Source organism: Dasypus novemcinctus, chromosome 1 (assembly GCF_030445035.2).
Source record: "Dasypus novemcinctus isolate mDasNov1 chromosome 1, mDasNov1.1.hap2, whole genome shotgun sequence".
NCBI lineage: Eukaryota > Metazoa > Chordata > Mammalia > Cingulata > Dasypodidae > Dasypus > Dasypus novemcinctus.
This window is the reverse complement of record NC_080673.1, coordinates 90,095,367-90,215,747: the sequence shown is the minus strand read 5'-3', so window position 1 is coordinate 90,215,747 and position 120,381 is coordinate 90,095,367. Positions and strand designations below refer to the sequence as shown.

Below are 120,381 nucleotides of genomic sequence, written 5' to 3'. Positions count from 1 at the left end.
TGTATTCTAGGAATTTATCCATTTCATCTAGGTTGCCTAATTTGTTGACATATAGTATTCATAGCATCCTCTTTTGATCCTTTTTATTTCTGTCGTGTCAGTAATAATGTCCTTCCTCTCATTTCTGATTTCATTTATTTGCATCCTGTCTTTTTTCCTTTGTTGATCTAGCTAAGGGTTTGTCAATTTTATTGATCTTTTCAAAGAACCAACTTTTGCTTTTGTTAATGCTGTCTATTTTTTAAATATTTTTTTTCATTTATTTCTACTCTAATTCTTGTCATTTCTTTCATTCTGTTTGCTTTCAGTTTAGTTTGCTGTTGTTTTTATAGTTGCTCCAGGTATGCAGTTAGGTCTTTGACTTGAACTCGCTCTTCTTTTTTTATGTAAGTATTTAAGGATACAATTATCCTCTCAGCACTCCTTCACTTGAATCTCAAGATATTTACTGATTCCCCTCATAATTTCTCTTTGACTCAATGATTAAGAGTGTGTTATTTAACTTCCATGTATTTGTGGATTTTCCAGATCTCTGCCTGTTTATAATTTCCAGCTTCATTCCATTATGATCAGAGAATAAACTTTGTTTAATTTCAATCTTCTAAAATTTGTTGAGACTTTTGTTGTGACCCAACATGTGGTCTGTCCTGGAGAATTATCCATATGCCCTTGAAAAGAATGCATATCCTGCTGTCTTGGGGTGAAATGTTTTGTATATGTCTCTTAGGTCTAGTTCATTTGTCATATTATTCAAATTCTCTCTTTCCTTATTGATCTTCCTTATTGATGAGATTAGAGTACTGAAGTCTTCAGCTATCATTACAGAGATGTCTATTTCTGCCTTCAGTTTTGCCAGTGTTAGCCTTATGTATTTTTAGGGCACCATGTTATGGTCATAAATATTTATGATTTTTATTTCTTCTTGGTGGACTGACCCTTTTATTAATATATATTGTCCTTCTTTGTGTCTCATAACAACTTTTGATTTAGAGTCTATTTTGTCTGATATTAGTATAGCTACCCCAGTTCTTTTTTGGTTACTATTTGCATAGTCTGTTTTGTTTTTTTCCCCCTTCCTTTTGCTTTCAACCTATATGTGTCTTTGGATCTAAGATACTCTTGTAAAAAACCTACAGTTGGATCATGGTTTTTATTCATTCTGGCAATTTGTATCTTTGGATTGGGGAGTTTCATTCATTAACATTCTGTGTTATTACTGGAAAGGCAGTATTTACTTAAGCAATTTTGTCCTTTGGTTTTTATTTGTCATATCCCCCCTCCTTTTTTTTTTTTTTTTTTGTCTTTCTTTTCCTTTATGGCAACCTCCTTTTCTATTTGGTAATCTTTTGTGATGTATATGACTCATCCTTTTCTTATTTCTGTTTGTGTAAATTTCAAAAAAACTTTCTTTGTGTTTAGCCTGGGCTTTGTATTACACAACCTACATCTTTACTAAATTGAAAAGATGGCATACCTATTCTCTTCTCCTGTGTTCCTTTGTTTCCCATCTTTTTTTTTTTTTTTTAATCACACATTTTCTCTTTATATTTTGCAAGTTCTTTATCAGGAGATATGCCTTTTTCTTGTTCAACTGTATTCTGACTTTTACAGGAATTAAAGTAAAGTTATATATTGAGGATACAGTACTATTGGGTTTTGCATTTACCCTTTTAGTTACCTTTACTGAAGATCTTCAGTTCTTCATAGTGCTCCAAGCCACTTGAGAGTCTTTCCCTTTTAATCTGCAGAACTCCATTTAGTGATTCTGGGAGGGCAGGTCTTTTGTTGACAAACTCAGTTTCTACATATGCATGAATATTTTAAACTCCCCCTAAAATTTGAAGAACAGTTTTGCTGGATAAAGAATTTTTTAACATTCAATACCTTAAATATGTCCTACCACTGCCTTCTTGCTGCCATGGTTTCTGATGAGAAATTTTTTTTGTTTCAAGCATGTTTGTAATTGTTCTGGAGGCATTTAAAAATTATATCTGCTTTAAAACTTCTCCGATAATTATAACATCCCTGTAATCTTGTTGTTGGCATACGTTGATTGTCTTTTATCATTGACTTTGAGATCTTTCTGGTTCTTGGTGTGGTTAATGACTTTTCTGTTGATACCTGGATATTTGGGGTATTATGTTATGAGACTGGATCTTATTTAACCATTTTGTTTTAGCTGGCTTCCTCTAACACCATTTCTGTCACATGGGGTACAAATCTAGTTTCCCCACTCAGCCTCTTAGCCCCAAAAATGGGAGCTCCTTATTACTGCTGGGTGGGGTGGGAGTTCTGAATCCCCACTAGGTCTCTACTGATACCTCCCTGGCTGGGAGAGATAGGATTGCCTAATTACTGATCTCCACATTGTCTCCACTGGCACTATTGGGGGGCGGTGATAGTGAGAATAATGATTCTAAATAGGCCTTCTCTGACACCGCTCCAGTGGTGAGGGAGTGGAGCACCTTATTACTGCACAGGGGGATGAGAGTCCTGGCTTTCTCTTCAGTCTTCTTTGACACCACACTGGTAGTGGGGTTGGAGTGCCTTCTTACAGACTGGTAAGAGTGAAAGTCTGAGCTAGCTTCACAAATTTTGCTGGTGCAAGTGGGGATAGGGCCACTGTTTTGTTTTTGTTTTTTTCCTGTATCATTTGTTTGGAGTAGAGAGTTTTTGTCCAAAAGATTTTTCTTTTGCTGTGGACAACATCTTGTTGTGCCAGAATGTAAGGATGTGCTCATAAAATGAAAGAGGAATGTCAAAAGCCCTGTTGAAACCAGCTTGAAGTGGTTTCCACTGGCCAAATCTGGGATAATTTGAGCATTAAAATAAGGAAAGACGGTAATGGAATACAGCCCACTGAATAAAATAGGAACCAACTAGTCACTGCTGGTAATAGATAATACACAGATTCCTTCCTTCCCTCCCTCCCTCTCTGCCTCCCTCCCTCCCTTCCTCCCTTCCTCCCTCCCTTCCTCCCTCCCTTCCTTCCTTCCTCTACTGTGATTGAGGATTGAGCATGGGACCTCATATGTGGGAAGCTGGAGCTCAACCACTGAGCCACTTTGGCTCCCCTGAGTTTTTTTTTTTTAATATTTGTTTGCTTGTTGTTTATTTATTTATTTTATTTTTTTGTTTTCAAGAGGCACTGGGAATCAAACCCAGGACCTCCCATGTGGGACGCATGCACTCAACTACTTGAGCCACATCTGTTCCCAAGAGCTCTTTTCTTAGAGTCCTGACAGATGAATGAAAGGGGAGATGAGTAGTTGGGAACTCACCATTTGGTAACCATCATAATAAAGACTGGTTTGGGCAAAATCATCAATGGATGCCAAATCTAGGGGTAAAATTTGAGGAGGATCAAGATAAATGCATAGTCCTCCAAGTGTCTCCCCACAGATTGCTTATTAGTTGCAAGGGGGTACAATAGTAGCTAAACAATGGATAAATGGGACAACTCTCTGGGAAAGAAAAATTAACATCAGTGATGTGGAGACAACAGACATCATGTGTCTCTGTATGTGATACATTGAAAGGACATAATATCAATTATGTGGTATATTCTAACTGAATCTAATCATGGGGAAACAGCAAGCAAACCCAAATTGAGGCACATTCTCCGAAATAACTGGCCCATACTCTTTAGAAATAACTATATAATTAAAGACAAAGAAAGACTGTGGAATTGCTCCAGATTAATGGAGACTAAAGAAACATAACAACTCCTTCAGTTTCCTAGGCTTCTCAAGCAAATAGCATACAAAGGGATGGGAATTTGATGACTCATACTTTTGAGGCCAGGAAAAACTCTAAATCAAGACATTGTCTAGGTGATGCTTTCTCCCCCAAGACTGTGACATCCTGGGGCTGGCTGCTATGATCCTTGGTTCTGGGCTCCTCTGTCACAGGGAAATGCACAAGGGAACCTCTCCTTCTCTTCTGGATTCCATTGAATTTCAGCTTCTTGTCTTCCATGGTTCTCTCTCTCTGAGTTTCATTCTGCTTATAAATGACTCCAGTAATAAGATTAAGACCTATCCTGGGCCATACCTTAACTGAAGTAACCTCATCAAAAGTTTTTACTTACAATTTGTATCCACAGGAATTAATTAAGCTTAAGAACATGTGTTTTCCAGGGTACATACAGCTCCACAGCACTGCAACAACTAAATACAATAAGTGTTCTTGGACTGGATACTGGAATGGAGGGTAAAAAAGTGTAAAGGACATTATTGGGATAGTTAATAAAATTGAAATGTGGATGGCTAATTAGGTAAAAGCGTTCTATCAGTATTAAATTTCTTAAATTTAATAACTGTACTGAGGTTATAGAGGAGAAGAAAGTCAGTATCTGTGTCCTTGGGTGATGCACAGGGAGTATTGTATTAGTCAGGGTTCTCTAGGAACACAGAACAAATAGGCCATATATATATCAGGATATATATATTTATATAGTAAATATTATATGATTTTTTAAAATAGAATTTGGCTTACATGACTGTGAGGATGGGCAAGTCCAAATTCCATAAAGCAGACCACAACCTGGAAGCTGTGATGATAGTTTTCAATGATTTCCCCAGGAGAAGCTGGCTAACTGAAGAAGAGATGGAAAATCTCTCTTCTGACTGCTGAAATCACTTTTTAAAAGATTTTCTACTAATTGGATGAGACTTCTCTCATTGTTGAAGGCAATCTCCTTAGTTGATTGTAGATGTAAGTAGTCATAAATGCAATCAACTTACTGATGATTTAAGTCCATGAAATATCCTCACAGTAATAATTAGCTCATTGCTTGCTTAACCAAACACCTGGACACCATAGCCTGGCCAAGTTGACACATGAACTTAACCATCACAAGTATTAAGAAGTAAAGATGGATGATGTATCATGATATATGTAATCTATTCTCCAATATATATTTGGAAAGAGTGAGAGAGTGATAATGCAAATGTGGCAAAATGATTAAAACTGGTGAATCTAGATAAAGAATATTTTGGAGTTCATATGCATATTTTCCATGAGTGTGAAATTGTCTCAGAATAAAAAAAGGTTTAAAAAAATGCAGCACAGTAGATCAAAGAACAGAATGAAGGTTGTAGTAGAAATCTGGCTAAACCCCAAGTCTGAATTATAGACAGACATCTGTTATGAAACTATTTTTGTTCAGGTTAGCAGAGTTTATGATTATAATCATTTTTTACATGCTCAGGATGTGCTGGAGTATACATCTGCACTTCAGTAAACATAAGTGATTAGATCAAGTTCCTTAGCTCATTGAAGACTAAGATTTAAGAAGAAATAGTGAAAATTGAGAAAGAGGAAGAGCGATATCTCTTTCTTGACTTTAATATTAATGCAGTTAAGGTACATCACTAGAGATAATTCAATCGTGTACTTGTGTTGTTAGAACATGAATATTTTAGGCAGACATTTTAGGTATTTGTTTAAACACAATCTGTGCCATTTAATAGCCTGTGTCCAAATACAGCAGCTGATTCCCTTTCTTCTGGACAAATGGAGTAGTTTCCTTAGCTCTGTGAAGTTGTTGCAAACTCAGCATACATAGAATTCTCTTTCCTTATGACTCCTTTCACTCTCCATTGCCCCTACCAAGCCTGATATCATTTTACCTTTAGAAGAGTCTTATTTCACTTTAGCAGTTAGCACATTTGTAAAATTGGACACCTATGGTTTTAATTTTCAAAGCATTGCTAAGGGGTGTGTCCCAGCTTCTTGGCTTCTTTAAATATGTATTAGTGTGTCTATCTGTCTGTGCATGCTAGAATGTGTGCATGACAATCTGATGCTTCATATATTGGCCTTCTGGTATTCTCTTTGAATCACGATTGATGTTTGGCTAAAAGTTTGTTGACTGTCATCATGTTTTAGAAGCTAAACCCTCAGAAGAAAGTGACCATGTATGTCAATTTGCCAAGTATCACATCTGTGTGTTTAATAAGTATTATCACGATGACCAAGGAAGATCCTTTGGAGAATATAGTTTTATGGCTTTGACACCTATAAACAAATATATTTAACTAGTCTGTCCCAAATTCTTTCTTTTCACTTGATAAGAGAAAAACAAATCCTTACAAAATATCATAAAGGATTAAAATTGATTAGCTACTTCCTGACCAAGAGAAAAAAGGCTTTATTATAGACAATGTTGGTTGTATTCCTTGGTGTGTTCATTCATTTATTCATTCATTTCATTCATCCACATATTCACTGGGAATATATATTAGTATACTTGTAATTACTGGAGTATAAAAAAGAAAAAAGTAATGCTGGGCTCCATTTTTTTTATCCTCCCCCTTGAAGCTTTTTTTTGCTTGCTCTCTGCTCTCTGTGTCCATTCGCTGTGCATTCTTCTGTGTCTGTATTTATTTTTATTTTATTCCCCCACACACACTTGTGGCTTGCCTGCTCTCTGCTCTCTGTGTCCATTCGCTGTGCACTCTTCTGTGTTTTTGCTTGTCTCCCTTTTTTTGTTGCATCACCTTGCTGAGTTGGTTCTCCGCAGCATTTACGGGCTGGCAGCTCTCAGCAGCGTGTGGGCAAACCTGTCTTCAGAAGGAGGCCCCAGAATGTGAACCCAGGACCCTCCATATGGTAGATGGGAGCCCAACTGATTGAGCCACAGCTGCTTCCGTAAGCTCCTTTTTAAGCCTTAGATCACATACTCCTGTTTGCTTTAGAATGCTCAAAAAAATAATCATATAAATTTTATATGACTAATTCATGAATTTATGAATTCATGAGAATTCATGTGCATGGTTGAGCACAGCAAAGGAGTATAGATAAAAAAAGAGCTGAAAAGTTTTTTGTTCAATTTAATCCCATACAAATTGTCAGCCTTCGTCAGGTCTACCCATTGAAATTGTAGGCCCCACATGAGGCTTGGTTGCAGCGTCTGTTTCTTTTTAAGAGATCCCGTGTATTCTTGGGAAAGTGCAATGACAGGGATGTGAACTAGGGCATCACAGAGTAGAGATGCTTTTTTTCTTTCCAAAATGGAAGATTTTATTATTTTTGATGCTTGTAAAAATAATGTGCATTTATTGTAAATTTTTTCAAGCATTTTAGAAGTGTATGAAATAAAAAAGTCATTACTTAGTTTGTGGAAATAAATGGCAATTGAAAGGAAACTAGAGGAGAATAGTCTAGGGAATATATAACATAGTGATTTAAGTGGTGGGTGAAGATTGTGGTTAATAGTATAAATATAAAAATGCTCTCATTTTACAAAGTGCTAACAATATGGTGATACACAAGAAATTACAACTAATAAAATTTATAAATGATAATAAACAGTAATATTGTAATATTGCAAGAAGATAGTTGTTTTTTTTTTTAAGATTTATTTACTTATTTATTTATTCCCCCCACCCTCCATTGTCTGCTCTGTGTCCACTCGCTGTGTGTTCTTCTGTGACTGCTTCTATCCTTATCAGTGGCACCGGGAATCTGTGTTTCTTTTTGTTGTGTCATCTTGTTGTGTCAGCTCTCCGTGTGTGCGGCACCATTCTTGGGCAGGCTGCACTTTCTTTTGCGCTGGGCAGCTCTCCTTACGGGGCGCACTCCTTGCGTGTGGGGCTCCTCTACGTGGGGGACATAGCACGGCACTCCTTGCATGCATCAGCACTGCACATGCACTCCACATGGGTCAAGGAGGCCTGGGATTTGTCTGTGGACCTCCCATTTGGCAGGTGGATGCTCTATCCATTGGGCCAAGTCTACTTCCTGATAGTTTTTCAATACTAAGGGACAAAAATAGGGGAGTATAATGGGGAAAATTCTTTTTTTTTTTTTTTGTCTTTATTTTTTTAATGTTACATTAAAAAAATATGAGGTCCCCATATACCCCCAACACCCTCACCCCACTCTTCCCCCCATAACAACAACCTCCTCCATCATCATGAGACATTCATTGCACTTGGTGAATACATCTCTGAGCACCGCTATACCTCATGGTCAATGGTCCACACCATAGTCCACACTCTCCCACAATCCACCCAGTGGGCCATGGGAGGACACACAATGTCCAGTAACTGTCCCTGCAGCACCACTCAGGACAACTCCAAGTCCCAAAAACACCCCCACATCGCATCTCTTCCTCCCACTCCCTACACCCAACAGCCACCATGGCCACTTTCTTCACACCAATGCCACATTTTCTTTGATTACTAATCATAATAGTTCATGAATAGAATATCAATAAGTCTACTCTAATCCATACTCTATTCCTCCATCTATATCAAGAGGGAGCTTAGATTCCACTTGGATGATGGAGGCAATTTTCCTGCTTTCAGTTGTAGGCAGTCTTGGCTCCCTGGTGTGGTGGTTGACCTTCTTCACCTCCTTGTTAGCTGAATGGGGTAAGTCCAATAAACCAGAGTGTAGGAGTTGCAAGTCTGTTGAGGCTCAGGGCCTGGCTATCACATGGTCAGTCCAGAGATTCAGGTCCCCTGGGTAGGCACTACAACCCCACCACCAACTACAGATCTGGTAAAAGTAACAGGAGAGACTTGTGGACAAAGATCACATCTGAGTCCAGCTCCATCACACAGAAACACAAACCCCAAAGTAGGGCCAACTGAGGTGGCAGTGAACTCCATCTGCCATGACCATAGAACCTGTGGGTCTCTGTAGCCCTCAGAAGAACCAATACCTGGGGTTGAATCTACTTGATCTGTCTCTGGGACTCTGCTAAGGTGTGTATAAGGGCAACCCCTCTGATAACCTCCCAGCTCTTTTTGGAGATTCATAGCCATATAAACTCATTTGTCCTTTCTATTTCCCCCTTTTATGCAGGTCAAAAAGCATTTTTAACTCCTGGTATTATATGTAGCCTGAGATATTCTGCTGGTCTGAGTTGACCCTTTTATTCAAGGTCATTTTCTAGTTACATCATCAGCTGGTACTTGGTAGTAATCCCTCGGCACCGGGGAGGCTCATCCCCGGGAGTCATGTCCCACGCTAGGAGGGAAGGCAACACATTTACATGCTAGTTTGATTTCGAGACTGGCCACATTTGAGCAACATGGAGGCTCTCAGAAGGTAACTTTTAGGCACCCTGCAGCTCTAGGCCTTGTTCTTATTTCAGGTGCACAGGCTTACAACATAGTCATTAGTATCAAGGGCTCATTGTTGGACTTTCCTTCTCTTTTCGTCTTTGCCGTTGCACTTGGGGAATTGTTGCTGTTCCTTTAGGGACTGTGATAGAGCTCCTCTGGCTAGGAATTCAGCACTCCCTCAGTTGTTGTTTTTAATTGTAACCACTATGAAAATATCCAAACATTTTTATGTACCCTGGATATATGCCCTGGAGAACTCCCTGCCAGCCATGTGTTCCCTGTCAGTAACATCCCACACCAGTATTCCTCCCCTGCCATTGTTGAACCTTTCTGTGATCCAAAACTTCTTCAAAAATGAAGCCCAATCTATTGCCAGTTTCCATTAATAGTAAAATGGAATATAGTGATGAGTTTAAAGGTTAGATATAGAATACATATTAATTTAGAAAAATTAAGGTAAAAATAAATTGGGGTATCAAAAAATTTAAAAATTCAGAAGCTTTGTTTTTGATGTTTTGCCTTCTGTCACTGCAATAAGTGTTGCCTTGTATGCAAATTGGCAAGGCAACTTCTTCCATCTTTTCCTCCGTGTCTATGTCCTTTCTTTTTCTTTTTTTTCCTAATTATTAAGCTTATCTTCACAAACGTTTTAGATCACAGTAATTCATATATACAATATACATATATATATATACAATATTCCACATATCCAACATAAAACCCATTTCCCTTCCATAGCAATTATCTTTTTACATGATCGTACTATATTTACTGAAACTGATCTACAGTTATTGAGACTATAGCTTTCAAACAAGGTAACATCTGGATTTACATTGTGGTTTATATTTTAGACTATACAATTTTCTAAATTTTTAGTTATCTTATGTTTTACATTATGATTTACATTTTAGCCTATCAGCCCCTATATATTTTTGGTGTAATTTAACATGTCTTATATCCATCCTTGCGTGATCTTGTGGAACACTTCTATTGCCCACACAGTTACATTAATTCCATCTATTCAATACCTCTTTCCCCCTCCCCTCAGGGCCCAGAGTGACAGTCAGTCTTCATTGCTTGAAGGGCCATGTTCAGAGATACTTGCAACAGTGTTGAGGGCTTGACATGCTCAACTGCCCTAATGCATTGGGAGCCATCATTTCTCTTGAAAGATACAATTCCCTCTATTTGAGAACATCAGTCCTCCCCAGGATGTGGGTATACCTTCACTCTCATTATATGGGTCTCTATCCAATGATATAACCCACGATGGCAAAATGAGCACTCACACACTCCCTAGAAGCCTGTCCTGTGTCAGATTATCCCCTTTAAGCATCTTAAACAGGTAACCTTCCTTATTATATTTTTGAAAAAGTTTTCTCAGCATTACATTCTCAACCAAATACCTGACAATCTCCTATGTTCGTATGTTCCCCCATCCTCCCTCCTATTTCTTGGGAAATAGTACCCATGCTCCCATCCTTAGCTCCCCTCAAGCCCGCAAAGCCCCACCCAAAGGTAACCCTATGCCCCCATTTCATCCCTTCCTTGCACAAATACTTACGTCCAGCTTATCATAGATTTCAACCATGTAGGTGTCAGTTTACATCCTTCCTCTACCCCCCAATTTCCTTTAAACCTATCATCCAGTTTCTAGCTCTCTGAGGCAGCTTGGTTTACTTATTTCATATCATTGAGGTCACATAGTATTTGTCCTTCAATGCCTGGGTTGCTTCACTCAACATAAGGTTCTCAAGATTCATCCATGTTATCACGTGTGTTTGTAGTGTATCTGTTCTTAAAGCCGAGTAGTATTCCATTGTATGTATATACCACATTTTATTGATCCATTCATCTGTTGATGGGCATTTGGGTTGATTCCAACTTTTGGCAACAGTGGACAAGAAAATTCTTAATTATTTTACCTGCCCCCAAAGATAATAACTATTGAGAGTTTTATATAGCTTTCCAGACTTTTAAATTTAAACTTTTTTCCTACATTAAATGGGATCAAATTATACATGTTGTTCTGAAACCCATTTTTAAAAAACTAGCAACATACTGAGGACATTGTTCCATGGCAATAGACTAACCTCATCTATTGCACAATTTTCTTTAATATGGATGAATCATAATTTATTTAATCAAGTTCCTATTGACAGATAATAAGGTCGCTTCTGTATTTTTTTGATATTATGAAGAATGCTCCAGTGACTCTCTTAATTGCACACATGTTCAATTATTTTCTCAGGATAAACTCCTAGAAACAGACTTTTGTTGACTCGAAGTATATTCAATATTTGTGATACACATTGCCAAACTGATCACTTGAAAGTTAGTAACACCAGTAGTTTCCCTGCATCATTGACATCACTCAGCATTACCAATCTTCTCCAGACTGGTAAGTGACTAAACATTCCCTTGTTATTTTAATTTGAATTATTATTTTTTCTTGCTGAAATTGAACATCTATCCATATATTTGGGTTGTCTATGCTTCTTCTGTGAATCGCTTTACACATTTTTCCATTGGGTTGGTGATCTTTGTCTTTTTAATGTGTAATAACATTTAAATATTAAGAAGAGTAACTATATACTTGTCATATATATGCAAATAATCTCCCTTAGTTTTTCATGTCTTTTAGTTTTATTTATGATGTTTTGCATAGAGAAGTTTTACAGTGTGTAGTCAAAGCAGTTCATCTTTACTTTAATGGTTTCTGGCTTTATTACTGTTCTTGAAAAGGCCTCACTATACCTAAAGTGCTTACATTTTCTACACATTCTCCTGGACTTTTTATCAGTATATTTTACTTTTAAAATTTTAATCTGTATGGACTCTTAATTGTTATGATGTGAAGTAGAGGGCAAACATTCAAAATTTTGGTGAATTAAAACTAGCAATTTAGTAAACTTCAATATATTCTTTGGAACTTTACAATGGAAGGACCAGACAATGTATGTTGGAAATATAATAAATTCATGATAAAATTAGGAATAATAATATAATTGGGAAACAAAAATTAAACCTTGTTTCTGTTACCTCTGAGGTCAATTGATGACAAGGGTTACTATTCATAGTTGTGAAACACTAAAATCACAAGAAGGATATACAGTTTACCAAGGCTAGTCTCCACAGTGGGAAAAAAGGATGATAGACATTTGGCTACTAGGTGAAAGACATTTTATACTTTTTAAGAAGTATTGGGGTGGGAAGAGTGCAAGGTTTTTTCCCTTAGAGCAGGATTCTCAGTCTTGAATGTACATTGGAGTCATCTTCTTTTAAACCTGCTGCCTGGGTCCTACCCCACAGATGCTCATTTAATTGGCCTGGTTCTAGGTATCGGCAATTTTACAAGCCCCTCTGGTGATTATATAATGAACAGCAGGGTTAAAAACCACTGCTTTAGTGCTTCCTAATGGTACCCAACTGCTATTATTTGCTAAAAGCTCAGCCAAGATTCAAGGAATGTTGTGTCTCTAAATTTCACTCCTAAAGCCCTTCCCAACCTTGGGCCATAATCAGTTGTTCTAGAGAAACCACTAGGACCTTGTCATTGGGTTGACTATAATCTTCACATCCTCCGAGGTGCACAATGAATCTACACAATAGATTTAAGAGAATTGAAGAAGTGATGAGTCTAATGAAAGTTTTCAGAATTATTTCCCAGGAGAGTGAATATTTTAGTTTACCTTAGAAGTAAAACTTTCTTCTATGGTTTCTCTGCAGATTAAAATGAAGAACTTCTGTAAAAGTTTTGTAAAGTAAAACTTTAGCACAGATGTGGTCACTTTTCATTTTTACAAAGCAACAAATCGGTATATCAATTGTGGATTTTAGGGTGATTTTTATGTTCCATATTTGCCAAGGATATTTTACAGTGTATACAGATTACTTTTATGATTAGAAAACATATATGTTAATATTTTAAAAAATTAATATGTACATTTTTATCATATGACCACAACTCTGTAAAAAAATGTGCAGAAGGAAATGTATTTGACTGCTATTAGTTGTTTTTTTTTTATTTTATTTTTTATTTAATTTCCCCCCCTCCCCCGGTTGTCTGTTCTTGGTGTCGATTTGCTGCATCTTGTTTCTTTGTCGGCTTCTGTTGTCCGCTTCTGTTGTCGTCAGCGGCACGGGAAGTGTGGGCGGCGCCATTCCTGGGCAGGCTGCCCTCTCTTTTCACGCTGGGCGGCTCTCCTCACGGGCGCACTCCTTGCGCGTGGGGCTCCCCAACGCGGGGGACACCCTTGCGTGGCACGGCACTCCTTGCGCGCATCAGCACTGCGCATGGCCAGCTCCACACGGGTCAAGGAGGCCCGGGGTCTGAACCGCGGACCTCCCATATGGTAGACGGACGCCCTAACCACTGGGCCAAAGTCCGTTTCCCTGCTATTAGTTGTTGACTCCAGGTGGTTTGGAACTATTGGCAATGTACAGTTTCACTCTTTTAAAATTTTCTGACATAATAATGCATTATGGTAAACATCTTATACCAATTAAACATTCATAATGGGCATATATACATCACCCTTTCATTTTGTAGGACCGATACAACCATGTAAGTGGTATTCTGTTAAAAAAGAATTTTTTTCCTATGTATTTTATTTGATTTAAATTATTTACATGTAAAATAATTGTTTCACTCTAGAGGAGGGAAAGCCTATTTTTCTATCTTGATATTTACATGGATCACGGTATTATGGTGCGCTCTTTTGGATTTTTTTTCTTTTCTATTTTTTCTCTCTCTGACTTCAAACCTATGCAAAGGAAGAGGAGATGCTAATGTGACTATTGAGAGTCAGGTATCAATTAGGTTCTTGGAAGCAGCAGCCTCACAATCCAGCAGACCCGCCGCCTCCCTCTCCTGTTCTGCCCCTGTCTTCGATGTCAGGGCCAGGTGTCTTTCATGGTGTCTGGTCTTGAATTATGTACACAGCTGAGCTGACACAGAGGAGGTCTGCCATTTTTATGTTCTGTGGGTGACTGGATGGCAGCTGATGGTTACTCAACCTCTTTGTACACCCAAATCTTCTGCCATATGGGTCCCAAGACTAAAGGCGAGGAAATATGAAACCTCATTTGGCCTGAGTCCAAACTGTACCTTTACCAGGGAGTCTTGTATGCTGTGATTTACTATGTCTCCCATAATAAGGCTGACACTTTGGTCTCCATATAGTTAGCAGTGGTATATGTTTATATCCTATTAAAGTAAAATCTGTAAGGGGAGTAGAACATAATGCAGAGGAGGAGCAAATTGTTGGTTCACCCCCAGCCTCTACTATATTCACATTCAGTGAATATTTATGGACTGTCTACTGTGTGTAAAACACTTTGGAGTGCACAAAGTCCTCAAAGATTTCACAGTCTAAACTGTGTGTAATAGGCCTGTGTGTGTGTGCGTGCACACAGACCCACACATGATACTGTTTAAACCTATACCTAACTGATTGTAATACTATGCGGTAAGTGCTAGGAGAGATTTTAAGAAAGAGCAATTACAGTGTCCACATAGAAGAGGTGGCATTGGATTGGGAAAAGTGGACATAATGGACAAAGGGTATGGGGAAAGGCAGGAAGAGATGAGAGGTGGAGGCATCTTCGGGACATGGAGCTGCCCTGGATGGTGCTTCAGAGGTAATCACCGGACATTGTAAATCCTCACAGGGCCTACATGATGGAATAGAGGAGAGTATGGGCCATGATGTGAACCAATGTATATGAGGGGCAGAGGTGCCCAAAGATGTACTTACCAAATCCAATGGATGTGTCATGATGATGGGAACGAGTGTTGTTGGGGGGGGGGGAGAGGGGGGATGGGGGGGTGGGGTTGAATGGGACCTCACATATATATTTTTAATGTAATATTATTACAAAGTCAATAAAAAATAAAAAAATTAAAAAAAAAAAAAAAGTAAACAATCAAAACCAAAAAAAAAAAAAAAGAAAGAGCAATTAAATGAGAGAAGGTAACATTTGACGACTCTATTCCTTAGAAGATATCAAACTTCCATTTTCAGTAGGAGATTTGGTAGTGCTTTTGGCAGCATGTTGTAGTAGAAAAAATACCTTACAACAGGTCAAGAGATTCAGTACTCTTCAGCCACTAAGTAGCTGTGACCCCTTTCTTCTACAGGCCTCCGTATCCTTTTTTGTTGTAACAGAGAGTGTTGGAATTGGCTCTCCATGATTCCTTTTAACTATACAATGCTGTGATTTTTCCTTTCAATAGATTGACAACTAACAACCAACTAAATTAATAGTCCCTCATGCTGCCAATTATAGCACATAATGTCTTAGAGACAAAAGACAATAAAGAAGTTCATCTAGTCCAAGCCTCCTAATTTAAAGATAAAGACACCGGCATTCAGGAAGGTAAGTCAAGTGATCTATCCAAGATCAGAGGCTCTATTGGAATCCAGGGTTCCTCACTTTTGTACAGATTAGACTAGAAGAGCAGAATTTGGTTAAGAGTTGGTCAGCTAAATGTCCAATAGAATTTGACTCAATATAATCGGCATACAAGTGCATACAATCCAAGGGGATTTCAGGTGACACACATTCCCTTGAGCAATTAACTGGATATTCTTGGCATCAGGGAGCAAATGGCGATTGGAGAAAGAGCCGTGAATACCATTCTTTCCTTGCCCCAGAAAGGTCACCTTTTTCAGGAATGCTATTAACTTGGTGTTGAGGAACATAAAAAAGCACGTGGAATACACTGATAGGTGCTGAAAATTTTCCTTCTTTCATTTCAGAATAAATAGCATGTTTACAGCAAACTAAATAAAAAGCCCTATTATTGGGTTTTGGCAAGCTCTGTGTTCTCTAACTCTTAATTCATTTCTTGATTATATCAGTAACTTCCAGGTGACTGTTAAGTCCAGGCAGTATGGCATGATGGGAAAAATAGGAACAAGGAAACATCAAATGAAGTTACCGTCTGAAGTGCTTTAATTCTTGCAAAGAGCAATCTGCTCAAATATCAAATGAGTCCAGTCACCAAAGTCACTTCTATGACATGAGCTAAAGTCCTCTGACATTGCTCTCCTCGGCCTTTTCCTTGTTCCCATCCAAGAACAGCATAGACAGCTGGGATCGAAAACAGGGTGTGTCTCTGGCATTGGGACCCAGATGCCACATGCTAGATTCTTTCATCGTGGCATTTGAGATCCACACGTTGGCTTTGCTCCCTGGGCAGCTGGGAGGTTGTGTGGGGCCACAGCTTCTTGCATGGGTACATTTATTTCCCAAGTACTGAGGTTTGTTTCCCTTCTGAGGGGCCTCAGTTCCTTCTAGGGTACATCTCTCTTCCCTTGGGGACTCCTCAGAGGTTTCCAAATGATCAGGTAGGATGACCTCCACAAGGGAAAGGCAGTTTGCACAACCATTAGCTTCGAGGAGGATTTTGCTATTATTGGGTTTTTGGAAACTCTTTGCTTGTGGGTAGATTTTTTGAGGGGAGGAGTCTCAATATAGACACTTGAATATAGATGCACATATATGTACTGCAAGACAATTTCCTCTACTTCTTTTTACTTTTAACCTGCTAGTCATTCATTTATTCACTTGACAAAGATATACTGAGTGCCTGCTCTGTGCCAGGCACTATCTCAGCATTGATAAGATGTATGGTTGGTCATGTGACCTAGGAATCTGGTAGGAGCACTTTGGAGTAGCTTCCTTGAGATAATTAACTTTAAATAAAAATAAACCAGTCATCAAGCAGTAGTATATTTTAGGAACTCAAAAAAGGAAACAGGAAATGAGAAATTTATAATATCCAGGTTCTATTCCAACCCATGCTTTCTTATGTGATCTTGAGTTAATTAATATTGTTTAATATTTCTTTGGAGTAAGGGAATTCTAAGGTTCAGGAATTAGAACCTGATTTCTGTAATGCTGCAAGAACAATTCAAACGTTAACAATTTCTTCATAAATGCCAAGGTATTTTAAATATACTCAAATCCAGACAATCCTATAACTTTCACATATAAATTATCATTGACACTTAAAAATTGGTTTTTTAGTCTTTAATTTGATTCTGTGCTTTTGGTTCTCTCAGGAAACATAGGAGACAAGAAACTTATGATTTTTTTCATGTATGTAGGTCTTTATAGTTTTTAAAAGCAGTTTTATTGAGGTAAATTTACATATACAACCCATCCTAAATGTTTTTCCCCACTAACAATTTCCAAGTGACAGCCTAAAACCCTGTTTTTATGTGTTTTAATCCCTAGTCTCATATAACACTGATCAGACTACCTCTGCTGGAAGGTTATGTTTTCTACTGCTTTTATGATTCTAGGCATTTACACTGTACTCAGAGAATGATGAATCATGAGACCAATGCTACTAGTTGAAGATTCAGGGAGACAGGAATGGATTCTAGATATCCTGCAATGTATTAGAAACTCCTACACCACGAGGAATTTTCAAATCTCACACAGCTAATGGGTGTTCTATTGGATATTTAGGTTGATAGAACAAATTTTTTTTGGTAATTATTTGAGCTTAGACGAGTGTTTCTCGAACTTGAAAAAAATTTATGAATCACCTGGGAATCTTGATATAATGCATATTGATTCCACAGGTCGGGGGCGGGGCTGGAGACCCCGTTTCTAACGAACTGCAGGTGAAAGCAAAACCTTTCGTGCTGGGGTTCTACTCCAGAGGTTCTGATTTTACTGGTCTAAAACTTGTGTATCCAGCTGGCTCTAATGTTCAGTCACGATTGACAGTCATTAGCCTAGAGCCTAAGTTTTTTTACATGTGAGTATTTTTATATGGTTTAAAATACACTGTATTTTTCAAGAATGCAACCACCATTAAAACTGTCCTTTTTTGTTAGGACTCTTCCAAGAGTTCATCATTTTGAAAATCTAACCACAAAAGACTAATTCAGTCCATCCGTACTGGTAGCTCTTGATTCACACATACTAAATCTTTTATACCATTGATAGTGTGATCATTGTAATCCTAGTGTAATCATACCCAAGTATTTATATATTGATATACATATCTTTTATTATGGTTTATTTTTCTTCTATTTCTTTTTATAATACAATTGATCTTTATGTGGATTTTTAAAAAATTGCACAAGCAGGGGGCATATTTGCAATGTCATTTTAGAATATAGGGGACATTGGGTGTCATAGAATTGAGAACTACTGAATCAGATAATGGAGGGAAAGAGAGAGAAGGCAGAATTGAGGGCACAGGTTTTAGGATATAAGAAAATATAAAAAACATAATGCATTTCACCTGGATGTGAATGGATGCCAGTCAATTTCCCTTAAAGTTACAAAGGGTCACACTTACACATACCTCAACTGGACCCCAGAAAAAGCCAATGTAGATACAACCCTAGGTACTGGTTCTTCTGAAGGCTACAGTGATCCACAGGGTATATGGTCATGGCAGATGGATTTGGAGTTCTGTGCCATGTCAGAGGGCCCTACTTTTGAATTTGTCCTCCTGAGTGTGATGGAGCTGGACTCAGATGTGACTTTTCTACACATGCCTCTTCTGTCACCTACTGAACCTGTGGTTGGCGCTAGGGATGCTCCATACTCAGGAGACTTGAATCTCTGGACTGCCCATGTGCCAACTGGGCCCTGAGCCTCAGCAGAGTGATGACTCCTATTCTCTGGTTCATTGGTCTTACTCAGGTCAGCTAACAGGGAGGTGGAGATGGTCAGCCTCCACACCAGGGAACTGAGAGTGCCTACAATTGCAAGCAGAAGAATTGCATCCATCATCCATGTGGAATCTAAGCCCCCTCTTGATCTAGAGGTGGAGAGGACATAACCATCCCAGAGTCCACAGAATGGAGGAATAAAATATGGATTAGAGTGGACTTACTGATATTCTACTATAAAACTATTGTGACTATTAATGGAAGAAATTGTAGCATTGAGGTGGAAAAGTGGCCACAGTAATAGCTGTGGGCAGGGAGTGAAAAGAAGAGATGTGATATGGAGGCATTTTTGGGATTTTGAGTTGTTCTAAATGATATTGCATGGTCAGATGCTGGACTTTATATCTCCTGCCATAACCCACTGAATGTACTGGGGGAGAGTGCAAACTATAGGGTAAACTATTATCTGTGTAGTGCAGCAGTGCCCCAAAATGTGTACACAGATTGCGATGAGTGTGCCACAATGATGGGGAAAGTTGTTGGTGTGGGAGGAGTGGGCTGGGGAGGTGGGGGGTATACAGGAACCTCTTTTATTTTTTAATGTAACATTTTTTATGTGATGTATATATCTTCAAAAAAACAATTTACAAAAACGATGTGATGGGGCGGTGGGGAGTGGGTTATATGGGAAAAATGCTAAACACACACACACACACACACACACAAAACAAATCTGAGATTTAAAAAAGGGAGGTCGGGTTAGCTCATACTCTCAACTGCCTAATCAAAGTCTCTTAAATTTCTGTATTTCTTATCCCTGTATACAAAATAGTAAATATTATAATCATAGAAGTGATAACATTTTGTATTTTTTTCAATTAATATCATGGTAAACACTTTTCTCTTTTAATGACTATACCATGTTCTTATAACACTTTCTCAACCATTTCTGTTATTGTAAATGAAGATCATTTCTAATTTTTGCTACCATGAATAATATTAAAACACATATTTGGGGGAGAGGATGCAGCTCAAGTAGTTGAGTACCTGCTTCCCATGCATGAGGTCCTGAGCTCAATCTCCGGTACCTCCTAAAAACAACAACAGCAACAAAAAAACCAACACATATTTGTATGATTATAACTTCTTTTTATAGTTGAGAGATTATCCCTTTAGAGAGGAATTGCCAGGAGTGAGATTACTTGGTCAACGCCTATGAATATTTTTATAACTCTGAAACATGCGGCCAAATTGCTTGCTAAAAGGTTTGTACCATATGCAAGTTGACTTTAAAAGTCAGTTTAATTTTGATACAAGATCAACATATGTGCTATATTAAGCTAAACATGTATTAATGGTGAAGAAACAAAATATATCATTTTTTCACATATAGAATGAGAGTACAAGCCAGGAATTGTGATAACATTCATCATTTTGTGAATGGGTCAGGCAATCACAAACCTCAGTCCTGTTCATATTTGGTTGTAATTGTAAAATAGATCCCCTCTTCTGGGGATTTTGGACAAGCCTACGGCCCAAGCTCCAAGTGTAATAATCCCATTACTCTTTTTGCTCCACCATCCGTAGGAGGGCTGAGATAATAATTTTACTTGTGTGTATACATATTGAACTCCGTTTTATTTCATAATGTCCTGTGTTTAACGTGATTAAGAATGAAGATTACAACTGGTTCCCAAACTCCCTGGAAACAAGTAATTTTCTTATCACAGATTCTTATGTAGAATTTAAAAAATACTATATGCAACAGGTTTTATCTGCATAATGCCAGAGTTGCATAATTGTTTTTTGGGGATTATAAGATAATAGTTCATGAAAGGGCTAAATTGAATCTGTGAATAAATTCAGGGAAATTGGAGTCACTGCTGTCCTGTGAGAAAATGGATCCTTCCCATGACATAGTTTTAAACCAGGTGAACTATCACAGGATCTAATACCTGGTATTTAAAAAATGCCCCAGGATGTCTATTAGTCTCAGCAAATGTGGCTAAATCCCTTCCTCCCTTCTTTCTTAAAGTCTTTGTGAAGAATTTGGAGTAATGTTAGTTGTTGGTTATTCTACAATCAAGGCTCTCAATCTCATTCATGTTGGTTTATTTTCTCACATTCATATTTGATTTCCCTGTCTTGAGTATTGATTCAAACTTCCTGGACTACCAGGGCATCTATTTGTTTAATTTAATGGATGCCTCTCTTTCTTATTAACTCTAAGCATATTTTCATGGATCACTGAAGAAGGCTACTTCATTTCTCAAATGACTAAAATTATGGCATTCACCAGCAGCCAGAGGAATATTATCAGATGGAATTTTAAACATAGAGGAGACCAAGAAGTTGGCACAAGAGAACAGTGGGATGAATGGAATAATCCTTATTGTCCTGTTGGTGCCTTGGTGTCAGGAGTAGGCATGGAGGATGTGTGTTCATCTTAGAATTATTTATTAAATACAAGAAGTCCTAGAGCATAGTGGTTTGGACACATGCTCTAGAGTCAGACATACTTGTTTTCTGTCTTCATCACTTAATAACTGTGAGCCTAGGGGCAAGATCCTTTACTTCATCCTCAGATTTACCTTCCATAAAGTGGGGTACTGCCTACTTTTCACTGGAGTTAAATAGAAGTTGTCTTAGGTTCCCAGCTGCTCTGATACATACTGCACAGTGAATTTGGTTTAACAGCAGGAATTGACTGGCTCACCGTTTCAGGGATAGAAGGCTTGCCTCCTCCTGAGTCTGGCATTCTGGCTGGCTGGCAGTCCTTGGCTTCTTTGACTTTCTAGTCACATGGCATGGACTTCAGCTTCTGACTCCTCCCCGTGGCTTTCACTTTAAAGGTCTCCAACAACAGGGTTCAGATCCATCCTTTCCAGATTACCACACCTTAACTAAAAATCACATCTTCCAGAGGTCCTATTTACAGTGGGTCCATGTGACAGGAGTAGAATTAAGATTAAGACCTGTCTTTGGGGAACATATAATCCAACCTACCACAGAAGCTTTCCTTCCCCAGTCTTCTTCCTGATGGTGGGTCCTGACTAATAGTGAGCAAATGTGGCTGATGCTTGAAAGAAAAAACAACAGACATGACTTTTCATCATATCATTTTTTATTTTCCCTCCAGTATTGTGGGGGGAAATAGTAGGCATCAGACTCACTGAAAAAACTCCAGATGTAATGAAACACGGGATGGTACTCTAGATTGCAATAACAGAATAATGCCATGAGGGGGGAAAGAAAACTTCCTTATTAGGGTAAAACTGCAAAAGCGTAATAGTTTCTGTTTTATGAAAATGGTCTTTTCTGCAAGTTGTCATGTGATTCTGGACTATTAGAGATAAGTGCTATTTCTAATTTTGGAGTTTATGTATAAACTTCCTTTGCCTTTAATTTTGTAAATTATAGTGTTGAATCCTGATTATTTAAGTACTAACAAACTACTAGAAACATAAATGAATTTAGCAAGGTTGCAGGGTGCCAGGCAATATACAAAATTAAATTGTATTTCTATATATGAGCAGCAAACAATTGGAAAATAAAGAACTATTCCATTTACAAGTACACTCAAAAACATGAAAATACTAATCAATTTAACCAAAGCTCTAGAGATCTCTGCAGTAAAAGAAGTAAAATTGATGTGAGAAATTAAAAAAAAACTAAATAATTAGAGAAATCGTGGATTAGAAGACTCAACATTAAGATGTCAGTTCTTTCCAAATTCAACTACATATTCAGTGAAATACCAATCAAAATCCCAACAGGATTTTTAAAAGAAATTTCCAAGCTGATTCTAAAATCTATATGGAAATACAAAGAACAAAGAAGAACTAAAAACAATCTTGCAAAAGTAAATCCAAGTTGGAGGACTTATACCAACAAATATTAAGACTTACTATAAAGCTACAATAATAAAGACAATGTGGTATTGGCATAAGGCCAGACAAAACAGTCAAAGAATAAAGTCCAGAAATAGACCCTCAACATGTATGGTAAATAATTTTTCAACCAAAATGCCAAAGCAATTCAAGAGGAAAGTAAACTCAAATGATGCTGAACAATTGGATATCTAGATGGAGAAAAATAAACTTAAACTACAACCTCACATAATAAGCGAATATTAATTATGAAGAATCACAAACCTAAACATATATCTAAAACTCTATAAAGTGCTTAAAAGAAAAAAAAAAAATAGGAGTAGGCAGCAGTTTCTTAGAGAGAACCTAAAAATGCTAACCATACAAGAAAAAACTGTAAATTGAACTTGATCAAAATTTAAATCTTCTGCTTATCAAAAGATACTATTCAGATCATGAATACAGAAGCCAAACTCTAGGAGAGAATATTTTCAATATGTAGTTTTGAAAAAGGATTTGTATCCAGAATATATATAAAGAATTTCTACAAATTAATAATAATAAAAGGAAAAATATTTGACTAGAAATCTCACAAAAGAAGATACATTAATGATCAATTAACATTTGAAAAAATGGTCAACAGCACTGTCGTGGACTGTGCTTCTTATTAAGATTCAGCAGAACCAAGAGTCAGGGGAATGAGTGTACTGTGGATGATAGAAAATCCATCTTTCTATCCCTAACCCTTGACATTTTTAGTAGTAAAAAAACATGGGAGAAGCATGCTGAGATTGTGTAAATAAATGCAATGCTGTCTAACATGAGCTGATTATGTGTTTATTTTTATTTTTAGGACTTACATTTTGGTATCACTTCATGGAATTGTAAATTATATATTATGTATTGTTATGCCCCTTCTTTTTTATATACCCACTTTCTGAAGGCATTTCTGGCAGGATATGTTTGTGCCTCTTTTTTCTGAAAAACATTACTAGGTGATTGTGCTGGGCTTAGGTAAAAAAAAGGAACATGAAGAGCTTTGATTCCTCTTTTACTTCTTGAGAAAAAATCTGATTTTTAAGATATTTATTGATAGGAGTATGGCATTTGCTAATTTCTGGAATTTTAATTGGCTAGTGGGTCCTCTTCTTTTCAATAAAAAATTTACATCTGGTACTTATATCTTGGTCAATTTTAATTTGTTCTTTATAATTAACTCCTGGACCCATGCTCCTCCCATTCTCATTCCCTTTGTAACTTCAGCTTCTGTCACAGATGAGTCACACAGAATGCCAGGCATATCCACTTTCTCTCTGGAAAACAAGAAACTGCTTTCAGTTCTTGTCAGGGCTTCCCTGACACACTTGATAAGGTAGCCTATCAAGTCTCACCATAACCTCCCTTATTGCGTCTCACAATAACCTCCCTTCCAGCCATTGCTCTCGTCTACTCACACTTAGAAACAATCACAGCATGTCTCCTTGCCATTGATATCGTGCTCTCCTCTTACTGATCCATCAGCAGGTTTATTCCCTAGGATCTGGTAAATAAGCAATTATTTTCTTTGTCCATTTCTACTATCAGCATGACCTTCCTCCTGTATGCCTGGCTGAGGCTCCCTAATGATTCTGTGAAGTTTTGTTTCATGCTGCAGTCCACAGAGCTCACCCAGAATACTTGGTCACTAACCATGCATTAGAACAAACTCAAGTACTCTTGGTTGTTGTTAATCAACCTTATCGACCTTTGGAAGTTAAGGACTGAGATTTCTGTTTCTTTGTACCCTGTACATGTAGCTGTTTAATTGATGACTAGTTAATTTCAACTCAATCCCAGAACCTAAACGATGTTTGGCAGCTCAAGTCCATAAACCCATTAGTGTTTCTCGTCAAATTTAAAATAAGGAGGACTTCATTTGTTCAGAAAGACTCAGTTTTATCTAGAAGAAAGACTATGGACTTATTAAATACCTCTAGAAGCCCTTCCTAGTTGGGTAGCTTCTGTCCTTTGATTTTTTCTTTTTTTTTTTTTTAAGATTTATTTTATTTATTTATTCCCTGCCCCTTCCCCATCATTTGTGCACGCTGTCTGCTCTCTGTGCCCATTTACTGTGTGCTCTCAGTGTTTGCTTGTCTTTTCCTTAGGAGGCACTGGGAACCAAAACTTGGACCTCCCATGTGGAAGAGAGGCGCTCAATTGCTTGTGCCACCTCCACTCCAAGCTTTGTTGTGTCTTTCATTGTGTTTCCTCTTTTTATTTATTCATTTATTCATTCATTCATTCATTCATTCATTCATTCATTCATTTATTTATTTATTTATTTATTTATTTATTTCTCTCCTCTTCCACCCCCCCTGCCCCACTCCGGTTGTCTGTTCTCTGTGTCTATTTGCTGCGTCTTCTTCTTTGTCTGCCTCTGTTGTTGTCGGTGGCACGGGAATCTGTGTTTCTTTTGGTTGCGTCATCTTGTTGTGTCAGCTCTCTGTGTGGGTGGCACCATTCCTGGGCAGGCTGCACTTTCTTTCGCGCTGGGTGGCTCTCCTTACGAGGCGCACTACTTGCGCGTGGGGCTCCCCTATGCAGGGGACACCCCTGCGTGGCACGGCACTCCTTGCACGCATCAGCACTGTGCATGGGCCAGCTCCACACGGGTCAAGGAGGTCCAGGATTTGAACCGCGGACCTCCCATGTGGTAGATGGACACCCCAACCACTGGGCCAAGTCTGCTTCCCTGTGTTTGCTCTTTGTGTCTCCTTGTTGTGTCGTCTTGTTGAATCAGCCTGTCGTACCAGTTCACTGTCTTGCTTGTCTTCTCCAGTAGGCACCAGGAACTGAACCTGGGACCTCCTATGTGGTAGGTGGGAGCTCAGTCACTTGAGCCACATTTGCTTCCCCACCCTTTGATTTTGCCATCTGGGCAACTCTACATTGTCTGTGAATTACCTGGAATTGACCATTACTGTCTGCCAGTCATCAGATACTGCACCCACCAAGGCCCTGTTGACTCCATCAACTCCCAAGTGGTTTATTCTCAACACTGATGACAACATTAGCTCAAGTGAAATGAGTTTAGGAAAGCTAACTTTTTCAAAACCAAACATAACATGGGGGATTCAAAATCCAAATAGAATATAGTTGTGGATTATTTCATATTTGTATCGTATCATTTTCTCCACTCCTCTCCACCTATACAACTTGAGTGTTTGGGTGCCCTCTAAGTCCCTTCTACTGGGGTCATCTGTGACTCTAGCAATGTGTTTTGCTGAAGGGGAAGCTTATTAACAAGGTTAGCAAATTGACTAGTCAGTGCAGGATACTTGTAGGACTCCTTCTGAGTCTTGAGTCTGAGTGAGTCCAGAAAGCAATGGAATATTCCATTCATCAACTCACATGACTTTTGTGGCTCCCAAGGGTCTGTTTCTCTTATAAGGGGTCAGAGCTGCCTGGCAGGCTGAACTTGAAGTCCTGATTGCAGCTGTTTCAGAAAAGTGACACAGTCTTTTCAAATAATCAGGGTATAATTAAATATGAGTAAAGGGGTTAGAGTAGTTCTCGTTCTCCTCTATAATGGGCTTACACTAGAGTGACTATTATTTTTGAGAAGATTGCATTATCTCTGTTTTGACCAGCACTTGAAACACTACCTCTGAGCAATTGAAATGAAAGCCTGTTTTCCAGGATGGAGTAAACTGGCAAAATTTTCCAATGATAACCAAATCTAGTGTAAATGGTTTGTCTGAGCTGGATATTTCTGGGTGCTGGGTGTACTTCTGAAAAAATAACTGCTGTTGCTACAAGAAGTGGTTGAACAGACAACTAATCGATACTTCCAGCTTTTCTTTTCTCTCACTGATATGTGCAAATATAGCTAAGTTATCTGAGAATAGCATTCAGCTGGGTTGTATTTCAATGTTTCCCACCTTTTGCACAATTGCCTTATTTTTTCCAACACTGCTTTATAATAACAATCCACTCCTTTCCCAGCACTCCTGACCCCTTGCGATGTTTTATTATGTTCATGCTGAAAGAAAAAGTGTCTGTGCATACTATATCTCTTCATTTGGCCACAGGGATTTCCCTTTGATTTGGAAAGAATAATCTTTCAAATTCCGCTATAAAATATACAGGAGAGAGAAGAGAGAAAAAAAGATTAAGCTCCAGGAATGTGCACTGGTGTTGACATTTTGTTCAAATAATGAGCTGAAGGTGAATTATCTTCACTATTGCTCATGTGAATGATAGATTATTATGAAGTTGAATTATCATAGGTGTTGTTCACCACTGATTTATGCTGCTTTATTCCATTCTTCAAGATATTAAAACACAGCCAGTATTCAGCAGGTACCTCCAAGACACCATTAGCTCCTCCACGTCCGCGTAATTGCTCTTTCCCTGGTTCTGCCTGGAATATTTATGGTGACTAGCAACTTATCTCCTCTTTGGCAGCCTTCCCTGCTTTCCTGCCGCGTGGAATTGCCCACATTCGCATTTGCAAACAGAGGCTCGCTGGAGTGTCACAAAAGGCGAGGAGGTGGAGCCAAAAGAGCTTTAAAAAGAAAAGGGGAGTCGGTCCGCTTTTCAAAGAGAGCAAGTGTGTTTGGGGAGGAATCGCGTCTACGTATTTCTTCTTTCAGCCTCATCCAAAGGTCGTGTTTGGAACTTTCCATCAGTTCTTTCTTTTTTTCTCAAGCCTTTGCCTCCCTACTCTGCCTGTCACCGGTGAAGTCTGCCACAGTCCTCCAGAGTGTGGCTCTTAAACCCTGCTAAATTTGTCATAAGGGTGTCAGGTATTTCTTACTGGCTTCCAGAAAACTTAAAGGCATCTTTCCCGGAGCGTCCCTTTCAGTCTGCCCTTGGAAGCTGTCTTGCGTTGAACGCGAAGGACCGGGAGGGCAAGAGCCAAGCAGCAGAGCGAAAGATGCCCCGGGGCCGCAGGCCAGCCCCGGGGGACGCGCTTGGGGTCAGACACGCTTGCGGGGACAGGGCCGTGCGCGAGCAAAACCGAGTCACTTCCTACTGAAAGTTCAAATCCATTAAGATGCTGCTGCCCTTACTCACTCTTCTGTTGTCAGTAGTTCTGAAATGTAGTTCGGTTGGTGTCTCAGCACGGCAGCCCTGGAGCTGCCCTGGAGGTCCTTCCTCGGGGAGTGAGAATGCCACTTGTGCGGGTAAGTACTTAAATTCAGCTAACAGGAATGCCCATCCTCCTGGAAACTGCCGTCACACCTGCTCGTTCCGTTTTGTATACGTGGGCATTTCTCTCCGATTTCTTTTGGGGTGGGCGTATTTGCTTACTTTTTGTTTTCTGTGCATGTTTACTTCCTTACTAGCTGTTGGAGCCAATCTGCTACCAACTATAAAAAGTCTTGACTCTCAATCGGTTCTTTCATGTGTGGGTGAATATGCCTCTTTTTTTTCACGAGCTGAACATTTCTTTTCATGTAAGCCTTTGTCTACAGTCCGACAGGAGGAGTATCTAAGCAATTAGTTGATCCACTTAGTTGATTAGCTTTATATTGGAAACTGGGGAAACAGATGGCTTTTTTCTTTCTTTCTTTCTTTCTTTGCAACTGTCTCTATTTAAGCCATAAAGAAAAAAAGACTTTCCTTCTGATAACTTTGTGTTAGAGCACAGAAAGTGTTAAACATCAGTGAAAAATAGGAAGAGAATTTTGAACAAATAAGATCTATCGTTTTGAAGATTAACCACGGGTTCAAGGTAACCCCTTACCCCTCCTCCCCCCCCTGGCATTTCTTGAGTTCTGACGTGGCTGCAGTGTTTTGGTAACAGGTGCGTTGTAACTTTGGGAACTGCTAAGAAATGACGATGAGTGAATAAGGAACACTGCTCCCAACCCTTCCCCCCCTACAATATTGCATTTTTTAATCAAGGAGATACAGGAATTCCACTGAATGCAAATAGCAATCCTGCCTAGGGACCTTGCCTGAAAAGCATTCCCTTTCTTAGTTTATCTCTCTCTCTCCCTCTGTCCTCCCCTCTCCCTCCCTCCCCCCCTTACTTAATCCCTATGTGGGTCTCCAACTTGCTGCTCAGACGAGGCATCCATTTCTGTTAGACTTTCCTTTCTTGTCTTCCCTGAAGACTTGCCCTTTTGAGGAGAGGTCTGGCCTCCAAAAAGAGGAAGAATGAGGGAAACACGGTAAAGTTTCCAGAAGAGAAAACTGGAAGACAGCACTAAATACTGGGGATAAAGAGAATAGAACAGAGCCAAACCACCCACATTTGGCACCTGTTCTGGTTCTGACACTAAGAAAGTTATAAATGCAGAATTCTCTTAGTATCTCAGGACTCTGTCATCAGGCAATACTCTGCTGAGTAGAGCCCTAGCTTATTTGAAGGAAGTACTGCTTTCTAATCATCTCTCTATCCTCAGCACTGGAACATTTCCCCTTCCATAGTATGCACTCATCACTTCTTGCTGAAAGAATGAGAAGACTTTCCCCAACCTGCTGTATGATCTCATAGTCCTAAAGAAAAGGTAAAAAGGACCCAGCGAACCTCTCACTCAGCTATCTGAGGCAGGGGGACACGTTTGGACACAGTGACATTGTGTAGACTGGAGTGTCTCTGGGGTGGGAGAACTTTCCCTAGAGCTGCTGACCAAGGAAGGAGTCGTGCCACCATCTGTGTGGGAGGTGAGGTGTGGGGCTGGGAGCCAGCCAGGAAGCCAGGGGTTGGGAAAGAAGGGTCCTCATGGTCGAAGCAGAACCCAGGGGAGCAAGGAAATGACAGAAATGAACTTTTACAGTGCTTTAGGGTCTAAGGGCACAGCCCGATTTCCACTGGCAAGCGAGCCTGTGCCTTGGACACCTTGCCATCCCTGCCATGGGCTCAGAAGTGCCTGCCCTTCGTTGAGGCAGATTGCATCAAACAAACTTGAAGCCCATAATAGAGACAAGGAGTTAGGGAGAACGTATCACAGAGTAGAAGGAACACTATTTTAGAAGCAAACAGACTTCATTTCATATCCATGTGGCCCATGTAATAGTTAAGATGCATTGGAATATGGCTGGGAAAATAATAATACCCGCCTTTCAGGATTGTTGTAGGGTTCCCATAAGAAGCCCTACAATAAGGTTTCTAGCCTAGTGGAGGGTGCTAGGAGGTGCTTAATAAATGCCTTCTGGGGCTCCATGTCTTGGCTAAATCTCTTTGATCAAAGCATACCATGTGATGCCTTATTTGAACAGTAAGATGACAGGGCACAGACCCCAGGAAGTGTGGACTGTCTGGATGCCACTTTGTGACTCTGCCTCTTTCCTCCTCGTGCCTTGCAGGTCATGATTTTAAACTCCCTACTTTATACTCCACATCTCAAGTAAGCCGATAAATGCCTGGGTCACGCCCTGTTACCCCTGTATTTCAGAGTCTAGTATTTTCTCCTCTTTAAATAGATAGGGTGCAATAGCCTATTTTGCCTTAATTTTAATTCTGCTTGCCTTATTAGTTGCCCTTGGCATTGAAACAGACTACCTCTGTGGGCAACTTGACCCAGCAGGAAGAATGCTTTATGGTCTGACAAGATTCTGGTAAAGTGATGCAAGGTTCTTTTTCATGTGACTGTTAGCCAGATAAGCCAAGGGACAGCAGAACAGAGTCAGGTTTTCTTTTCCTTCCTTTTTTTTTCTTTCTTTTTTTAAATTGCCAGAGTATGGTGATAACGTCTATTTGAGCTACAGTAGGTGAAGAGAGTAGTGAAGAAAATTGCTGGCAAGTGGCTTCTGAACTTAAAAGCCTGTTTGCCCTGGAGGAGAAATATCAGTTGAATAAAGGAACTGTTCCTGTTTGACATTTGAACCTGCATTATTTATATGGACTTTCTTAGTAAATGAAGAGTGAGGAAGAAGAGCAGACCAAGATTCAGAGAGCTGGCTGCAGGAGGAATCCTGGGGCACTGCGTTAGCCAATTGTGTAGATCACTTTTAGCAATAAATAGTGAAATCACTGATTTTAGCACTGGCTTAGACTTGGTCAGCTTCCCAGTCATGTGCAAAGCAGAGTAACTCTGTGATCAGAATCTTGTTTGTTTTTTTCAGCCAGAGTCATGCAAAAAGTTAAAGAGAAAAAAAAAAAACTAACTGTAAAGAAATGACAGAAATGATCTTTTATGCTTAACTTCTGTATGAAAGCCTCTCCCAACTATTCAGTGGTTGTGGTCTTTGAGGGGTCGTATAGTTTAGTGGCAAAGAGCATGAATTTTGGAGCGGGACTGCCTGGCTGGTTTCGGTTCCCAACTTAGTTGCTTGTGAGATGTGTGTCTCATTTTCCTCACTATAAAATAAAGATAATTATATTTTCCTCCCAGGATTGTTGCCCAGATTGGATTAATGTGTTTGTTTAGATTTGCCAATGTCCAGTTACTGTCTCAGTGAATCTGAAGTCTCTCCTGGAGGTGAAATCAGACACCATTTAAAAATTGTTTTAATTGAAAAAAAAAAATTTTTTTTAAGGCTCCCTTGGTGATTCTAACAGGCAGTCTGAATTGAGAACCTAAGTTAATTATATGAGAAGTGTACAAAACCAAGCCTGGCATGTAATAAGTACTCAGTAAATGTTAGCAGCTATTAATATTTTTATTGTTAAAATTATTATTATTAGTGGTAAAAGTAACAGTATTTTCTAAATGGGGATGAGTTTCTTCTATAATAATTCATTTTTTTTGGCGCATGGAAAATACTATCTTGAAAAACCCAATGATACTTTTACATTGAAAACTGATTAGGGGGAAGCGGACTTGGCCCAGTGGTTAGGGCATCCGTCTACCACATGGGAGGTCCGCGGTTCAAACCCCAGGCCTCCTTGACCCGTGTGGAGCTGGCCCACGTGCAGTGCCGATGTGCGCAAGGAGTGCCCTGCCACGCAGGGGTGTCCCCCGTGTAGGGGAGCCCCACACGCAAGGAGTGTGCTCTGTAAGGAGAGCCGCCCAGTGCGAAAGAAAGTGTAGCCTGCCCAAGAATGGTGCCACACATACAGAAAGCTGACACAATAAGATGACATGACAAAAAGAGACACAGATTCCCAGTATCGCTGATAAGGATAGAAGTGGTCACAGAAGAAGCACAGAGAGCAGACAACTGGGGGGAGGGGGGGCGTGGGAGGGGGAAGGGAGAGAAATAAACCTTTAAAAAAAATGAAAAAAAAAAGAAGAAAAAAAATAAAAAACAAAAAATATATTAGACTGATTTGAGTGAGTACCTTCTTGGAACTGCAGCTCTGGTGCTTGCCTTTCTATGACATCAACTTGATGAAAAATTCTATTCAGTGATGGATTTCTTAGCAAAAGTGTAATTTGATTTTAACAATAGCAGAAATAGTCAGAAAAATACAAATGAAAGTGATAGTGATGATTATTTTGCATATTTTCCCCAATATTTGGGACATAGTTCTCTGATTTTTTAAAAGCTATTAAGGGCATATCAGGAATGAAAAGTTAGTTCTTTAAATGAATTTACATTTTTAGGCAAGTTTAGTGTTGTTCACATTTTTAACATACAGTTTGGAAGTTGGAATGTGAAAAACATTTGTCGTTGCTTAGAGTAGGGGAAGTAATTTATTGTTTCCCATCAAAAGTAAATAGACTACTAATTTGGTTAAGTAAATTCAAAAACTTATCTTATAATCTACAGATTTGCTTTTATGAAAATCCATTTGAAGTAATTCCTTAGTATGATTATTTTTTTCCAGATCATTAGTCTCTAAATTTCACTCCATGTGTTTAAAAAAGTAGCAGTGTGGGTATATGCTTCCAATGCATGTTTGTTTATTTATCAATTCTATATGCATAATATACATTAACATTACAAACATTATAGAACACATACTATTTCCAATATTTTCTTTTCACACAATAATGAACTAACTTACACAATCTCTAAGTAGTACACATCCGAGTTGGGAGAGACTCTTCTAGAAAAGTATAAAATAATGGAAAATAATGTTTTGCCATTCCTTACTATTAGTTTGGCTTGTTTTACTTTAATGTGAAAAGAGGAACAAAAGAATTACTAAATTCTTTTTCTATGTAAAGGGGAATTACTCATAGTGAATTATTTTTCTCAGAATGTAGGAATAAAAATGCAATAATGTGTAAAGTTGTCAGATTAAATAATTGCATAAATTTTTAGCATAAGTATTTTATGAATACTGTATGGGACATGCCTATATTAAAATATTTGTTATTGCTTATCTGAAATTCAAATTTACCTGGGCTCCCTATATTTATTTGCTGTTATCTGTCCACCCTAGCAAAGTGTTGCATTATTTTTTCTTAGAAGTATGTTGTGCTTCATGCTATAATTGCTAAATGATCATGCTGTCCTATATTTTTCTTTTGTTTCAGTACACTTATTTTATCTTGTCTTTTTTTTTTTTCTTCTATCTGGGTGGGTCATCGTCTTTTTGGTGCACCGCTTGGCTGTGTGGGGTCCTGCACGCAGACCTGGGACATCTTTTTTCTTTTTTTACCAGGAGGTCTCAGGATTGGAAACCAGGTCCTCCATATGGTAAATGGGAGCTCAATTGCTTGAGCCACAGCTGCTTCCCTTTCCTTGTCTTTTAACCAAAGGAACACCTCAATGATCCGTTTAGGGTTTTTTGTTTTGTTTTGTTTGTTTTATTGAATTATAAAATGGTGTCTCTTACAAATATGAAGAGCATGGAAAACTTACCATTTTTAACCATTTGTCTAGTTTTAGGACTAGGGTATAATTATTGATGTCTCAATACTTAGAACTTTTAAGAAAAATGCACAGGGTTTGAGCTCATGGTCCATTCCAATAGGAGGATTTACGGTGGTCAAATAATAATAATAATTTAAAAAGTTAGAACTCCAAGATCATTTTCTAGGAAATTCTACATGAAACATGGACGTCAGCATCCTAGCGCTCCAGACTGCTGTTTCAAACTCCTTTGCCTTGCTCATGTGGACGATTCACTATCTTCCACTGTGTCAAAAGGTAATGTCCCAGGTGACATGTGCCTTGAGGGAGTACTGGAGCTCCTGCAGAAGAATTATTGGTGATCTTGTGTTTTAGGGGATATACTCTAACAAGTAGCACTAGGATGAATCTGCTTTTGGAGAGAAAGGAGAGGAAAGCAGGAGGGCTGTGGAAACCATTACTATTTCATTTTACATCTAAAACGAGGCAACCATGGATAATCTGGGTAACTTAGACTTCAAGAAATGTTCTTATCTTGAACCGTGCAGAGATTTCGTCCATAAGGGCCAGCAGATCAGACCATATCCTTGAAGAGTGGGCTGGAGTTTCTTGAAATTCCAAAACACCCCCATAGCCTGCTGGGGCCACTGCATCTTAGGATATTTAAATTCAAATGCCCTGAGCCTCCATCTAACATTCCTGGAAATTCAGTGTCTCCCTTACCCTTCTCAGAGGATTCCTGGGGGTGGGGATGGTGATGTGGAAGGCCATGTGTTCCCCACTGGTTCTGATTGTCTGCTTCCACTGAGTTATTGATCTGCTCTGTGTCTCACTTCCCTCCTGTGCTGTCCTGTTCCTGCCTTTCAGCACATCACACAAGACACCACCGTGCTTCCTGTACTCTCAAAGCACCAGTGCTATCTATGAGCTAGGGGGGTATAGACTTTAGTGGAAGGTTGGGGATTAAAAAAAAAGAAAGTATGGTGACATTCCGATCTAGCACATCAAACAACTAAAACATAATATTTAGGCATTCCTGTTCTTAAAAGTTCTTCAGTGACTGCTGTCTATGGGAATGACCTTCCAGCCATTTCTTTTCTTGGCTGCAGCCGCCCGCTTTCTAGCTGGACCCTCATTCTCTCTGATTTAAACCTAGACCCCATTCTGTGTTTCAGACAATCCACATCCTTATGCAGAACTTTGAATATTTCTTCCTCTTCCACTTCTGTTCTTCTGATTTTATCCTGGGCCTATCTTTTTAAATTAAAAAACTTAAAGCAAAATTGTTAAATTGTGCACCAAATTGGGTTGCTGAGCAAAAACAGTTAATTGCTGGAGGAGAAATCCTGATCCTAGGTTTGTAGCCCAATCATTTTCTCCTTTCTGAGAGAATTATGGGAGAATGTTAATCTTGTGACACAAGTGAAGATACTTGGAGGCAGGCCTCAGGGGGTGTGGGCACTCTCTCTTCATCTTTCTGGAGATGAGACTTCCCCCCTGCACTCTAGGAAAGGATGGCAGTGAATCCCATGCCGGGGAGTGCCCTTTCCTTGGCCTGGAGGACACAAGTCAGATGTGAGTCATGGCAATGATTTGAAAAGAAGCCTTAGCAGATCTGTTCTAGGCCAGGGATTTTAAGTTATTGTGTGGATTGTTCTTTTCCATTATCACCAATCCTTAAAGAGTCTTATTAAAAGTTAGAGATTGCTCTTGCTTGTGCAGTGGAAAATGAGAAAAAGGCCAGCCTCATATTTCAGGTGATATAGTACAATGAAAACTCTGTCCTCGTCTGAGCCAGAGTGGCAGGGAGGAGGGGCCTTCTCCCAGATATACTGAGACCTCAGTGTGGAGAGCCAGAGGTAAGGAGGTCAGCTGAGAGTTGCCAGTGCTGTGAGCACAAGAGAGGTAGGTCCAGCGATTTGCCCAGTGGAATCCTCCACAATAATGTGGGTACAGAAAAGAAGTATGCCCATATTTTGTAGTCACTGGCTGGTGACTACTAAGGCCAAGCATAGGATTTACACATTTATGAATAGACACTCATGCTTAGACTATTCCCCTGTCAACCAATGGTCCAATATTGGGAGAATCAAATAGTTTGGACTGTGAATCAAGTACTAGGTCTCCTCTCTTATATATACCAATGACTTAGAGGTTTCATTGTACCTATTTATGTAGATTAATTTATGTCATCCCTTAATCCAGATACAGAGTTAAAAATCAAACATTAAACCTCAGATGAAAGACAAAAAAATTCCTTACTTGGAAAATTAGTCTTCTAAAATATGTTCAACATTATTAACCTTTTAGTTACTTTGATTGTAGTAGAGAAAACTAGGGGGAAGAAACTAGTAACTTTCCAATATGTGCAAGTTGCCTGATCTAAGATATTATAGTAGTTATTTTATAAGGTAATTTTTGTAAACATGTTATGAGCAAAAAAATTAGAGACTCAATAACTAGCCTCAATAGCTAAAAACTAATTGGAGAGCATTGGAAAGCTCTTTCAAATTCCCAAGTCAGTTTGGAAGAATGTAATTTCTTTTTTTCATTTATAATTTTGATTTATAGAAAATGAATATAGAAATACTAAAGAGCAATTTACAAACCTTCACTGAAAGTCCAATTCAGCAAAGCTCATGATGATTTTCTTACTTCTGTGGACTCTGCGAATGTGAAGTAAGCTTCTGCATTTGTACTTCCCCAAACAATTGGGGTGAAAACATATGCTACTAATGAAAAATGTTATTAAAGGGAAAACTCTGTGTGAGAGAGGGTATATGGGAGTTCTGTACTTTCTGCATGATTTTTCTGTAAACCTACAACTACTATAATTTTAAAAAGTATTATAGTTCTCTGCAATTTAGCCTAATCTAATAGACAATTTCTTTTTTATTTTAGTCTTTGCCTTTTTTTTCCCTTTATTTTTAAAGAAGTTTTAGATTACATAAATGTTATATTGAAAATATAGGGGATTCTCATATACCTTGCCCCCTTCCCCTCCCACACTTCTCCATATTAACAACATCTTTCATTGGTGTGGTACATTTGTTACAATTGATGGACACATATTGAAGCATTGCTACTAACCATGGTCTGTAGTTTACACTATGGTTCATACTTTGTACCGCACAATTTTATAGGTTTTGACAAAATGTATAAAGGCCTGTATCCATCATTGTAATATCATGAACAACAATTCCAATGTCCCCAAAGTGGCCCATGTTATACTTATTCTTCTCTCTTCCTCCCCTCAGAACCTCTGGTGACCACTGTCTTTATACAATGTTGTATGTTCTACCATTACTAGAATAGTAAGTTTACTTTAATCCATAGTTGTGTTCCCCCTTACAATTGTTCTAAGAAGGGGCTTAGAACCCATGGGGCAGATGGATGGACTCTCTTGCTTGCAATTGTAGATACTGTTTTTTTGGGATGGGCATTGTCCATCATCATCTTTTTGTCAGTTGTCCTGAGTGAGTCAGATGAACTGGAGAGCAGGTGTTGGCTGCAACGCTGCTGAGATTCAGGGCTCAACAGGCATATGAACAGCCAGAAGATTGAAGTCTCTGGGACATATATTTAAGAGTATAGTGCTAATTATAGTTTCAGATAAAAAGAGAAAAGAACCATGTATAGGAAAATTATAAATGGATCTAACTGGGATACATTGGAGGAATATATATATTCCAAGCAAGGCCCACTGATGGGGTGCCCATATTCTAGGGTTGTCTGCACTGCCTGTAGTGTCCAGCTGTCTCTAGAGTCCTCAGGAGCTTGAGGCATGGTTTACTGTGGCAATCAGTGAGATCCTCCTGAGATGTGCATAGACATAACCTCTGGAATGACTTCCCAACTCACTTTGAAATCTCTTGGCCATAAAAACTCATTTGTATTTAATATTTCCCCCTTTTGGTCTAGGTCTTTTCCCCAAATGCATTGCTAGTTGGTTCTTGGTAATAATCCCTTGGTTCCAGGAGGGCCCATCCCCAGCAATCATGTCCCACGCTGGGGGGAAGATAGTTATATTCTGAGTTTGGTTTAGAGAGAGGCCACATTTGAGAAATAAGGAGGCTTTTAGGAGTTAACTCTTAGGCAATATATATTACTAAGCTAAATTTCAATTTCACAAGAACAAGGTTCATAAGTACAAGCATCAATATCAAGGGCCTGTCGTATTGGTCTGTCCTCCTTTGCTAGGCACTGCCCATGTACTCTAGATATTCTTGCCACTCTATTAGAGAATGTAACAGGACTCCCCAGGATGGGAATTCCGTATTCTGATGGGTTATTCTGTGGGTCTCCACTCACCAAGACAACACTCCATGACCACATGAATACATTCATACGCCATAGGGGCATGCCCCAAGTGCACCCCGCCCCACACATCGTTCCCCCACTGATACCCTGCACCAGGGATCCTCTCCTGCCACAGGTGCAACCCTTCTTGTACTTTCTTTGGGGAATTCTTTTTTTAAGAAATTTCAAATTCCATGGAGTTTAGTGTTTAGTTTTAGTTATTATTCCAAAGTGGAACAATCCTAAAGCTAGGGAACAGTGTAATTTTGAATTAGAATTAACTTTAAGAGAGAACCAGAAACAGCAAGAAAACAAAAACCCTGAGAAGTGAAATGTAATTGTCTCCATTGTCTACTTACTTCTTGCCTGTCTGTCAGTACTTTCATCCAAGAAGCTAATACTGCTTGCCATGAAGGAAGTGTTAACTGGATGGTAGTCGGTGAACCAAGATTGCTGATTCATTTTGTAGAGATTGTTTCTAAACACTGGTTGGTTTTGCACATCCCAGGCTGTCCTGTCTTCTAGACACCATGAAAGGGAGATAAGAGAGAACTGGGCTGGAGGATAAGTAACATTTTTGCCAGGTGTACCAGAAAAAAATTACATTAAACTTAAGGAACATTTACACATCTTGAAAAGTCTCACCATATCGGAAACTGCCTTACTATTTTATTTATTTATTTTTAAAATACTCTTTAAAATTTTTTTAAAAAGATACTTAGGTTACATAAATGGTACATAAAAAATATAGGGGATTCCCATATGCCTTACTCCCTTACTAATTTATTTTATAGGGCCAGCATAGCCAGCACCCAAGGCTGTTGAGGATAATTCATGTAAAGTATCTTTCTTTAGGAGTTGTTCCTTACTTTCCTTAACATCACCATTCAGAGCTTTCCTCTGGGAATTAGCAAGTGCATAGAAACTTCACTGGTTTCAGCCACACACAAACTCAGAACTTCTACTCTCATCACTTCTTGACCCCTTGGCTAAGCTAGAGTTTGAATTGATGTGTGTCTCTTTTCACTTAAAATGACCTTGATTTTCAGATTCTTCCAAGCCCGACTAAACATGCTAATGTCTCTTGGGCCTGGGTTCCCCAAGTGTTTCCCAGGATACGTAGCACACTGGAATCTGCACAAGTGTGAAGGCATTTGAGACCCAGAAGACTCCTGTGACAGGGATGCACGGTATGCGCTGATTTATTTGTACAACCCTCTCCCAATGCTAGGAGCGACAAGGCCTTCCGGAGAAAACACTACTTCGTCCTCCATTCAGAACAGCCTGTCAGGCCAGCTTTGTGTGTAGTGAGCAGAGTTCATTCACGAGGCAACTCTTTTTGGGGATGGACGGGTTGCTAGGATACCCAGCATCAGAACAGCATCGGGCCAGCTGCGTTGTTCTTTAGCACATGGTGTGCCCGTTGAGAAATAGTTTTTAATTGCAGTCACTCCCACACTTGTCTGCTCAAAATTTCAAAAGTTTGAAGGATCTTTCTTCTCCCATAGTCTCCATAAACAGTTCAAAGATGGAAGATCAAACTAAACATTGCTGTAATATATGCCCGCTGACACCAATCCTGTGTACTTTGGACCCTAACCTACTGTATCGGGTTTGAAAACAAGCCTGGAGGCAGAAGCTACCAGGGATCTTCTATAATTTTTCTCCCTCCCAATTATTCTGTTTACTATAGGATTTTCAACACAAAGGAATTTAATCTCTCCTTGGTATGCAGGGAAATTGCCAAGGTTACTGTCATTAACTTTAATTCACCCAGTACGTGGAAATATATATCTTTCAGATTCAAGCAATATTTTAGAATTTAAAAAGCTCTAAATGGATTAAAAGGCTTATTAGACGCTGGAAAATAAATTTGAAAAAGCTACTGAACTTTAATAGTTCCTGGTTAGACTAATGAATTATGGCAAGGACTTCATGTAAGAGGAAAAAATAAGGTATATGAAGAAATATTTCGATATAGAATCTCAGTGCATTTTGAAAGCACCCACAATTCTCACAAGAGAATGATAGGTGGTGGCAAGGCACTCTTTCAATATCGATGAGTTATCTTTTGGGACAGAAAGCTAGATAAAAGAACAGTGTACATGAATGGGCACCCCTCTCTTTAACATACACTAGGCTGGTGCACACAAAATTCCCAGCTTTTATGACTTCAGACAGATGATGGAAATGCCATTTTGAAACAATGGCTGGATACTAGACAGAGCAAATCGTGGTTGGTGCTCTACAAGGGTGAATTGATCTTGTCATAGGAAAAAAACAGAGTAGTTTCAGGCAGGTAGTTATCGTGTCACACTTGCTCATGGTCTTACATTGCAGGAAAGAATTCTGTCACCTTTAGTCAATGCGCTATGCCTGGCATGTCATGTTAGGCCTTGGTTTTTGAAACTATTGTAGTCAAATTAGGGAGCTGATGTGAGCTAGTAGTACTTACGTCATAAGATTGTTATGGAGACTAAAAAATTAGTTCTTGTAAAGTGCTTAGAACTTGCATGACACAGGGAGTTCTCAGATGGTGGCTATTACTCTCTATCTAATACTGTAAGCTGAAAATATCAGAAACACCCTTATCTTCACCCTTATTAGAAAAATTATGTATAATTTCTTCAAGTTGTCAGCAATGCTTCAAGTAGTCTAAAGTTGGTGTTCTTTGTGACTTGTTATTATCCTTGATGATAATGTACAGTACAAAATTCCCAGTTAATTGTTTTTGCTAAATAATTATTCTTGGTATTTTTCATATTTGCCTTCAACATTCCAAGAAAATTACATGAAGTGTATACTCTATATTTTTACATCTATACAACTGGGGCCCAGAATTTAGCCTTAGTTAGGATGAAATTAATGAGAACAATGAAACTGGACTCAGGGGACATCTACACTCCAACACTTCTGAATTCTTTTTTGTTTTTATATATTTGTATAAGAAAACTCAGAATGTAGTATCTTTCGGGACACATTTTATTTATTTATTTTGAATTTTTTATTTAATTGCCTTTTTTTTAAAAGATACATAGATCACAAAAAATGTTATGTTAAAAAATATAAGAGGTTCCCATACACCCCACAGTCCAACCACCCCACTCCTCCCACATCAACAACCTCTTTCATCATTGTGGCACATTCATTGCATTTGGTGAATACATTTTGGAGCACGGCTGTACCACATGGATAAGAGTTTACATTGTAGTTTACACTCTCCCCCAGTCCATTCAGTGGGTTATGGCAGGATATATAATGTCCAGCATCTGTCCCTGCAATATCATTTAGGACAACTCCAAGTCCCGAAAATGCCCCCACATCACATCTCATCTTCCTTCTCCCTGCCCTCAGCATCTACTATGGCCACTGTCTCCACATTAATGATACAATTTCTTCCATTGCTAGAGTCACAATAGTTCTATAGTAGAATACCAGCAAGTCCACTCTAATCCATATTTTATTCCTCCATCCTACGGAACCTGGAATAGCGATGTCCACTCCACCTCTAAATCGAGAGGGGGCTTAGATCCCATATGGCTGATGGATGCGATTCTCCTGCTTGCAGCTGTAGGCACTCTCAGTTCCCTGGTGTGATGGTTGACCATCTTCACCTCCCTGTTAGCTGACCTGGGTAAAGTCCAATCAACAGGAGAGTAGGAGTTGCAACACTGCTGAGGCTAAGGGCCCAGCTGGCACATGGCTGGTCCAGAGATTCAAGTCTCCTGAGTATACACCAACCCCAGCATCAACCACAGGTTCAATAAAATCGACAGAAGAGGTATGTGTAGAAAGGTCACATCTGAGTCCAACTCCTTCACAGTCAGGAACACAAATTACAAAGTAGGGCCCACTGACAAGGTCCTGAACTCCAGAACCATCTGCCATGATCATAAAACATGTTTGTCTCTGTAGCCCTCTTTTTAAAGTCTTGCAATTTGAGGAACATTATTGAGGAGAAACTATAAGAGTTATGAATGAGAGCCACATCAAATTTTGTACCTCCAATAATTTTTTTTGTACAGATTTCATCAGTTGATTAATTTTTTGGACTTTTCTTGAGTGTAGAGCACTTAGTGCCATTTGGAAGAGGTTTTTTGTTTTAGCTGATTGTTCATTTCCTTGACTAGCTCTCGTGATGACACAGCAATGACTTAGTATTTGAAGCTAAGAGAAACGGAGAGGACACATTTCATAGAAAGTAGGGGTTAAGATGAACAACAGTTATCTAGAATTTATCACAAGCTTAGGCCTCTTCATAGAAATGCCAGAAACAAGGAAACTTTTGAATTGTAGGCTACAGAAAAGTTAGGAAGTGAGCTGATATAATGTTAGATTAGAAAGAATCTTCAAGATCATTTAGGTCAGCTGCCCTAGAGGTTGAGATTCAGAGTGATTAGTAACTCCTCAGGTTCCTTTGAGACCTAGGACTCTGCAAAAATTGACAACATACATGCCAACTCCCAAGAGTCATTGTTTTTTTTTTTTAAAGATTTATTATTTTATTTATTTCTCTCCTTCCCTCCCCCCCTAGTTGTCTGCTCTCTGTGTCCATTCGCTTCTATCCTTATCAATGGCACTGGGAATCTGTGTTTCTTTTTGTTGCGTCATCTTGTTGTGTCAGCTCTCCGTGTGTGCGGCGCCATTCCTGGGCAGGCTGCACTTTCTTCACGCTGGGCGGCTCTCCTTACGGGGTGCACTCCTTGTGCGTGGGGCTCCCCTATGCGGGGGACACCCTTGCGTGGCAGGGCACTCCTTGCGTGCATCAGCACTGCACATGGGCCAGCTCTACATGGGTCAAGGAGGCCCGGGGTTTGAACCATGGACCTCCCATGTGGTAGGTGGACGCCCTATCCATTGGGCCAAATCCGCTTCCCCCAATCCGATTCATCTTTGAAAGCTCCCAAATATAATGATTTCATTAGTTGTTGCTATCAAAAGTATTAATAATCTTAAGTTGGTTTAGGGGTTTCTTATTACATATAGTTCTCTATGTTGAAAGCACTTTGAATGAGGGACTGAGATTTCCTTCCATATATATGTATATTACAACAATTAATTAATTTTAAAAATTCAACAAATATTTGTTCACTATTAATTATGTGGTTGGACTGACAACGGTAACATCACTGACCCCTATGCCTGGTATCCTGGGTAGGATGGAAGGCTGCATTTTATGTGATGACCTACGATCACACTGTATGATTTTACTGAGACTAACTTTCACAAAATTCAACAAGTGGCTTAAAAACCTTCTCACCGAGAAGCTAGAGGTTGCAGGTAATACTAACAAGGCAAGCTCAAGAGATCCGTGAGGAAGTAGCACAGTGGCACTTCTTTCCAAAATAGGTTTTTTTGTTTTACCTTTCTATATCTGACAAGAAATTAAAAACAAAAGAAAGAAATTAACCAGAAGATAGCTTGAAAAATGGATTTGCACTTATTATTATTGATGAACCTTATAAGTGTAAAATATGCCTTGGAATATTAGCCAATGGCAATGTGAAGCCATCATGACAAGCAAGCAATTTAAAAATGAATATTCAGAAAAGGAAAACAATATTTTATAATTTTTACAGTTACGGTCAAAGTTATGATATATAAGACTACATTTACTAAGTTTAGGGCTAAAAATTCAGAAGATTCTGGAGCTTTCTTACAGTGTAGCAAAAGAGGAAAAAAACCACATCTTACTGACAAACACTTGTTCTTCCTGCTTCCTGATGTGGTAAAGCATGGCTTAAAATATGTGAAAAAAATATATGACATCAAATTAAAAGGTGTTTCTTTGCCAGCAGATACTACTGGGAACTGCAAAGAAAGCATCATTGAAACTTTGAAGAGATAAGTTTTAGAAAAATTTACATGGTTGAGTGAAAGTAAAGGTATTTCTATAATGTCTCAGCTTATAGTATTTGCTATAATAGAAAATACTAGCCAACCTTTTCTGAGACTCACTATGTGTCAGGCAAGATTCTAAATCCTTTACCTGAATTAACTTATTTTGTCATTATAATCCTATGAGGTAAGAATTATTAGAATCTTTATTTTAAAATGAGGAAACTGAGGTACAGAGAGGTTAAGTAATGATCTGAAGATCACACAGCTAGTAAATAGTGGAGTCAGTAAAGAGTCAATGCAAGTATTCAGTTTCCAGAACCCATAATCTTAACCACGCTAGGATCTCTATTTTGATAAGGAATGCAGAAAGAACTGTTTCTTTTTTTTCATGAGCCAACAAATGAAAAATGTATCAGAGAAGAAATTTTCTCAGTGGTAAATAACTTTATTATATACTTTTAGAAGTTTTATGAAAAAAAAAAGTAGCATAGGTGTACCCAGCAGTGATGGAGCCACTGCATTTACTGGAACAGCAACAAAAACGTATGTTTTTTGGGTGAAATCCCAGAGGGCCCTACGTATGAAATGTGTTCACTGCAAAGCTTCCCAGAGAAGATGTGCAGTGAAGAAGTTGAACTGGAATTGCACAAAGTGCTATGGGACATTGTCGATATTATTAATTCTATAAAAACATGACTAAATAGACTCTTTATAATACTTTGAATTGGATGGGGAATAATCATGAAAATATTTATTCCACGTGGTTAAGTGCAAAGCACTTAATAATCAAATATTACATATTTTTCTTTTTTAAAAGTACACGTTTCACTTTTAAAAATTTAGTTTTCTTGCAATGACAAATAGTTGTCAGTAGTATGCTACTCAAAAAATGAAACAACGGAACTTCAGCCCTCTAAGTAAAGGTGAAATTTTAACCATGAGGGCAAAGTGACTGCTAATATGTTAGAAATTTGTGTATGAAGAGAATGTTTTGGAATATTGGAAGTGTTTCCATTTTTGTGTTACTTTGTTGTTGAATCAATGCCAATTTGTCACTCATTTAAAGCTCCCATGTCTGCATTCTTCTGAAAACTTTAAACAGAATTTTTAACCTATTTTTAAAAATCTTCCAAAGAATTTGTCTATTTTAATCTAGATGTTAAATATATATAAAATATAACACCTTCTGATGAGTTTGCATTTATTGGTTACTATCCAGAAGACAGAAATTTGGTAGTCTCATCCAACAAAATTAATGCATAATTGATGGAGGTGATGAAAATATGAATTTTGTGATTTTATAAATACAGCCAATGGAGCATTCCTTCCATCTGACATAGATATGATCATGAGGTATCTTTTTTGTTCATGACCGTGTTGAAACAAAATGTAAAAAAGATTGAACTTTAAATCAGATTTTTTGAATCGCTGAATCAAATTCAAGGTTTTTCACCAAATGCAAACTTTAATTTTTAATTTTTAAAATTTTTAAAAAATTTATTTTTCTCTCCTTCCCACCCTCCCCTGCCCACTTGTCTGCTCTCTGTGTCCATTTGCTGTGTGTTCTTCTGTGTCCACTTGTAGTCTTGTCAGCAGCACTGGGAATCTGTGTCTCTTTTTGTTGCGTAATCTTGCTGTGTGAGCTCTCTGTGTGTGCGGCGCAACTCATGGGCAGCACTTTTTTTGTGCAGGGCAGCTCTCTTTATGGGGTGCACTCCTTGCGCAAGGCTCCTCTACACAGGGGCCAACCCTGCATGGCATGGCACTCCTTGCGCGCATCAGCACTGTGCATGGGCCAGCTCATCACACGGGTCAGGAGGCCCTGGGTTTGAACCTTGGACCTTCCATGTGGTAGGCAGATGCTCTATCTGTTGAGCCAAATCCACTTCCCAGTAAATGCAAACTTATCAGAAGGTTTTGCATAAGCTCAAATTTTCCCATGTAGAGGACCCTTTGGGGCTGTGGGACATCCCCAGCTGGAGATGTCCAGCAGAAAGTTGAAAATGTAGGGGCAAAACTCAGAAGACAAGTCAGGATAGTGATTTCTATGTCTTGCCAGGTTTTTTTGGTGTGTGTGTATGAAACATCTGGAAGGACTTTTCTAATGTTTTAATGTTGGCAAATGTATTTTTGTCTGGTCGTGGTGGTCTTTAAATAAAATTGAGCATAATTTATGCTTAACAGCTGAGGGATATCTAAACATGCTTATTTAAGATGAATTTAAGGAACCTTATAACAGTGTTCACTGTTCTGCAAAACTGCATTATTATAACAGTTTAAAAAGTTATACTAAGCTGTGGTATTGGCAAAGAGATAGACACCTAGATCAATGGAACAGAATACAAGTCCAGAAATGGGCCCATCCAAATATGGCTATGCAAAAGCAAATTCAAGGAAGAAAGGCGGATCTTTTCAACAAATGCTGTTGGAATAATTAGATATCCACAAGCAAAATTACAAACTGCAAACTAAACTTTATACATTATATAAAAACTAATTCAAAATGGGTCATAGACCTAAATTTAAGATGTAAAATTATAAAATGTTTAAAAGACAAAATAGTAGAAAATCATTGTGACCAGGGGTTAAGTGAAGAGTTCTTAGAAGTCACTAAAAGCACAATCCATAGAATAAAAAAACTGATGAATTGTACTTCAGAAAAATGAAAAGTTTTAGCTCTGCCAAAGACATGCTAGAAAAGACAAAACTATAGCGCTAGAGAACAGATCAGTGTTGGCAGGGCCATGGGGGTGGGGAGATTTTTGTAGTGATGGGACTGTTTTGAATCCTGATTGAGAGAGTGGCTACACAAATCTATGTAAGTGTTAAAATTCATAGACCTGTACACCAAAAGGAAAAAAAAAGTCAACTGTATAGTATGATAAAAATAAAATATAAAACAAAAATAAATTATAAAATGTTAGCTTATCTATGAACAATTATTACCCCTCTCTGAAATTTCCTTGACTGAGGAGCATCAATATATGCTGGTGTTTGTGTAAAACAACTTGCTCTCTTATACAGGTAGATATAAAATTATCCAGATTGAGTAATTTTAGGGATAGATTTAAAGGAACCTATCTTATAATTAGTTCCTGGAACATGAATGCAGAGAATCCAGCCTTACAGTGAACATGCCTGGAATGGCATTTCCTGAAGTGGGTTCCTTGAAATATCTGAATTACAAGACCCTAAACAATACGAAGTCCTGGTGAATTCAGTTTGGAATATACTACATACAGTGGGTACGGTGTATCAAGGCTAGGATTCTACCCTCAGGAAAACATAGCCTTTAAATCCCTCTTCTGCTATTTGTTAGCTGTATGACTTGTGGCAGGTTTATTGCTCTAAACTTTCTTTTCCTAATCTGTAAAATGAAGAGACATGAGTTCCTATCTCATACATACATTCAATATCCTACCCCAGAAATAACTCATAAGATGTTAGCTATTATTATTGCTATGATACTCACCGCCCAATTTACTTGGAGAGTCAAAATGTATATCGGCACATTAAAGACTCCTGTTGACAAAAACAAATTTAATTTTCTAGAACCTGCTCGTCTCAATTACTAGTCAGCTTGCTGAATGCAAATATGGGCTGAGGGTTGGGTAGGAGCTAGTTTCTGCTTTCAGTGACACATTTCTACCACTACTCAGGTCCTAGGGTGGGAATCCGAATTCACGTTTTTCAGAAAGTAAAACTGAGCCCCAGAACTTTACTTACAGAATTAAAATTTAAATTCAAATCTCCTGACTTCCCTTTATATATATATTTGAGTTATATGGCTTCTCTTTCTCACCTAACCTGAATTTTGACACTTATAAATAAGCTGAGTAGAAAGCTGTGATAGTCCAAAAAGTCGATTTGTGCCCTTGTAAGTACCATAATTGCAAAAAAGGAGTTGGAGATAGTCTTTCAGGGTGAAATAAAACTTTCTGCACTTCATAAAACCCAAGATATCATTCAAGTCGGTCCGTTGGGGGTGGTAATAAATCACTCCCATCAGGGTGTTTGGGGGAGCAGTGCGAGGAGGTGCCAGGCTTCCTTATGTCCTGTCCATCCGTTTATAGCTACATTCTTTTCTGATGGTGTCATTGAATCCTGAAGCTCCAGGAGCTCCCTTTTGACCCTTTCTCTTGTGATCCCCAGTTCTGTGTCCAGATTTAGAGCAGGAAGCCTGTGGTGGTGAGGGCGGGTGGCAGTGCTGGCCGGAGAGAAGACGAGGATTTCCTGTTAATCTGGTTTTGAGTATCATTTGTGCATTAACCATGTCTCGTGAGCCTTTGCACCCGAGGCATGTAGTAGTTGGCCAATTTCTCTTGGTAGCTGTGTGGAATCACACCCACAGACTCAATAGCAGATAAAGGGCTGCGTGTTGGGAAATGTTCTGCTTCTGCCATCCCGGTCAATCAAAACCTGTTTTGCACAATGCCTTTCAATGCCATGGAAGCCTTGGATCTTTGTAGTCACTAACAAAAGTCTTCAATATGCTCCAAACTTTCTGGATTTCTTTTTAATCCTGCAGATCCCCTACTAATCCCCAGGTTGAGAAGTCAGAGGTTCTAGTTGGTTTGCTGTGACCTGTTTGCTGTCCTTAGAAATGATGTTTGATTTTCTATGCCCTTTCCTCTTCCTGAACTGCACCAAAATAAATGCCGTAGGTTTTGACATGGGAAAGTTTTAGCTGTTCAAACATGCACACCCTGCTGACATGCAAATCCAGAGATTGTGTCACACACCAGGTGTTTGCAGAGTCCTTGACAGGTCTGAAAAAACACTCTTTCTAAAAAAAAAAATTATTCCCAGCAGTAGTACAGATTAGTGACTTTTTCCACATGGCTAATTCTCAAAGTCTTTTGTTTTCTTTTAAATCATATTACATTTCATTTCTATCAGTTCTTAGCCGAGGCTCTGGTTTACATAAAATGATGCTGACAGTGCAGGAAAAATGAGCAGTGTTTTGAGGGAAGTGGAGTTAAAATCAGTTACATAAGTAAAATGAACCTTGTAATGTCTTGACATAGACAACCTGGACCAAAGCAAGGTTGTATGTGGGAAGAGTAATGGATTGGGAAGGTGGTATCAGGGTTCTAATCCCAATGCAACCACCAACCACAGTGTGATTTTGCAAAAAATCACTGAATTTGAAAGATATTTTCTCATCTGAACTAGATTCATGTTTTCCAAATTCACCAAGAATCACCTGGGATGCTTGATCAGAAGCAGATTCCTAGCCCTCTGCCCAGACCTACTGAATCTTGAGGGAGAAGAGCTGGAAAAACATGTGCACACACTCACACGAGCACCCTATGTGGCTCTTTTGAGCCATTTTTGGAAACATTGAATTAAGTAACTTCGAGGGTCTTCTGGTTCTAATGCTATGATAAATTCCAAGTGCTATGATTCATCTTTGGATGACCACCACCTGAAGAAAGATTTCTTACTTACTGCTATTTAGAATGATTGCTTTTATAATTATTCTGTATTTGTTTTTTGAAGAGTTACCAAAGTCCATGCTATGTTTATGTTTTATGGCTCTAAGTATTCTTCAGATTGCTCCTTTCTCTGACTTACAGAGTTAAATAGCTGGCCTAGATAGCTCATGGTGTTATATTGAGGATAAATGAAATCAAGATGTGAAAGCTGGTTGTTACTACTGCTGTTAGTCAAATAACTACCATAAGATAGACCCTGTTTTTATGACTTTAATCGATATGCTAGTCTCTTTTGCTTCATTTCTACTGGTGAAAGCCCAAATAAATAAATAAAACACAATGATCTACTTAATAATTTGTTAAAACATTTTGAGTACCTATTATGTACAAAGCATTGTGCTCTATTCTGAGATGGAGGATATTAAAATGTTTAGAGTGCCTTTCCTTTCTCCTTTTTAAAAATTTCATTTAGTAAGATTTTTTAAAAAGAAGATTTATTTATTTATTTATTTATTTATCTCCCCTGGCCCCCCCCCCCCCCGCCCACTCTGGTTGTCTGTTCTCTGTGTCTATTAGCTATGTCTTCTTTGTCCGCTTCTGTTGTTGTCAGCGGCACGGGAATCTGTGTTTCTTTTTGTTGCGTCATCCTGTTGTGTCAGCTCTCCCTGTGTGTGGCACCATTCCTGGGCAGGCTGCACTTTCTTTTGCGCTGGGCGGCTCTTCTTACGGGGCACACTCCTTGCGCGTGGGTCTCTCCTACGTGGGGACACCCCTGCATGGCAGGGCACTCCTTGTGTGCATCAGCACTGCACATGGGCCAGCTGCACATAGGTCAAGGAGGCCCGGGGTTTGAACCTCGGACCTCCCATGTGGTAGACTGATGCCCTAACCACTGGGCCAAGTCTGCCACCCTAGTAAGACTTTTAAATGACTTAAATCTTTTAATCAATCTCATCAATGTATCAGTGCATTAGAAAATTAATAATATGCGTAGGACATCATTAGTTAGCCAAAGGGATGCTGATGCAAAGTATCAGAAATCTGTTGGTTTTTATAAATGGTATTTATTTGAGGTAAAAGCTTATAGTTACAAGGCCTTAAAGAGTCCAACTCAAAGTTACTTCCTCATCAAATTCTGTTCCCATGTGATGAAGCAAGATGGTGGGCGACTTAGGTGAGGGTTCAGCCTTCCTCCTCCCTCTTAAGGATACATGGGTCCAGCTTCTTCCGATCTTAGCTGTAGGCTGACATAGGGCTCGTCTCTCTTCCTGGGGCCTCTGCTGTGTCTATGGAGCTGTCTCTCTTCCTCTGTGTGTCTTATCCTGTGTATATACTTCTGTGTGTTTCCTTTCTTGAGTGTCCATTTATATAGCCCACAAAGAGGTGGGGACTCAAACTGAGTCACCCTAATAAGGTGTTTGAATCAAAGCCTTAATCTTAGCATAATTTAAACAAAGGCATCTGAGCTGAATCTAATACAATCAAAAGGTATCAGGCCCCAAGGAATAGACCAGTTTACAAACATAATCAGTATCTCTTTTCGGAATTCATAAATGGTATCCGACTGCCACACACACAATTTGGTTTCTAAAGAATGCATGCTTTACATGTAAAATAGAGGACTCCTGGCAATAAATCGACAAACCTGTAGTCATCTGTGGTCCACAAATTAGTAGCTATTGATTTTCTTTTTCTCTCCAGAGTACTCTTTTTCTAAACTTAGGGTGCCATTTTTTAGTGTTACCCTTTCTTTCATGATGCATGGTTGTATTATAGATGAGTTATACAAAAGTTCCAGTTCATGGGTTAAAATCTGAACAGTGGCACAAAGCTATGAAGTGAAACCTGAAACCTTGTAATGTGGGGTTAAGCAGTGGCAAATTACATTGGTAAGGTATTCTGCAGTTTAAATATTTTCACATTTCTAATTTCACTTCCTCTCCCCAATAACCCTCTGATATGGGTGGGGAAGTCCTGTGACATGTCCACAGAAACTGGTGGAGCCAGAACTGGGAACCAGGCTGCCTGGCTCTTGCCTTCCCACTCTTCCACAACGACCTCTTGAGGCTCCACCTGGAGTGGTGATGGAGTATAGGCTTTGTGCTGCCACAGGACATGGGAAGAGTGATTCGAGCTAATTCTCTGAGACATGGTATTTCAAATGATCATGATCTTACAGCTCTGCCTGCCTCTTGTATCTCTAATTCAGTGTTTCTCCAATGTGGAGTTAGTGTTCTGACTCTAAAACCTAATCCTTAAGTAAGAAGATGTGAATCTATCATCTTCTTTAATACTTACAATAATAAATACATTTATTAAGTCACATTAAAGTATTAAGGTTTAATGTTAAAACAGATTTGAGGAGCAGATGTAACTCAAATGATTGAGCGACTGCTTCCTGTGTACGAGATCCCAGGTTCGATCTCTGATACTTCCTAAAGCAAAACAGACAAACAAAAAAACCCAACTCTCATGGGGGAGTGGATGTAGCTCAGTGTTGAGTGCCTGTGCCCCATGTATGAGGTCCTGGGTTCAATCTCTTGTACCTCCTAAAAACAATCAAACAAACCATCCCACTCCCCCCCCCAAAAAAAAAAAAAACAAAAAAAAACAAAAAACAACCAGCATTGAGTAACACCAGGAGGGAAGAAAGAATAAGTTAGAATTCTCCTCCAATTCCCCACTCACCCCAGTGAATCGATAGTTATCTAAAGGCAAAGGAGCATGAGTCTCCTTGTCATTGGTCAAGAGAGCCCTTGACTACTATGGTTAAAACCATGCCCTACTGCCATCTCGGGGCCCCAAAGGCAAGCTCTGCGTGGGGTCAGACTGAGGTTTCCAAGGAGCAGTATCAGGTTCCCAAGCAAGTGTTCAGTACTTGAGTGGGCAGGTGGCCATCACTCAGACCAAGACAAGACCCTCGGCACATGGCAAGGGAGAGGGCAAGGCCCCAAAGGAACCAGGCAGACCACTGAGGTCCACCACCCAGATCTAGCAAATAAAAATACAGGACACCCAGTTAAATCTGAATTTCAGATGAACAATGAATAATTGTTCAGTAAAAATATGCCTCAAATACTGCATAGCACTTACTTAACTGAACAATTGTTCACTGTTTATCTGAAATTCAGATTTAACTGGGTGCGTGTCAATATTAACAGGGCCAAAATATTTCAAAGCCTTCATGGGATGGCATTGCAATTTTTCTTGCTCCCATTGAAGAGCTCTAATTGTCTTCATCTTCCTCTATGTCACTGCCCCTCAGGCATAAGATACAGCATAAGGTAAGATCATAAGGTACAGCCAGAAGAGAGGTGGGGTCCATTTCCAAAATAATAATATCTCTAATTTATTTCCAATTTAGATCTTTAAAATTTACATTCATATAGATTCTTTCCATAACAGGGTGTAGTGGGTGGCTTCTTTTTGAACATTAAAATGGGGCCTGGCATTCAATAGATGAGTAGAGAGTGTCTTTTTCTTTTTTTCATAATTTGGCAATGTTCATTTCTTACTATCAATTTGTGGAGATTCAGGGATACTTTATTCTCTATAAAATATTCTCCTTAAACATGGAATAGGAACTAAATATTAATTCTGCTTGTATTCTTTAATTCTGTGGAAGTATTTTGTCTAAACTGGATAAAATATAATTGAAAATACACAATTTGGTTTCTTTCTTCCCACTCAGGTCCTGCACCTTTCTTAATTTTCTCCCATGGAAATAGTATCTTTAGGATTGACCTGGAAGGAACTAATCATGAGCAGTTGGTGGCAGATGCTGGCATATCAGTGATCATGGATTTTCATTACTACAAGGAAAGAATCTATTGGGTGGATTTAGAAAGACAACTTTTGCAAAGAGTATTTCTGAATGGAACAGGGCAAGAGGTAAAGTACCATTTCTCATAGTACTTGAAGGATTTTTTTACAGGCCGACAAATTTGATATTGCGACGTCTTCAAGTATAGATAAATGAAAATTATGCTGTAGTTCACATGTGTCTAGCATAGGTAAGTATATATTTGATCCACATCTGTGGTGCTATATTATTGAACAAGTACACAGATGTGGCATTGGTTGTCAGAAGCTTCCAAAAGAGGAAAGTGGGATGTGAATGTAGTTTTGAAATATCTAAATTTATAAGGTGAGATATTGCCATTTTATGGTTAAAAATTATTTACATGTCTACTTTTTACCCCAGTGGCAATGTCTGGAAACATTTTTGGTTGCCATCCTGGGGTGGTGGTGATGGTGTGTTACTGGCATCTCATGTGCACGCTGCCAGGGGTGCTGCCAGACGTCCCCCGACGTCACAGGACAACCCCTGTGACAAAGAGTCATCTGCCCAGGATGTCAGTGGTGCTGAGGCTGAGAAGCTTTGTTTTATCTGTGTAAAATCTGTCATGGATTTTTGTACCTGACATTTAGGAAGGAAGCTTTTTTTCTTTTTATTCTTAAGGATGTTAACATTCTTGGAAAAAAAAATATAGCAGATGGTGGACATCAAATATTTTGCTAAAGTATATGCAAATGATCTTTACTCCTTCTTTCTTTTTAATTGGTAGAACGCTTAAATGAGTCCCAGGAGGAATGTTCTTTCAGTTCTTGGGAGGCCATTACAGAGAACAGGTGACTAGAGAAACAAGTATTTCCTCTCTGCACGAAGTACCCACTGTTTTTTACCAAAGCTTCCTCCCTCCAATTATTCTTAAAAAGCCTCAATCAGGGGAAACGGACTTTGGCCCAGTGGTTAGGGTGTCCGTCTACCATATGGGAGGTCCGCGGTTCAAACCCCGGGCCTCCTTGACCCGTGTGGAGCTGGCCATGTGCAGTGCTGATGCGTGCAAGGAGTGCCGTGCCACGCAAGGGTGTCCCCCGCGTGGGGGAGCCCCACGCGCAAGGAGTGCGCCCGTGAGGAAAGCTGCCCAGCGTGAAAAGAAAGAGCAGCCTGCCCAGGAATGGCGCCGCCCACACTTCCCGTTCCCGTGCCGCTGACGACAACAGAAGCAGACAAAGAAACAAGATGCAGCAAACAGACACCAAGAACAGACAACCAGGGGAGGGGGGGAATTAAATAAATAAATAAATCTTTAAAAAAAAAAAAAAAAAAAAAGCCTCAATCAGGTGCTAATCTGTTTGATGACGTCTCTAATCCTTGCTAATCTCTTTCGTATTTAGCACTTTAACCAGGAAGACCATCCATTATTCTCCAGCCATCCATAGAATAGTTTAAAAATCTGGAGTCAGAGACTCTGGAGAGTTTCTCTTGTCACAGAACGAGGGAAAAAAGTGAAATAGTTGTGAATTTATATTGTCATTAGGAAAGGATAAGATTGGCCCGATGTCTACAATTCCACCATTACATTATCTCCTTTGGGCTAAAACATTGTTTAATGGGACAACTGCTAAAAGTCAAATACTTTACCTGAGTGAGCTATTATGTTAACATTAGCAGTTGGTGAAATGGATTGGCCAGATTAATTTGTATGAGATGTGGTAATAGCAAGGGCAGTGGTGTGCTGATTCCCGTTTGCACCTTCTCATGAGAGCTGATTGCTCAACCTCCACCCAACTTCACATTCGGTGACATCCTGTCGGTGGCTTGAAATCTGGGATGGGGGTTGGGGGTGGGATTTATGTTACAGAAATCTGCAATGCCACAAATCAGGGCTTTCTCCAGCATCCACTCCATCCCCTTGCCAGAGGGCTCATTTACCTGCACAGCACTAGATTAAGAATTAGCAGAGGCTTTTGTTCCGTTGTTTTTCTCCCGGGGAGCAGTGGAACACTGCCCAAGGGGTGAAAGAAGCCCGGCTATGTGGGTCCTGGCTTGAGAGGGCTGAGGATTTGTAGAAGGGAAGGGGCGTTATGAAGTGGAGAGGCTGGAAGAAATATGGGGACCCCATCAACAATTGCATCTACTTCGTAACTCCATGCAGGAACTTCAATCTTAGCAGAATTTGGCAAAATTTGGCACGTTCAGCTAAGAATCTGGAAGTAATTTCCACTAGCTGGTTAAAATTTCCCATTAGCAGAGTTGAAAAACTATGCTTATTTAAATTATGACTACATTATGGTTGATCAATTTCAATTGTATGTAGGGTGATTTTCAGTTTCAAAGCTACAGTATAAATACTTTGCCCAGAAATATTCATGTGGCAGGGTTAACATATTGCTGCATCAAAACTATGACACCATATCTGAGGCTTTTATCATTCAAAAAATTTTTGGGAATGTATGAAAATGACAAGTGCTAAAAGGAATAGACTTTTTGTACGTAACAATAAAAACAATTTTTTGTGAAGGGGGAAATATTAATAACTTAATTTTGAAATTTGATTTTACAGAGTGTGTGCAATATAGAGAAAAATGTTTCAGGAATGGTAATTAATTGGATAAATGAAGAAATTATTTGGTCAAATCAACAGGAAGGAATCATTACAGTGACAGATATGAAAGGAAACAATTCCCGTGTTCTCTTAAATGCCTTAAATTGTTCTGCAAATATAGCAGTTGATCCAGTAGACAGGTAAATTCTGCTGTTTTTAGACATTGAAATATATTTCAAAATCCAATCTATTTTCATACCGTTTTGAACCCAAAGGGGCCTGAGTGCTCCCTGAGACTAAGGATCTCTTTTACAGTACACAACCACCATTTATTTTCAATAAGACAGTTTGTCTGGATTTGAATCTATACAAACAGCATTCCTTACTACCATGGTTTCCTGCTACAGGAGCATAACTCTCCTTCTACCTTCAAATTCATGAAACAGGTTCTATTGCTTATCTCTCCACTTCTCCCTTGTCTTCTGCAACCACCCTATCAAAATCTTGTTTCCTTTTTCTTAGGTCTTCTTATTCTCCCTGCCTTCTGTCCCTCTCCACGTTAGTTCATCTTAAATGCCACCAGGACATTAATTTTTAAAAGTACAACTCTGATAAAATCATACTCCTGCTCAAAAACCTTTGCTAACTCCACAGCTAGGTATTCAAGGACACCGAAATCTTTTTTGATAGTAAATTGAATTAGTTTCCTTACTTATTTTTTGCCATAGCCCAAATAAACCATTCAATCTTTTTCAAACAGGCTTAACACGTTTATAAATTTTTTTGTTTAGCCTCTGCTCTCCTCTGGAAAGTTCTCCCTCATCTTTACCAATGAAAAATCTACATACCCTTCGACACGGTTCTTTCCCTTGAGGCATTCCTGATTCCTAACTTGATATGATTACTGTCTCCTCCACTGATTCCCCACCCACTGATTTTTTTTTTTTTTTTTTGTCACTAGTGTCTTGGAAGCTTATCCTTTTATAGTTTTTGTGTATTTAATGATCTTACACTACAGAAATCCGTCAGATAGGATGTTCTGTGAAGGCAGGGATTGTCTCTTTTAGCTTCAATTCCTGCTTCTAAATAAGTGGCCACAATAGAGCAATAAATACTTGTTGAAGTGAATTTTCATTCAGAATAGTCAGACCAGTCCTGTGCAGACAGCGTGGGACCGAGGAAGCACTCAGAGAGGCAGCCATTTTAAATGACTATAAATTTAGTCATGCATCTGTCCAATGTGCTTGCCCTCAGGTTTCTATTTTGGTCTTCAGAGATGGCGAGTAGCATTCACAGAACTGATCTTGATGGTGTGGACGTGAGGATTCTGTTAGAGACATCAGAGAAAATAACAGCTATGTCGTTGGATGTGCTTGATAAACGGCTCTTTTGGATTCAGTACAGTAGAGAAGGAAGCAGTTCTCATGTTTGTTCCTGTGATTATGATGGAGGTTCTGTCCATTTTAGCAAACATCTTACACAGTAAGTTTTACATTTGATGTGAAATAAAACAATTGTCATTTGACGTTTGTGTGATTAATTAATCACACTTTTGTCAGCTTAACTACTGATGTGGTAGATTTTGGAATTCAAAAGACTTGAGTTCAAGTCCCAGATTTACTATTTATTAGATGAGTGACTTTGGGTGGGTTATATAACTTCTCTTAACCTCGGTTTTCTGTAATGTGGGGATAATTTCTTGGGTTTACTGTGAGGATTAAGTGAGTAAATGCAAATAAAAATAATTAGCAGAGTATTTGGTATATAATAAGTTTCCCCTGGTGATCATAGTTATTCTTTTTAGAATAACTATGTCTCATATATTTTTTATATATTTTTATTTGGTTTATCTTGCTCTCCAGTTGACTTTCCCGCTAGTGGCAAGGAGAAATTGACAAGACCAGAAATCCACTCTAATCCTGTTCCTATTTTCTTCCCATTTATATGATGACTAGCAGAAGAATTGAGATATGGCAGTGGAGCTAAACCTAAATGAAAAGTTACTGAAAACTTAGGTGATTACAATTCAGACAGGGGAGCAGATGTAGCTCAAGTGGTTGAGCACCTGCTTCCAATGTATGAGGTCATGGGTTTGATCCCCAGAACCTGCTAAAAACAAACAAACAAATGAAAAAACCAACTCTCATTGAGGACTGCATGTAGCTCTGTGGCTGAGTACCTGTTTCCTATGTACAAGGTCCTGGGTTCAAACCCTAGTACCTCCTAAAAAAAAATCCAGACAAACTGGAATGAAGTGAAACCTTTATAACTCAGGGAACAAATGTGCCATTCTGTTCTGTTTTGTTTTGTTTTGTTTTTCCTTTGTTTTTAGGCACAATTTGTTTGCAATATCCCTTTTTGGTGATCGTATCTTCTATTCAACATGGAAAAAGAAGACAATTTGGATAGCCAACAAATACACTGGGAAGGATATAGTTAAAATTAACCTTAATCCATCATCAGTACCACCTGGTGAAATTAAAGTAGTGCATCCACTGGCACAGCCCAAGGCAAAGGGTGATGCTTGGGAATCTGGTGAGTCATATTTGATCTTGCTCAAGGCCTGGCACATGGTCCCACCAGTCTACTTGCTCAAACCAGACACTTAGGGGTCGTCCTCGACTTCTATTTCTCTTACTGCCTCACCCTCAATTTCCAGTCTATCATCAAGTCCTTTCCATTCTACCTCCAAAACACATGTCAAGTGTCCACTTCTTTCTTCTACTGCTAGCACCTTAGTTCAAACCAGCAGCATTTCTTGCCTGGCCTATTATAGGAGCCACTCAACTAGTCTGTTTGCCTCTCTTGCTTTAAATAATAATCTGATCCAGTCACTTCCTGCTTAAAATCCTTCAAAGGTTTTCCTTTGCATTTAGATTGAAATTTATCCTTTATCAGGTCTATCAAGATTTGACTAACCCGACCTAGTGCTCTTTACCCCTCCCCATCCCTGGGATCTAACACAAGTCTCACTAGATTTCCTCAGACATGCGCAGCTTCTTCTGGCCTTTAGCTTTTTACATTCACTCTTCTCTCTGCTTAGTTCTCTCCGAGTTTTGAGATTTAAATGCCATGTCCTCAGGTCATCCCTGATCATCCAAGGAAAGTAGGCTCCTTCACCTCCTATTTTTTTCTGAATACATTCTTCACTAAACTCATCACAAGGTGTAATTATATGTTAACTTGCTTTCTTTCTGAATTCTCTCTCCCACTTGATTATAAGCTCCATACAGGCAGGGATTATATCTGTTTTATTTGTTTTTAACCAAGTATGCAGTGATTATTAATGATTGCTTGATAAATAAGTTTTAAGCAATAACTGTTAGCAAAATGAATGTATGAATAATTGACTAAATCTAGTCATTGTCCCAAATTTCCACTTTTAAATATAGTCTTGGTTTGAACTCATTCATATTGAATGCTCAATATGTCTTATATGCTGTATAAATATAAATATACTAATACCTCACCTTTATGTAAAAGTTTAGTTCAAGAAGGTTTTAAAATATATTTAGTTTTCCCCCAAATAGCTCTCTGCTATACAGAAGCAGATATGGAATCCCTTCCCCCCATTCCTACCAGTTGTATGCCATTAAGGTTTAATGTGGGAAATGTTAGGGATATTGGCCCCGACCACAGTTAGTAAATAAATGTGTTCATACCTGCCAAAGATTTAGTTCTTGAAGAGTGCCTTGGAGACTGAATAGCAGGAGAGGCAGGAGGTTGCCAAAGGGAGGCTAGAGAGGAGGAGAATTGACAACAGTTATAATGCTTTTATTATGTTTCTTTATAAACCTACATAGACATTCTAATTTAACTTGTGTAAGGCAAGTAATTAGAAACTGCAAAAAATCAATAAATTCAGGAACAAATAGGAGTTAGATAAGGTTGTACAGTAGGAAGACCAAGCTATGAAACATTTATTTGGATAAGTAAGTTTCAAAAAAGGATTTCCTTGGATTTACAAAGCAAGAGTTGTGTGAAACAATTCAACTGTGGGTTGTCGCACAACATTAGATAGTGACAACATAATAAAAAAGATGGTGAGTATGTTCCATCCAAAAAGGCAGTGTATGTGACATACTTCCAGATACCTCTTGTGAGAAATTTTGATTCAAGCTGTCTTCAGTATAATTCATTGCCCAGGAGGTAATGACTCTCAACAAAGTGATAACCAATAACTACTATGAATAAGTGATTATTGGCTCTTATTCATGGTAATTATAGTTTTGTCCATCATCGCCACCATCATATCTCTTACATTTATGCTTCCAAAGTGTTTTTATAGTTTCCAAAGTATTTCATGGATAATATGATGATTGGTTCAGCACAGCAATTGTGTGAGGCAAGAATGTCAATTATTGTATGCATTTCATAATTGAGACTTCTGAAGCATAGAGAAATTAAGCGACTTTCCCAGAATTTCATAGGTTGTTAAGGATGGATTTTGGGAAAAAATCCTATCAGTCTCCCAGTTAATTTTTCTTTCTGCCATCAGCATATTATCTCTTCAGAGTTTTCCACTATTTCCCAGCTTCTTTTACAGTAGTGTAATTGAAAGTGTGAAGAAAATAAACCTATTTATGATTCACTGACGAACAGCCTCTGTGTGGCAACTAATCAGATTTGATTGGGAAATCGCAGTCAGCTGCAGGGATACAGGTAAACCTGGATTCTAGAAGGCGGCTGGCACTAGAGGTACTGGCTCTAGTTATTGACCGAAGGACGGGCTTCACATACACTCCAAGAACATACTTTCAGATTGTTCTTTTCAGTCATACAGAACATAGGAATTTTGATTCATTTTCAAGAGTTTTGTTACTTTGGTCATCATTAGTAGTAGTGCCTTATAGAGCAGGAATTCTTTCCCTGAGGTTTAGGGTCTGTAAATCCCTTTATTTTATGTGCTAGATGCAATTGTTCTCCCTAGGGATGTATTCTATAACATTCATCAGATTCTCAAAGTGCCTTCAAATGTACAGACACACTTCTTTAGAAGCTGGTTATTTCCCCCTGTATATCACGCCTACAATTACTCCTCTGGCAAGGTACTTTGGGTTACAAAGCATTTAATAGTGAAACTACTTCAATCAGGAGATAACTGAGAAAAATCACATAACCTGGTTGATATTATTTTTGTTACAAGTATTTATACAAATGCCAGTTCCAATAAACCTACTTCTCCCTGCACAATACCCAAACTATCATCTATCAAATCATGTTCTACAAACCACTAATTCTGTACAAAAGAACGGAATTTATGTGAAAAGGAAAAAGAAAAGCTTACAGGGTCAAATGATTCAGAGATACTGAATTAAATAAAATTAAACAGGTTGTTTTTTTCTCTCAAATGATTTCTTGGAACCCTTCAAATGGTTGTATCACCTTTCATCTCTGTGGTCTATGGGAAAATACAATCTGCAGCATTTTCCTATTTCATTTTCTATGAAGCAGCCCACGTGACTCCCCAATATATTTGCAGCTGAGATCTCTCTCTTGAGCTTTAGACTGATTAAAAATCAAAGGACGCTGAGGCACAGTGATTATTAAGCAGCAAAGATCTGCCACAGCATTAAGCTGCAGGGAAAATTGACTTAAAACATTGGAGATTTATTCATAATATTCAAAGGGAGCAACCCCAGTAAAGACCATTTCTCTGATGGAGGGTGGAGCTTTTAAAGGTAGAGCCACAGAGTTCCACAATGAGATTGAGGTGTTGGTTAAGGAGTCCTTGGCTTGAGGATTCAGACTGGTTGTTATGATGGAGCTTGATGCCCTGATTGCTAAGCTCCAGGCTGAGGTTGTACAGACTGCTTCTCAGGCGGCTTTTCTGCTGGTTCTGACCAGTTGCCTGAAGAGAGGGCTCTGCTCCTTTCTCTGGGTCATGATCACTTGCTTTCTGCTCCCTCCAGGCTCAGGTTCTGCAATGGACACATCTGAATGTACAACCTCAGGCTCAGAGAAAATGTCCTCACCAAGACCCGTACATTATCTGTCTTCTGGCCATTTTTACTTGGAGTTCTTGCACATGCTTCAGGCGTGAAGCAAGTAGCTGACTTATCACCTTTCACCTCCCCACCTTCCACCTTCCCATCCTTCTCCCTCGTGCCTGCCCCTCTGTGAATGGCATCAACGGCCTAGTCTCCCAGCACGGCAGTTTAGGAGTTGCTAGTTCCTAGGCTCTTTCTTTATTCCCACACTATGAAATGGATCAATGAGTCCTAAAAAGTCTACCACTTACAGTCTAACCACTTGTGCTCCTCCCTGCAGCCAGCTCTCCACCCCCAGAAGGCCCCTAGTTCAGATCCCCACCTTCTTTGCGATGCTGCAGAGAGCGTAACCCTTCAGAAGTGAACATCATCATCCAAACCTGGGATAAAACCCTTTAACAACTTGGTATTGCCAATGAGTAAAGCCCCTTCCCTTGAACCTGGCTTGCAAGGCCCTGTGCTTGTTTCTCAATTTCATCTCTCACCATTTTCTCTACTACATTTCATGATGCATCCATCCTAAAATGTTTAATTTCCTCCCACAAGGCATGCTTGCTCTCTCCTCAGGGCCCTTCAGCCTGCACAGGAATACTCTTTCTCTGTTTCTTCACTGGCTAACTTTCTCCATCCTCTGAGAAATAGCTTCAGTGTTACTTCCTTCAGGAACACTTTCTGTGACCCGCTGTGGACCTAGAAAAGTTGTTCTAGCTCTGTGCTCTCAGAGAGAATGGCAGATCACCTCTAGTACGTAACGCTTAGCTTGCTTTCCTGTGATTGTCAACACTGTAAAATGCTGTGCCTTCATTTCATGCCCCCAAATTTTGCTGAGTTTCTTCAGTTTTGTGAATTCATGAAGGATAATTACCTCTATGCAGGAATGTATCTGCTTATTAGAAGTGATTAGTGTAGCTAGAAATGCCCAGGTGGGACTCTGATTCATTTTGATTATATTATTACTAGAATTTCTGTCTTAAATAGATTACTGTAAACCCTTGGTTATTTAGAAAAATCTAGAGAGGAATCATCCTAGCTAGATGAGTATTTTTTCGTGTAATTTCAAACAGCCAAGTCTCTATTATTGTTCATAGAAATCTTAGTAAAATATAGAATGCTGTATCTTCCCAACACCATTTGTAGATAGTTATTGACCTTTTTTTTCCATGACCATGGCCACGTTTACATGACTACAGCCAATTGGGACCAAGCAAAGGACTGGTTTATGGTAAAGCTGGGTTTAGAATACAGGTCAGTGCAGATCTGCTCTTTATCATTTTCTGATGTCTTTCTTGTTTGCTCTCTTTTCTTGCTGATTTTCACATGCCTGATTGTGGCCTTTTCTTATATTCTTATCTGAGACTTTTTCTTACCATTTGCTTGTTAAAGAAACCAGATTACTTGTTCCATAGAATTTTCCACATTCTGGAGTTTGCAGATTATATCCCCATGGTGTCATTTAATACATTCCTCTAGTCTGTTTTTCCTATAAACTGGTAGTCTAGAAGACTACGTTATAGGTGCTACCGAATACTTCTAATTGCACCACACCAGGAGACACTTAATGGCTGGTTCTCATTCTTTTTGTGACTTTGAAGACTAATCAGGGGTTTCAGATGTTGTCAGCTTGATCCATTCATTATAAAGTTGTCCATCAGCCTTTCACATAATGGTCTTAGAAGCTACTCTTTATCACTGCCTAGATTTTTTTTTTTTTAATTAGAGGTTCAAAGTGATGACATTCTATCCTTGCTTATGCACTTATTACCTGGAATTTTTATATAAAGAACTTTTCCACATCAGCTATATATCAGCTCTATATTTTCCTGAGGTATAGTTTTTATAGGAAAGGTAAATTAAATGCTTGATTCTTTTCCTCAATATACCTGCTTTCAGAATAAGGGTTGGTGTTGCAGTGTCCTCCAAAGGTGACTTTTTTTTAAAGTACATTTATAAACTCATGGGTTTTAAAGCTTTTACTTAAGATTTTATTATTTTGATGCTCAAATTGTACCATCTTTTGCTAGGAAAAGCCTTGAATTAGAGGTTTCCAGTCTGCTTGGGGAAGATGGTTGGTTGGTTACCTCAAAGGCTGTCGCCCAGTAATTGGCACTGGGGTCTGGAATGCTAGGTTAGGCTGTCTGAGCTCAGCAAGAAGCACAGTAGAAACTGTAGTCCCTTCTGCCAACGGGACTTAGTGAATAAAGGTGGGAGAGACAGTAACGGGAAAAGAGACACATGTCCTGTGTATTTTCCATCCTCATATGGGCTGGACAAACTTGTCAGAAGTGGGTATAAAACATGAAAGAAATTTAGAGTGGACCTGATGGGCTTGTCTAAAAGTGAAAAATACTTTTTTTCTGCTCATAGCTTGTTCACTTGTTTACTTGCTGATTCTTAGAGGGATTTAGATAGATAAGGACACCAAGTAGTGAATTACAGCTAGCAGATTTTTAAAAAAACTATTATTAGAGATTCCAATAGTACAGAATGTCCATTCTTGTATTTTTGTCTTCCTGTTTCTGTTAATAAAAAAGAATAAACTATATTATATAGCTTGGGAAATTTTTTAAGGAAGTTGAGGCAATTGTTTATTCGGAATGTTCGCTAATGAGAAAGATAAGTGAATAAAACAGAAATATAACTGGAGGTTTTATAGAAATATATAAATTATATTATCCAAGTAAATATATCTATTTATATATCTACTTATAATATGTCTGCAATCAGAGGACCTGGGTTTGAGTTCCAGTCTGGCCTTTCTACCTAAATGAGCCTTCATGAGGCTCTATTTCCTAATCCGTAAAATGGGAAGATAATATTTGCTCCACATACCACTATGGCTTATTGTGAAAATTAAATGCAATCATGTACATGCTTTATAAAGTATTATTCAGAAATTTTATTGTGGTATGCTAGATATGAGGAGTTCTATTTAGCTGCAAGAATGATTAATGGAAGGGCTGAGAAAGGCTTGGTTGATGAGGTGAGTACTACACTGAATTCAAGGCAGAAAAAAGATGTCATCAGTGGAGAAGCAGCAGGCTCTGGATCCCATGTGCATGGTTTTGGAACTAGGCCATGGTAAAATCTACAGATTTACTCAGCTGTGTTAAAGCTCATGAGGGGGAAATGTATGTGGCTCAGGCGATGGGCTTCTAGTATATGGCTCAGGTGATAGGGCTTCTGCCTACCATGGAGGACCCAGGTTCAATCCCTGGGACCTCCTGGTAAAAAAAAAAAAAGAAAAAAGAGAAAGCCTGCCTGTGCGGCGAGCCAGTGCCCGCATGGCAAGCTGAGTGCCCACGTGAGTGCCCGAGCAGTGAGCCGAATGCCTGAGCGGTAAGCCAACTGCCCACGCAGGAAGCCAGTGCCTGTTCAAGTGATTATGCAGCAAGATGATGATAAAACAAAAGAGAGACGAAGGGGAGAGTCAAGGTAAAGCGCAGCAGAACCAGGAACTGAGGTGGCGCAGGTGACAGGGAATCTCTCTCCACATCAGAGGTCCCCAGGATCGAATCCTGGTGAATCCTAGAGGAGAAGAAAATGAGAAGAGAAGACAAAAAGAGAAATAGTTACAGATGATTACACAGCAAATGGACACAGACAGCAAAAGCAGCAGGGTGGGGGGAGGTAGAGGAGGAGGGGGTAAAAAAAGCTCATGGGGGTCTATGAGTTGAGTCAGGAGGTTATTGAAGGACACAGTTGGTGGTGGACATTAAACTCTGTGATTAGAAGCTTTAATTTGATCTCAGAGGTAATTAAGCCCCAGTCCAGGATCTGCGAAGGGGTGTTAATCTGAGGGCAGCAGCTGCATACTGAGCACCAGCTTGGCCTATTTTGAAGCAGAGAATGGCAGAAGATTAGTGAGATTAAACAAAAATATCACCCTCACTCCTCTGTTTTGCCACTTGCTAAAATGGCCTTTTAAAGTGTTCAGTGTCTGAATTCAGGTGACAGCAGCAGCACAACCTTTCTGAGGAGAGTGGTGGGGACTGTCCTGCCTCTGCTTAGCATTGAAGAGTGATTTATATTAACCAGCATCATTAACACCATCTGCAGCTTGGTCTAATGCAAAGAGTCCTGGGCTAACCTAGTCTGACAAGCTGTTCATGTTCAAACTCTAAAGAAGACTGGAAATTCAAGGAAAGATAAATTCAGGGAGTCGGGCTGCAGGTGACACCATCGCAGGCTTCTGTGCATGTGTTCACCACGTTGCTGCATGCCTGCTTCGTACAGACAGCCCGCCAGGTACTAGTGGGATTGTAAGTGTGAATAAGGTACATACATGCCTCATCCTCGGGAGCTTATCAATTAATGGAAAAAAGATGCATATTCAAAAACATAAGGATTATGGTGATGGTAATACAATAAGCGGAAGTCCAGGCGAGAGGTTATGAGGACCTAAGCCATCAGAGTGGTAGAAAGGTATGAAATGATAAAGATAAATAATACTGGATCTTGGAGAAGAGTTGAGCATTTCTTGTACCCCAGACGTTAAGTGTTTTCTTCATTAGTCAGTTTACATCTCCATTCACATATTATAAGCAGTTACTAAAACTTGAGAATCTTTAGAGGTACAAACTTAAAGGTATTTACCACAAACCTTTAATTTGGTCGGGAACCACAGAACTTTTTTTTTTTTTTTCAAGTGAGGGATCTCAGAGAACATGTACTTCAGCACTTTTATTTAACAGATGAAAAGCCAAAGGGATAAAATCATTCATGGAAAAGGCAGAACAGAGACAGAATTTGGTTTGCCTGATTCTTATGCCAGTCGTTGCCCCATATAAAAAAGATTTTTGTAAGGGTTATTTATAGGAATTATAACCCTTCAATTTGTTGTTACCTCAAGACGGTGGTAGCATTTTGGTGCTAATAAAAGGTCAAATCAGACCTTTCTGGATTTTTGTTGTTGTTTTTTATTTGTAAAGATTATAAAAAAAAAAGTTTAAGAAATTACATACTTTTTAAAAAAAGAAATTTGAAGTTGGTGCATTTTTTCTCCAAGAAATGTATGGGTCTCAAATTTTGGTCATCCACTCTTAAAATTAGGGTCATTTTATTTTTGATATTCTTAGTTAAAATTTTGATAGTTTAAGTGAAGCATGTGGAAACATGAAAAACAATGTAACTCTAAATGCATAATTGGCATAAAAACCATAAGTGATAAAAAAAACTTTTTGGAGTAAATATCCCAAACACTATTCAATGTAAATCTTAACTGATTTAGTAGATAATATTGAAATGCTTTTGAATACATTGGAAAGACTTATTTAGCATTTAATCCTCTCCAGAATCTGAAAAAAAGTCCAAAATAACTAAGGAAATAATACAGACTAGCTGAAAGAGGTACTTGAAACTAGTGTGAAGTTGGGAAGCAAGACCAGTGTTTCACAGAATGTGTTCTGAAGTCTTCCTGCATTAGAGTTGCTCTGGATTCTGTTCAAAACGCAGATCTGAGGCTTCTCTTAATGTATCTGGTCGGAATCTCTAAAGGGTGACATGCTTCCTGGTGACCCTGATACATACTTGATGTCATTTTCAAGGGGGGGCAAGAATGTATTTCTAACTGGATCTTAGTGTTATTGGTCAAGAAAAGGAGTGTTCAGTGACTTGAAATCAAAGGCGATGGGTGAAGTCAGAATGAGGAGACCCTTTTTAATTAAATAAACGGGCATCAGAGAAAGAAGCCTACATGCAGTCCCTGCTCTCTGACTGCTCTTCTCAGGCTCCTGATGGCATTACCTTTGCCCAGCTCAGCAATGCTGCTGTTTCTTGAGTTAGAGGCTCTTTTATGATACCAAGAATCTAGATGAGCTCAACCATGTCCAGGACCAGTGGTCAGTGACCCTAATCTCCGGCCTTCACCTCTTGCGAGAGCTCTCACCTCTGTACCTACCTCCATCCTGGGCCTCTGTCCTCGGACTCACTGCCCCCTGTATTCCCCATAGCATTTCACAAAGGTCCTGCTGTTGGTATCATTGGCAAAAATAAGAAGGAGCAAAAGGGACAAAAATCTGAACCTCTTTTAAAGGGATATACATGTGACCAGGTTAGCCCTTGACTCTGGCTCTGAAAAATTAAACGTACCAAATTAACCATTTGTTGTTCAATATGTTTGATTTACTTAACCCAAGCATCCACGTCACTGAGGAGATTTTACTAGATACCCTGGGATATTTTGTAACACATGAAATGCTGGCAACCATCAACTCAAAAATTTGGGGGTAAGACATATAGCAGTGGTATATAAGTCTGAAAGATCATCTTTAAGCTATGATCCTACAAATAGCTAAACATCACCTAGATCTGACCTATAAATATTATATTTAAGAAAAGATGTTCTTATGTTTGAATCTTTTTGAGTTCTTCAACAGAAAACTCATTTTTGGAATTTTTGTTTATGTGCTAGCTTAATTTTTTTGGGTAAAAGTAAATCAGAATGAAAGGCTAATATATTGTGCTTAGTGTTTGGAACCCAAGAAAAGACAGTTCCAGCCAATTAGTAGGTCTTCTTCTGAGAGCTAATGTAAGGAGTCATGCAATTAGAGAAATAAAAGGACTTTGGAATGCTGCGGAATCTGGGCTAATGCTGCCTGATGCTAGAAGGGTGCCACTACCATGAAAGACCGCACCCTACTGGCCACAGGGAGATTCGACTTAAGAACCTGGAAGGGATCAAGCATTGTCCTCTGGCAAAACAAGTCTCCTCTCCAAATAAACCATCTTCTCTTCCAGATCAGAAGCTATGCAAACCAAGGAAAGGAAACTGCAGAGGCAGTGTGTGTGGGCAAGACCCCAAGTCCCATCTGTGCATTTGTGCTGAGGGATATACTATAAACCAAGACGGACAGTACTGTGAAGGTAACGTGGGGATCAGTGACTTACCCTACAGGGGGCTGTCCAGAGCCTCAATGTGAAACCAACTTCAAGTTCCACTTTTTTCCCCCCAGAAAAGCATTTTTAGTTTGTTCTTCTGTTTTTAAAGGCTCTATATCCCATAATCCCTCCAGGTCTTCTTTATTTCTTTTGTTCCTAGATCAGACACTCTCAAAGGCTGCTCAGGGGTTAGTATAAAGTGGAGGTTTCTGAGTAGACTCCATGGACCTCTGGATTTCACTGTATGCACAGTGTCAGGATATGCAAATTTCTCAGGGGAGTGGTTCCATAGTTATAAGATTCTCAAAGGGTATGCTACTCCCACCTCCCATTCCCCAAAAGTCTACTGGAAATCTTGAGAAACTGACTGGCGTTCAAGGGTTCTTCCTATTTTGAGATTCCAGGCTCAATTTAATGAAATTCTGTGACCTTTTTCCAGGTAGGTGCAATGATTTGACAACGAAAAGAATCCAGTGACTACAGCACACATTCAGTTAAATTAATTGGGGAGGCAGGAAAGAGTGATACCTCAGGAAAATCTGGCATCTCCCTTGTTAATTATAGTCACTTGCTTTCATGGGAACTAGTGGGCAAAAGCTGTAGGATGGAAACACTGAACTGGAAGCCTGGTGCTTAAGCCAGGGTGAAGCTGCTGGGGAATCAGGATGAAGAGGAGAGTGGGGAATGTCCTGTCTTTGAGAAGAACTTTCAAGAGTCTCTGATTTAAATGGCATGTATATATTTTCAAGCAAATAGTACTACCTTTTTTTCAAGAGTAATTCTAGTCTGTAAATGTGTATTTGAAAGTATAAACTGTGACAGAATAAAAATGGCTTTCAAGATAATTGAGGTGACTTTGACTTCTTGCTAGAGTAGCAAAAACAGTCTTTCCATGGTCAGTTATAGCGTATCCAACTTTGAGATACTGTACTTTGTGCTGACTTAGTGATATCATCATTTCTTTTCAAAAATAGCCATCAGACTGTATTTGGCTCTTGTCATTGTGTAGATGTCAACGAATGTGCCCTTTGGAATCATGGCTGTACTCTTGGGTGTGAAAACACCCCTGGATCCTATTATTGTACATGCCCTGTAGGATTTGTTCTGCTTCCTGATGGGAAACGGTGTCATGGTAAGTCACAGCAGCAAATATTTATTGCATTGTTTTCCTTCATTTTCAGTGATATTAAAGGTGATATCATCTGGGTTGGTGGTGCTTAATCAGCAGTGTGGATCCAAATCACCTTTGAGTTTTATTTTATTTTATTTTATTTTAAAACTCTACCCCAGACCTATTAAACCAGAACCTCCGGATTGGGAAACTAACATGTAGATATATTTTTTTCCTATTTCTTCACCCATATATATTTCATTGTATATCCCTAACATTTAACACTTGTAAAACATAATTATGACACGTTATTACATATTAAAATTAACAATTCCTTACTATCTTCTAATATCCAGCCAGTTTCAGGCATAGTCACAAACCACTATCACACCTAAAAAAACGAACAATTCCGTAATAACATCAAAAATCCAGTTAGTTTTCAAATTTCTCCCATTACTTTAAAAAGTTTTCTTTTCCCCAAAACAGTTGCTCTGTTTGAATAAGCATCTAAACAAGCTCTACCCATTATATTAGACTGGTATCTATTGATCTCTATCTCTTTCATTCTGTATATTCCTTCTCCTCTTTTTTTCCCCTTGTAAAATTTCTCATGTTCTGGTTTTGCTGATTGAACCCCTTTGATATGATGTTCTTCTGTCCTGTCTTTTCTGAAAACTTGTAGTTAGGCCGAAAGTCTTGACCAAATTCGGCTTTGACATTTTTTGCAAGAATACTAAGGTGTGTTTATTCTTCCATCAGGAGATACAGAATGTCTAGTTGTTTTTCTTTCTGTCATGCTAAAATTGGTTAGCATGCTCATTCATCTATTATAAACTTCCCCAACAATCTTTCAAAGGATGGTTTTAGCAGGAAATTAAATCATTTCCTAGGTCCCTTATTTCATTCAAAGTTTTGATTATATTCTAGTTCTATTATTTCTTTTAAATTATTAACTGGAATATCCTTATAGAGATAAGGTTTCTCTCATCAACTATTTAATTACCTCAAGATACAATTCTTATAGTAAAGGCAGGATAAATATTGGATTTTTTTCTCTTTACTTATATTTAGAATAATGGTTTGGTTAGTTCCTTAACACCTTCCAAAGGTGACCAATGAATGCTTTTTTTAATAATTATTATGATGAACTTGCGGATTTTTAAACATCTATGATATGTTTCAACCCATTACAGTTGTTATCCTTACTGATGTGCAAATTGTTTCCTTTTTTGGCCAGTGGCAGCCTCTTCAAAGTGGTTCCTGATACCAATCGTCTTTGATAGTTTCCTTGTTATTTGTTAGGACATATTTTACAGGCTTATTCGAGACATGGAACCAGCAATTTCTTAAGGAGATCTGGTTCCTTAAATGAAAATTGGTATTGAAAGACAATAATCTGCCATAGAGTTAGTAGTTGTTTCTGGATTTTCCTAGTATCAAAGCAAGGAATACAATTTTTAAAAAAAGAAAATACATTATGAGTTCATATCGATATTCCCAATTCAAATTTAGGATTACTAGGCTTTCATTTAATTTCTAAAAGTTTTATATTTGTAATATCTCTTCTCTTACAATGAAAATCTTGGTTTCTAAGTCCTCTAATATAATTCCTTATTTGCTTTATCCCAGTATATATGTATTTTAATACAGGCTTTTGTACAATTGATTATTCTGGCCACATTCAATGATCTTGAAGTTTGACCCTTTGCCTGGTGAGGCTGTCTATTCTTTTGCTTCTTAAAATTCGACCTTACAAAATTTTGGTTGGTCTGAAGTGTTTGTTCAAAAATGATTTTGCCAGCCATATGTGATTGTGTTTGTGAGTGTCTTTCAATGATTGATAAAAACATTTCTTTGGTTTCCCAGCTTATAATTACCTCTCTGAGCAATTGCTTCTGGCATTTCATGATATCTTTTATTCTGTACATATGACCAATCCAAGAGTATTGTTATATATTATGAACATAGGTTTAAGTTTGGGGGACTATGTTCTGGAATCCACCTTTTGGGAATTTTATTCTGCTACCTGATGCTCAATAAGAGTCAAATTTGATGTTTGTGATAAATTCTGGTATCATAAGAATTAGCGTCACCATAATATACTCAGTTCTCTCCGATATTCTATTACCCTGTCAGCCTCTCAAATGATAAATTTTAACTTGCTAATTTTTTGTTGTTTATAGTACTATACAGACAGTGTTATTTCTTACATTGCTTTCCCTTTCATATTCTTTTATGAAATTCTTGATCTTTCAAGATCATGGGAAGCACGCCTTCAACCACTTGAGCAACACTACTTGTCCTTTTTAAATGAGCTTTCTATTCTGTTCTATTATCATCTCAACCTATTCCTGCACCCTTTCCCTCCTGTTTTACTTATTATATTTTTATGATACGTTTTGATATTTGTTAAGACCCTTTCATTTCTCTTCCCATACCTGACTGCACTCGTAGTGGTCTCAATTTTACTTACACAGGTAGTTTATTTTCCAGATGAGCTTGAGAATACTTTGGCCAAGTCCATTTAAAGTGTGTTGGAATTCTGATGACTAATAACTTAAAAAATATTATTTGACATAAAAGAAAATGTAGCGATAACTATAGTCATTTTCCAAAGTGACTATAGGTCTTTAAGTTTTTTAGATTTGAAATTTTCTGTTTGTTTATGTATCTCCATTACCTCAGCATTCATAAATGTTCACCCTTAATTTATCTTACTCTTCATTAAGGCATTTGTATTTTATTGGCAAGTGATTTTAATAAATTTCATGAACCAGATTCAACTCAAATCTTGACCTTATTCTTCATTAATTAGAATTTGTTTCCTGTCCAAGCAATGGATCTGAATGCAGCCATGATTGTGTTCTGACGTCAGATGGTCCCATATGTTTCTGTCCTGAAGGTTCAAGGCTTGAGGCAGATGAAAAAACATGTAGTGGTAAGTTTACTTACACTTTGTTTTAAAATGCTCATTTGCTAAGTGACACCTAAGAATAGATCTTATTGTCAAAGAAAAATAGATTTTCCAACATTACAAATTGAAAGATGTTTATGCAACAGATTAACATCAATTTAAAATGGGGTGTTTATCTTTGTTTTTGAGTCAGCATAGTGTTCTGAGCAAGGACTTTGGAGTTAGACAGGCTTGTGGAAGCATTACCAGTTACTACCCATGTTACTTTGGACAAGTGATTTGACTTCCACTGTTCTCAGTTTCTCATCTGTAAAGGTTAATGGTACCCTTGTCCTGCTTCTGCATCCAGCAGCATTCAAAGAGGTGGCAGATGCAGGTACGTTAGCCTGCTTCTGGCACCTGATAAGTACTTAATCAATTACCCTCTCTACTTTTATATTGACAGAGATTAAGCATATGGAAGGCTGTTGTAAATTAAAGTTACCAGAAGAGTTATATGTGACTTTTTTTAAAAAATAAAGAACGCAAAATAAGTCAATTGGCCAAAATGTGATGAAGAAAAGTTTTACTCATTAGAGAGTTAGACCAGCTGCAAAATCACGAAGTCACTGAGTTCAAAAACAAGTGTATCTGCCAGTGTACTTGTTTTTGAACTCAGTGACAGAACCAAAGAAAAAGGGCCACTGGGATGTGAAGGGTTAACATTCAAGATTTGGGGTTATAGGACAGGGGTATATAATGACCTTTTCCTCCATACTGCTGCAGTGAAGTTGAAAAAATCAACTTCATTGCAGCAGTATGAATGATTAGGAAAAACAGTTTTAAAAAGCAACATATACTTGGCTTGCTTCATTATTTGGATAAAAATTATATTTTTGAGTAACAGAGCATTATTAATAAGCAATTGTTTTTGTAGGTTGTTCCTCTCCTGATAATGGTGGATGTAGCCAGCTCTGCATCCCTCTCAGCCCAGTGTCCTGGGAATGTGGTTGCATTCCTGGATATGACCTAAAGCTGGACAAAAAAAGCTGTGCAGCTTCAGGTTAGTGCTGTGGATTTTTGAAAATATGGCTGTGCGAAAAGATGAAGAGAACACAACATTTCATTGTGAAAGATGAAGAATTGAGTTGCTTTTGACTTCTGGGTTTAAAGTCTGAATTTTTATTTTTGGGAATGGAAAACAGAAGGGTTTAATAAGTATTTTTTGATTAATTGAGTTGATTTTCTTCTCACCAGTGAATGTCATAATCACAATATTTTGACAAATTCTGTCCTTTCCATGTCAAAATTTAATATGAAGTCTTATGCTTCAGAAAAATATTTTTTGAGGGACTGAGGGTCAGGGATTAAACCCAGGACCTCATATGTGGGACACTGGTGTTTAACCACTGAGCCACATCAGCTTTCCTGAGTTGGTTTTTCCATTTGTTTTGCTTGTTTGTTTTTGTTTTTTTCAGGAGGCACTGGGAACTGAACCTGGGACCTCCCATGTGGAAGGTGGACACTCAACCATTTGAGCCATATCCACTCCTTCAGTTATTTTTTCATCTTCCAATATCACATCTCTTAACATTCTTGGGAATCCTAGTTTTATACTATTCTTGGGAATACCTAGATTTCATCTCTTCTGAAGATTCATTTTGTTTCTAATCTGAAATAATATAATGATGATCCCACACAGACTGCCTTAGACCCCAAAACTCTTGACTTCTCGCAACCTCAGTAAATACAGTATAATATGAACCCCCAAAACTATCAGATGTTTTGCTATTAACTCAAATTATCATACTTCCATTTTAGACCAGGCCAAGAAAGTTTGTTTATATGGACACAAATCTATACAATCTGCTAACGTTTCAAGGAGCCTACTGCATCAATACTTATGTCATGAGGCTATGGTGTTGGTTATTTAATGCTGACCTTTTCTAGAAATAATTTGCATTTTAAAAGCAGACACCTAGAGAAGGAGGAATCCAGTGAAATTCTGGCAATATATCACCATGTTATGGAAGAGGAAATCTTCTTGTTTGTCTTAACCTAGCCACATTGGTGGGAAATGAGTACTGCAGAAATTAAGGAAGAGGGTGTAATGAAAGGGAAGAGTCAGTAGTGCCTCTTGAGTTCCAAGTCACATTTTAAATGGAGTCATATTTGAAATTTGGTTAATAGGTCCACCGCCATTTTTGCTGTTTGCCAATTCTCAAGATATTCGACACATCCATTTTGATGGAACAGATTATGGAACGCTGCTCAGCCAGCAGATTGGAATGGTTTTTGCCCTAGATCATGACCCTGTGGAAAATAAGGTATGGTTTTGTGGGTGAGTTCTAAGGAGAGAGTGGAGGGATTTATCCTAATATCTGACCTGAGCTACTTGAAAATCCTTTGGCTCAGGATGATTAGACGTGAGAAAACTTCACTATAGACATTGGAATATTGTTTGAGAAATTGTGAGGACATTCCAGTTACATGACCTTCTTCTGGCCCTTGTCATGATTCAGCCATTTTGTTGGGAGGATGATGCACAGTATCTTAAATTTAGTTTCCTCTTTGGAGATGATGATGGGAAGCTTGCACAGTGCCACATATATGGCAGGAGCTTCATAAATATGTTTTTGATTATTTGCTGGTGGTGTGAGGCATGGAAGTCAGGGATTGAGCTATTTGGCAAGTATGGGTTAGTAATCTACATTCACTATATGTCACTGAGGAAGGGGACTCAATGATCTCTTAACCATAAATAGCAGGAAACTAAGTTTTATGGCTCATGTGGGGAGGTCAGTCTAACTTGTTACATTATTTACATAATAATTAGTTAATTTTACACAAAGGTTTTTTGCATATGACGTAAAATTTCTATATTATGAACCCGATCACCTTGCCATTTGCTCTTTGAATTTTAATTGTGTTTATGCTAGGGTAGAATGTGCTTGAAATGATATGTTACAGGGTCTTTTGGAGATTAATCACACACGAATTATAAATTTATCTAGTTATTGATTCTCCTAAGTAATTACTTAGTTATACCTAGATAGTAAATTAATACTTAGAATGATTTTCAATTGTGTCTTTTATTTCTTCCCAATTTGAAGCAGCCTGGCAATGGTCAAAAGAGATAGGATGAAACAATTTGATTCTGTGTCAAATATGTACAGATTGATAGTGGAATATAACGGTAGAAGTTTTGTGATTATACACTGGTAAACAAGTCTTTCTTCTTTCTTTTCCCTGAACTTAACATGTGTAGCTCTATGATACAATTATATTAAGAGAAAAAATTAATAGAAAAAAATCAATTCAACATCCATTTATTACCAAACTAGCATTTGCTACGCAGTCAGTATTTTTGCAAGTACTTTGAACAGGGAGACCTAAAATGAACTCTAAATGGTGTTGCTGTTTTCCTTTCTCATGTCAGTTTTCTCATTTTCTTGCTGCTCAAACCGTGGTCCTTGGACCAGCACCTTCAACGTCACTAGAGCCAGTTAGAATTGCAGAATCTCAGCTGCACCCCTGACAACTCACTCAGATTTGGTATTTCATAAAGATCCTCAGGGGAAGGGGATGTAGCTCACTGGTTGAGTACCTGCCTCCCACACACAACGTCCCAGGTTCAATCCCCAGTACCTCCTTAAAAAAAAAGGAAAAGATCCTCAGGGGATTCATATTGCATTAGAGTTTGAGAATCACAGCTCTAGTGGAGTGTTTCTGAGTAAGAGAAGTGTACATTTTTGTATTTAAGAAGATTAGAACATTATATATATATTTTTAGAAAGGTGGCTAACCCATTATTTAATGAATGAACATTCTGTGAATACTCTTTTCATACATTATAGATTTATGTACATATAGGTACATAGCTGTATTCACAGTCACAATTCCACTAATGCTGCTATTAAATTGCTGACCCATAACACTTCTTAACACTGTCATGGAATTCTTGTATGTGTTTGAAAGCCTGATTACTAGACTGAAAAAGAACTTTGCACCAGCAAGGAATGCTCTGTTGGACAAGATGGATTAATAAAAATGAAATTATATAAGGTTAGAGATGAAAGGAACTTTGGCAAATGTCTAGTCTTACTTTGTTCTTACAGTTGAGAAAATTGAAGCTCCGTGAGGTTAAATGACTTGGCCAAGGCAACCAACTCAAATGTGGCAAAATTGTGAGAGGAACCTGAATCTCCTGACTTGGGTAGAGCACTGCTGTGGATTGAGTAGAAGATACAGCCCAGCTTGTCCCCCCGATTAAACCAGAAGTCTTTGCTACCTTTCATTGTGCTTGAACTGGAGTTCAAGCACAGTCAATCTCTGACCAGTGATCAGAGATTAGTAACTTAACCGTAGCAATAGAAATATGTGCCAGGCATGGGACTAACCGTTTTATATATAATTTATCTTCTGAAACCTGATGAACTTGGCCTTATTTTTCCCATTTTAGCAATGAGGAACCTAGGGCTCTGAGGCACACAGTACCTTGTCTAAGGCCATATATCTCTGGAAAGCAGCATAGCTGGACTACATTTCCAGGTGTGTCAATCTCCAAATCCAAGCTCTTAACAATTAACACTTACTGCCTGGACACTTACTAGCCCCATTTGTTTATATTTCATTATTGATTTTTTTTAAAACAAATCAGCCAGAAATGCCTATGTTCTCTGTTGTAGATATACTTTGCCAACACAGCCCTGAAGCAGATAGAGAGAGCTAATGTGGATGGCTCAAAGCGAGAAAGGCTTATTGAGGAAGGAGTAGATATGCCTGAAGGTCTTGCTATCGACTGGATTGGCCGGAAATTCTATTGGACAGACAGAGGGTATGTTTCCTCTTTTAGTTTTAAGCCACATGGGATGGGAGTGACAGGCTTCCTACTTTGCACAGGAAAATTTTGCTGAGCACATAACTGTGATTGGAGGAAAGATGCCCCATTGCTGTCCACATTTGTCCCCAGCCTCTTTCTCCTCACCTTCAAGCAAGACATATGCCCCTTCATCAAGATCAAATCAGTATCCATGGAAGAAGTTTTTTTTTTTTTCCTTAGAAGATACTGGGGTTTGAACCCAGGACCTCACAGGTGCAAAGCAGGCATATAACCACAGAGCTACACCCGCTCTGCTCCATGGGAGAATTTTGAGGATCAAAAAAGTAGTAGGTGTTTTTTTTAGTTCTGACTGTTATAATCAGAGAGGACCAAAACGAATCTGAATTTGATCAATAAACATTCTTCGAGTATCTTCTCAAAGTAATGGTGAAGTAGGAAAAGGGTGAGGTCTGTCACCTATACTTTCGTTCAAGTCAGTTGAGTTGGATTGATCAGGGACAGGAAAAAATAAATAAAAAGGCAAAATCTAAACATCAGTCATAAGACCACACATAAATGACTGCCAGCTAAAGGGTGCACTCTCCAGAGTGAGGTCTAGAAAGGGCTTCAGGGGCCAGCCAGCCAATCCCCCTCACTTTACAGATGAGAGAACTAAGGCTCAGAGAGGCCAAGTGATTTATTCAAGGTTACACAGACTGGAGATGACAAATCTTGGATTAGAATCCAGTTTCTGGCTTCCTGATAAATGAATGTTGAGGAGGAAACAAGAGCTTTAAGCTGGAGTTGTGAAGAAAGTCTTCTTGAGGTGCGAGATGGGCTTGGGGGGGTCATCGGCTTTCTCTTCGGTGGGTTGTGGTGTCTCCTTCTCTCTGCAGGCACCACTCTCAGCTGGGAGGCCTGGGAGCCCCTGGCAGCCGGGCTGGGTAGCAGGAGACTGGAAGGGAAGTGGCGGGATCCCCTGTGTGTGCTAAGGATAGCCCACCTCCTGGCTACTTAGGGAAAAGAAGCTACCCGCAGAGTGGCTCAGGGGATAACGGCGGGGTGCTCTAGGACATTTTCTTACAATAACTTAAAGCCGTGAAGTTAAATGGTGGCTGTCTTAGTTTCCCAGGGCTGTAGAGTACCACAAACTGGCTGGCTTAAAATAGCAGAATTTTTTAAAAATAAAATTTTGTTGAAGTATATCATTCATTCATGAACATACATAATAAATGCAAAGCAAAATTTGTGAGTTTACCAAACAAACATGCACATCACCATACAAGAAACAGCAGGAATGTGTTGTCTCCTGGTCCTGGAGGCCAGAAGTCTATGGCCAAGGCGTTGGCGGGTTCTGTGCCCTCCACAGCTGGTGGGGAAGAACCCGCCCCTGCCTCTCCCGCTTCCGGCCATGGCTTCTGGCAATCCACGCGGTCTCCGCCTCAGTCTTCACGTAGCCTTCCTCCCCTCTGTCCTTCTGTGTCCAGGTCTCCCCTTCTCTAAGGACTAGGGCCCATTCTCATTTGGACTAGGGCCCACCTTAACCTCATCTTAATTAACAACATCAAAGACCCGAAATAGGGTTCATTCACGGACCCAGGGTAGGATTTTACATTTCTTTTTTTAGGAGACACGCTTCAGTCCATAAGGTCTGATACCTATGCAACCACGTTAAAATAAGAGAATTAGTTAGAGAAAAGAAAAGGAGAATTCGTTTCAGTTCTGTGAATCAGAAGTCCCTACACACAGGGAGAAGCTGCAACCAACTGTTTTATATGCTTGGGGTTAGGCTTTCTATGTCCCAGAAAATCTCTTTTGGTCTGAATAACCCCCAGAAACAAAATGACTTTTAGAAATGAAATATGCCAGACATATGGTGTGGTTTACAGTTATCAATGCTATGGCACTTCTGTATCTGGGGTGATGGTATTTTCATTCATTCATTCATTCATTCATTCATTCATTCATTCATTCACCAAGCCACCCCTTAGATTCCTTTATTCTTTGGCTATTTACTTGTTGAATAACTGCAAGATACCAGACACTACCTGATACCAACGGTAGCCATGACACCACTGAATCCAAAAAAGAACTCTGTGGTATAAGTTTTCTTGTCCCCAATTTACAGATTAAAATGTTAAGGCTCTAAGAGATAAAATAATTTTCTCAAAGTCAAGCAGCACAGCAAGTGGTAGATTTGGAATTTGAATTCAAGGATGACCATTTCTAAAGCTTATGCTCTTAATAATCATGGATAATTACTGCCTCTCCCAACCAGAGGTGATTAAAATGTGCTCCACCCAGAGTGATATAATAAATTAGAACCAGCTTCAGCTGTGAAAAGGATAAAAGTCATGATAACGACCCCTTCTGTGTTGCACCTACTTTCAAAGATTTTAAAATGTCAGTTGTGTGTAATAATACAGCTTATACATGGATGTTCCCAGAAGGGCAAGCATTGATCGGGTCAGCAGACGCCCAGCACTCCTGGCCCTGCTGGGATGCCGTTCTCATATTTCCCCACATGTCATGGCACCTCTCATTTTAACTGTGTTTGAGTTACAGCACTGACTACCTACTGCAGAGGTAGTACCTTCAGAGGATAGACCGGTAACAAGTGTCCTGGGGAATTAGACCCAAATTCTCTCGTTCACTGACTTCAGTAATAAGCCCTTTTTAAGCCCTCTTCTCTCTAAAGTCAGCTGCTAAAAGAGAACCTTTTTTTTTTTTCTTTTTTTTTTTTATTGACTTTGTAATAATATTACATCAAAAATATATATGTGAGGTCCCATTCAACCCCGCTCCCCCACCCCCCTTCTTCCCCCCCAACAACACTCGTTCCCATCATCATGACACATCCATTGGATTTGGTAAGTACATCTTTGGGCACCTCTGCACCTCATAGTCAATGGTCCACATCATGGCCCATACTCTCCTCCATTCCATCCAGTGGGCCCTGTGAGGATTTACAATGTCCGGTGATTGCCTCTGAAGCACCATCCAGGGCAGCTCCATGTCCCAAAGACACCTCCACCTCTCATCTCTTCCTGCCTTTCCCCATACCCATCGTCCACCATGTCCACTTTTCTCAATCCAATACCACCTCTTCTATGTGGACATTGGATTGGTTGTGTCCATTGCACCTCTATGTCAAGAGGAGGCTCAAATTCCACATGGATGCTGGATGCAATCCTCCCATTTTCAGTTGTAATCACTCTAGGCTCCATGGTGTGGTGATTGTCCTTCTTCAACTCCATCTTAGCTGAGTGTGGTAAGTCCAATAAATCAGATTGTAGGTGCTGGAGTCTGTTGAGGCTCAGGACCTGGCTATCACATTGTCAGTCCAGAGATTCAAATCCCCTAAATATATCTTAAATCCCAACGTTAACTGCACCTCCAGCACATTAGCATGAAAGTTAAAAGAGAACCTTTAGTTTGTCTGGAAACGAGAGGTTTATCGTTTGAAAACCTTAATATTAGCTGGAAATTGAATTTGCATGAGATTCCTATCTTATGCTATTAGAGTACATGGTGACTCTTAACCAAGTAAAAGACCCAGAGTGGACATTTACAGCCTGTATTGGATTAGGAAACAGGTTCATATTTACATCTAACTGTAGGAAGGAAGCTAAATGATAATTCCACTGGGGATTAGTATTAAGTAATCTTGGTTCCTGAAGTTAAATGCTCAGTAGAAAAGAATCAAGAGGGGAAAAAATAAATTATAAGTTATTTATTCATTCTTTTAAGGTAACGAAAAGTACCATAAGGTAAAAAGCATTCTTCTAGGGTGCTGGATGGAAAACCCTTAGCCTGGAAGGAGGGTGGGCATTTCCTTATGGAGGATCCCAATGGCATTGAGGTCAATTAGAGGACAGAAATAAAGAGACGGTGCTCCACTAGATTAAGGGTTGCACTTGAACTCAGGTGAACTTGAACATCTCTGTTCCTCTCTGCTTTTTCATTACCAACACAGGAATCTGAGCATTGGCTGGGCTCAACAGAAGTATATGATTAGGTGAACACCACAGGGAGCTTTGAAATTAAATTCCAGCAATCCTGACTTAAGACAGCTCCACACTCAGGAGTTTTTGTCGGTTTCATTTCTCTTCACATTAACTCCTGCTCAAAGCAGTGAGAATTTAAAGATGATGTCACAATGTGATCAGAACGGACAGTTTTATCTTCCCTGGTCACAAGCAAGTGGATCAAAATATGCTTCAGAATTCCTTCCCTCCCAGCAAGGGAAGAGGCATAGTGACAGTTATATCTGACTGGGAACAAAATTTGATTCACTGAGTTAAAAAATATCTTCCATCCAGCAGTACTCTACCTATGGCCATTAGAGCTGTGAGTAAAATCACCTTTTAAAGTGGCATTAAAGAAAAAATGATTTCAAAATATCCACTGTCTTGCATTGGTAGTTTGCAAAGTGTACCCGAGCCTGAATAGGCCCTGAACTAATTTTACACTCACCTCCATCCTACATAGTCTGCAAGGAGGCGTTTGCTCCACAGCCAGTGGCTGAATAAACCACTTGGGAAAGTTCTTAGCATTTTGTACAACTGGAAAGGAGAAAAAGTCTTGACCTGCGTTTAGAGGGCAGGGCTATTTCATGAAGACGTTGCCGCAAGGGCAAGGTGGTAGACCCTTCACAGATGGTTGTTGATTTAATTAAAAGCGGTTATATTTTCTCTTCTGTGCTTGGGAGCAGGCAGCATATCTGGCCTCCGCTCTACTCGTAGCCTCTTTGCCTGTCGTGATGTTGTGAAATTCTCAGAAACCCGTGTTAGCTTTGAAGGCCAGTGACAAGGGAAATACAGAACTGATTTTAGTGTTTGACTCCATCCTGTTTTCTCCATCCTGACTGCCACTGCCTATCTCAGCCATCATCACCTCTTCCCAGCCTTATCTTCTCCACGCCAAACCACAGCAAACTTTCTAATGTGAAACTATAGACTGTCTCACATCTTTTTAGGCCTTCTGGACTTTGTACGTGCTGATTCCTCTGCTTAGAGTTCTCCTCACCTCAGCGTCCCCCGACTTTTCCCAGGCTCTCTCCTCATCCTGGTTTTCCTCATCCTTTCTCAGGGAAGACTTTTCTAAGCCCTGCCAGGCTGGATTGCCACCCTCCCTGAGCCCTCCAACTGTGTCCTTTATCTTTATACCTCTTTTCTTAGCACTTACCACTTTGTGCTCTGTTGTAATGCCCTCTCCCTCTCAACTATAAACTCTGTGTAAGGACAGAGAATGTTCTTCTTTACCAACATCTCTCCATGTTTTGGCCAATCCCTGGCACACAGTAGGTGTTGAGTAAATATCTGCTTGGTAATAAGGATTTGTTTGGCAGACAAATATAGAAATTAGGCAACAAGACCTTCCTTGCTCCAGGCTTCCATTCATTGGATGATGGGGAGAGTAAGAGACAGGGGTGTGTGCACTTCTGGCTTTGCCCCTCCCAGACACTGACACCGTCCCCTTTCCCCTTATCCTTTCACTCTGTATTTTAATTTCCTGGGATACATATTGGGATGCTAATTAAAGACTGTGTTTAAGGAAAAGAATTTGTGGCTGGTTGGTGCTGTCCAGGTGGGAACTGGGTAGAGTTTAGACTGCCTGTCTTTGCATTTCATTAAGTAACTAGGGAACTTGTTTGAAAAGTAAAGTTTATGTAACAAGCCTCTCTATATTACATCCCTTTTAGGAAATCTCTTATTCAAAGGAGTGATTTAAATGGAAAACATCATGAAGTAATCATTAAGGAGAACCTTTCTCAGCCACGAGGAATTGCTGTTCATCCAAAGGCCAAGTAGGTTTTGAGAAAACAAGGCAGTTTTCTGCGGAGGGCATGTGACAGTTCCTGCTTGATATGCCAGTGTCCAAAATTTGTCTTTAGATCTCAGGTGGTCCGTGGAGTTGGACATTAAGAAAACCCATGAGATTTGTTCAAATCTTCAGAGATGATATGGCTATCAAGCATCACTTCCTCATTCTTTTAAATGACCTTTGATTTTCTGCACTTATAAAATAATCTTATGGTTTACATTTCTTTTTGATTTTAAGCAAATTCCATCTCTTTTTAAAAAGAAGTCAACTGTAATTTATTAATCAATTAAACATAAACCAATTATTCAACAATATCTGAAAGAGATCAATCTACGTTAAAATTCTTCAGTGCTGTACCAAGCAGAGAAGAGTGATATTTGGATGGTATGATTTTAATATTCTATTTAGAAAAAATTTAAAAATGAGTTCAAGTAATAGATTTACACAAGAGGAAACAGAAATTATGAAAGACTGGAAGGCACTATATGTTGTTAATTGCGCATTAGTGCCGAACTTTAGTTTAGGGTTTAGAGAATTAGGAGATTAACTGATTTCTTTCTGGTTATAAAAAAAAGTCAGCATGAAAACAAATCCTACTTTGTTTACAACAGAAATTTCATAATGGTCTATGGGAGATAAAATATATTAGTAGTAACTGATAATTGATTAGGAGCCAGCCAAATAATTAAAACAGTGAGAATGTAACCATCTCTAAACAGGCCAGTAAAATATTGAGCCATGTCGACCTGAAAAATGCCTCAGCACCTGATTTGTAGGACTTAAAGTAACAGGTTAACCAAATGCATTATATAAAACAATAATAGAAAAATATGCTCTTCCCTTTATGTTGTAATTTTGCATGTAGAGAGTTTTACCTATATACATCAGAAGGAAAGGCTAGCGAGGTTTTATTGCATTTTGCAGCAAGAAATGCTAATTTAAAAATCTGCAGTCAAACACACTTTATATTAGTAATATACTACAATTTTTTTTACTTTTTATTTTTTGAAATAATTTCAACCTACAGGACAGCTGCAAAAAATAATACAAATTCTGTGCAAAGAATCCCAACATACCACACTCGTAATGCCAGATACCCAGATCCACTAATTTTAACCTTTGCCATATAATTCTGTTTATCTATCATCTACCTAGCTAGCTACTACCTATCTATCTATGTATCAGCTACCTATTTTCTGGACACTTGAGAGCAGGTTGCACACATCACAATCCTTGAACACAGGATGCTTCCATGTACATTTCATTTCCTACATATAACTATATTCACTTATGCAATCACTTTAAGTGCAATTATCAAGTTCAAGAAATTTAACATGGATAAAAAACTTACATTCTGTATTTTGAGTTTTTCTTATGTCCCAATAATGTCCTTTTAAGCCTTTTCTTTTCCATTCTTAGATTCATCCAATATTGCATTTAATTGTCATTATCTCCTTCCTTCCTTCCTTCCTTCCTTCCTTCCTTCCTTCCTTCCTTCCTTCCTTCCTTCCTTCCTTCCTTCCTTCCTTCCTTCCTTCCTTCCTTCCTTCCTTCCTTCCTTCCTTCCTTCCTTCCTTCCTTCCTTCCTTCCTTCCTTCCTTCCTTCCTTCCTTCCTTCCTTCCTTCCTTCCTTCCTTCCTTCCTTCCTTCCTTCCTTCCTTCCCCTTCCTCCCTCCCTTTCTCCCTACCTTCTGTTGAGTAATCATGTATACAACATAAATCTTCCCATCCTAAACTGTCCCAAGCATGCCATTAAGTGGGATTAATCACACTCACAATGTTGCAGTACCCTCACCACCATCCATTACTGTAACTTTTCCATCATCCCAAACTAAAACCCTATACTCATGTTGTATTAACTCAACATTGCCCCTTCCCCAATCCTGGCAACCTGTACTCTACTTCTTTCTCTATTAGTTTACATGTTCTCTGATATTTTCTTTGTGCTTGCCATGGGGCTTAAATATAATAACCTAAATCTATAACAATCACGTTTGTTTTGATAACAACTGAAGCTCAATAGCACATATGAACTATGTTCCTATACCTCTCTGCCCCCCTACATTTATGTAGTTTTTGCCACAAATTACATATTTATGCATTATAAATCCAAAACCATTGATTTTTATCATTACATTTTATGTGTATACCTTTTAGATCCTATAGGAAGTAAAAAGTGGAGTTTCACATAAAAAATATGCTAGCATACTATATATTTTTAAACCAATTAACTTATTTTTAATCTAATGATCTGGACTTTAATTCAGTATTTCTTGTCTGAGATGCTGTCATAGAAAATTATAATTATGCTGCTTTTTAAAATTACTTGTCCAACATACAAGGTTATATTTTCTCCATCTATATTCCTTAGTGTACCACTTAAGTTTATCCTGAAGTAATTTACATTGATGTTTTCAGGGATGAAAGAATGGAAAAACATTTTTTTTTGTACAGAATTTATTTGTTGTGTGCTTTCTTGATTAAAGGAGATTATTCTGGACTGAAATGGGGATTAATCCACGAATTGAAAGTTCTTCCCTCCAAGGCTTTGGCCGACTGGTTGTAGCTAGCTCTGATCTGGTGTGGCCCAGTGGAATAACGATTGATTACTTAACTGACAAGTTGTATTGGTGTGATGCCAAGCAGTCTGTGATTGAAATGGCCAATCTGGATGGTTCAAAACGCCAAAGACTTGCCCAGAACGATGTAGGTGAGGCTTTGGGATGGGTGATTTCTTCATCATAACCTAGTGTTAATGAGTGTTAAATACAGCATGTGTTTACACACACACACACACACACACACACACATCATTAACCATCTGGTGAGAAAGGAATAGAGACAGACAGACTTCTCCAGGGAATTATGATCTGTGAGGAATACTTTAACATTGGAATATTGGATTAAAAATAGTGATGCATAATATTTTTCTTTTTCAAGATTTTCTGCAACCAGAGTGAAAGTATTAAAGTACTGTAAACTTTGCTAGGAGATAAAAAGTTGGTTGTGCTATTATCATTTCTTATATTCTAGAAAATATTTCCACAGTTGTGATAAAATCACATTTAGATATTATTGAATTATCTATTGATTGCTTTTGATGTGCAAAGATTAATATAGTTTTCTCCTCTATTTTCCATTTTTGCATGAGTGTCATATGTTTTCATAAATATCTTTACAGCATTGTAGCCTATGCTAAATGTTAAAAGAGAATTACAAATGACTATGAGATTATGCTGCAGTGTGTGATTCATTTTGAATCAGAAAAACTGCAAAGAAGGCAGTATTTGTACTGGATCATGTGGTGAAAAGATGTGATGAAAGGTTTTAATTTAAGATAAGGCTGTAAATGGAAGAAATTGTATCTTTGATGTGGAGATGGTGGACAAGGGAGTTGCTGAGGGCAGCAAGAGGAAGAGGTGCGATATGGGGGCATTTTTGGGACTTGGAGTTGTCCTGAATGATATTGCAGGGACAGATGCAGGACATTGTATATCCTGCCATAACCCACTGGATGGACTGGGAAAGATGTAAACTACAATGTAAACTATGGTCCATGCGGTGTGGCAGTGCTCCAGGGTGTATTCACCAAATGCAATGAATGTGTCTTACTGATGAAAGGGGTTGTTGATGTGGGAGGAGCAGGGGTGGAGTGGGGAGTGGGGTATATGGGAACCTCTTATGTTTTTTAATGTAACGTTTTATGTGATTTATTTATCTTAAAAAAAGACAATAAAATAAATAAATACATAAAATAAAATAAGGCTGTAACCATGGTATTTGTATATTAATACTATCTGGAAAATGTGACTGAACTTAATTCTGAATTTCCTAGAATTTCAGTGCATATTCTTGAGCAGGAGGTATATATGATAAGATCGGTATCTTAGGATGCCTCATAGATAACAGAGTAAGAGTGGGACTGGAATTTGGAGTGAAGGAAATCAAGAGGCTACAGTGGTTGTCCAGTCAGCAGTTAAGGAGGGCAAGCATTTTTAAAGTGGGATGGAAGATCAGGGTATTAAAAATCATTGTGAATTTATTATTTTTAAACCACCCAAATAATGTAAAATTATACATGTGCTAGAAGAAGATAGAGATTTGAAAATACCTAAACAGAATGTAAAACCTTCATATTCTAAACTGAAAAAGCATAGCAGATTTTAAAATTTGTATTATTTGTATGGCTACTGTAATCAATGACTAATGCAACTTCCTAGACTTTTAATTTGATTTTATAATATTTGAAGTCATTCTCATTATTACAGTGCCATCTGCTGGTACATAAGTGGTAGCTTCTCAACTGCTAGTTCAGGATTTTCAGTATGAAGATCAAAGTAACTCATTTTTAATTTTAAAATGGATTATTTATGGCACTTCTATAAACATAAAAAATAAGGAAGGTTATATCTAATATGGGGTATTTTTTTGTTGAAAATTATAGCTATATAAGTATTCCCTTGTTTCATTTATGGCTTTACCTTGGGTCAAAGGGCTAGAGACTAAAATGAATTTTAATGAACCTAATCAATAATGACAGGTAGAGACAGGCCTTTTGATTTTGCTACCAGTAGAGAGAGTATGTTCATTCTAACTCGCCAGCGCCATTGCTATTTTGCAAAAAGACTGACCTCGAGGATGTGACTGTACAGGATTAAAGCTTCCAAACTTGTGCCTCCTTAGCATTAATCTCTCATCTATTGACATGTTATATTAAAACATCTTCCTGCTACTCAAACACCTGAATACTGTATTAAGGTATGTTTTATATTTGAAAAAAGGTTAATTTTTAAATAGCAGTCAGCTGGTTATTTTTCTTCTAAGAGTCAAATAATGTCAACTATTTATCTTATTTTATTTTGGCTGATTTCCCCCTCTCATTATAATGATCTGCTTTTGCTGTTTTATGTAGATATATTTTTAAATGCACTCATTCTAACTTCTAACTGAAAATTCCTTGTATTTTATCCCCTTACTATCTGTGATAATTAAGTTTTTGCATCAACATGGGTAGATTATAGTGTCTAGTTGTTTGGTCAAGCAAGCACTGGCCTGATTGTTATTGTGAAGGGATTTCTTGGATTTAAATCCAAATTAGTCAGGAATTGGAGACATTATGTCTGAAGTGACTAGAGAGGGCATTTATATACCTAAGTCTGAAACACTGAGGAGCTGTTAGCGCTAGAAACAGATTTGGGAGTCACCAGCTACCTAGATGGTTATTTAAATATGAACTCTTGAAGGGAAGACATGCAGAGGGAGAGCAATAGTGAATCACTCCTGAAAGTTTACAGAATATAATGCAGGAATCTGGAAAAGAAATAAGATGAGTTATGGATGTCAAGGGTGTAGAATTTCAATAAAGGAGGAAGTGGTCAGCAGCAACAGACAGCTTCAGAAGTCTTGATTGGTAATTATTTTAAATTATCCATCTGTCTCAGTTTCCTGGGGCAGCTATGATAAATACCATACAGTGGGTTGGGTTAAACAGAAATTTACTGTTTCATGGTTTTGGAGACTAGATACCATAAAGGAATTGGCAGGACTTGCTTGGTCCCAGAGTCTGTAATTGTTCCAGTAATCCTCCATCACATGTATCTCTCTCTCCTCTCGCTTCCACTGACTTCTGGCTTCTATTGACTATTTGCTTCATGTTACTTTTGGATTCTTCTGACTGACTACCTCTGAATTTCCTTTGCTTATAAGAAACTCCAGTCATGTGGATTAAGGCCCATCTGATTCAGTTTGGCCTCATCTAAATAGTGTATTTGAAGATTCTGTTAACATATGAGTCTGCACTTTAATAATAACTTCCTCCACTTACAAATGGATTCATGGCCATAGGAATATGTATTAAGATTTGAGCATGTCTTTTGTGGGGGAAATGATTCAATCTACAATACCATCTATCTTGGCAACTAGAAGATCTTGAGTCACCTTGACTGAAGCAATTTCAGAGGCACAGAGAGTGGGTTTGTTTGAGATTAAGGAGTCACCAGGGAGCCTCTCGGAGATCAATAGGAGTCAGAGAAAAAAATTACTGTTTCAAAAAACTTGCCCAAGAAGGAAAGAAAAGAGATGAGAAGAATCTAGAGGAGCCAAGGGATCGAAGGAATTAATATGGGAAGACTTGAGGGTTTTAATAGGCTAAAAGGATCTAGTAACATGAAGACAGTAAGATGTAAAAGAAGGGATAAAGGATGGAATAAAATCCTGGAAAGACAGGCAGGATGACATCAGGTCAGTGAACTAATATTAGAAAAGAGGAAAGATAAGAAAGGAGGTGGGGAGCCAATGCAGAGAAATGTATCCTTGGAGATGGGAATTTGAGGGGACTCATTCAATTACTTCAAATTTAAAAAAATCCTCTGACAAACTGTAAGTTTGGTCTACTATTCATTACTGCCATTTGAAAGACAAGGTACCTAAGGCAAAGAGGGGGAAAGTAAATTATTAAGTTTAGTCTAAAAGTAGTGACAGAACCAATGAATACAAAATCTTTCCAGACCTGGCCCCTCATTCTTGGTGCTATTTTGTTAATTAGCCCATATTTTCCCATTCTTCAAATGTAGGGTAATAGTGGACTTTCCTAGGATCTCTCTCTACCAGGCTCCCATCCTAAGACAAGCTTCCTTCATCATTTAAGTATGCCTTGCTGCAGGTTGTAGGTCAGAGACTTCTAATTTGCTTAGTAGTTTTATTAAAGAATTGACTTACTGAAGGAATTGTGTGTGAGCATGTTTTAAGTCTGCCATTTTGTAAATATTCATTGCAAAGACAAGGTTTACTTAATGGATTTGAATTGTTTCCAGGTCACCCATTTGCTGTAGCTGTGTTTGAAGATCACGTGTGGTTTTCTGACTGGGCTATGCCATCGGTAATAAGGGTGAACAAGTGGACTGGCAAAAATAGGGTACGTCTCCGAGGCAGCATGCTGAAGCCCTCATCGCTGGTTGTAGTTCATCCATTGGCAAAACCAGGTACACCGGGGCTGTGACTGTCTTTCTTTGACTGATATCTGTGACTATTTTAATTGTTTGATGGCAGTGGAGGATGGGGATTTTGCAGTTTTCAGTAATCTAGGGGGGATGTTAAAATTTCCTGAGATTTGGATTTCATTTACACCGTGACAATCTGATCATGAACTTTGGCTTTATCCCCCCAAGCTCATCTTTTCCTCACTAGTAGTAGTTCCTGAACTGTTTTTACTTACCACTTACACCTGCAAAGACTCTTGGGTTAAAGGCACTAAGGGGGCCCAGTTTGAAATTTGCAGTGGAAGCTTTTCTCTGCCCATTCTCTGCCACCAAGAGTGCCTATGAGTGAGTGTCAGCAAATGGAAATGGCATTCAGGGCCCTAGAGTAGCCCCTCTGTCTGAATTGCTCTTTGTCAGTTTGACTGGATTATGACTCAGGAAATAGGAATCACATCTGCCTATGGAGCTTCTTGAACAAAGCACTGACTATACTCAGTAAATACTCATAAGGTAATAGCACTCTGAGCTTATCTTAGAATAGTGGGTCCTTCTGAGAACGCTTCTGGAATAGCTCTTGTTATGCACTCCATTTAGATACACTGAGTTTTGTTCCCCCAAACTGTATAACTGTGATTTGCATCAGTGGGATCCTTTTCATCTCCAAGCTCTGTGAATTTGCCTCGTTTATCCACTAGGAGCAGATCCTTGCTTACACCAAAATGGAGGCTGCGAACATATTTGCAAAGAGAAGTTTGGAACTGCTCAGTGTTCATGTCGTGAAGGTTTCATGAAAGCCCCAGATGGGAAAATGTGTCTGACTCTGAATGGTCATCACCTACTGGCAGGTAGGATGACAAATTAACTGGATAAATTGTCTTACCTGGGCACAGGAATACAGTTCTGCATCCATCCTTATGCTTTTGCTGATTTTCAATATTTTTTATTAAAAGTTCCCCTGCTTTTAAAGATGCTGAATGTTTTTTTTTGTCTTCTAGTGGGCTTTGGGTTCCTTATTACAGACTTAATTCAATTGATGTCCACTAATGTAAAATTAATGAACAAAACATAATATTTAAAGTCAAGCTCCAACATTCTCACCCCCAAGTGTATTTACAATGGAGCAGTCCAGAATTGGAAATAAATGCCACAAGACAGGACTTAATATTAAAAACAAAGTCTTTAAAAAAAAAAACCTGAACTTTAGGATACTAAACAAGTGTGGAAAATCCAGTTTGAGGAGGCTTGTGATTGTGAGTTTTACAAACAATATAACTTTGAGGAAGAGGAAGGAAAAGCAAACCAAATATGATGGGTAATACTAATTTGCTTCACTTGAATAAAAAATTTGGGTGTATTTAGATTCCTTCTTTGGTATCTTTATACCAAAATCTTTATTTTGGCATACTGATATTTTTATTAAATTTTATTAAAAAATAAAATTCATATTTATCTAATAAGCCTGGAAAGGTGACACATTCACCACAAATAAATAAATCGATCTATCCATAAATCAGAATTGGATACATTGGTCTTTCAGAACTTCCAGTGAATTGTCTTAGAGTAATAGTTCTCAAACTTTCTGGTCTCAGGGCCCTTTTACCCTCTTAAATATTAATGAAAACTACAAAGATCTTAAGTTTATATGGGTTATATATAGCAATATATATGGTATTAGAAATTAACACTGATAACAATTTTAAATCTGTTGATTAAATATCTATTAAAATAACAAGTCCAATATCTATTAACATAACACAGTTTATGAGAAAAAACTGAACTATATTTTCCAAAACAAAAACTATGTAGTGAGAAGAGTAGCAGTGTTTTATATTTATATATTTAATGTCTGGCATGATAGAAGACAATTGGGTTCTCATATCTCCTTCTATTTTAAATATGTTGCAATGTGTTGTTTTGGTTAAAGTATTTGAAGAAAATCTGGCATCACAAAGGTAAGTAGCTGGAAAAGGGAGACATTTCATATCTTTTATTTATTTATTTTTTTAAAGATTTATTTTATTTATTTAATTCCACCACCCCCCCACCCCCGTTGTCTGTTCTCTGTGTCTATTTGCTGTGTCTTGTTTCTTTGTCTGCTTCTGTTGTCATCAGCAGCACGGGAAATGTGGGCGGCGCCATTCCTGGGAAGGCTGCACTTTCTTTCACACTGGGCGGCTCTCCTTACGGGGCACACTTCTTGCGTGTGGGGCTCCTCTACGCGGGGGACACCCCTGCGTGGCACGGCACTCCTTGCGCACATCAGCACTGTGCATGGGCCAGCTGCACACGGGTCAAGGAGGCCCGGGTTTGAACCGCGGACCTCCCATGTGGTAGACGGACTTCCTAACCACTGCGCCAAGTCCGTTTCCCTTCATATCTTTTAAATGCCTTTTGTGGATATTGTTCATCTAATACCGTATCAGAACTTAACAGGTGGTAGTTCCTTAAAGGTGAGACCTTAATCATATCGACAGACTTTTTGTCCCCTGTTGCGTTAAAATCCATTAGTCTATGTCGCTCTTTGAGTGCATCTTTTACCAGACATGATTTTATAGCTTTGGTCATTTGAAAATACTGGTTGACTTTATTATGCAGATCTTCCAAATGTCACATTAATATACTAAAATATCACATTCATTAATTCTCATCACTGAACTAATCAGAAAAGTCTTTAAGTACTGGGAAGCTGTCCTGCTCATGACAGTGGAAACAAATTTTCCAAAATTCTACTTCTCGTTTGAAAGCTTAAATTTTATTAGCAACAAATACTGTCAGTTTTCTTTGAAGTGACAGGTTCACTTCATTCTTTTTTTTTAAAAAAATGCCTGCCAAATACCCAATTCTTAAAAACATAGTTGCTCAGTTACTCTTTCAAGTAAAAATGATGCTCAAAGAAAAATGAGTCTAAGTTCAGTCTGCAGCTTAAAAATTACACAAGTACTTTTCCTCCAGACCCCCATAATTTCAGTATGCCCTGAAAGTGTTTTAAGTATACTTCCCATTTCATTAAACACAACGTTAAGAAGCTGTGAATTCAGTGGTCAGGATTTTTTAAACTTATAATTCTAACTATCTGATTGTGGATATTCTTAGGTGGAACTAGATTTTTAAAAAATTCCGTGTGGGTGTGCTGGTGAAGAACATGACTACTAGACAGATTTGATATCGTTGCCTTGATTCAGGCTAAGGCACTAGCAGTTTTACTCACCACTGATTTTTTCCCCACCAGTATGAATGTCAACACAGTGACAAAGGCAAATAACACCATAGTATTAATATGAAGATAGTTTTGACTCTATGCAATGGAATCCCCAGAGGTCCATGGGCCACACCTAGAGAACTACTGTCTTAGGGAATCCATTTCTCCCCCAATCTGGGGAGGTTGCATGTACCCCATGTCAATATTAAATCTTGACTTGTTTACATCCTTCAGCATTTAAAAAAATACTGGTAAAATCAGCTAAAATAAGCATTGAAAGCAGCTTTAAAGGAGAAGGAGTGTGTATGGAAGGCAGATTGGAGAGATCATGTCACTCATTTATTCTCATTAATAGTAGACTGTGATATGAGCTAATTATGTTCATAAGGCCTTTTGGTATTTTACTCATTGTTTTTTGCCAGCACCTGAAAGAGTCTTGTCTGTCTTCCCAGTTGGCTGCCTAACCATCAAGTGCACTGAGATGTGGTATGGCAGTTTACTGTCACCATGATCCTGGTAGTTTCTCTAGATCCTCTTACTGTAAGAGTGTATCTGAATTCACAGTCAACAAGCAACTATAAATATAATTTAAATAAAACTTGCCTGGAATCAGAAAAGGTCACTTAATTTCATTTGTTGACCTTCAGCAGGTAATGAAGCAGATCTTAGTAAACAAGAAACACCACCTGACACCTTATCCAGAAGTGGAGTCTTTGAAGATGACATTACAGAAGGGTTACAGCTTCAACACATGCTAGTGGCTGAAATCATGGTGTCAGGTATGAATAATGAGTTCTCCTATAGAACGCTGGTTCCAACAATTTCCATCTTACTAATTAGAAATTCTGAATTATCTTCTAACTTAATGTTGACTAAATCTACACAAGGCAAAGGAAGCCACACTTTTTTTTTTAAGATTTATTTATTTATTTATTTCTCTCCCCTTCCCCTCCACCCTGGTTGTCTGTTCTCTGTGTCTATTTGCTGCGTCTTCTTCTTCGTCCCCTTCTTCTGTTGTTGTCAGCGACACGGGAATCTGTGCTTCTTTCTGTTGCGTCATCTTGCTGCGTCAGCTCTCCGTGTGCATGGCACCATTCCTGGGCAGGCTGCACTTTCTTTCACGCTGGGCAGCTCTCCTTACAGGGCGCACTCCTTGTGCGTGGGGCTCCCCTATGCGGGGAACGCCCCTGCATGGCAGGGCACAAGGAAGCCAGACTTTGAGCTCAAGTCCTTCTCTTCCAAATGCTGGGTCTGAGGAAGATGCCTCCGTATTTGGCTGGATAGTAACTTTACTTATTGAGTCCTTAGACTGAACATTTTTCAAAGAACTGTAATTTGGAAGCAATGGTAAAAAATAGGACAGAACAGATTTGAGTGTATTGCCATCCATACCCAGTAAGTGATATTTGACCCATTTAGTTGTCCTTCCATGAGTGTGAAAAGTAGAGTGTAATTAATAAGGAAATATAGCTTGATTTCTTCACCTGCTACAGAAAGTCCACAAAAGGCAAATGTCAAAATTCATTTAGCACCAGGATGCTATATAATTTGTTCAGTATAGTAACAACTTTAGGGTACCTGAGTCTTTTAAATCCCTTGTTCATGCACAAGGCCCGTGGTTTTCAAACTGGGCTTAATTAGCTCAGTCCTAGGGTATCTACAGATCCAATCCCTCCTTCGTTCCCATCACTGCCTTTCCCTCAGTGCAGATCTAACTTTGAAACTTTCTGTCTATTTAGAGTTCTGAGTAACATTTTATTTCAAAGAAGTGTCTTTGACTTAAAAAAAGGCTGAAAATTCCACATTAGGAATTTAAATTTAAAGAAGAGCTCATCTAACGTTTGCAGTCTGCAGACTACTTTGTAGATGTACAGGACCCCCAGGACCTCTTATTCCACCTTGCAGGAACTTAGCCATGTGATTTTTTATAAGATATAAGTGAAGAGGTGCATACTTTTAGTGGTAATAATAACTAACATTCATATGGTGCTTTGAGTATATACCAAGTTCTTTAAATATATTCTCTAATATGATCCTTATGGCAATCCAGCATTTTATAGATGAGACACTAATATATATTGTTAGTGACTTATGGTTTAAGTTTTTAAAAAAATGAGCAAATAATTTATTCATACCAAGAAGCACTGTAAGACATTGTAATATTAGGAATATTATTCATTCAGTAATTATTTGTTTGCCAAACACTGTGCTCAGTGCTTGGGATTACCATGATGAGTTACCTATAGCTCCTGTCACCAAGCTCCCAGTTAGATGTGGAGACAGCAGTATGATAGAATAAAACACCATACATCAATATCAGCAGGAGAGATAACCTTTCCAAAGTCACCAGGGGCCATGAAGGATCGTAGAGTGTATTTTGAAAGATTAATGTTTGGAGAAATCAAAGATCGAGATAAATGACAGATAGTAAATTAGGCATGTGGATGGAATGGGGGAATGATGAAATGACTGCAGAGTTGTGAATACATATATAACAGGCTGCATTTGGCTTCCTGCCAGGAGACTTTACTGTGCCAAGTATATAATAGAAGGAACTGAATATCTTGGTGAAAAACACTTAATCTTTCCATAGATAGACTGTGTTCTATTTTTTCCTAGCCTGTGCCATTTCAGCTCTGTGTACTTTAGGCTGAGGGTTCTTACTTATGTTTTTGAGTAAGATTTCTTTTCAACAAAGTGTTTGTGGCTTAAAGAAAGTTTGAAAACTCCACATCTCCACATTAGGTCAATATATTCTTATTCTCCCAAAGTACACAGACTAATATGTAGCAAGTAGATTTGTGTACCAATTTAACATAAAGATTCAATCATATAAGTTTCATTGTCAATTTACTAAAATTATGAATTCTTCTAAATTAATGAATAAAAGCTAAAATTCTAGATGTGGCCCAATGGTTCCTGCATGATTTTGCCCTTTACAAAGCTCACCAGTCTCAACCTGTACCCTTCTACCCTTGGCTTTCTATGGACAACTTCAGCTATCCAGACCTTGCCCGTTGACTGCCATGTATTTTCTCAGCTCACAGTCCACTTTCTAACCCCTCCAACTCCTGCATATCTTTCCACTCTCAACTTTCTATACCTTTCCTATTCCCCTGGCCAGGTTATCCTATTACAGCTCTCTTAGAACCTTGTACTATTTCTGATAGTACTCAGCACACCTGTACTTCAATAATTAACCATCTAAGACAGCAGAGCCCCTCTCGATATTCTTTACCACTATATCTTTGGCCCTCACAGAAGCTTAGCACATACTAGGCACTTTTGATGAAATTTGAATAGTTTTACTAACATACCCCAGAGTCTTGTCTAGTGTGCTAAAGCTAATTATGATTCAAGTTGTTACATACTCTTTTCCTTTATCATCCTTATTTAAATATATAATTTATAATTCTCAAAAGGTTTTTTTCATTTTTTTCCCCTTCAAGTCCTTATAACAACCATGTGAAGTTACTGGGCAGAAATTATGACCTGTATTTTAGAAAAGAGGAAGATGAGGCACAGACATTCCTTCAAGAGTGAGTTTGTGGCAGAATGAACTTAGACCTGGGGTTCTTAACTTTTTGTTTCATGCACCCCTCTGCCAGTCATGTTAAAACCACAGACCCCTTACTAAGTCCACACTATACTGTGTATGATTTAATATGTCACACCTGCATCAACACATTCCCACACGAATGTTTTTTGAATTTCAGTTCAAGCTCATGGACCCCTTGTTAAGACCCCCTGTCTTAGACTATGTCCCATCCCTCCTACAACTACATAGTCATTGCTTTTCATTATGCAAGTTGCTTTGGAGTTTGCAAGTTACCAGATAACCCTGAATCATATTCTAATTTAAGACTAATAATTCTGCAAGTGATTTAAAATGTCTTGGGTAATTGGATTGTGTCCACTCTGAGTAGCCTTATGATCTGGGAGTTAGGCTTCCAAATAAATTCTGAATCAAATGGATAATTGATTTAGGCCAAACTTATCCATCTCTAAGAGTCATGAGGATAGGAGATGATCAAGCAAGCATGAAATGCATGTATTCCTGCAAGAGAAATCTCACTCAGGCAGTTAAGCAAATCAAATGCAATTACCCATTGTCTGCATTCACATGGCAACTGAATCCTGTTAGGTCATTTAACCTTGTTTCATTCATAGGCAAGTTTGGATAGTTTCTTTTACTTCTTCTATATTCAGAAGAGCAAATTTGCCAGAAAATAGACATGTGATGGTTTAGTATTCTACTGTGGTATGTCAGATACCCCCAACTCCAAAAAAGGGAAGGTGTCTGAAGAGTGATAATGTAAGTTAAGTAGTTCAAGTAGCAAAAAACTTGCTTATGTTTATGACTCAACATGTAACTGTCCCCTGAGGCATTTGCATTTCAATGGAGTATGAAATGGAATGATCCATTTACAGCATTTAGTTTGTATGGTTCATGACTCTGGGGAAATGCCTCAAGGTTTGCAAGCCACTGCATAAATCTTGATAATAAACACATATTGTGACATACATATTCTATTACAAATAAAACATGATTTTTGTAAATTGACAATAAAACTTTCTGTGGTTGAATCTCCTTGCCACGTGGGTACACTAGGGAATAAGAATATAGTGATCCCTTTTGTATATCATATGGATGGAAATTTTTAAAAAGCTTTTGGAATTTGAGTCTATTTACTCCTAGCAATTTTTCTATTTACTCCTAGCAATTTTATAATTCAGATTTACAAGTGCTTTAAGAAAAACTTATCAATAAAATAACACAGGGCTCCTTGAACACCAAATAGTTCTTTAAAACTAAAGTTTGTTGAGAGTATATAAATAACTTGGAGATCTGGCTTACAGATCTTTTAATATAGATATAGCTTACAGGTCAACAAAGTATTTCTATTTGGAGGTAAACCTGTCCCAGAACTTGGGAAAGAAAATTCTGGAATGATCTATTGAACCCAGAACATTAAAATCCATTTTCTCCTCTGAGGTCTGGAAATAATCTGATGGGGTTCTCATTGTTTGCAGATCAAGATGACTGTGCTCTCCTGGGATGTGACATCCATGCTGGATGTGTTTCAAAGGGAGAAGACGCCAGGTGCCAGTGTTTGAAAGGATTTGCTGGGGATGGAAAACTATGTTCTGGTAATAACAAATGCCAAACACACATAATATCTAGAAAATACTGAACCAGAAACATTCTTTCAGTTTGTACTGACTCAATATCTCTAGAAGGATTTATGTAATCAACAGAATTGAATAAGGTATTTCATATTAGCTAGAATGGATGACATGCATAGAAAGTATGAAGCATATAATAAGTTTCGTATAATATAATATTGCATTTATATTAAAATTATATGGTATATACAGTTGACTTTAAGGGGAAAATTTGTAATTTGCTTCAGTTACATAAATTTGCCAATTCTAACAAAAACATCTCCTTTTTTCCCCCAGAAGTTTAGGTCAAAGTTATAGTTAGATTAAATAGGTTGTGATGGGTAGATTTTTATTTTACGTGGATAATGTCAAATTTATGTTAGTGATTATTGGCAAAATCACAGTCCTTGTGGTCTAAAACTCTACTGCATAGTGATGAATACTTACTTAGCTAATCGCACAAGTGGGAACTCTGTACAAATTGATACTTGATTCAGAAATGAACTTTACATCCACTCTTCATAATTTTGCCTACAGATATAGATGAATGTGCAATGGGTGTCACAGTTTGCCCTCCAACCTCATCCAAGTGCATCAATACTGAAGGTGGCTATGTCTGCAGGTGCTCAGAAGGCTACCAAGGAGATGGAGTCCACTGTCTTGGTAAGAGTAGACAGAAGGAGGAGGGTGGAGTCAGGCCTCGGGGGAACACGAAACACTATGGGTGGGGTGGGCCAATGGAAGACAGGATGTCATTGAGCTTGCAGGCATGTCAGCAGTGAAAGAGGACTTATGTGACCCGCTCAACTGGCATACTTCAATTCTGGGTAAATAGTCAAATTTGTACATCCATGCTATTACAGCAAAAGTCAGTTTCAAGACCCTGCACTGTTTCCTCCCCCACTGACTTTCTAAATCTTCCTCTCCAGTTTGAGTCACACCAGTGACTTGTCAATATCCTATAACTTGAACCGTCAGGTGGGGGGAATCTGACAGCATTTTCCTTGTCACTGAGGTCTAGCAACTGAGCTGTGGTGAACTGCAGAGCTGATGCAGGGGTGTTGGGAGTCACTGCTGTGTGTAAAAAGGAAAGGGTGTGGTTCTGCGGAAGGGCTCATTGGGTAGATCATGATAAAGTGAACAGATGGGAAATCCCGGCCACTGGCATTCAATTGAGTAAAGAATGATTAAAATCTCTTTCATAATCACCATCATCTGCCAAGCTCTGGGTGTGACTTGCAGGGATGGGACTTCTCTTTGTGGATGTCTTGTACCATTCCAGGTGTCTGTGGCTTAGCACATCCCTAGGAGTGAAGACTTGCCTGAAGTCATCTATTCCCTACTGAAGAGGTTATCTGAAGTTTTACAGGGCCTTTATGTTTCTCATTCAGTATTTTGTTTTCTGTTTTCTGAAAATTAAAAAAAAAAAAACCTTATCCTGGTAAGGGGCACATACCCTGATAGGAAACTAAAACGGGGCTGCTTTCTCCCACAGGTTGAGGTTAAAGATGAAGTATCAGGCATAACTAGCAATATTCCGGATTTTGTTGGTTTAAACGGGGCCTTTATCAGATTAGTTTTGTGGCTTCCACTGACATCTGTAAATGCTCTTTTAAGCACATATTTGGCTGTCAGTCAGGAAAATGTCACTGCTCTAATTAAGCAAGCTCAGAGATAATTTAGATATATAGGCTTTATATTTAATTTCCTTTGAAATTAAAGGAAATTAAAGGATGTTTGAACCCTTTAGAGTCTGGATTCTCACTCTCTTACTAACCTACCTTCTTGCAGTAATGAACATGTGGTCTGGTGGCTGGACAGTGTCCTTGGGCCTATGGGACCAGCGGGCTTGCTCTGCTTCTCTCTCTCTTCCTCTCTGTCTCTGTTGCTCTCTCACTTTGAACCATGCCTGGCACACAATACAGGATACATAAAAGTGTTGTTATTCCTATTCCTATTTCTAGGAGTCGTTGTGTTTCTTGGTAAAGAGTACATCTTTGTTTTTGCTTCTCAGAAAAGCATTCTCTCTCTGTCAATGTGATAGTTTATTGAGATTATAACAGGAAGTCAGTTTTTAGGAAAAGAGTCCATTTGGACCATTCAGGATAGCAGTCAATGCATCAAATAGTGAATAATGGCAGTGATGCTTACAAATGGAGTGGGAAGTGGGGAATCTCATGGGGCTGCTTTGCTTGTCATGATGTAAAATATTTAATTCAGAAGAATAGGACTTAAATGTGAGGGTGGTGGTAGTTGAGAAAGAAAAAGGTTGGTAATTGGAAAAGAAGGGGATGATTTAATTTATATTTATATGCAGAAACAAAAATGTTGCATTTGATATGACATACATGTCAACAGTAGCTGGATATCTATATGCAAGAGTTAAATATGAGTCTTTAGGATCTTACCATCCTAACATTTGCCTAGTGTTAAGTTACCAATCTCCAGCTTTCCCTTGTAGCTGTCCAAGTTATTAGCTGCCTTGTCTCCTTTCCTGCCAAGTAGGAGGAAAACTTTCAGATGTAACGCAGGGGCTTAGGATATCTGAATGAATGTGCAGCGAGGCACTGAGTTCCCTGTCTCTCCAACATTCACATTAATATTACTAAACCTAAAAATGTGTATGGTTTTGAGAACGGGCAGTATGACAGCAGGTGAAATTGCTCCCGGCTTAGTTTTCCAGGCTGCTATGACGATTACTGCATACTGTTGGCTTCAACAACAAGCATTTATTGTCTCATGGTTTTGAAGGCTAAAAGTCACAAATCAAGTTGTTGGCAAGGCCATGCTTTCCTTCGGAGTCAGTAGCATTCCAGTGATGGTAATCCTGCATTACATGGCAATCTCTCTTTCCTTGTTGGCTTCTTCTGACTTCTGGCTGCTGCTTCTGGCTTCTGGTTTCTCCTTCTCAGTCTTCTCAATTTCCTCTCTTTATAAAGACCTCCATTCGTAAGGATTAAGGCCCACCAGTACATTCAGTTTGGCTATACTTAAATAGGATCTTTGAAACACTATTCACAAATGAGTCCACACTCTGACTCACCTTAACATATTCAAACATAATATTTATGAATGAGTTCATACCCACAGGAACTCAGATGAAGACTTGAACATGACTTTTGTTGGGTACATGATTCCATCACTAACAGTCAACTGTCTGGATCCCCAGATGACACGTTCTTCCCACATGAAGTTGAAGATGCTGCCCTGCCCTGCCAATGTATAACCATCTTTCCTCCCCTTTACCCCATTTTTTCTCTTCCCTACTCCTACGTTTCTGGCAGATATTGATGAATGCCAACTGGGTATGCACACCTGTGAAGGAAATGCCACGTGTATCAATACAGAGGGAAACTACACCTGTGAGCGTGCTGGGGGCCTGTCGGATCCTGGACCAATATGCTCTGGTAGGTTGGCAAGTGGCCCAGATTGTAGGGGAGGGATTGGGTTCAAGTAAAATTCTGTGCCCCAGTGTATCTGCATTAGAGATTTTAGAAATCATTCAGTTCAAACAGGCTGGAGAGTTTGCTTTCCTGATTAGGTTGGTGCTGAGCCTGAGAATTTGAAATGGTCCAAGTTTTCTTAATTTAACAGCATCTGGAAAAAAATCCTTTTTTTATTACTCACAATTCAGTAAAGGTGGGAACACAGGTGGTTCTTTTTAACAATGCAACTAATCTGGTTTGTAATGTTGATTTCTGGGGCTGCTGGAAAAACTTTGTGGGGCCAGGCAAGTTTGGGTCTGGACTTTTAGCATTTTGAATCACTTTGAAGGATTTTACTTTAGAACTTCAGTATTTCTTTATCTTAATTATATTAATTAGAACATTAATAATTGTTGACTCCTGTTTCCTAACCCTCTCCCCATAGGGAGTATCTTCTCACCAACAGGACCCCAGATAGGGAGCTGGCTTTATCTACAACCTAGAAAACATCATTGAGGGCTTTTTCCCCATTCCCTCACTGCCAGCCATTGCCACTCAGCTCGTCAAGCAGAAAACTTCCTCAGAAAGGAAACTTCTGGGCTTGCTTGGGTCTCCATTTTTTTTCAGCATGTTATTTTTCTCAATTTGCTCTTCTAAAAAGTTTGGAAAACTGCCAATAGTCATACTGTCAGCTGCTTACCGTAAGGCTTTTCTTTTATGGAGCATGGAGCCATTAAATAGAAAGGGCTTTATTAGTTTGACATTCCCTTTGTTATGGTGACATCTCCTTCCTTTTAAGGTTGCTTCGATGCTGTCTTTGGAGAGTCCCCTGAAAGTTAAATTATTTTTAGAAAAAAGCATGGGGGGTGGGTGATTTGAGACTCCCAGGATATTGGGGATCATGGACTATATGTTGGTAGAGAGTTTTTAAGCCATTAAGAGAAACTGGCTGTTCAATGAGACTCTCTTAAAGCTAGCTGTCATCTCATATGGCTAGTGCGTGTTTGTGGATGGCAGGTTTGCTTTTATTTTATTTTATTTTTATTTTTTTAAAGATTTATTTATTTATTTATCTCCCTTCCCCCACACACACCTGGTTGTCTGTTCTCTGTGTCTATTTGCTGTGTCTTCTTTGTCCGCTTCTGTTGTCAGTGGCACAGGAATCTGTTTCTTTCTGTGGCATCATCTTGTTGTGTCAGCTCTCCGTGTGGGTGGTGCCATTCCTGGGCAGACTGAACTTTCTTTCGCGCTGGGCAGCTCTCCTTACAGGGCGCACTTCTTGCACGTGGGGCTCCCCTACATGGGGTACACCCCTGCGTGGCAGGGCACTCCTTGCGCGCATCAGCGCTGCGCAAGGGCCAGCTCCACACGGGTCAAGGAGGCCCGGGGTTTGAACCTCGGACCTCCCATGTGGTAGACAGACGCCCTAACCACTGGGCCAAGTCCGCCGCCAGGTTTGCTTTTATATTGAGTTCAGCGATTATGGATTCATATGGAGTCATAGGATTGGACATTCTCTCAACTTTCCCCAACGTGCTTTATCTCAAGTAATACTAGCCTAAAGAAGGAATGGCTGGCTGCATGATGACTGGCATAAGGTCTGGTTAGGAAAGTGACACAATTGTTGCTCCTGATAGTTCCAATGTCAGCCCAAAGTGTTCATAGAAATAACTTCCTGATATTGACACCAGAAAGACCCTAATCACTTCAGAAAATAAAAGCAATGTCTTTGATTCTTCTAGACTCAACTCCGCCCTCTCATCTCAGGGACGATGACCTCTATCCTGTCAGAAATAGTTATCCCGGATGCCCCCTGTCCCTTGATGGGTACTGCCTCCACGGTGGTGTGTGCATGTACATTGAAGCAGTAGACCGCTACGCATGCAAGTAAGTCAAACTGTCTGTCTGGCGCAGAGATATTATATTGATGTCCTTAAGTTTTAGCTAATTTGTGAAATTTATAAGGAAAAATCTAATTGCAGAAAATCTCCTCAGCACCCTCCCACCCCTACCGCTGCCCTCATCAGCCTGTGGTGAGTGTAAATCTAAGGAATTGGTGATTTTCCCTTTGACTTAAATAACTTGATGTCACTACAAGTATAGTCTGGGGATTAAACTTCTTGTTTTAGTTGAAAAATTTATGTTTGTGAGAGAATTCCTTAAAACTTTGATTTATTTTCTGCCAGATGTATGGAGGCCATCCACAAAATGTTTCTGGATTTACAAAGGTGTTGTATAAATTGCCAACAGAATTTCTTGCTTCTGGTTTTCAAAACTAATAGCAAAACAAAACTAAAAACAAACCTTCACTTCCTAATACTTGATTTTTGCACTTTTGTTATTTAGTAACAATTGCTCGATGTGGCAACTGCTCCTTTTTTACTCCCTCCTCAATCCTCCGTGATGGCTTTTCACATAGGCAAAGAGTCAACTTGAAAGGTGGGCTTGAGAAGATCTGTGGAGGCATCACTCCCTCTGTGCTCACTTGGAAAACATTTCCCTAGGAGTCTAATAAAACATACACACACGCAATTTCTAGCTTAGCATAAAAATTTACTTTTAACTAATACCATATTTTTAAGGCAATATGAGGGAACTAATAGATAGAAAAAAATAAATAGTTTTCCCATGGCTAATCCTGACTGATAATTTTCTCTGTGTCCAAGGAAGGAGTAATAAAGTATTCTGATCTTCACAAATGGATGCTATAAGCATAAAGGCTTTTATTATTTTATCAATAATAATGAGCAGAAGCATACTCTAAATTATTAGAATGAGTTATATTCTGACAAAGTGCCTGGCTTTGCATTATAAATCATGTCAACCTGACAAAATAATTTTAAAAAATACTCATGAATATTATTAGTAAAAATGACTCATTTCAATTAGAATTGTTTTTATGCTCATATTTACATGCATACTTTTTAAACCTAAATATAATCTGGTATTGAAAATAGTTATCCTTGATTTTAAGGTTAAGAAAAAAATTTTTAACTTACCATTTCTTCCTACTCCAAATAATGAAATTAAGAAAAAAATGTCCTAGTTTATTGGGTCATGGTTTGTTTTTCTCTATGAGACTTTGACTTTTATGATAAGATGTTATAATAAGATAAAGGGTATCGCAGGGTTATATGTTACATTTAGTACAGTATTTTAATGTGGCCCTGTAAGAGTCAATTCATTAGAAGATTGATGAACCCCATTTTTCTTTTTCTTTAAATCCTGATGAAAATATCATATTTCCCTGATAATGTTTTAAACACGAGTTACTACAAAATGACAATTAAACTGGGCATAGCACTCGTGTTTATAGACTTTTCATCAAAGCAATTTTAAAGATATCACCAGAGTTCACAATAATCAGGATCATAACTTTGTTCTGAAATCTACATTTAATAAAAAATGTGGTTTAGTCAAAGAATTCAATCCTTCCCTTCTCCTGCCCTGATGACCTCACTTTTATGTTTTATTAATTCCACAATAACAAATCTCTAGGGAGTGCTTACCAAACCAACTTTCATTAGAAACTCTTCATAGACCTCATTCCATACAAATGTTCTTAATGCTGTGAGCATATTTACAAAGGGTCAGCTTTTCCTTCCTTTCCTAGAGGCAATGGAAGTCCCCCTTGGATAAGTGGACCCCTAGGCCATCTCCAGGGGATGCAGAGGAAGTGAGAAGTGGAAGTCTCTATGCCCAAGAGGTCTCTCGAAGGTTTTTCTGGTCTGGAGATCCTTGGGAGGCTTCATACCTCCTGGGCTCAGAAAAGGTCCTCATTCCTTCTGGTTTGGCTTTGAACCAACCCACACCCTTCTGAGGAGGACTTCTTTAGACCAAGATCGCTCAACACCAGCCCTTTGGATTGTTTCATGAAAACATGTGTTTTGTAGTCAAATAAACTTGAGATATGCTGCATATTCTAGCCCACAATTGCTGATCACCACATACCACATGTTAAAATTTTTTGCCTTGTTTACCTTGTTTTAGCCCAGAATTTCTAGAAATCATTTGACAATAGAAATTCAAACTTACTGGGCTGTGTAATCTTTTGTTTGGTTTAACACAACTGATTAATAATCCAAAGAACTAGTGGTGTGTGACCCATCCTTGTGAGATGGTGCTTTTAAATTAGACTCTTTGGGGCCTTTTGAGGCTCAGAGAGGCCATCTTTTATTGTAACCTGCCTGGTCTTCCCAGGACTTCTGCCCACATGATTGGCCTATTCCTTGAGACACTAAAATCTCTAAGGGGACCAAGGGTATGACCTATTAACATCCAGCAGCTTAAAAGTTGCTGGTAGGCATTGATAGTAAACTGGCTATAACTAAATAAAACTAGAATTAAAACAAAATCCAGGAAAGCCTAAAATAACCCAGTGGTCCTTTATGCTGTCTACACTTAGATCTGCCATATCTTGCATGACCAGTTCTGGAAGAGTAGCTTTTCCGAGGTGAATGGAGCTTAAAACCCTTTTATGGAAACAGCGTTATGTATTAGAAAGAACACAGGCTTTGAAATTAGAGAAGCATTTTCAATAAACCTGCCATTCACTGGCGGTGTGACCTTGTACAGATTACTCAACCCCATTGAGGTTTGTTTCCTCATCTGTAAAATGGGAATGTGCCATTGAAAATAAAATGAGTATGGTGGCGGACTTGGCTCCATGGTTAGGGTGCCCGTCTACCACGTGGGAGGTCCGCGGTTCAAACCCTGGGCCTCCTTGACCCGTGTGGAGCTGGCCCACGTGCAGTGCTGATGCGCGCAAGGAGTGCCGTGCCATGCAGGGGTGTCTCCCGAGTAGGGGAGCCCCATGTGCAAGGAGTGCACCCGTAAGGAGAGCTGCCTAGCACAAAAGAAAGTGCAGCCTGCCCAAGAACGGCACTGCACACACAGAGAGGTGACACAAAAAGATGACACAACAAAATGAAACACAGATTCCTGGTGCTGCGGATAAAGATAGAAGTGGTAAGAGAAGAACACACAGCGAATGGACACATAGAGCAGACCCCTGGAGCGGGGGGGGGGGGGGGGGGGGGGGGCGGGTGAGGCGAGACAAATAATAAAATAAAGAAAAGAAAATGAGTAAAAGTGCCTAGTACAGGGTCAGGCACATACGGCATGTAGCAAATGTTAGTTCTGTCCCCTACCCACCTCTGAAAGTGACTGATCAAGCTCTAAAGACCGGCAAAAGGTAGAGTACAGGACTAGAATCTCGATCTTTTGGGTCTTTGTCCAAAACTTTCTCCAATAATGTCTCTTCCCACAATGGGGATTGGTTCTCTACATATTCAAATCCTCAAGAATATGGCGGAGACACAGATAGATAGAGAGTTGATCCTGGGGTAAGGGTAAGGGGTTCCTAATAAGTGAGCATCTTGAGATGTTTAATAGGATTTACATTTATGGCTGATGCTCTTGTGAAGAATAATGCTCACATATACTTGTTTTCCATCTGAGAGCCGTTCTTTCTGTCAGCATGCATTCCCAGTAGATGGCAGCATTGTTTCGTTTACTTGAATCTAAAGCACTGGGTCACGGGTAATTCCAGTAACAATTTCACTAATGAAAGAGCAGTGTTTGTGGGTGAATGCCCCCCCTTTCCTCTGTATTATCCCAACCCCCTTAAAGAAAATAGCCAAATACTTGTATGTCACCACTGGAACCATTTCTCTTGGGCTAGTAATATTTTTAAAAAGAAAGAGCTTCCCCAGCAGACCAGGAGTGCTTCCTGTTCAGAGATCAAGCACATCTTGCATAGAGGGAGCAGAGTCTCCCTTTAAATTCCCCTTTCCTTTGACCTATGATCGTTGCAATCTGGCCAAACATTTATATTTCAAAAACTCCCTTGGCTCTTAGGGCAGAGTTGCTTTGTGTTAGTTTTAAAAGGTGGCTCCTCAGGATTTTAAACTAAGCAAAATTGATCTTTAATCAATGTTCTGTAATGCCTTCTGGAGGTGGTATGCAAATAATCCCCCAACAATCCCAGAGCAAACAGGCCAAAGGGGGATGGCCACCGCAGGAACTCCTAAGTCACCACGTTTCAACTGACCCCTGATGGATTTTCCAAATGCCTCCAACAAGCTGAGTCGGGAAGAGCAGAGGTTGGGAGATGGTTGATGTTGAGTCTGAAAACATAAGCACTTTTGGCCAGGGTTACTGATGCCCTGTTTGCTTGTCACAGCTGCCTGGTAGGTTACGTTGGGGAGCGATGTCAGCACCGAGACTTGTGGGAGCTGCGCCGCGCAGGCCAGGAGCGGCAGCGGAACCTCACGGCGGTGGCGGTCGGCGTGGTTGTGCTGGTCCTGCTCCTGCTCCTGGGGCTCTGGGGGGCTCACTCTTACAGGTGACCCTTTCTTTCCATTGGTTTTCACCTTTCCCAAGGGGAATGCTGCTTCCTTGAGATGAATTTCTACACACTTATTATATTTAAAAAGTGCTATGGCAGTTGGAAAAAAAATCTCTCAGGATTTCACTGCCCTAAAACATGAGGAGTTTTGCTGTGTTCCATTCCAGTCCTCATCCTTCCACCTGCTTGGTTTATGTGGTTACTAACACATATTTGTTAACAGTATTTGGTTGTTATGTTAGCTAATAAAATGCATGCTAGGATAATACACTTTTTTCCTTTTAGTGTCACATGATTCCCCCCACCCCATAGCCTGCATAACTATGATTTTTCATGGCTCCTTCAACTGAGTTGATATCCCATGAAGTATTAACTTCGGTTAAAGATTATCTGTCTCTTCTCAAACTTGAAAGGAAGTATCTGGTCCTTGGATTTTGTATTTCTGATCAAGTTAAAAAGTGTTGGATGATAATATTTATACACTTAATTGTTTTTAAATAACAAAACATTAGGGTATAGGAATAGGCATAACATCTTCCATTTTCTTCAAAAGTAGGACAAGGAAGCGGACTTGGCCCAGTGGTTAGGGCGTCCGTCTACCACATGGGAGGTCCGCGGTTCAATCCCCGGGCCTCCTTGACCCGTGTGGAGCTGGCCCACGTGCAGTGCTGATGCGCGCAAGGAGTGCCTGCCACGCAGGGGTGTCCCCTGCGTAGGGAAGCCCTATGCGCAAGAAGTGTACCCCATAAGGAGAGCCGCCCAGCGTGAAAGAAAGTGCAGCCTGCCCAGGAATGGTGCCGCACACACATGGTGAACTGATGCAGCAAGATGACGCAACAACAACAACAAAAAGAAACATATTCCCGTGCCGCTGACAACAGAAGCAGACAAAGAAGAACACAGCAAAGAGACACAGAGAACAGACACCTGGAGGGGGGAGGGGGAGAGAAAAAAAAATAAAAGCAATTTATGGGGAGCGGATGTGGCTTAAGTGATTGAGCACCTGCTTCCCACATGGGAGGTCCTGGGTTTGAACATTCATGCCTCCTAAAAACAAAAGCAAACAACAAGCAAACAAATGAAATAACCAACTCAGGGGAGCAGATGTGGCTCAGTGGTGGAGTGCTGGTTTCCTGCATATGAAGTCCTGGGTTCAATCCCCAGCCCCAATACTTGGGAGGAGGAAAAGGCAATTTATGGACTGGTATAGTTTATGCTATATGAAGTCAGTGTCCTGAAACTTTGGGGCTGAAGGGGACTAAATAGAATTATCTGGTTCAATCTCATTTTATCAATGAAGAATTTAAGACCCACTTAACAACAGGGCCAGATTCTCTGAGAATGTAACAGAATAGGACAGATATCTGCAGATAAAAACTCAACCACCTTTGCCAGTAGTACATATTCACTCAGGTGGCAACTGGCCTGTGTTCTGGAGAATTCAATATATCAGTCAAACCATCCTCATTTGAGTGCCTACTATATTCTAGTGCAGTGGTCAAGAGCATGGGCCATAGTATCAGATTGCCCAGGTTCAAATCCCAGTTAATGCTTAAGTGGCTTTTGGTTTGTTACTCAATCTCTGCATTCATTAACTTCCTTTTGCTCTAAAATGGGGAAAGAATAACCAGAAGATTAAATAAATTCATCCAAGTAAAGAACTTAGCATAGGTCTGGCATATAGGACTTAATAAATGCTATCTGTTGTTATTGTGACTTCCCATTTATTGACTTCTTTCCAAACAGTCACATGTTCCAAACTGTTTTCTACTATTGGCAGAGACAAAATTCTCAGGCACTAACTGGAAATTTGAATTCGGTGGTCCTTCAGTAACCATTGCACTATTCCACTTGGCATCTTGGATGTTTATGAGAAGAATATCAAATAAGCAACAGTTACATCCCATTGTACAGAATGCCAAAAGAAAAGTAGATTCTTGGCCAAAAATGTAGGGGAAAAAATGGATGCAAGAAACTTAAATTCATGTGTACCATCATTTTAAAGTAATTTTCTTACTTTAAGATAGGCTATGATACATTAAATATTTTTCAAGTTCTATAGATGTTTTTCAGAGCTCTGAATTGAAAGCTAATGACAAATTGCTGTGCTTTCTTGACTTGGAATTCAAAGACAGAGATTACTACAGCCTTTACCTACAAATAAGAAAGTCCTGATCTTCTGATCCCCATTTACTTGAAAGCAAAAGTGATAAGAACTATTATTTCATCAGAATGCTTTCTTTTTCTTTTTTAATGATATACACCAGAGTTGTAAAGTTCTTCCTGAGCGGATCTACCTTTACCTAATAGTTGTTATCAGTGTAGCTGCTTACCCCACTGTGAATTTGCAGCTATGTGCTTGACTGCATTTGCACTTTAGATACAGCAGTTCTGATGAGATCAAATTAAAACGACTAGTCTAAATATCTTCATGTCACTAAAGTCTACCAACAAATACAGGTCTAGCATTGAGTGTTTTGAATTAGGCATGTTAAATGATTTTCATTTAAAATAGAATCAGTTATTTCTTCCCTTTATACCATTCTCTTTTTGTCTAATCTAGATTGAGTGCTTGACACCATTTTTCTTCTCTCAAAAGGATGTTTGTGAAACTATATACTTTAAAATGTATTCAATTATCACTTCATAAAACTTGATTACTTGGAAGGACCTCTTGAAGAAAATAAATTGGAAATGATCTGTTGCAAAATATTACTTTGTAACTTACTGTGGGACTGTTTATACTAGCAAGTGTCTTCTGTTTTTTTCCTTGAAGTCCTTGATTGAAAACAATAACAAATAATCCACTCCATCTTCTGGAACCATCTGCTCCATTGGATACAAAGCTCCTGAGAAGGGACCTTCCCAGCAGTCCCTCCCTGCCTTACCACCCTTTCCCCAGTGCCTTGGTAGGGCTGTTTGACGGAGGCTTACACTTCTAAAAGAACTTAAGTCGCCCTCCACAGTGGCGCTCTGGGTCTTGATGCTGGCTGGTGCTCTACATCATCTTCCTTTTTTGCCTTCTCATAACTGGCTGTATACATACATTACTTGCCTGTGTCTCTCCCTCTAGAGGTTATTGCTCTGAGAATAGGGTGCCTGCACTGATCCTGGATCCACCCTCTCCCCACAGTGCACAGCACCAGGCCTGGCAAAGACTTGGTGCTTAATATTTGTCAAATAACTGAGTCTTTTTAAAACTGGATATGGAGGTAGGAGACCTAGTCTATTTCCTGGCTGGGCAACTGTGAAATGTTGTTATCTTGGGTCTTCTACTCCTTCCGTTCCTGCCTGTACTTCCATTCTGGGCAGGAGATTGCGGTGGGTCAGTGGAAAGGAGCTTGGCTTTGTTCCCCACTGCCCGGGCAGCTGTGTGCCTTGGGGAGTCATTGCCGTCTCCACTGCCTTCAGCTGTAAAAAGGAGCTAATACAGGCTGCCTCACAGCATTACAGTGATTTCATTCCTACAGGCACTCCCCCTGAAATAAAAGTGTAAGTTCCACTAAGGTAGAGACTTTGTCAACACAGTTTTTTCATTGCTATGTCCCCACTATTTGCCTGGGATATAGTTAGTCCTTAATTGATAGCTGTTGAATGAGTGACTGCACGGCTACTTCCCCATACCTCATAGAACCTTGGAACGAGTGAAACATCCTCTGGAAAACTATTTTGAGTTCTGAAGAAAAGAATGCCTTAAAAATCCAAGGTTATGCTCCTGCTTTTCTCTGTATTTCTTCTCTCCCACATATTTTAAGTACCTAAATTTCAGCAGCAAAAATAGCTGTCCCTGCCCATCATTGAGTGAGCTGAGTTGTTGTTTTTGTTTCGTTTTGTTGAAATTAACTCAAATTTTGCCTTTACTACAGGACTCAGAAGCTGCTATCGAAAAATCCAAAGAATCCATATGAGGAGTCAAGTGGTGAGGCCAGTGGCAGCAGGCCTGCTGACAGCAAGGCTGGGATGTCTTCTTGCCCCCAACCTTGGGTAATTGGACCAAAGCAGATGAAGCAAGGAATTGGCTTGATGTTAACCCCAGTTCATTTTTCCGTATTCTCCATTGAGTTCAGAGAGTCCACAATGTCTTCTAGCTTCTGGCTTGTGTTAATGTTTGCCAACACCTCATCAGCCAGGGGGTTGTGGACTGTGGAAAAGAGAACTGTATTGTAAATTAAGGTGATCAAATGGGCTAAAATTGAGCTATAATAATGGCACAAGAAATTCATTGAATTTTTTCCTGACTTGTAGCCTGTTCCTATAACTTTTATGTGTTACATGAAGAATCCCAATTTTTTGGTAGCACCCTTCAGATAGATGTCTTAAAAACCCAAGAGTATGCTCCTAATTATCTTAGTATTTCTTCTCTCTAACACATTCTAAGTCTAAACTTCAGCAGCAAGAGAGTTGCTAGATTAGTCAAATAAAAATACAGGAAGACCAGTTGAATTCATACTTACACTGAAAGTTCAAATTTAAGTTCAAATATAACTGGGTGTCCTGTATTTTATCTGGTAACCCTCTGCATAGTCCATAAAGCACGGAGGGTAGTTTAAGACTCAATTCCTACAATAAATCATTTTGGAGCACTAGAGGGCAGCCTTGGGACAGACTAAACTCTCTTGAAACTTACCGGGAAATTTCCACATCCAGAAACCTGAGAGAACTTGGCTGGTATTATGTGTTGCAAACACTGTGGAAGAGATGGGAATAAGTGGCAGGTCTATGGGGGATTAAAATCTGTGGGCAAATAAGGAAGGGCAATTAGGGAGAGGTTACCAAGCATCAAGGCAAAATTTGGGTTCCTGCCCACATCATTCCTCCCACCAGCCCCAGCCCCCACTTCACCCCACACCCCAAGAGAATTCCTTTCCTTTGGCTGAGTCTTTGACTAACAGGAGATCTTCTGTCCCTGCTTGTTACAGGTGTTCAGTATATACTTATTTTTTGGGTGAACTTGAGTGCTGAAATAAAGTAGGAAATGCGAGCGATCTAGCCTTACGTTTCCATTAGTTGGCTGTTTAATCTTTGGCAAGTCACTTAACCTCTGCAGACCTCTGCTTCCTTTTCAGTATAAAACGAGGTTTGGAACAGATGATCAGTAAGATCCCTTCTTGCTCCACACATTCCTTAAGTGTGTGGTTCTGGGTGGACTTAGCTGTAGAATGTTTCCAGTTCTTTGAGGCCTTGTGCTTTTGTGGATTTCTAAATTACCCCAGTTGCACTTGTCAGTCTATGTGGTACTTCATTCAGGTGTTGGGCAGCAAGTTTAATTAATCTTAACTGCACTGTATTTAAATCACCGGAGAGAATGAGTAACACAATCTGTGTGCATCCTTTTTTTAAAATTAATACAAAACCATTTGCTGCTGTCATGAGCAGCTTGTTGGCTCCGAACTGTGTTAAGAGGCCTGGGGTTGCTGGGATCAGTCCTCCCCAGCAGGCATAACTGTCGTAGGCACCAACTGCCTCTGCAGATCTCAGTGGAAGCAGGAAGGAACCGAGCACCCAAACTAGGGAGAGAAGCAGCGGAAACAAATCTGGTTCCATCAGCTGTCTTCTCCATCTCAGCTCAGAATTAAGGAATATGTGTTTTTCTGGCAGAGACATATGGCTGGAAAATTTGCATTGCACAGGCCTGGTTTCTGACCTGAGCCTGAAGAAATGGGAATGTGCCCTGAAAGAGTAGGTCATGTACTTATTACGCAATATGTTGCTACAGGGGGACCATTAACGAGGAGGAGGTGAAGGTCATGTGTTGTGGAAAAGTAAAAAATGAAAACACCTGTTTGCGGTATTTACCCTTCCATTACCAAAATTCTCTCCCTTTTTCCTAATGGGCTCTCCGCTCCTCATCCTTTCCTACCCTTTCCTCAAAGAGAAACATGACCAAGGAGATATGTACTTTCTATTCTACTCCTTTTTCCCCCTGAGAGGTGGTATTTTGGAGCTGAGGGCTTCCTCCTGTGTAGGGCCCATTTCTGAACCTGTGAAGCACAAGTCGTCCGAAAGCTTGCGGTCACCTCCACTTCAGGGTTACTGATTGGCAAGGGTGGACTTCACCAAACTGTGTCCTTTATCCTGGAACATGGGTTGATTCTTTTCTTTCCTTATATTGTTGGTCTGCTTTTATATCTAATTTATTCAGTGTGAATGCAAGTCATTCTGGTCAGCCTGTGTAGGTGCCCAATCAATTTTGGACAATTTAGCTAATGAGGAAAGTAATCATTTTGTTCACTGAAGAGAAATTTTGTTGTTTTCTGGGCCTGCCTTTTAGAATACTGATTCCCAAGCTGTTCAACCTTGAAGACCCTTTTAAACATTAAACATTTTAAACATTTTTATGGACCTTTGCAAAATAGTCATTATACTATTCATACTCATTAATGACCAGGAATTACTCAGAACTTGATAACATGTGCAAATGAATTTTGTTAACTGAAAATATACATCAGTATATATTTGAAAAGTTGTAGTACATACACACGTACAGGACATGTTATTTGTCTGGCCTATGGGCAATGCTTAGAACGCTTATGGATTCTTGGATCACTTTTACTAAAATGGTAGCCTCCAGGGATCCATGACCCAAAAGTTGAGATTAGAGAATTAGAATAAATTCTTCAGTAAAGGTACTGGTAGTGCCTAGTTGTTTTAGGAGCGTAACATCAAGTTTTCAGAATAAGTGAATCTTTCATTAGCCAGAGAGATAAATTTGATAGATTATTTTCTTTCACCTTCCATAGGATGAAAATGATGAAGCCATAAGTTTAATTTAATGTATGCTGAGGTAATGTATGAATTATCACAAAACCCTCCCTTTCCCTTTTGTTCTCTGCAGTTTGTGGTTATAGAGGAACACCAAGCCATCAGGAATGGAAATCAACCTGTGACCCTCAGAGAGAGCCAAGCAGCAGATGTTGGGCAGTTTTCTTGCCTGGAGCCTGGTGAGTGGTTATCTTTACATGGATTCTGGATGTTTTCCAGTGGAAAAGTCTCATCTAACCATGGAAAAAATGAGTTAGATTGTATATACTATATGAGCAGCTGAGTTGTATTGGAATGACCTAGAGCTTTAGAGAAATACATTTGGACTGGATTCCTGTCTTATGTGAGGTTACCATGTTGACCCAAACTTTCATTGCATAGCAGTCAGCAAGATCAACTTGAGCAAGCACATAGTGAGTGCCTCCTTGTTTTGAATTAGGTTCAAATTCTTGGGGTTTGGGCTCTACAATGGAAGCTGTGGGCATAGTTCCAGTGAAATTGGAAATAACTCCAAAAAGTGTGCTCCCTGTTCTAGTAGGATGGGCTCCTGTGAATTTAAGTTGATCTGGGGATTGTATTCAAATCTTATTAGGGGGCTGGACCTCAGCCAGAGATCTGGCTGTCTGTAAAGTCCAGCTGCTACTGTGGGGGTGGGGGTCATAAAAGCAACCCAAGTTCTCAGGCTGTTCTGGAACGCAATCTACTTTGAGTAGAGATGGGGTTAGATAACCTTTGATATAAGACTTTTGCCAAGAGTTGTATTTTGATAATCTTCCTTGAGCTTGGGTCTCAGATATTACATTTCTGCTTCACAACTCAGAGGACATTGTAAAACACGGTTTTGTATCATGAGCCTTTTTGGAGGCTCAAAGGAAACTTGAGCCAAAAAAACAGTTCTTCTGATGACAGCATAACTCTGTGATGAAAATGAGAGCCACTGAGTAAACACTTTGAATGGGTTATGCAAAGCACAGGCCTGTATAACACAGGGAATCCAATGGTGGGAGAAGAACTGTGGTTAACAGAACAAATATGAGAACATTTTCTCATGAACTATGGCAAATGTATAATACTAATATGGCATGTTAATAATCAGGTGGCTTGGGGAAAAATATACCAAATGTAAGATATGGGCTAATGTTAGTAGTAATATTTCGACAATGCTCCTTCATAGTTTGTAAGAAATGTTTCACAACAATGCAAGGTGTTAGTGGTGGCATGATGTATAGGAGCCCTATAGGATGATAAGTGTATTTGTTTATACACTTATTTATGTATGTATATGTATGTAAGATATACTTCAATATAATAAAAAACTAACAGTTCCTCTGCTAAAGAAAGAGGCTTCAGCCCCGCTTACATTTTCTGAATCTTACCCTTCATAAATATGCTTAATACCATACCCTCCTTCTCAGATTGCTTGGTGGAGAAAACATAGGCTTCTTGATTTAGGAAATTATCTCAGAATTACCCTCTCACACATATGTTGCCAAGTAAGCCAAAATACTGAATCCAATGAACTTTATTGCCTAATTTGAGGAAGTCCCTGGGTATAAAGGTATACTTAAGAATTGAATAATAAGACTACAATAAATATCATTTAAAAAATATTTTTTATTAGAGAATTCCCATACAACACCCCTCCACCAACACATTACATTGTTGTGGAACATTTGTTACAGATTATGAGATGACAACATCAGATTGTTATCACTAATTATGGTCTAGAGAGTACATTTGGTATATTTTTTCCATACCCCCTGTATTAGTCAGCCAAAGGGGTGCTGATGCAAAATACCAGAAATTGGTTGGTTTTTAAAAAGGGTTTTTATATGGGGTAGGAGCTTATAGATACCAGGCCATAAAGCATAAGTTATTCCCTTACCAAAGTCTATTTGGAGCAAGATGGCTGCCGATGTCTGCAAGGGTTCAGGTTTCCTGGGTTCCTATGTTCTGGGGCTTGCTTTTCTCTGGGTTCAAGGTTCCTTTCTTCCTGGGGCTTGCTTCTATTTCCTCTGTGAGCTTACTTCCTGGGGTTCCAGCTTAAGGCTTCAGCATCAAACTCCAACATCAAAACTCTAACATCAGAAAAACCCTCCACTCTGTTCTTCGTCATGCCTTTTATCATCTCATCGCCCTAATCCTAACTCAATCATGCCCAGGTACAGATCAGATTACAAACATAATCCAATATCTATTTTTAGAATTCATAACCATATCAAACTGCCACAACCCCTATTATTAATACAGTACTTCTTTGACATTGATGCAAGAATATTACAATATATGCATCTCAATAGTCTTACTACATTGTAATAGTAATGTACATGTATTCTAGTTCATAGAGAACATTCTTGGATTTGTACTATTAACCACAATTCTCATACCCTTCTGGGTTCACTGTTATTTAGTCCCTAGATTATTCTCTAGTTTTCTTTCATTTGACATTTATAAACCTAGACTGGCCCTTACAGCCACAGTCCCATTTATAAAGCAGCTGTGTTAGTTATACTCAGTATAATGTGTTACCATCAACTCTATCCATTTCCACACTTATACAACCAAGCTAATTAAAACTTTTACATACATTAAGCATAAGTGCCCCTTCTCATCTCTCATCCTATCTCCTAGTAAACTATACTCTAGGTTTTAACTCCATGTGTTTATTCCTCATATTTAGCTCATAGTAGTGAGACCATACCATATTTGTCCTTTTAGGTATAGATTATTTCACTCAGCGTGTCTTCAAGATTTATCCATGCAATCATATCAGTCCCAATTTCACATCTTCTTACAGCAGCATAGTATTCCATCATATGTGAATACCACATTTTGTTTATTCATTATTGGTAAATAATATCATTTTTGAATACACATTGTTACTGCTGTTGTTGACTAAATAATGAAAACATTAGGCATTTTCAAAAGTTGCCTGGGATTTTGTACTATGGTAGCAATGGTAGAAAGCAATATAATATAGGAATATCTTGTAGTTATATACTACTTTTCCTTGAGGAACTTAAAGCACATAATTCTTTCTTTTCAAGGTAATCCAGTTCAGAGGTACATATAATATCATTTTTCAAGTCAACCAATGGCACAGTGATTTGACAAGAGGATGGTTAAATTCAGAAAAAAATCTAAGGACTCATTATAGTTAGTTGAGTACTCAGAAATAGATTAGAATGTCTCACTTTTTTTACACTTTCTGCAGCAAACATTTTGATCCATTCTTCATGGGCCACTTTATATCACTCTCAATATCAGTGATCACATCCCCATTCCTGTCAGTCTGCCTTATATATATTGCCCTTGAGTAGGGTCGTAAAAGTGAACATAAGGTTGGGAACAGGTGGGTAAGGTGGGATATGAAGTAAAAGATCAATGGTCCTGAGCCAATTCATTCTCTGCTCCTGGAAAACCCATTAACCCATGGGGTATGCATAATAGATTCATAGACTCATGTCCATTGACTTCAGCAAACATCACTTGGTCCAGGTTAGGTGAAGGGCACCGTGCCAGGGGATGGGAACAGACATGTGGATGGAATGTGACCTCTATTCTCAAGTTATTTATGGTTGAGATGGGGAGACAGGACATGCACAGAGAAAGCTAAGGTAGCTAAGGTAGAAAGCTAAGGTAGGTAATATTATGTAGCACAGTCTTTAGAATCATTTCAACCAACTGGACTTTTTGATTTTTAAAAATTAGGTCCAGAATTGTTAGAGAATGGGTTTATTTTGTGTCTCATGTTTGAGATCTATTCTCCAGCCACTACTATTAGAGTCTTCCTTCTAAGGCATTGTGAGTCATGTGAATACTGAAATTTCTTTCCTTTTTTGTTTAGGGTCAGTGCAACTGACATCATGGAGGAAGGAGCCCCAGATTTGTGGAATGGGTACAGAGCAAGGTTGCTGGATTCCACCACCCAGTGATAAAGGTTCTGGTTTCCAGGGAATGGAGCAAAGCTTTCATTTACCCTCCTACAGGGCACAGCCCATTGCTGTGGGGGTTGAGAAGCCCCACTCTCTCCTGTCAGCCAACCCGTTAGAGCAACAACGAGCTCCAGATAGACTACACCGAATGGATCTGACTCAGTGAAAACCCAGAATTAAAAGGAAGGTCAAGAAGGATGATCCATGCCAACAGACAGTACATTTCCTTTCAAAAAGTAGAGGAAAAATTCAGATTCTAGTTCCACAGATATCTCCACATCTAATCACTTAGACAGTATCCTGGAGACAAGTGTTATTGGTGTGCTTTTCTATCTTCCTTCCTGCATTCCCACTGCAGATTTTCAAATAAGAGGAATAAGGAGAATCACTACATAACTCATTAGAAACTAAAATTGGGACTGTAGTGCTTTATAAATTGTGTTGTCTTCAATAGTCAATTCAAATAGGTTTGTTTTTTTTTCCTGAAACCCCAAAAGAAATCTGGAGTTAAGCCAGACAATAACAATGGTTTGGTCAGTTATAAAGTAAATTCTTTTATCTGGACAGAATATTTAGCTCAATCTCATGAAATGATTATAACATTAAAATTATTGTTAAGTCACCATGCAGGCATTTAATTTATCATTATTGTGGTCCCTGATGGTAATTATGGTTATAATTATGACAAATTAATGAAAAATGTAATAACTTAGAACTTGATTTCTTCAGAATGAATGGCTTAGTTTTTTCTATTTTAAAATCTGTGGATGAAAAAATTTAAATTTTAAAACATTACCCAAGAGACTTCAATGTTTCTCAATCATTGCTATCCTTTCCCCAGTGAAAAAAATTTTCCCCAATGAAAATGGTAAATCCTCCCTCTGTGTTTGCACAGAAATTTACTTATTTTTTAATGTGGGATTGTAAGCAAATTACTTGATTCCTTTTCATTATGGACAGTGATCAGTTTCTTCTAATAATTTAAATAAAATCCCAATAAAACATAAACATTTTATTGTACATCTGGCTAAATAGTTCATTATAATCTTTTTTTTTTATTGTATTTACTTAGAAGCATTCAGAATGTCAACAAAACAGCTGCCACGTTTTTCTCCCCATGCAATTACAGAGTGGTATTCAGTGAGCAGAATGACAATTATTTTGGATAAGCTCCATCAGAGACAACTGAAGATGACAAAACTACCATCCCATATATAACTAATTTGTGCTGTGCACCAACAAGAACCTGCTTTAAATTTCCATGCCAATTTGTAACCCCCATCCTGTACCAGGCAAGGTTAGCGGCTATGGAAAAGACCACCAGGACAGGGCTAAGTGAAGACACATTTGGTAGTGTAACTATACAAAAAAAGACACTGTAGAGTTTAGAAATAAATCTTCCACAGCCTTACATTTCAGTTTTTTTTTCTTTAGAAGGAATGTGTACAGGAGGGTTAAATGCTTTATAGAAGAGAAAAAAACTCTAGAACCAACTTATTCATTATCATCATCTTCTCTATCTTTGTCTTCCTCCCCCGTATCTTCCTCATCTTCTTATCTTCCTCTCCTTTTTCTTGCTTTTTTTCAGGTTTGACAGCTCCCCCCTTTTTTTTTTTTGCTGCATCAGGCTTTCCTTTGCCTGGTATGCAGCAATACCCTTTTCGTATTTCTCCCTCAGCTTAGTACCTTTCACATCTCTCCCAGCTTCTTTCAACATCGCCAACGGAGAGGCACTTACGCTTGATTTGGGGTGATACTCAGACCAAAATAAGAAAAAGGCTGAAGGAAGCCTTTTGGGGACATTGGGATCCTTGAACTCCTTTTGTGTTTTCCTTTTAGGAGGGATGTGGGTTTTCATTTCTCT

The 120,381-nt window shown here is 38.9% G+C and overlaps 1 protein-coding gene across 4 annotated transcripts; it reads left to right on the top strand.

The window, feature by feature from the left end:
• Nucleotides 1-27,081: 27,081 nt before the first annotated feature.
• On the top strand, nt 27,082-119,537 carry EGF (epidermal growth factor). 4 transcript variants are annotated; one of them, XM_004476166.3, is made up of 24 exons: nt 27,082-27,764; nt 52,546-52,745; nt 55,205-55,386; nt 56,441-56,668; nt 57,519-57,721; nt 67,912-68,037; nt 69,062-69,184; nt 71,979-72,101; nt 72,994-73,119; nt 74,247-74,383; nt 76,745-76,893; nt 82,583-82,687; nt 85,191-85,414; nt 89,517-89,684; nt 90,377-90,526; nt 93,528-93,659; nt 97,915-98,031; nt 98,584-98,709; nt 101,331-101,453; nt 103,214-103,358; nt 107,656-107,817; nt 111,687-111,804; nt 114,656-114,761; nt 118,430-119,537. In XM_004476166.3, the coding sequence occupies exons 1-24, from the start codon at nt 27,635-27,637 to the stop codon at nt 118,681-118,683; spliced, it is 3,657 nt and encodes a 1,218-aa protein (XP_004476223.2). In that variant the 5' UTR covers nt 27,082-27,634; the 3' UTR covers nt 118,684-119,537. The 4 variants fall into 4 exon arrangements, with proteins under 4 accessions (XP_004476223.2, XP_071071246.1, XP_071071244.1 ...); XM_004476167.3 differs by having other exon boundaries at nt 27,172-27,764; nt 93,531-93,659; XM_071215145.1 differs by lacking the exon at nt 55,205-55,386 and having other exon boundaries at nt 27,157-27,764; nt 93,531-93,659.
• The last annotated feature ends 844 nt before the right edge of the window (nt 119,538-120,381 follow it).

Coding starts and splice junctions, on each gene's coding strand:
- EGF (XM_004476166.3), top strand. CDS start 27,635: ATGCTGCTGCCCTTACTCACTCTTCTGTTGTCAGTAGTTCTGAAATGT. Junction 27,765..52,545: donor TGAGAATGCCACTTGTGCGG/GTAAGTACTTAA, acceptor CTTCCCACTCAG/GTCCTGCACCTTTCTTAATT. Junction 90,527..93,527: donor TGGTCATCACCTACTGGCAG/GTAGGATGACAA, acceptor GTTGACCTTCAG/CAGGTAATGAAGCAGATCTT.